This window comes from Mesoplodon bidens (genome assembly GCF_964165515.1).
Source record: "Mesoplodon bidens genome assembly, chromosome: 14".
NCBI classification, from domain to species: Eukaryota; Metazoa; Chordata; class Mammalia; order Artiodactyla; family Ziphiidae; genus Mesoplodon; species Mesoplodon bidens.
Window position 1 is genome coordinate 80,852,457 of NC_138170.1, and position 144,179 is coordinate 80,996,635.

Sequence of the window (144,179 nt, forward strand, 5' to 3'; positions counted from 1 at the left end):
TGGCGCATTTTTAATCTAACTGAGCGTTAAGAATTCTGTGTATATTTTGGACAGCGGTCTTTTATCATGCACATACACTAGATTGGTCAAGGTCGTAGCTGAGAACAGATGGGAGACTGGAGCTGGGTCAAGGCCTGACAAGGGAGCTGTTTACAAGGATAGGGAGAGGGGTGAAGAAGACCGGCAGGGGGTGGTGGTAGGACCTAGGCCAGCCAGGGGAGGGGCTGAGGCCAGACCCCTCAGGAGGGGAATCAGTGACCTGAGGTGTATGAGGCAGGGTATCGGCCTCCAAAGTGTCCAGGTCCTAATCTCCCGAACCTGCGGATATGTCACACTACACAGGATATGTTACATCTTCTGCCTCCCTCTCTCTGTCTCTGTCTCCGTCTCTCTGCACCTCTCTGTCTCTCTGTGTCACCCTCTCTCTCATCATGCACACAAACACACACACACAATGACTCTCTGTTGTTCTCATGAAAGTAAACTCTGTTCCTCTGAGTCAGAAAACCCCACCATGACTCACTCCTGGAGTGAGGGAAACAGGGAATTAACTGTCTTTTTTTCAAGGTTCAAGTAGCAAATATCTCTCCGGGTCATCGGTCGGCATCAGGACCAAAAGCTGATTAGGGATCGGAAATTGTCTTAGTCTGCTCAAGCTACAGAACAGCACACCAGAGGCCGGGTGGCTTCAACAGCAGAAATTTATTTTCTCACAGTACTGGAGGCTGCAAGTCCAAGATTCAGGTGCCAAACAGATCTGGCTCCTGGTGTGAGCTCTCTTCCTGGCTTGCGGGACATCTCCTCCTCACCGTGTCCTCATGTGGCAGAAAGACAGAAAGAGACAGAGAGAGAGGGAGGGAGGCAGCTCTGTGATGTCTCCTCTTATACGGACACTAATCACCCTTATGACCTCTTTAACCCTGATGACTTCCTCACTCCACATAGTCACTAAGGCTTCAACAGTTGGGGAGGGGGGACACAGTTCAATCCATAGCAGAAGCCCCCGGGATGGGATCCTACAAGCAACAGGCAAGAAAGTCAGGAACCTGAGCGCACAAAGCAAGCAGAAAACCCCGATTCCTGGCCTCAGAGACCCCCTTGCCTGGCCAGGAAGCCTTGTCAATACTTGACACTACTGCCCGGACAGTCCAAAGCAGAGCAACATTCCACCTCTGGCATCCCTGGACTCAGAACTGCTGCGCTTCCATAACTGCCCACCCCTGGCAGCACCCTCCAGCACTGAGTGGTTCTGAATTATTTGCTGCACAATTAGAGATGGAGGAATTTAGCCTGGTCTGTGGCTAAACAGGAAAGCCTAGATTTTGATTCTTTTTTTTTTTTTTAAGTCAGCAGGCAGCTTTCTTTTATTTATTTTTATTTATTTATTTATTTATTTATGGCTACTTTGGGTCTTCATTGCTGCGCGTGGGCTTTCTCTAGTTGTGGCGAGTGGGGGCTGCTCTTTGTTGCAGTGCGCGGGCTTCTCATTGCGGTGGCTTCTCTTGTTGCGGAGCACGGGCTCTAGGCGCACGGGCTTCAGTAGTTGTAGCTCACGGGCTCAGAAGTTGTGGCTCATGGGCTCAGTAGTTGTGGCTCACGGGCTTAGTTGCTCCACGGCATGTGGGATCTTCCCAGACCAGGGCTCGAACCCGTGTCACCCGCCCTGGCAGGCAGATTCTTCACCACTGCGCCACCAGGGAAGCCCCAAGATTTTGATTCTAACATAGACAGTGGGGGATATCAAGGATCAGAGTCTTCCAATACAGGCTGAAACCAGTCTTGACACAAGTGATGTTTTCATTCAGAGGCAAAAGTAAGTTCTCATGGGTATTGAAGAAGCAAGCGCTAGTCTCAGAGCATCTATACACAGATACACTCTCTAGGAAGAGTTTCAGGTCAGCGGGACCACGCATGAGATTTACAACCAGAGGGCGCATCAGTCATTCTCCTCTGTCCCCCTGGGTGAAGACAGAAACTCCAAGCCCTCTGCACACGTCTGTAAGGGGAACCCACTGGGTGCGTCACTGGTGCTGAACCTTCCTCCTCACCCATTAACTGCATTTCACCGTCCTCCTCTGACCTGGCTGGAGAGGCCCAACCACAGAAGATACGAAGGAAATTCTCCTCTTTCTACATGACACAGGATGCTTGCCTAGAACTGTCCTTAAAAGGCAACAATACCTCTTCATGTCTTTGATGGCGTGTCCTGGAAAACGGACTCACTCCCAATAGCACCACCAATGAAAAACCAGACGGCCCCCTTTTTCTTGGAGCTTCTCTACCTCAAAAGAGTCAAGAATTTAACTCCTTGGAGTGACAGCCTGGGAGCTCCAGCCCTGAAGATTCCTATCTGCTCTGTGCTCTAACCCAAAGAGATGAGAAAAACAGATCATAGTATTTTTCATTCCTCCTTTTCAGAGAGTAAACTAGGCTAAGAGAGACAGGCGGCCTGTCCAAGACACACAACCAGTGAACAGCGGAGATGAGACTTGGACCCACCTCTTCCGACTCCACCCCGGGGTCTCTCCACTCTTCCAGTCTAGACCTTGGGAGACTAAGTCCTTGGAGAATTCGTCCAAAGGGAAGCAGGAACTTGCCCTTTCCCAGGTCCTACAGGCCTGACTGAGCTATGTGAAACCCAGGAAAAAGTTAAAAATTTATTAACATTGGTTATTTGCTTTAAAGAAAATTTGTCTAAAACTCACATGTATGGAATCCTTGTGATGGACTGAATTGTGTCCACTCAAAACATATATGTTGGGACTTCCCTGGTGGCACAGTGGATAAGACTCGTGCTCCCAATGCAGGGGGCCTGGGTTCGATCCCTGTTCAGGGAACTAGATCCCACATGCATGCCGCAACTAAGAGTTCTCATGCCGCAACTAAGGAGCCGCATGCTGCAATTAAGGAGCTGGTGAGCTGCAACTAAGGAGCCCTCCACAACTAAGACCCCATGCAACCAAGTAAATAAATATTAAAAACATTTTAAAATATATATATATATATATATATGTTGAAGCCCTAGCTCCCAAAGTGACTGTAAGGTTATATATCCAAATGGAAGAATTAAATATCACTGGGCCATAATAACTTTGCTGAAGACAAAAAATCAGGAGACCTGGCTCTGGCCCTAAATGCCCAGGGATCTAAGGGTGAGATAAGAAAGCCTCCACAAGGGCCTTCCAGTTGTAAAGTTCTGGTGTTCTAGAAGGGCTTAGGAAAAAGACCAATGTAAGGTTTTGAAACATGCTAAACATACTTCTTTTCCTTGCTGACACTGCTCCATGAGAATGACATTCTTTTTTTTTTCTTTTTTTTTTTTTTTGCGGTATGCGGGCCTCTCACTGCTGTGGCCTCTCCCGTTGCGGAGCACAGGCTCTGGACACGCAGGCTCAGCGGCCATGGCTCATGGGCCCAGCCGCTCCGCGGCATGTAGGATCTTCCCGGACCGGGGCATGAACCCGTGTCCCCTGCATCGGCAGGTGGACTCTCAACCACTGCACCACCAGGGAAGCCCAGGGGAGATGATTTTAATAGATTGCATCTTTTGTGGTAATGGAAAAAGAAGACTCTGTGGCTTACGATGTGAGCGCCAGATGGATGGCGGGGCCATCAATCAATCAGAAAAAGGGATAGAAGAGGGAGAGGCCTTATAAGGCAGAAGGACATTTGAGTTCTGTTGTCTCTGCAGTCAGACAACCAAGTGGGAATATCTAGCCCTGAGTTGGGAGTATTTTCTAGTGACCAGGAGCTTATAGATATTGTAGCAGTTTCTAGCAGCATGCCAGTGGACAGGTCAGGATTAAAGTGGACATTCACTCAGAGGACAGGGTAACACCAGGTCTGGGGACAGATCCAGGTAAGGGTGTGTCAGATAACCTCAAAGTCCCCTTCCAACCCCTAGACTCCAGGAGCAAGTTCAAGGGAAATGCTCTTGTCACCTTGGGCAGCTTCCTCCCCAGAGATGGCGTAACTGTTATGTGTTTCCTGTCTGTCTGTCTCTCCCCGGTCCTGCAGGAGCCATTGTGGCTGTGTATGTCATCTTCTGGATGCCGTACCACGCCCGCAGGCTCATGTACTGCTAAGTCCCTGACAGCGGGTGGACCGAGTGAGTGAGGGGAGGAGCCCCAGCACACAGGGAGGGGCCACTGGGCGGGGCCAGGGCTGCCTCTGCTCTCCGGAGGAACCCCCAGTTGCTGGGTTCTCCAGAACTCTGGCCTCCATTCTATCTGGTTCTGCCCAGTCTGTTATCCCAAAAGCTCCCAGCTCAGGGTGGGGAACAGAGCATTATCCAGAAACCTCTCTGAACTGGTCAGGCCATGTGAGTGGTAGTCAGGGTTATGGGCATCCTGACTTCAGGACGGAGAGCGGCCTACAGGTAGGGAGCGGGGAAAAGGCCATGTTCTTACATGGAGAGAGGGAAGAAGCCTCAGAGCTGTGATTCCATGAGTTAACAGAGGCCTTTTAGAGACCAGACCATCCACACCCTTTTTATGACACAATTGGAGAAAAGCAAAGCAGAGAATCCCTTCTCTTCCTTTTGGAAATCACTACGCCTCGATCATAAGGGAAAGTCAAACACCTGAGAGGAGAGAGATCCCACGTGGCCTCCAAGGAGATAGCTGTGTCAACAGATGGCTCCTTCTTGAGAGCTGTTAGTGCCCCCCCCGACCCCCACGTGCACACACATGCATACACACGGCCCTTCCCACGGCGACACGGGGCGCAGCTTCTCCGAAGGACTTTCTTCTCTTAGTGAAGCCACATCTCCTTGACCACACCCAGCAGCACGAGGCTCCCCATGTCTCAGCGGGCTGGCCAGTGGCCCCCGTCCACCAGCAGGTGTGCCCTTCACCGTGCAGGTGACCCAGCCGGGCAGCCAAGCACAGGGACTCAAAGGCTGGGTGGGACAGGTCAGCCAAGGGCAGCTGGTGTGACGGAACGTCTCTTGAATTCACACTGAGCTTCCTGATAGCAGGAAGCAGGCCTTCCTCACCCGGCCGTGTGGAAGAGGAGACACTCCCAGCAGCAAGGGGAGGGTACCCCGGGCAGGCGGCAGGCCCTCGAACCCGCCTTCCGGGTTTCTCTTCCAGCAAGCTCTACGATTTCTATCACTACTTCTACATGGTGACAAACACGCTTTTCTACGTCAGCTCGGCGGTGACCCCTGTGCTGTACAATGCTGTGTCTTCCTCCTTCAGAAAACTCTTCCTGGAAGCCCTCAGCTCCCTGTGTCGAGAGCACCACCCCATGGAGCCATGCCCCCCAGGGGCCCCGGAGCCCCGCCCTAGTGGATACAGCATCCGGCTCTGGGGCTCCCCCGGGAATCCTGGCCTGGATGAAATCGAAGAAGGAGCGGAGGAACGCTGACTGCACAGCCCTCGAGCTTTCAGATGAGCGATTTCATCACTAATGACTCAAGCCACGCAGTCAGGCGGACCTACAGGGACCCCCAGCTCTGCCGCTCACCAGCTGTGTACCTGCAGGCAAGTCACTTACACCTCTCAGCCTCAGTCTCCTCATCTGTATGATGGACATGAATAATACCCATCTTTCCTGTTGTCTGAAGACTAAACACTTAGCACAGTGCCTGGTGCATAATAAAGAATGTATTTTTGCTGGCATTATTTTTGTTGCTATTGTTATTACTAGTGCTCTCCTGAATTTCTGCAAATGACAAGTCAACAGTGCCCAGAGCTGACTGCCTTGTTAGATCACGTGAGCTGTAGTAAAATCGTCCAGTCACTCCAAGTAAGGGAGCAGCCGCTCACCCCATCAGGAGCGTTCTGTGGACTCTAGAGAGCCTGGAGTCACCAGCTGCCCTCTCTGGCCTCGGACCTGTGTGTCTGCCTGACGTGAGGCGGCGGGTGCAGCCGTGGGATGACGGCAGGGCTGCCTGCTCTGGAGAACAGCCCCACAGACGTGCTCTGGCCAGCAGTGTTCGGAAAGGTTGCATTTCCATTCTTTTTGTCAGAGCAGGCCCCCTCCATTTCCCCGCAGGCCTCAGCCCCTGTCCTGCCTGCACAGGGCCAAGTCCTGCTTGACGCGGCCAGCCTTGCTCCTGAAGGCTTGTGAGGCCTGAGCCCAGAGAGAAAGGGTGGTTTTCCTGTCTGTTGCCATTGAAGCCACAGATCTGCAAAGGGGCAGGAAGAGAAAAGTGAAGTGCAGAGCAGAAGGACCAAGAAAAGGTTTCTGGGGCTTCCCTGGTGGCACAGTGGTTAAGAATCCGCCTGCCAATGCAGGGGACACGGGTTGAGCCCTGATCCGGGAAGATCCCACATGCTGTGGAGCAGCTAAGCCCGTGCGCCACAACTACTGAGCCTGTGCTCTAGAGCCTGCGAGGCACAACTACTGAGCCCACGTGCCACAGCTACTGAAGTCCATGCGCCTAGAGCCCGTGCTCTGCAACAAGAGAAGCCACCGCAATGAGAAGCCCGCACACCGCGACGAAGAGTAGCCCCCGCTCGCCGTAACTAGAGAAAGCCCGCGCGCAGCAACAAAGACCCAACGCAGCCAAATATAAATAAATAAATAAAATTTAGAAAGAAAAAAGCTTCTCTCTGATGAACTGTGTTGATGTTTCCCTGAACTCCGTCCATCACTCACCCTGGTCCCCAGGCCTGGAACCAGCACCTGTGCACACACATCGCGGGCAAACAGTCACACAGACACATCACACACACATCACGTGCACACACATTCATGCACACTTATCACGCCACACACTTCACACACACTACACTCACACACGCCTGGACGAGTACCCTGTTGGAGGTGAGAAGCTAGAACAGGCAAAGGAAGACAGGAAAGGTGGCCAGGAGGAAGGCCCAGCCCGGGCACACGGCCTGGGGTGCTGTGCGGTGGCCGCTGCATGAGTGGGAGGTGACCGTTCCGGCCCCCAGCCCCAGAGCCCTTGAGAAAAGGCCAGAGGCGATGACCACACACTTCAGAGAGAGCCTACGCAGAGCCCACCACCCTCCTCGTCAGGGAGAGGAAGGGCCACCTGGAAAGAAGGAGCCACACGGTGCTGGTCTTGGGAACCTCTTGTCAGGCGGCTCCGAGGGTCGGGCATGAGCTCGCCCGGTGGGTGGAAGAGGACGGACTCCAGACCGACCCGTGGAGGGTGGGCGCCCCCCTCTCTGCCCCGTGTGCCTGGGCTCCGCCGCCCTGGCTGAGGATCCCTGTGGGCTGATCTTAAAGGCCCGTCTCTGGAGCTCCTTAGTGAAGGCGGGGGAGGGCACCCTCCTTCATTCTAGCGAAAGCTCACAGAGCACCGTGAAGTAGGAAAGAGCAACAGCAGCCCAAAATACAAACTTTGGTGCAGCTCCATTAGGGGGTACGGAAGCAATTGAACCAGCGGGGTCCAGTCGGCCCAGGACTCGGGCCCCGGTCTGGGGCAGACCTGGCTTGGGGCCTGGCCTCATCACTTGGATGAGCCCACCCTGGGCAAAGGAATTTCCCTGAGCCTGTTTTTTCATCTATAAAACTGATGGAGCAAAAGTCCTTAAATCCAGTTTTTAAAAATAATTTAGATCAGCAAAAACTGACTTGGATTTGAAGCAACGTACAGCCCTTAGTTATCCTTCTTCATAGAAGTATTTGTACATTTTGCTGCAGAGACGTGAATGTGTTTGATTATGGGATGCTCCAAGTTCCTGCGTGTCAGCTCGGGCTGCCATCACCAAACAACACAGACTGGGGGGCTTAAACAACAGACGTTTATTTTCTCCCAGCTTTGGAGGCTGCAAAGATCAAGGTGCTGACAAGTTTATATTTCATTCTGAGGCTTCTCCTGGCTAGAGGGCAGCAGCCATCTCGCTGTGTGTCCACATGACCTTTGTGCATGTGTCGGGGGAGAGAGCGAGCCCTCGGGCATCTCTTCTTACAAGGACATTAATCCTGCTGGATCAGGGCCCTATCCTTATGACCTCATTATGATGAACTTACTTCATCAGTAATTAACCTGAATTACTTCCTTAGAGGCCCCATGTCCAGATACAGCCACAGTGGGGGTTATGCCTTCAACATATGAATTTTGAGGGATGCCAACATTGAGTCCATAACACCCTGTTAGGGTCACTGTGGTAAGTGGTATATGAACCACGCTACTTTTCAAAAAGTCAAATACTCTGAATTGCAAAATATTGATACATCTGATCCCAAGGGTTTCAGATAAGAGATTATGCATATATAGTAGATAATAATCAATTTGTAATGAAGAAATGAGAAAGAATGAAAAGTTCCTATCACAGTGCCTGGCATACAGTAAATGCCCAATAAATACTAGTTGTCACTATTGTCAGGTCATCACTCTAGACCTCAAACTGGGTAAAACCTGGTAACTGGGTAAACCCTTACAGGAGGCCCTGTGAATAGCAAAGAATAGCAGGACCAAAATTTAAAGAAAAACATATTGAGAAAACAATTTAAGAAAACATGAACGATACGTAAGGAGTTACTTTACATGTTATCCAAAGATCTCGTGAAAATCATTAAGGAAAGCACCAAGACCTCAAAGGCCAAGAAACACACCAGAGGAAATACGTTCAGCCTCCAAAGTTCCTAAGGAAACAACAGTCAAAACAATAGTGATGCAGTATCTTATGGCGAATACATTAATTTCAAAATGTCAATGACAAGAGCCCATATTGCCACCAGAAACCAGGTGTGATCAATGTGCTCAGTGGAGGGAGAGAAAATCAGAGTGCCCGCCTAGAAAGGAAGTAGACAAGAAATTTTGGAAGCTAGAGAAATGTTCAAAAACTTAGAGCCTATGTTTCACCTGCTGGAATTTTCCTTTAAGGCAGTTTGCCAAGGAAGAAAAGCCTCTCTGTGGGCACACAGGTGTGTTGCCATGCTCTTCATGGGGCATTTACCAGCAGGCTCTGGACCAAGCAGGTTAATCACTCATGATGCCTGCCCCTTACATCCTGCCTGGAAACACTGCTATTACTTTTGTCATTTTATATGTGGGGAAATGGAAGCAAAGAGAGGTTAAGACAAGTCTTGTCCCATTACTTGGAAACACAGATTCAGCAGCCAAGTCCTCCCCGCTACATCACACTGCTTCCCAAGAGTCTGATGACAAAAGATGGTGAGAAACTAAAGGCTCAGCCTTAAGAAATCGAATGATTCATAATCATTTATTCAAACAAATCCTATGTGCTAGGCCACCATAAACAAGTAATAAGACTTACTTACCGGGCTTACCTGGTGGCGCAGTGGTTGAGAGTCTGCCTGCCAGTGCAGGGGACACGGGTTCGTGCCCCGGTCCGGGAAGATCCCACATGCCGCGGAGCAGCTGTGCCCGTGAGCCATGGTCACTGAGCCTGCGCGTCCGGAGCCTGTGCTCCTCAACGGGAGAGGCCACAACAGTGAGAGGCCCGCGTAAGACTTACTTAGCAGTATAAACATATTGTGGTTTTACTATTAACTAAACAGGGAAACAGAATGCAAAATTATAGTATGCACAAGTCATTCCGATTCAGAGAAAAGGTCTAGAATGAGGCACTTAGAAGATGGTGAGTTTGCTATGGAGGCATGAGTGACCTAAGAATAAGCGTGGTTTCTGCCACCTTCATCCCAGGATCTGAGTTTAGTGTCTGGCACACAGCAGACACTCAGAAATGTCTCGTAGAAAAAGGACGATGAAACCTATTTTTTTTTCCTAATTTGTTGGCATAATGTTGTTTGTATAATATCTAAATGACAAATTTCAAATAGAAATCAAATTCCCCTTGCTGGGGCCCCAGGTAGAAGCACTGGGCATTGACTAAAACACCTGAAGTCCAGGCTCAGACAGGCCTGGAGATGGATCCTGCCTCTGTCACTTATCAGCAAGTTCCTTCACCTGCTTGGGCCTCCTGTCCACATCTGTGAAACAGATATGAAAACCACTATCCTCTGATGTTAAGAATTAAATGACATCATCGTACATATGAAAAAATGCTTGGAAAAGTGTGTATGTAGCACTTAAAGAGCTCAATGGATAGTAGCCGTTATTAAAATAAAGGGAAGCTCTTGGCTCCTGAATGCAGCCTATCTTTATAATTCTGTATTTTTTTAAATTTTATTTATTTAATTTATTTACTTGTGGCTGCGTTGGGTCTTCGTTGCTGCATGCGGGCTTTCTCTAGTTGCGGTGAGGGGGCTACTCTTCATTGCGGTGCGTGGGCTTCTCATTGCAGTGGCTTCTCTTGTGGAGTGTGGGCTCCAGGCGTGTGGGCTTCAGTAGTTGCAGCACGCAGGCTCAGTAGTTGTGGCTCGTGGGCTCTAGAGCGCAGGCTCAGTAGTTGTGGCGCATGGGCCTAGTTGCTCCGCGGCATGTGGGATCTTCCCGGACGAGGGATTGAACCCGTGTCCCCTGCATTGGTGGGCAGATTCTTAACCACTGCGCCTCCAACCAGGGAAGTCCTACAATTCTGTGTTTTAAAAAAATAAGCTATATCTATTTGTGTGGTAGTTTGGTCTACTTGTTTGCCTGCTTGGCCAAGATTAAGAGACCCCAAAAGTGCTCCTTTCCTAAGTCTTAGTCTTATAGCCACAACTACCTCATACCAGGATCCTAGGAAGCCTTTGCCAAACTTTGCCAAACTTTGAAAGATGAAGTATGCATTGCCCACCTGTGTTGATTTCCTAGGGCTTGCATGTAACAAAGTGCCACAAGGTAGTGGGCTTAAAACAACAGAAATGTATCCTCTCACAGTTCTGGAAGCTACAAGCTCAAAATCAAGGTGTCAGCCAGCTATGCCCTCCTAAGGCTCTAGGGAAGAATCCTTCCTTGTCTCCCAGCTTCTGTTGGTTCCCAGCAGTCCCTGGAATTCTTTAGTTTGTAGATTGATCACTCCAGTCTCTGTCTCCACGGCCCAATGGCATTCTCCCTCTGTTTCTCTTTATTGTCTTCTTATAAAGACACCAGTCACACTGGATTAGGGCCCCACTTTACTCCAATATGACCTCATCTCAGCTAATTACATCACAACAATCCTATTTCCAATTAAACTCACATTCTGAACGACTGGGGGTTACAACTTCAATATATCTTTTTGGGGGACACAATTCAACTCACAACACCACCCAAAGCCCACCCTTCTTGGCAGGGTGGATTGCCACCCCTAGGAAACACCCTTTCATAGAGAAAAAGATCCTAAGAGAGAAAAATTGGTGCTCGCCCGAGTTTTAGAAGAAAGGCAAAAGGAAACTGGGCCAGTCTATTCGGTGAATGACAAATGCAGTCTTAGAATTTCTGTTTCTTCTCTAGACCTGAAGGGCTTGAAAACTCTGCACTGGCCTTCCCAACTGTTTTGCTAATTAAAATGCTAATTCCTTCTGAGCAGGAAGTCTGCCTAAGCAAGTAGACTGAAAAAGAAACAGCAGCTGTGGACACTGGACTTGCCCTTGGTTCATGGTTTTCCCTTATAGAAGAGTTGTCTGCAGAACCTGAAGCCAGACGTGGGAGGTTTCATGCAAACTTCTTTATTGAAAGTGGTTTCTAAACCTTAATGCTGGAATTGCCTAGACTCTGGATGGCCCATAATGTGGTGCATGCTTGAATCCAGCACCACATTCAACAGGCAACCCAGTGAGAAAGTTCTGGATCAGTGTTTTTTATTGCACACAGAGTCTTAGGAGCCAACAGTGCCTTCTAATAAACAGCATGTGGGGGACGTAAATAACTCAAGATAGCAGGCAGCTGTGATGTTAGTGAAACTATCCTTATACCTGCAGGCATGAATCTAGATTTGTCCTGTCACTTGAGAGGTGTGTGATCTCAGATAAGTCACTTAGCCTCTCTGAGCCCTAGTTTCTTACTCTGTAAAATGATACCAGTGATATCTACTTCAAGTGTGATTGTGATGACTAAATGAAATAATGGACAATTAGCCATCTAGTAAAATGACTAACCAGAGTAGATGCTCAAGAAAGTTTGCTACTCACTGTTGCTGATTTCATAGCTAACATAGTCTCCAGGGAGCTGGGTGACTTGGCAAAGGAGTCAAGGCATGAACCCAAGTCTCCCGATTTCAGATTCCGTGCCCTCTGCACTGCCACATTCTGCGTCAAGCACTCTGACATCCATATAAATGTTGCTCTTGTAGCATGATTTCTCCTCCTTTATTGCAACAGTTGTAAATTGCTGAAAGTTTTCAGGAAAAAAAGAATCAGTTTTTTGGTGTGTACTTATTATTCTTATCTGGTTTTGGGGTGACTGTTATATCTGGCCTTTCAGAAGTACAGGATTCCGTATTTCCCAATGCTCTGGGGGAGTTTTTATTTTATGGCGGTAAAATACACATAAAATTGGCCATTAGTGACATTTAGCACATTCACGATGTTATGCAACCCTCACTGCTATCTAGTTCCAGTACATTTTCTGGAATTTTTATTACACACGAATTCTCTCCTCTTTGAAGGTTAATTACTTTAGACCAAACATATTACTGTGTCAACCAACTCTCATTTCTGTGGGTCTTCTTTGTCTGCTTCTGCGAGAGACATACTAGTCTCCATTTATGATTACACCATTTACCCATCTTCTCGTATTTCTCACAGTTCTTTATATTTCATAGCAATGTTGGCATATCTACAGCGTGTCGGGACAGTCTCATCCCTCTGGGTAGAACTTTGAATTTTAACTTAAAATATCTCGTTGCCTATTTAATTTTTTAAAATGGAGTCCTAGTCTGATTAGCTTTCTTGACCCAATCTGAGAGCCTCAATCTGTTGTTAGGTGACTTTAATTCATTTATAGTTATTTTGATTGTTGATAGGTTGGGATGTGTATTCTATTTACCAAGCTTTCCTGCTGTTTATCCCCTCCCCAGCCTGCTCTGACCTCATACACTGATTTTGTCAGTGCTACCTTTCCCTTTAATGTCTTAGATATTGGACACCCTGTTTTTTCCTTCTAGCAGCTTCTCTAAAAGTTTTTAACACATATATTTAAACATTCCTTTTCCATTAACATGTTAATCACTTCTGCCCCATTAAACCAAGAATTTTTGCTCAATTTCACTCATTTTATCAGTTCCTCCATCACCCCCCACTCCCACCCCCACCCCCAGCTCCCATGTTGGGATCAGCTAAGATAGAAGAGATTCATTCGTTCATTCAATGGGCATCTATCTCATGGTCCCTACAGTTTGCTGGGCATAATCAAGACTCTGGGAACAGAGCAGTGGAACTGTCTCATAAAATTCCTGCTTTTGTGGGGAAAGAGCAAAACAACAAAAGACAGCTGAACAAATTGTGTTCTGTTAGTAGGTACTCTCAATCAGGGATGACCTCATTGAGGAGGTGGCCTTTGAGTAGCAAAGACCCAGTGGAAGCGAGGGAGTGGCCCAAGCAGATGTGAGAGGAGGAGCACTCCGGGCAGAGGCAGGTGCTGGCCTGGCCGTGGCCAAGGTGGTCCGGGAGGGCCAGGCAGCTGACATGCAGTAAGCAAAGGGAGAAGTTAAGGGTGAGCAGAGATCAGGCACCTCCCTTTGTACTGCCTTCTTAGAGACCTTCCCAACTGCACCTTCCAGCTGTCTCTTTCACTCTTGAGCTGGTCTATTTCATCCGCCTACCGAGGTTTGAATTTCCAAGATCTGTACCTGATCTTTTTTTGTTCTGGATGCAGTATATTCTTTTTCCCTGAATTTAACTACACTTGGTTGATGGGATTCCGTCTGCTGTACTGACTCTTCATGGAGCGTATCGCCTCTCCCTCTATAACATTTCCTGTAGTTTTGTTATGAGTTTTAGCTGTGTGTTTATTTCCGTACTAGGGAGCTCCTGTTTGCTATGTACTGCCTCAAGTGACTGTGGGAACAGGACACTGCGGCGGCGGCGGCGGTGGTGACGGGGTGCCGACAGCTTGTCTTCACAAAGGCCTGGGGACCCGCCCCCTGCTTGGGGCTCCACACTCCGGGCCTGAGCCTCACCCAATCTGCTGCTCAGCCCAGGTTGGTTGCGGGGTGGAGAGCGGGGCAGGAAGGGCTGGGAGGCACCAAAGAGCCTGGCTGCTCCAAGCGACTTCCCCTGTGAATAGCCCTGCCAAATGCCCAGGCCCCCTGCCTGCTTCCTTAGTCACTGGGAAGCTCAGGGCACAGGAGGAAACCATCTTCCTGTGTGGCAGGCTTCTTTGCACGCTTTGGGCCATTGTTTCTTCCATTTCTGCCTGTCTTTTCTCTTTCAGGGATTCCTCCACATCTTAATATACCCTTATTTTTATGGATTTGTTCTTCTTTCCTTTCCAAAACTGTCCTTCTGTCATTCACTGAGATTTTAAGCAGGTATTAGCCCCCCAGGACCACTGGCCACACTACTTCCTCCCAAAACAATGCAACTCGTTCCCAGCAAAGAAACAATACATGCATCGCAAATTCTATTTATAAGGCTGGAGCAAATACGAATACTTGTTTGGGTTTTTTCCCCAAGTTTAAATTAACCAATAAAATGGGGAAAGCAGCCCAGAAGCCGCCAGAAGCCACCATTTATAAAAGACAAATAGAACTAAAGAAGGTAAGTTTTTATTCCAAGATAGGAATAATGACATACACAAAGTGATCATTTTAGAAACACTGATCTAAATCTTTTATACTCATGGACGTTTTTTCTTAGGGAAGAAAAGATTGACATTAACTCTTTGGCATCATCTTTAAAAGGAATTTCTTCTCGGATCGCTATCCATTAGAGTGCTTTAAACGTCGAAGATGGATGGATGAGAGTGCATTCTGCTGACTCGTTTCTGACGACCTTTAAATTCTTCCTTTGGTTACGGGCCACTCCATAAGCAGTGTGGTAGGGAGACGGACCCCAGAGTCTGCTTCTGCTTCTCTCCAGCTGTGTGATCTTGGTGAGATGCGCTCTCTACATCTCAACTGTCTCATCTTTGAAATGAAATGGGAAGAATAATTCCACGCGCATGAGCTGCTGGAAGGGTTAAGCAAGACCGTAACTGTGAAAGCACCTGGCCCAAGGCCCAGCCTCTAGGGGGCCCTCTAACACGCTGGTTTAAAAAACATCCCAACACAAGCCAGAGTGTGGGCGCATCACAGAACATCGCTGCTGCCTTGTCGGTTCCTCTTCCTCTCCTGTCCGGGACCACACATTCGTAAGAGAAGACAAGCGACTCAAGGAACTAAAAACTGAGCTTCAATAAATTAGAGTCAGAAGTCTAGTTCTTATCAACCATCTTCCACATCGCTTTAGTTGTTCTCATTGTTTGTTTCAAGTAAGCCATTTGGTCCTCTTTCCTTTGTAAGGCAAATTCTATTTCTCAAGGTCAATCTCTGTAACCCTAATTTCCTTCCTGAAACCCCTGTAGTTTTTAAAAAAGTTTCTTTTCACTTTTGCCCTTTCTAAGAGGTAGGGTATTTACCCTATACTATTTTAATAGAATCGTATTTGCTCTGAAGTGAAACTATTCGTTTTACTTTATTAAAGTTGATGCCTTTGGGCTAGCTTCTAAAAGAGTAAACTTACATAATTCTTATTAACTGAACCTACTTCATTCTTTCTTGTCTCCAGCCTTTACAGTTAAAAGGTTCTTTTGGAATATTGCTCTGTAGTAGGTTATAGAGAAACCTACATAGCCAACATCATATCCATCATCTGAAATGCTGGCGCCTGTACAAGATAAGCCAAGGGGGATCCTTCAGAGCTAAGAGAAAAGTCAAGTCTGTCCATGGAAGCATATGGATGATGTGACACAGCAGGCAAAACTTTGTTCTTCATATGATGGACTTCGACCATCATGGGGACATTCGACCCCAGGCCAGGGCGATGGGGTCTGCCCCGGAACCTAGGGGCCTTTGGTTTGAGTTCCTGCTCACCATCCACTCATCCCCGTCGGCCTCAGTAAGTCTCGGTCCATCTCTGGGCCTCGGTTCCCTGGCACCTACCATGAGGGGGTGGCCAACAGACACCTCTGGGTCCTGTCCCAGTCCAGACACTCCGTGGCTCCTATTCTTCCTTTAGCCTCAGCAGCCTGAGGTTCTGAAGGCCCCACCCTCAGATGTGTCTCCCTCAGATGTGCCGTCCGGTCAGAAAGAAGAGGGGTCGGTCCTCCTTGGCATTGGCGGTCTGGAATTCATCTCGCAGCCGAAACTGCCACTCATCTTCCAGCTCCAGGCGGACAACCGTCTGGCGGAGTGAGTTGCGGTCCTGACAGATCACACACAAGGTGGCACCTGTGTGGACAACAGCAGAGGTATGTGAAGAAAACAGGGGAGTTTCTCCAAAGGAAAGGTACCGCCTGGCCGCTATTTGCAAGAACAAAATACGCTGCTGCTTGGACGGGAAGGACCGGATGTCCGCGTGAGCGCTTGTTTCCTTGGGGATGCTTCTTAATCTTAGCAAGACAGTGAGATTGTGATTTGGCAGGTCTGGCAGATGAGACAACATGGAACCAAGAAACACCGGCAAAGAAGTGAGCAGAGGGGGAGAAGGAGACAGACTCGCAGGACCACAAACCAACATCCTCGGCTGCAGCCCCTACTGGGAAGCGCCCTCCCCTGCCCCTCCAGCCCAACCCTCCCTCTCCAGCCATCCCAGCCGGCCACCCGCCCAGGCCCCACGCACCTCCTGACCCTTCCTCTGCTGGACAACGAGGATTCTCCCGCCTCTCGACGCCTAGCGTTCATCAGTAATCGTGGGTGTTTGTTCTAGCTACCTACCTCCCTACCTACACGTCCTATCCTCCTATTAGACGAAATGCATCCCAAGAGCAGAGGAGGTTGTGGAAACCTCTGACTATTTCCCCAAAGCTTATGCAATGTTGGTGCTCACTAAACACCTGGTAGAGAGGAAGGTCAGAGTCAAGGGCAGCCAAGGAAAAGTGAAGTTCCATTAGGGATCCCAGCTGGATTAGAAAGAATGTGTTTAAGTCACACAGAATGAATGTTTCTCACTCTCAACCACTGTAGCATGAAAACACCTACAGAGGGAGAAAGACTAGAAGAGAAGTAAAGATGCATGTGTCACCCCAAGACAAGGAAGAAGAACTCATCCACCAAGAAGGAAAAACGTCTGAGGGGATCTGCATGCTTAGGTTAAGAGCCTGGCTTGGAAAGCAACAGAAAAGTTGAAAATATCTGCTAGTCACCGAAAAGAAAGGGGCTGTGTCTTGTCTCTACGCAAACAGGTAGAGGGCGAAAGAGCTGCCCTGGGATCCCATCCCAGCCTTCTTGCACTTGCCTAGATCATCGGGGAAGTCACGCGCCCTGAGCCTCAGTTTACCCATTGGCAAGGACTAGACCAGAGGTCACCTCCGCAGAGGCGCCAGGTGGCGACAGCTATTCAAAGCAATGTCCATGGTAAGAGTACGGGAAGTTACCTTTCAGAAAATGAAACTTTTTCAAGAAGCCAGCTCCCACAAAAGAGTCACAGAGGTACAGCAGGAGTCCACTGAACAGGAAGTCGGAGCAGCTGATGTTTAAAGAGTGGGGCCGGGAGCTCACATAACACACAGAGATCTGAAAAGAAAGGAATCCAAGAGAAAATGTCATTTTCCATGAAATACTCCACGACATTGTGTTAGGGCTTTGCATCTAGCAAATACTAACTGCCAGGTCAAGCTCAGACTTGGGGGAACAGAAACAATATTTAATGCTATTTCCAAATCTATATCCTAAAACTCAACTCCAAGACTTATCCAGATTTATCTATTCATTAATTCATTTGAGAATCAGAAATGTTTAGCATCAGAAGTGGGTTTGATTCTTAACTTCTTATATCGGGGCCAAACCACTTCAGTCCTCTCAGCCTTTATCTTATCAGCTGTAAAGTGGGGTCATACCGGAGCGGAAGTAGTGGAGTGGTTCTCATTCCAAGTCCTGGGTTCTGGCGCACGTGTTTAGGAATTTCCCGGATTTATGGACTCGACAGCGCCCCCTCTGACAGTTACCTGAGACCCCAGGTTAAGGTAGCAGTCGACGGACAGCACGGGGTGGCCGTGATTCTTCAGGGACAGCGGGAAGAAGCGGTGGCTGTGGTGCTGCAGGAACTTCTCCAGCAGGAGCTGAGCAGGGGCCGCGAGGAACGTGTGCTTGCTGTCGGGGGCGCAGATGTACTGGGCCGGCACGATGGCCATGGGGCTGTCAGAGACCTGAGCAGGGAAGGGCGGGTGTCAGCCACTCCCAGCCACCCTGAGCAGGGACCCAGGGTGGGTGGCCCCGTCGTGGAAGGCTGTGCCGTGGAGCAGCGATGTGAGAACACATAACTTCCACTGTGAGGTTCTCCATTAAGAAAAATTAGGTTTAACCGAAGTGGGACGTGTGAAAACTGATCACGTGATCGATCAGAATCGTAGACACTGACCATTCCACGCTGAAAATTGGCTGCCTGGTCTAGAAAAAAATAAGGGAATCCACGGACCTTGTTAACGTTCCCCCAAATCCAGGGATGCAAACCTCTGGGAACGGCCAATCTCCCCTTGACCCCCAGACCCTATCTGCCTCCTGTCCAGCCACGTGGCCCCTGCTCTCCACGGCCCGGCCATCTGGGCCCACCATCTCTCGTTCCATCACCAACAGACTTCCCATGCTACAGCCAGAGAGTCTGTGGATGTGAATCATGCTAATCAAACCCTCTGCTGGATACCCTTCAATGGGTTCTCGTTACTCCTACAGAAAAGTCTAGAACCTTCCCACAGCGGATAAGGTCCTGCCTACTTCTCCAGCTCATCTCTGACACTCTGCCCCATGGATCGGAGGGACCTTCAAGGTAGGGGTGTGCCAGCTCCGTATGGGTTCCTGGAAGACACAGATCTCCGAAGGCTCGCTGTGACTTCGCATCTGAAATGCCCAGGTCTGCCCGGCCAGGACCGACACAATCAGATCACGTCTCTGCCCATCAGGAGGCTGGCTCAGCCACCAAGCTAGCCCGTCAGGGCCATTCAGACAGTGTTTGGGAGGCACTGTCGCAGGGGCTCCGAGAAGAGCACGGCACCACACCTGCCCCCGCCCCCAGCAAGGGGCTCTGTCCAGCAGAAAAGCCGGACAAGTGAACAGCAAAGACAGTGACAGAGATGAGTTCAGGAAACCAATGGGGAGAGAGAGAGTGCGGGCAGGCAAGGGCGCACAGGAGGTCTGGTGGTGCGTGTGCACTGGGGGGGACACACAGGAAACCAGTTAGAGTCGGAGATCAGAAGGGAAACAGGATGAAGTCTTTTCCCTTCCCGGGGCTCCCAACCGGAAACCTTTACTAATACTTCCCAGCAGTCAAGTCCACCCCACTGACTCAAAGGCGCCCGGGTGGCCGCCCTGCCAGCTTTCCCACCACGGACGGCAGCCCCGTCTAGGCACACGGCCACACCCACCTTGGACGTGATGTGGAAGGACCTGTGCCCGCCCACCGCGATCTGCTTCTTCATCACGCTGAAGCGGTTGAACCGGCAGAGCAGGAGGCCGGCGCTGTGCACCCGCAGGTTGAAGTCCACATCATCACACATGAACCTGCCCAGAACCAGAGGAGGGGGCGGGTCGGACTGGAGGCAGCTCACACACCCCCGGTCATGCCCTTACCAGACACGTGGAGTGTGCACCCCTGTACTGGGGGCTGGGAAGGCGGAGCAGGCTCGTTCCTGCCCCAGAGACCTTCCTCTGGGAGGCACAGAAGGCAAACGGAGAAGGGAAACAGGACAAGCTGTGATGCGCCTGCACCAGGAAAGCAGGGTGCACCCCAGGCTTACACTACAGAAGCCACCTGTGGAGCAGGCACATGCCAGGCACCGTGACGGGGACTTGACAAACCCCACTTCATCTATTTGCTGAAAAGGAAACGACCGACCTCCCAAAGTAAACATATTAGCCACTTTCTACAGCTGAGGAAGACAAGACTCAGAGATGGCAAGTCATCTGCCTAAATTGCAAAGCTGACAAGTGGCAGAACCCAAATTCCGAGCAGGTCGGTCTGGCTCCAAAACTGACACTGCTGCCTGGGCCCTCTCGGGGGCGTGCCCACTGCCTGGCACGTAGAGGGCTCAGTAAACGTCAGTGATTAGATTCTTCTCGTGATGTGAGCATGTCTGCATAGATCTGTAGAGAGTGACACAGGGAAATGACAGTTTCCTTCAGTGCTAACGCTCCTAAAAAGTGACGTGTCCAGAGGAGGAGCCAAAAAAGCAAGAGCAACAACACCCGGCAGCATTTACGTCATTAAATAAGGTGCCACGTGAACTGAGGAAGGAAGTCGAATGGTCTTGGGCAAATCTGCCCTCAAATTATACAACAAAAATGCCAAAAGGGGGCCTCCCTGGTGGCGCAGTGGTTGGGAGTCCGCCTGCCGATGCAGGGGATACGGGTTCGTGCCCCGGTCTGGGAGGATCCCATGTGCCGCGGAGCAGCTGGGCCCGTGAGCCATGGCCGCTGAGCTTGTGCGTCCGGAGCCTGTGCTCCGCAACGGGAGAGGCCACAACAGTGAGAGGCCCGTGTAACGCACCAAAAAAAAAAAAAAAAAAAAAGAGCCAAAAAAACCCCATGAGGGCTGAAAGCAAGGGACCAGGCCAGTGCTATGGGTGAAAAGGCTCTGGTGTCGTTGGCCCTGAAGGGCAAGGAGGGAGCAGCCACCTGCCAGGAGTAAGGCCGCCCCTCACGGAGGGCCCTGGGACCGTGGGCTGAGCTGACAGCCAAGGTGGCGCAGGAGCTCACCGATTCTGGTTGTACTGCACGTTCTGGGTCAAGTCCACGTTCAGGATGATGAAGTCGTGCACGTGGCAGCGGGAGAAGGGCTCGCGCACCTCGCGGCTCCCGGTCCTGCTGGACCACTTGCGCACGCCGATCAGCGCGTAGTGAGTGATGTTGGGGGAAGACTCGATGTGCTGCATGATGTGCTTCAAGGAAACGTTTCTTTCCGACCAGGAAAATTCCCTGTTCAAAGGAAGGAGATGGACATCCCTCGGTTGGCATGCAGACAACAGCAAGGCCCTCTGGACCAGGCTGGCCAGGATGCTGCTTTCCCTGAACATGCCGGGCAGTGGGGTGCAGAAGGAACCCATCACAACCACCAGGCACTGTGCTCAGCACTTCAAATTCACTGTCATTGATCCTCGCAGCAATCCTATGACATAGGCGTAGCATCCCCATTTTACAGATGAGGAAAAAAGAAGCTCTGGATAACTTGCCCAGTGTCACATGACAGAGCTTGGCTTGAACGGTGTTGTCTGTCTCCGGAGCCCACAGTCTCTGCATCTGCCAAACCACCTCACGTTTCCAGTGTCAATTCCAAGCGAGGTGGGGGGAGGGAAGGAGGCAGTGTGTAAACACCTCCCACCCCACCCTGCCGGTGACTGAAGTCCGTGAAGACAGTGAGGGCCACCCGACGACCAGGGAGGGCTGCTGAAGGGAGTAACCCCAGGGCTGGGAGCTGGGGTGAAAAGAGCTCTGTCTGTGAAACCCAGGGAAGTGGCTCAACTTCTCTGCATCTCAGCTTCCTTTCCCCCAACTGAGGGGCTTCAACTAAACTCTCTAAGGCCCCAGCCAGCTCTGACGTGCCAGGACTTGAACGGCTGCTGCAGAATGAAATTCAGAAAGGCAGAGGGAAAAGCTTGGTTCTCTTCCTCATCGCCGCCCTAGCCGAGCTCTTGCCCTCGGAAGCATGACAGTGAGAATACTGAAAGCACGGTGACTGCTGTCCTCATGCATGTGCAGCTCTAACAGACAGAAAACAGTTTTTTCTAGAAGAGCAGTGGTGTTAATGGTAATTGTTACATTAGGACTCACTAACACAGAAGAGGTGAACCAACCTCAAAAGTTGCCTCTCACAAAAACAAGCCCAAAAATCAAGTTGTTTCTCAAAAAAAAAAAATCAAGCCAAAAATAAAGGCTAAGTTGAAACACTCATGGTAAAACCACACAGAAATATTTTACCCATGATGTTCAGATGCAACTGTATCTACTGAGCCTTTCCTACATTGTGCTGCTCCATTACCCATGACCAGGCACACAATTCATGGTTTAATTAATCCTTGTAACAAACTTCTAGCACAAGTTTAAGTGCCCCTCTGAAAGATGAGGCATCTAGAACCCAAAAAAGAGTCATTTCCCTAATGTCACACAACAAATAAAAATACAGCTTCATGTTAGGAGGAGGCTGGGGGGAGGGAGGAGGGACTGGAAGGTTCTGGGGTGCCAGCGATGGTCTGTTTCTTCATCAGGGAGTTTGTCAAGCGTGTGTGCTCTGTTTGTGAAAATACCTGGATATGGGGCTTCCCTGGTGGCGCAATGGTTGAGAGTCCGCCTGCTGATGCAGGGGACACGGCTTTGTGCCCCGGTCCGGGAAGATCCCACATGCCACGGAGCGGCTGGGCCCGTGAGCCATGGCCGCTGAGCCTGCGCGTCCGGAGCCCATGCTCCTCAACGGGAGAGGCCACAACAGTGAGAGGCCCGCGTAACGCAAAAAAAAAAAAAAAAAAAGAAAAAGAAAATACCTGGATATGTATTATACTTTCCTTTTCATATATATTTGATGTTGAATATATATTGCTTTACTTTCTGTATGTATTACACCTCAATAACATTTTTAAAATTAAGAACTCAAAGTAAAGCTTGGAACGTGAGCCCACCACACGCAGGGCTCTGTCCACTGCACACCACACCTTCTAGCGTGAGGCGCCCTCTGGGGTCCTCGAAGGGCGGACGAGAATCCCCCACTGAGAAGAGAGCACGTGCACTTGTCTTACTGGTGGGGTGAGTGTGTGGGTTCTCACCTGCTTCTCTCCCCACTACAGTCAACGTCCACCACGTTCCACATCACGCAGGAGTCATCAGAAATCACGATGAAGGGCCAGATGTCCTGCGGCTTGATCCCCAGTTCCTCCTGCCGGTTCCGCTCCAGCTCCAGGTTGTGGTAAGACAGCTCCTTGATCAGGAAATGGGCGGCGCCTGAAACGGGCAAACGACCCCGACTCAGGCCAGTCCTATGCCGACGACCACCCAGGACAAAGCCCCAGTGAGAAGAGAACTTGATGAAAGCCCATCGAGGCCCCAGCCCTGGGGGGTCCTGATCTGCAGCCCTCACCCACCCACTACAGGCTATTGACTTGGTAGAATTCTAGGGCAGAAAACACTCCTCTCCAATTTGCACACACATCGATATATCCTTGCTTTTCTAACAGCTGAGAACATGAGTAAATCAATAACCAAACATCGAAGAAAAAAGAACAGTCAAATCAAAATAGCTTTAAAAACCAAAAAGCTTAATGAGAAAGGTCTTTCCTCTCTACACGGACAAAAACTGTCTCTCGCCATCCGCCTGTACAAGGATGCGGTCAGTAGCCACGGCGGTCGCTGACCTTCAGCACACCCTGAAAGGAGGTCAGGGTGGCGATCAGGAAGGTGGCAGTCTATGCTCTGGGAAAAACTGGCAGAACAGGCCTCCAGAGAGTTAGATATTTTTCAGGAGGTAATTTTATGAGCCCAATTCCTTGCATCGTCTCCTATCTAGAAAAGCACTAAAATCAGTAACAGAGATATTTGCTCCCAGTAACCAGCAGCAGCCTTCTTGTGACCAGTAGCATCCCTCTGCCAACGTGTGCCTGACTGCACGCATCTCCCTTCACCAAAATCCCATATACACTGACCTCCCCCCTTATCTCATTGGAGCCGTTCCTCAGAGCTATCTGAGAGGCCGTCTCCCAAGCTCTAGGCCTCATTTTGCCCCAAATAAAACTGAACTCACAACTCTCACGTTGTGCATCGACATCTAGAACATTCTCTCCAGTCTCCATTCACAGAAACTTGACAGAGTAGGGCACGTTTAAAAAGGCCTACCCACTCCGGCGCTGTTGAAGATACTCGGGAGAACCAGCATGATGTGGTTGGGCCAGTACTTCTTATAAATTGCCATTTCATACTCCTTGACAACCAGCACATGCAAATGGCTGGCACCATCCATCGCGTGGTACAGGTTAAAGAGCCCATGTTCGTGACGGCCCGTTGTGGGAGTGAACGTCGGACTTTTTATGTATTCCTGACTCTGGAGAGGACGGGCATAAAGAAGCAAGTGTTTGTCAGCGTGGCCACAATCATTCCCCTCCCTTTAAAGTGTGACTTCGGGGGCTTCCCTGGTGGCACAGTGGTTGAGAGTCCGCCTGCCGATGCAGGGGACGCGGGTTCGTGCCCCGGTCTGGGAAGATCCCACATGCCGCGGAGCAGCTGGGCCCGTGAGCCATGGCCGCTGAGCCTGTGCGTCCAGAGCCTGTGCTCCGCAACGGGAGAGGCCACAGCAGTGAGAGGCCCGCGTACCGCAAAAAAAAAATAATAATAATAAAGAAAATAAAATAAAATGTGACTTTGCAGCCTCTTCCATCAAAAGATGGTATCTATTTCCACACTCCCTGCATCTGGCTTAGCCTTGGGACTTGCTTTTATGGATAAAATGCAGTAAAAATGACAGCGTGCCAGTTCCAAGCCTGGCCTCCAGAGGCCTGACACATTCTGCCTTCTCTCGGAACCCTCCCAGGAAGAAGCCCGGGCTAGCCTGCTGGAGAAGGAGAGGCCACAGGGAACAGACATGGGCGTCCCTAGCCCAGCCGGCCCCCCCCGCCAACCTGGTAACTAACCTCGGACACAAGTGAGAGCAAGCCACCCCAGGACAACCACCCAGCAGAACTGAGTCCAAACTGCTGGCCCACAGAATCAGAGGCTAAGTACATGCTTGTTCGGAAATGGTTTGTTAGGTGAGCAGAACTAACAGGCATATATCGATTACCCAAATTCATTAATCTCTCCTATGAGCACCTGATGTCGTGCTCTGAGTACACGTTATTCCTGTATGACTTAAATCCCTCTATCATAGCCACACAGCCTAGCTACTCATACACGCAGGCTATGGATCTCTTATATAAATAACTGTGTTTTCTTTCACTCTTTTCTCAACAATAGGTTCCACTGGCCAAGCTAGATCTTCTGTTCCTTCTCGATTCCTCAAAGTACTTGCTACAAAGCTGTGCATACAGCTGGTGCTCATAACCAGTTCTTTTTTTTAAATAAAGTTATTGATTGATTGATTGATTGATTGATTGATTGATTTATGGCTACGTTGGGTCTTTGTTGCTGCGTGGGCTTTCTCTAGTTGCGGTGAGCAGGGGCTGCTCTTCGTTGCGGTGCGCGGGCTTCTCATTGCGGTGGCTTCTCTTGTTGTGGAGCATGGGCTCTAGGCACGTGGGCTTCAGTAGTGGTGGCACACGGGCTCAGTAGTTGTGGCTCGTGGGCTCTAGAGCGCAGGCTCAGTCGTTGTGGCGCACAGGCTTAGGTGCTCCACGGCATGTGGGATCTTCCGGGATCGGGGCTCGAACCCGTGTCCCCTGCATCGGCAGGCGGACTCTTAACCACTGCGCCACCAGGGAAGTCCCTCATAACCAGTTCTGATGGGAACCGCCTGGAAAAGCTAGTGCAGTAACTGATAAAGGCTCAAGCACCTTATAGTAAAGGCCTCACTGCCACTTTACAAATGTTTTCATTCTTGATAATAGCCTGCTGGGTCTGCTAGGCTGGGTTCAGCTCTGGGCATGCCTGGTCCTCTGGAGAAGGCACAGCAGAGCTGTACACAAGGTCCGTGGGGCTGGGGCTGGGGAAGGGGCAGCCAGTTGACTCTGAGGTTGTCAGGCTGGAACTGTCAAGCCAGCGCCCCTAAGAATGGCGGCCAGAGAGACGATGCATCATTAGGAACAACCTCCTCGGAAGAGAGAGAATTTCTCCTTTAGAGATATACGTTGAAATATTTACAAATGAAATGATGCAATGTCTGAGATTCGCTTCCAAGTAACACAGGAAGGCAGCTGAAGAGAGATGGCTTGATGAAGCAAGACTGGCCTTGAGTGAATAACTGTTGAGGTTGGGTAAGCAGCCCTGGGGGAATCATTATACTATCCTGCCGTCTTAGCCTGTTCCAAATGTTCCATAAGAGACAGCATGAAAGAAAAGAGAGAGGAAGGGACGAACATTCACTGGCCCTTGTTATCTTCCAGGTACCGTGCTGTGGCCTGACGTCGGTTACTCCATACAATTCTCACCAGAAGCTTCTGCAAGAGTTATTATTGCCCAAAGCTTACACATGAGGAAACTGAGGCTCTGAGACATCAAGTGACAGTATGATGTCAAACTTGACTCAGATTTGACTCTGAGTGACCACAAAGCCCTTGTGCTCCCCAGCCTCCTCCAAGTTGAGTCACCATGTTCGTCTCTCCCCGCCACACCCCACCCCATGTGCCCGACTCATCAAGAACTACAGTCCCTGGGTCTCCAGCTCAGTGGTCCCTTGCAGCCACTTTGCTTTGCCCCCCAGGGACTCGAAGCCAGTACCTTGTCTGTGACGAGGGGTAGCCGCATGCTCTCCAGCTGGCCTCCGGGTTGGCTGAAGACAAAGTGGTGCTCCTTGGACTTGGGGATGATGAAGTGGAGTTGGATCTCCTCTCCTAGCATGGAGTAAGAGAAGGCAAAGGCGTGCAGGGTGGACTCATAGAGCTGAGGTGCGAGGGGGAAAGGACAGAGCTTGTCATCAGAGTCTGGCCTGACTTCCCGGAAGAACCCAGGCCCGCCGTGGCCGTGACTACACAGAGGTCGCTGCCGCCTCTGCCCCAGGCTGACGCCAGGACACAGTGTGGACGCCCACACCTGAGGCCACACCCACTGGGCCAGAGGCCGCTCCCGTCCCGGTGCTGACCGTGCTTCACCCAGCAACGCCACGTCAGCCGCCCAGCCCTTCCCGACGCTGGACCCGACCCAGAGGGGCGCTGGGTTACCAACTAAAGCATTCACGTGCCAGATCACATTTTTAATTGTGACAAAGGTTATTTTCCCACCATAGGTAATATGTGTAACAGCATATTAATAAGACAATAACTGCGAACTTGTGCGCTTCTATCTGTCGCACCACGTCCAGGCCCCCTCCTGTCCCCTTGGCATTAAAATTAACAATCTATGAAGCAGTTAACAACCCTATGTCCTCACCCCCACTTGGTGGACGTGGAAACTGACACCCACGGGTCTTGGGCTCACTCCGATCCCCAGTCTAGCCTCACCTCTAGTCACTTTGTCCAAGGAGCCCTCCCCTCACCCAGTCACCGTGCCTGCACTGCTCTCTGGTGCGACCTCCCAGCCCAGCTTTGCCCAGGCCACGCTCATGCCTCCTCCAGTTCTCAGCTCAGGCGTCCACAGAGGGGTCTTCCCTGACCCTCACCCTCCATCTGACAGCCCCTCCTGCAGACGTGCAGCTAGCCTGTGCTGTGCCCTCCCGGGAACCACGGGGGCCAGGGGAGGGCCGATGCGGGCCGGGACACGCCGGCTGTGAAGTCCTACTGTGGCTCTACTTTGAGAGCAGGGATGAGGGAGAAACAGATTCTGACCTGGGGAGGGAACACAGAGGGTCGTAGCTGAGGAATCTCCTAGGACTTCCTCTCAGGGAGCCTTGAGCGATGAAGGAAGAAGAACAGAACAAGGAGAGGCAGGGAAGTGCCAGCAGGGGGCCAGCGTGTGCCCCTCAGGGCTCCTCACAGGGCCTGGTTTCACGTCCCCTGCCAGTGTGGCCCCCCCCGACCCGCGTGCATGCACACAGACCCAGCCCTCCGGCCAGAGCTCAAACCCGCCCCCCATGCTTCATTCATTCCTTCACGGCAGACCCTGAAGTGACCAGGGACTGAACCCTTTGAGTCTCTCCAGATCTTTAAATTTCAAAATCAAGACAACGTCTTCACTTATATGTTTCTCTGCCTTGAAAGAAAAGCTTCACCTCCGAGGGAAAAAATGTTAGGAGAATTATTCTGCAGCAAATAGGATTTCTGATTATTTTAATCCTTTGAAAAACCGCTCATATGTACTTTCTAATTTCGTCTACAGTAAAATTACATCGTTTAAAAAAATCTGTGCTAAAAGAAGACAGGTGCTACTTCAGTGGAAGCTGAGCTCAAGGCCGAGCAGATTCGGGAAAATGAAAGCTACTGTCTGCTGTTTCCCTCTGTAACGGGGACGGACAGAGAAAGCCAGTGCTATTGCCACCTCTGGGCCTTTCTGGGGCATCCACTCATGTATACATGAGTATGTAAGTCGTACAGAGAAGTATAAATTACCTCATGCTGTAACGGCTATCAGTGTAGGTAAAACAATGTTGTTATTTTTTGGATGATTATTCATTCGGGTGTAAATCCTGACAGCAGTGGAAGGCCTCCTACTGATAGGATAATACTAAGAATAAGGGTTGTGATGATGGGTAGTTTATTTCATGCATGTGACAGTGATAATATGGTGGTGGCTGAACTGTGAATAAATCATTATGACATGCATATTGACTGGAATTGATTTGACTTAATGAGCTATGTACAATTAATACATATATGAACTATGTAATACCAATGATTTAATGTAAGTGCTATAAGCATGGGGTAAATAATGCACGATTACACATATTATGTATTGTGTACAATTTGATGTATATGTACTTGTATACGTGAATATACACATAATGCACGAAGTACGTAACAAATGATGGGGGAAAAGTATGTAAAAAAAAAGTTGGCCGCGCAGGTGTCTGACTGGCTCCCATCGGCTCCTGCTGCCCCTCCTCCTCTTTCCCCGTCTGGGTCTGAGATGAAAAGAAATACTAAGTGTAGAATGGGAAGTGCCGCTGGAGCGGGGGCTCCGTCCTACCTGATAGCGGGGGTGGAAGCCCATGTACTGGTGGCACTGCTCGCAGTGGTGGTACGTGTTGTACGCCGCGTACTTGGAGAGCCTCATCCGCGCCGTCTGGCGCCGCACGTAGAGGTCCTCTGGCTTCCGGCGTGTCCCTCTGTCTGCACGAAATCCCCAGCATTAAAGAACAGCAGGAGGCACAGCCCACGTCCTCTCCCCTGCCTACTCACAGGGAACCACGGCAACAGGACTTTGTACGATCACCTCTCACCTGTCTGCCCCAGGGTGACTCAGCTGGTCAGAAAGGACAGAGTCTCAGTGGGATAAACTGAAGGCTACATTCACGTGGCGTCTTACGCATGCACCTACGCATGGCTCATAAACATATTCAAGGATTCGCTACATGACAATGTAAATCGATCGCCAACATACTATGCCAGTACTGTAAAGCACATGAATCACCTCCAGGTTTTCAAATGACTTAGCAAAATTAAGATTTTAACAGTCAACCTCCATTCGAGAAGGTCTACTATGTGAAGGAACCTTCAGTAAAAGTGATCTGCTTGGGCTTCCCTGGTGGCGCAGTGGTTAAGAATCCGCCTGCCAATGCAGAGGACATGAGTTTGAGCCCTGGTCCGGGAGGATCCCACATGCCGCGGAGCAAGTAAGCCCGTGTGCCACAACTACTGAGCCTGCGCTCTTGAGCCCGTGAGCCACAACTACTGAAGCCTGCGTGTCTAGAGCCTGTGCTCCACAACAAGAGAAGCCACTGCAATGAAAAGCCCTCACAGCACAACGAAGAGTAGCCCCCGCTCGCTGCAACTAGAGAAAGCCAGCGCACGGCAATGGAAGACCCAACGCAGCCAATAAATTAAATACATCTTTAAAAAAAAAAAAGTGATCTGCTCTGAGAGCAGCGAAGATAAAATGATTGGTTTGACAAGGAGACCGGTGAGTATTTTCCTCTCACGCAGCATTCACCAAACTTCCCTAGTCAGTGGTTATAATCACACCGGCCACTCATGTCCGATGTTTGCTGCCAGTGACCCTGAAACCCAGCAGGGTCATAATACTGTGGAAGTTAGCAGTCCCTGAAGAAGGAGCGAGAAAATGAGAGACCAAGGGCAGAAAGGGAAGTAGGTGCATTTTGTTGCAATCCAAATTCATAGAGAAACATACATGCCTTCTTCCTCTATTAGCCAGAACCTTCAGAATCCTCTGGTCATGATAAACCACCAAGAGGGTCCTCACCGTTATGCAGCGCCAACCGAGCCCTGAGTCTTCCTTCGTGAGGTCTGTGAAGAGCCCCTCCCGTCAGGTGAGGCGGCGACCTCAGTCCTCCACCAGAGGCTGTTGGTTCACCCACCCCCACCAGGTAAGTTCATCCCTAACAAGATTCAGCTCATCCCTTTAAGAGGCTGTTCCCACGTACTGTGGAAGAAGGCGGCAGCAAGAGATTTAAAAACCTGACCTTCGCTCTTCATGCTCTGATGGTGTGAACAGATCAGACTGGCATCCTCATACTTCGGGTCGTGAATAAGGTAGTCAAAAGGCAACTTCTTGAACAGCTCCAGGTCCGGCCAGGGGTCACTGAGCTGGAGGTAATGCCAATCTGATTCTTCTCTGAGGTCTACAGGATCAGTAGAAACACAGATACATGACAAAACGGGAAGTGAGAAGGATTTATGTCAAATGTGCCCAAGGACGATGATAGGAGTGGAATTGATACTGAGTCTACAGGTTACCTGGGCAACTCCACTGAGTCTCAGATACTCTGGCACCCGTCCCATTTTCAGGATTGTTCTAATTCACCAAGAAGGTGCATTCAGATCTATGTCTATGCAGACAAACAGCCTTATGCTGTGCTTCCTATGGCATGGGGTTGCTCTTCTAACTTACACTAACTTCCACTCCTGGCAGTGTACCTACCCCTGGGCTCTGGGCTTCTCCCCAGCACCGTCCCCCAAATATACCACACTGGTCCACACCACCGGCAGAACTTCATGTAGTTCTCTCTCTTGCTCGTATATCTAAATGCTACCCAGCTAGTAAGGCCCAACTCCTAACACGTCGCTTCTAGAAAGCCTCTTTTGAATGCTCAGGTACACTGGTTTCTCCCTTCTGAATGCCACCACTACTCATGGCCCAATCCACATTTCCACATTTGCAGTGTATCACCCTACATTATAATTGGTGTAGTCTACAGTGCTCACTAAATGCTTGTTGGCTAAAAGGTAAAAAAATCTAGTTGGTCCAACTCAAACATATGTAACATATTGATTTTACATCAATTGATCAATATCATTTTACATCATATTGAGTTTACATATTTGATATGACATATATATAGTATAGATGATACTGATATACATCTATATATCTATATCAGTGTGTCCTACTATCTATATATGGGCGGAGTACATGTCCATAAGAAACAGAAAAAATAAGGAAAGAAGAGGGCAAGGAACATTTATTCCATATTTAATAGGTGCTCAGTGTTTCATATGTATAACTTCCATTAATCTTCACAGCATCCTGTAAAACAGGAATTACACACATTTTGCCAAAGAGAAACCCAAGGCAATAAGAGAGCATTTAAGAAAATAAGGCTTTGAAGTTTAACAAACTGGATTCAAATCCTATCTGTATCATTGGTATATCCAACAAAATGAGGAGACAGAAATGCAGCAGACCTGTTGACTTTCATTTGAAAAACGGTTTCAAACTGTGGGGAAACGGTGGAAAGCTCAGAGTTTCGATGAAAAGCCTCTTTCCCTTCTCCTTCAAAGGAAAGACCAAGGACTGGATGGGCTTCCTTGGTCCTAAATTTTCTCCAAGTCAAAACTCAAACACAGCAAGAGCATCTAAAAAAGTTCTGTGTATCCAAATGACAAGATTTCCTTCGTTGTCAAGGCTGAATACATCGCCAGTATATACCCCATCGTTATCCACTCAACTGTCTGTCCATTAATGGACAAAATATGGTTGTTTCTACATCTTGGCTATTGTGAATAATGCTTCTGAACACGGTAAGGTAACTGTGTGAGGTGATGAATACGGTCATTAGCGTGACTGCGGTGATGACTTCACAGTGTATACGTGTATTAAATCATCCAGCTGTACAGCTTAAACGTACATAATCCAAGTGCTGTTACCAGCTTACTGGGGCCCCTTCTCTACAACACACGACTCCTTACACAAATCTTCATTCCCAAAGCAATGGATTCCTTTACCAGACCAAGTTTCTGAGCCACTGGAGGGGCGTTGGAAGAGGAAATGGAGGAGGTGTTCTACAATAAGCATGAAACAGCTGTTCAAAGAGTCTTACCTTAATCAGGGTAAATTCTGTTCTGTGAATGAGAAGAAAAGGCTATTCCCTGCATAGCGTATGTTTCCATTTTGCCCCAAGATGTGGACCTATGTGCTCAGCAGCCTGAGAGGGAAACCCTCCCCTGATGGCAACGCCGCTTTCTAGAGGCAGCAACGAAATCTAGTTTGGTGCCAGCTCTGCCACCTCCCAGCTGGACTCCTGAACGTGTTATTCCGGAACCGAATACCACTATCCATCTCTTGGTGTGGCATAGGAAACGAAATGTGGTGATTTATGTAAACCATCTAGCGCAGTGGTTGATGTTTTGGAAGGTGCGCAGTAAACAGCAGGTATTTTTAGTACCGTAATTTTATCTCCCACCAAGGCCTCCCAGGCACTATTCTAGGACTGAGCAAAATGGCTACAAGGGCAAGATAAAAGCAGCCCTACAAGGCCCTTGGGAGGAGTCAGATCATTAATCTGAGAATTCCATCTTCAAAGTAAAAGATACAGCAGAAGTCACTTGAGAAACCCATTAAAGATGATGCCAAGCCCAAGGTCATCAGCAGATAACTCACTGATATTGATCTCTTCTTCATCGTAAACATCCACTTCCGTCAGCCGAATGAGCATTCTGGACAAAATGCTGAGGAATTGCAGGTAGGCGCCTGTCTTCCCGATCTGTAGAGACAGCAAAACAGGAGCCAGCCTCAGTACGCCCTGCCTACGTGCGGGCGCTGACTGAGCACCTGACATGCCTCCACGCCGCCACCTCTTTTAACCATCTCACCTAATTAAAAGGAGGGCTGGGGGGATGCAAAGACATTTGAGGGAAAATGTGGCCTGAAGAAGCATGGCAGGCAGACAGATGAACTCTGGTGGGCGGGAGACCCACCTGCTTATAAATCATTGCAAATGTCTTTCCAGATTTTAACTGGCCACATGGTTTAAGCTGTTAGAAGTAGGACTCCATCAGGAGCTGAACAAAGGTTGCTTCAAAAAAAAAAAATGAATTGACATTTCAATAATGTCTTAAAAGAGTCTTGTGTAATTACAAATTGCTATCTTATATTAATTGATATGGCTGTAGTAAGACAACAAAATTCACTGTGCGGGACATAACAGGCTGGCATCACATTTCTGTCCTCCTAAGGCCAGGAAAAGAAATAAAATGATTTTTCTCTTCTTCCTTCTCTTTCTTCCTGTTTTAAAGAGTCCCCTGCCCCCTCAAGCCCAGCACCAGGCCAGTATACTATTGGTCTTAGTTCACTGAGGTCACAACTGGTTTCATGGGCACCTGTGGGCTATCCTCGCCTCCCTCCACCCTAGTGCGCTAAGAACGTGCTCCCCAAGTTCTTAGCTCAACGCCGGTTCACAGCAAGTATTCGACAAATGCTGATGAATGGAAATAACTAACTTTTTATTTTTATTTTTTTGGCGGTGCCGCACAGCATGTGGGATCTTAGCTCCCCGATGAGGGATGGAACCCACACCCACCAGGAGTGGAAGTGCGGAGTCTTAACCACTGGACTACTAGGGAAGTCCTGGAAATAACTGACCCGTTTAAAAAGAAAATATGAAACACAATTGGGGGGGGGAGCTTTGGAGAAAATATATGCAATACATATAATTGACAAAGGATTAAATTTTATAATCTAAAGAACAAAGCAAAAGAATAAAAGTCAAATGGACTAAAGGAAAATTAAGAAAAACAAAACCAGAAAGTCACTGTAAAAGAAGTACCAATGACCAATAAATATATTAAAATATATTCACCCTTACTATTATACTAGAAATATACTATTTCTCCCCTGTCAAAAAGGCAAAAGTGTTTAAAGATTGGTAACATTCAGTAATGTGAGGGGTATGGAGAAACCAGGAATCCTTTTTAGAAAACATTTTATTTTTTCCTATTTTTTTAAATTATGAAAAGTACTATGCACTCATTTAAAAGTTCAAGAAATACAGATCAAAAATAAAGTAGAATGGTCACAAATTCCAGTCCCCTCGGCCCCCAAGCTCTCCTGTCAGGGATTTTTTAGATATTTTCACACACGCAGACACATACACACACTGATTTTTTTCATAATTGATATGACACCATGTATATATTATTCTGCAACTTGATCTTTAAAATGTAAGTATCTTAGAGAAATTTCAATGTCAGTATATAAAGATCTATTGAATAGTTCAAACTTTCTGTGGCTGAATTGCATGATACTGTTGTGCTCAAATATTTTCAACCAAACTTGACCAATGCAACTTAAGTTGTTTCCAGTCTGTTTTTAACTACTGTAAACAATACAAAAATGAGCATTCTTATACATATTTTTTGTGGGTTTGTGTTTCTTGGGGTAGGTACCTGGCAGGGGAATGAACATTCGGTGTGAAAAGGAAACATGTCTTGAATTGGGACAGTGATGATGATGGTGACAATAACAATGCTTCCCAGGGGTCAGGCCATGTTCCAGGTGCCCTACAATTATTCTCTTGTTAACACTCCTGTTTTTGTGATAGAGGTGCTATTATCTTCCTCATTCTCAGAGGAGGACAGTGAGGCACAGAGAAGGCTGGAACCGGTCCAGGGCTCAGGTGATGTTTTAGTCCGAATCCAGCCCCAGGCAGTTCACTGTAGAGCCCACCCTCCAGCCCTGCCCTGTCTGGCCGAGGCCCCTCCCAAGACCCCAAACCGACCTCGTGCGCCCTCCTTACATGCTCACGACACCTGACATTCACACCGCCCAGGTTCCTGCCATGTTGACAGGTGAAACGGTCTTTTGTTGTCAGAAAAACACAGAGAGCTGGGAGATGGTGACAGGTTTCTCATCTCCCTGTTCAGTTTCACCAAAATCTTGCAGGGCAGAAACAGGGGTTGGCTTCCATTGCCAGAGTGGGAAGGAACCGCAGACTGGCCGTGAGCACCGAATGCAATAGCGTGGGAAATGCAGAATCGTTGTCTGAAGGAGCAACAAGCACCCGCAGAGAACTCCTCCACCCACACATCACGCAGAGGAGGAAACCGGGGTCAGAGGATGGAGGTCACCCAGCCGTCCACCTGCCCACTTAGGGCCATCCGAGATTCCACCGCGGGAAGGCAGGTATGAATAAGCCCCAAACCTGCCTCTGGGCGTGAACACAAGCCCCGCGGAGCCCGGGCGCACGGGGCGGCACCCACCTGGGGGGGCCCGCTGAGCAGCAGCCGGCGCGGGTGGAAGCCGTCCACGCGGCCCTCAGCGCGGCTGCCGTAGTCCATGTGGCTGGGCCGGGGCACCGTCCACTGCCGGTAGTACAGTGACTGCTCTGTGGACGTCATGGTCTTGCTGAGCAGGGGCCGGAACGAGCTGGCCCACATGACTGAGTGTGAGGGCAGGAGCGAGGTGGCCTTGGGCAGGCCGCTGCCGTCGGTGGACGTGAGCATGTCGTACACCAGCTTGGGCAGGAAGACCACGGGCGGCTGCCGGCAGGCCTTGGTCACGGAGCACTGGGCGGCCTGCAGGACGAGCGGGCCGGCGGCGGGTATCGCGGAGGAGGAGGACGAGCCCGCGGAGGACGATGAGGGCACTGACACCTGGATGCTCCACTGGCCGGTCCTGAGGCCGGGGTCCGGCTGGGGGGCCATCCCAGGGCTGCACCTGCTGATGGCCGACGGCAGCCCCCGCCCCGCCTGGGGCCACTGTCTCTCTCCCGGGGCCCTGCCCTCCTCCGCGGGGCCGCAGGGCTGAGGTGATCGGGCCCTGTCCCCCCGCGAGGGCCCCGCCGGCTGAGCCTGAGCCGGGGACTCGCCGCACCGCGCTGAGCCTGCGGAGAGAGGGTCCCATCAGTCAGGGCCCCGGGCCCGCATCTCCTGCTTCTGCAGCACCAACTCCCCTTACCTGCAACGACTGGGAATGTCCGTCAATGCCATCCCACCTCTGGTTAAACACAGACCCCTCTGTCCTTCTGACAGAGCCAGAAGGCACTGTGGGGAGACAGCCAGCGCCGCTCCCTGGCCCCATACACGTCGCAAAGGCCTCTCCTCTGCACGCCCCGCCCGATCTGTTCCAGAACCCTCACCTTCAGCGCCCAGGCTACACTCCTGCTTCTGTGCAGGTGGGTCCTGGAGCTCCGATCTCCCCTCTGCACAGCATAGTGGTGCTTCTGGTTCAAAGCAGCAAAATTCACAGGACTGAAAAGGCTTGACGCTAATGCTACAACCACTTAGCTTCTAGAAGAACTCAGGACGGAAAATGCAGTATGCACAGCAGCTACCCAAATACGGGGTTTCTTTTGCCCTTTTCCCCACGTGGACCATGTTGAAAGGCAAGATGAGTGTGGGTCCCTGGACACGGAGGGGCAGTGTTGTCTTTTATATCAATGAAAGACAATAAAAGCTCTCTTTCATAAAATACAGCTGTCCCTGTCTTTCATATCAATCCAGCCACATCTGCCCGGGGCGTGCGTGCCAGCTCCAAGCGACCCCGAGGACCTCACGCTCCACGGGAACCACATCTCTATCTTAGCTCTGCTGTTTTCCTGGAGACGAGGGAAGCTGCTGCCCAGGCCACCCTCCCCAGACCCCGCCCCATGACACCTGGTTCAGCCTGCGTGCTGCTACCCACCGCTCAGCCAGCCTCCCCACTGGATCCCAGCTCCCCAGCAAGGCTCTGACTCAACCCCGCAGCCTGCGTCTTGCTTGGTTACAGGCTGCTCGTGGACAGAGGAAATGCAGCACCGGCCTGTCCCTCTAGGCTAAAGGCCTGACTCCTGCTAAAATGCCTCTTCCCCGGGCAAGCCACCCGAGGTCATCAGCTCAGAGGCAGCGGAGGAGCTAAGGACCAGGGTTGGGGAGGCTATGAGGACCTGGGCATCTGGCCCAGGGGAGGGACAGGTGGACACAAAGGTCATAAAAGGGGCATGAGGTTCTAAAAGTAGACCACGGGGACCCAAATGTCTTCACCCATGTCCTAGGTTGGGAGGCCCAGACTGGGAGGACCCGGAGGACGGAGACCCACACTGATGTTTCTCTCCGTCCACCCGCCCTGACCTCAGTCATTCTGCCCCGGTTGAATCCAGGGGGACTGTCAGTCTACAAAAGAGCGACCCAGCCCCTCCCAGGCTGACTCGTGTGACCCCGCCCCCCGCTCTTGACTCCTGTGGCCAAGTCCCCTGTCCCTGGACCTCCTGAAATGTGGGAGTTACACCAAAGGCCACAGGAAGCATCTCATCAGAGACACGGGAAGCATCTCATCAGACACACGGGAAGCATCTCATCAGAGACACAGGAAGCATCTCATCAGAGACCCCTAAGATCCCAGGACCCTCTGAGGAATTTTAAAAAGTCACCTCACTGGAAGGAGAGGCTGGCTGGCAGCCTGGGCATTCTACTCCACCTGAAGACACTGCACAGACCTGTGTGTCCCAGAACCTTCTAGAAAGCTGTCAGCCCAGGATCAGGGAAAAACAAAGCACCACACCTCTCTATTCTAACGGCACAGATCATCCACTCCTCAGGTGCCCCCCTGGTACCCTGGGCTCCCTCTATTTCTTGGGGCAGGAGGATAACAAGCTGCAGCCTTTGGCTTTTCTGACTGACTCCAGCCTATAAATCAGACCTTTCTTCTATCACAGAGACCAGGCTCATGTTAAGCAGGCCTCGTCTGACTCCCTCTGTGCACACCTGTGAGGGAGAGCCCCACCACTGGCCCACTATTATCCGTGGGCAGGTGGGGAGGGGGAAGGAGAAAGGAAACCCAAGAAGGCCCCAAGCCAAACCCCCTGATGTGCTCTGACCTTCGCAGCCACGCCCTGACCCTGAGCTGTAACCCTGGGACCACTCACTGCACCCAAGCACCACACACACCTTCAGGCCCCAAGCCTCCTCTACCTGTGAAGTCTCCTCCACCTGGAATACCTTCTCCTGCACTGGAAAGCCTTCTCCTGCAAGGCCCAAAGACCGGCTGCTCTCTGAAACCTGCAGGGATCACACCCTACCGCTAAATCTGCCTCACCTGAGACAAAATTAATTACTCCCTCATATGCGTAACCGTAACACCTCACAGGTGTGAATATGTGTGCAGGAAAAAATACAGCAGCCCCTATTGCAACATAACGTGGTCCAAAGGAACAATGGTTTCCTTGAGAGCAGGTCCGTATCTAATTGGTCTCTCAATGCCCTGAGCCAGGTAGAGAGTAGGTTCCCTGTAAATGCTTGTGGTGGGAAGACATGTGACACTGTCTCGTGTGCGCCCGTCCTGACTGCTCCTGAGGCCGAGGCAGCCCCCAGAGCAGAGACCTGGAGCACTTCATCCACATTCCCCGCTCCCTCCACCAAAGTGTGGTCCATGTCCAGGGGTCAGTGACACTTGCTAAATTTTGTTATTTCTCCCCCCAGTGAAGTCTTCTGTGTCCACTTCTCTCCGCCCTCAGACTCGACAAGAACACTCACCCAGCTCCTCTCCCCTGATTCCCAAAACCAACAGCTGCCTGTAGAGCACAGAGGGAGGACCCTCTGACACCACCCGGCACAGGCCCTCCAGAGGCAGAGGCCACGACCTCCTCCCGGGAAGGACCCCCCACTCCCCGCCCAAGTCCAGAAAGACGCGTACTCTCTAGAAAGGCCAGTTCTTCGTAGATCCCTTCTCTTTCTAGTTCTAGTTGAAAATAAAGGATCTCTTTTCATTCTTTGAAATCTCAAAAAACAAAAACGGTCCAATTGTGGGATCTTTACCCCTTAGAGACTTACTGGATGCCTTAGAGGAGAGGGATGAAGACGCGGAGTCATGGGAGCGGGATCGTTCTCTCTTCACGGGGCTCCTCTTCTCTGATGTGGAGCCTGTTTCAAAACACACACACAGAAGAGGCCTCGTAATCATGGTCCCGTACGTTCCCCCAGCACTTCACAGTTTAAAAAGTGCGTTCACACATATCATTTCTCATCTGTCCACCCACCCACCCAACCACCCATCCATCCCTCCCGCCATCCATCCCTCCCTCCATCCATCCCTCCCTCCATCTATCCATCCCTCCATCCATCCATCCCTCCTTCCATCCATCCATCCATCCATCCCTCCCTCCATCCCTCCCTCCATCCATCCATCCCTCCCTCCTTCCATCCATCCCTCCATCCATCCATCCATCCCTCCATCCATCCATCCATCCCTCCATCCATCCATCTCTCCCTCCACCCATCCATCCCTCCATCCATCCATCCCTCCCTCCATCATCCACCCATCCATCCCTCCATCCATCCACCCACCCATCCCTCCCTCCATCCATCCCTCCACCCATCCATCCCCCCACCCATCCATCCCTCCCTCCACCCCTCCCTTCCTCCATCCATCCCTCCCTCCATCCATCCACCCATCCATCCATCCCTCCATCCATCCCTCCCTCCATCCATCCCTCCCTCCACCCCTCCCTCCCTCCATCCATCCCTCCATCCACCCATCCATCCCTCCATCCATCCATCCCTCCCTCCACCCCTCCCTCCCTCCCTCCCTCCACCCATCCATCCCTCCATCCATCCCTCCTTCCCTCCCTCCATCCATCCATCCATCCACCCATCCATCCCTCCCTCCATCCATCCCTCCACCCATCCATCCCCCCACCCATCCATCCCTCCCTCCACCCCTCCCTTCCTCCATCTATCCCTCCCTCCATCCATCCACCCATCCATCCATCCCTCCATCCCTCCCTCCATCCATCCCTCCCTCCACCCCTCCCTCCCTCCATCCATCCCTCCATCCATCCATCCATCCACCCATCCATCCCTCCATCCATCCATCCCTCCCTCCACCCCTCCCTCCCTCCATCCACCCCTCCCTCCCTCCCTCCCTCCATCCATCCATCCATCCCTCCCTCCCTCCACCCCTCCCTTCATCCATCCATCCATCCCTCCATCCACCCATCCATCCATCCCTCCCTCCACCCATCCATCCCTCCATCCATCCATCCCTCCCTCCACCCATCCATCCCTCCATCCATCCCTCCCTCCATCCATCCCTCCATCCACCCATCCATCCATCCACCCATCCATCCCTCCCTCCATCCATCCCTCCACCCATCCATCCCTCCATCCATCCCTCCCTCCGTCCCTCCCTCCATCCATCCCTCCATCTACCCATCCATCCCTCCACCCCTCCATCCATCCCTCCATCCCTCCCTCCCTCCACCCCTCTATCCATCCCTCCCTCCCTCCATCCATCCCTCCCTCCATACCTCCCTCCATCCATCCCTCCATCCCTCCATCCATCCCTCCACCCATCCATCCATCCCTCCACCCATCCATCCCTCCCTCCACCCATCCATCCCTCCATCCATCCCTCCACCCATCCATCCATCCATCCATCCCTCCACCCATCCATCCCTCCCTCCCTCCCTCCATCCATCACTCCCTCCATCCATCCCTCCATCCCTCCATCCACGTTCCCAGGCATCCTCCTCTGAGGAAGGCTGAGGAGACAGGTGTACAACACAGAGCAGGCCAGTGAGGCACTAGTGGGTCAGTGAGGCTCCTGCCCAGGGGTCACAGCTACAGGACAGAGTAAGGAGAGCAAAGAGGGAGGAGCCCAGGGGCCAGGTGCCCACCCAGCAGGGAGAGGCAGGAGCAGGGAAACATCCTGGGAAAGGTGACCCTGATCCCACTTCTGAAGGGCCGGCAGGGATTTCCAGGTGAAGCACGGAGCAGAGGGGACTCGAGTGGCCGGGAGAACGCCTGTGTGGCCCACGGGTGACAGAGCAGAGCACACTCATGAGATGAGTGTGGCCAAGAGCCCGGGGTGCGGCGTAGGGGCCGGAAGCCAACTGGAACGAATGGGGCAAGGACGGAGGTGGGTCGGGAGATTCCAGGAGTGTGGATTCACTCCATGGGCAATTTCATGTCAGGGTCCCTTTCACGTCCGTGAAAGGGTCCGACAGCACCAGGCGGGTCTTTCCACTCCACTTTACAGATGAGTCATCTGAGGCTTGGAGAGGTGACGTGACCTGTCCAAAGCCACACAGCCAGAGAGGGAGGGGGAAGAGAGTCCTCATCTTCCAGCTCTCCTTCCATCTCTCTCTCTGCTTCACCAAACCCCACGAGTGCCTTGCATTGCTCCGATTTATGTGTCCAATTAAAATACATGGCGCTGGGCTTCCCTGGTGGCGCAGTGGTTGAGAGTCCGCCTGCCGATGCAGGGGACACGGGTTCGTGCCCCGGTCCGGGAAGATCCCACATGCCGCGGAGCGGCTGGGCCCGTGAGCCATGGCCGCTGAGCCTGCGCGTCCGGAGCCTGTGCTCCGCAACAGGAGAGGCCACAGCAGTGAGAGGCCCGTGTACCGCAAAATAAATAAATAAATACATGGTGCTGAACTTTGACGTCTGCAAACGAAACTAGCCTGTTTTCATAAATCTCAATAAGGGACAGATCCTGTGAATTCACATACAGGAAACAAGCGAGTGAACCTTAAACCAGGCCATAATTCCACCAGCAATTCAAACAAGGCATGAACTTAAAGCCTAGGAAATCTCCATTTTTCTTCCTACTCTTTAAGAATTCTAGAGCTACGAAGAACCTGTTGGGATTTCCATTTTCTCACGTGACCAAAAATGAGGGGGAGAAAGCAAAATCCGAAATCATTGAGGGATTTCCCCCAAAGACGTATCTAGATGGCTCTCAAAGGGAGCCGCTGACCAGCTGATGGGCCCAAGGCCACGCTGTGTGCGGGACAGGTGCCCAGCCCGGCCTCCGCACCTTCCGTCACCAGTTCCTCATCCTCGTTGTCTGTGCTGCTCAGCTTTTCAGCGTCACTCTCCAAGGCCTCACTCCGGGCCCGCTTCTCCAGGGGAGGCTCGCTGCTCACGAAGTAAGCAGCCAGGCCCAGCTCCTGCTCCAGTGCCGTCCTCACCAGGCAGGAGGAGTTTATGAGCCGCAGGTCACAGTACCGCAGAGACCTGGGAGGAAACGGAAGAAGGGCTCTATCGACTGCCTTCTACAGCGGAGCTACCGCTCGCGCTGGGGACCGGCACCCTGCCTTCCTCATTAGGCCCCTAGGACTCATGCAAACGGAGAAGCAAACAGCATCACTGGGACCCCTGAGCAACAAAGTCTGTTTGACTGCAAGTCTCTGGGGGCCCCTGCCGTGGATTTAGCCCCCTGCTGCTTGGAATCAAAAGAACCCTGACTTTCAGGTCAGACAAAAATGAGGCTTGAACCCCAGCCATGCCACTTCCTGGCGATAGACCCTCGACAAGCTGGGCAACTTCTTGGAGGCTCAGATTTTTTTCAAATGAAAGATGGCCATGAATATTTAATAACCACCTACGTGCACTGTTGGGAGAAATATATGTAATAAGTGGATATTTGATTATTCCATCAACATTTAAAATGTGCCCAAGACTATGTCCCATGCAAGGGAGAGGATGGTGATCAAGTCATCGCCATACTGGAAACAAGAGTCTGCCTGGGAAGACATGCCAATGAGTCACAACATACGTGGAGGAGGGGGCACAGAGGGCAGGCTGGGGCAGGGCTCGGAGCTGTGCAGGGGAAATAGCAAAGGGCTTGGAGAGAGGCAGATGGGGGTTGCAGTTAGGCTTTTACTAAAGCAAATGACCTTTCATTGCTCATCTATAAAACAGGGTAGTAATACTATGGTCGTAAGGTGCAAATGCTAGATTAAAAGTCTAGCCCAGTGCCTGATACAAAAAGTAAATGCTTGCTCAACGTGAAGACAGACTAAGACATTGTCTTAGTCCTTATGGAGTTGAGGAATAGAAGACTTGATCCGTGACACGGCAACAACTGAGGTTGAACCCTGTGCGGACACTTTTACCCGGGCCGTGAGTATGCGGCGCGAGGTGGCCCTCGCCTAAGTGTCGTGTGGCCAAATGGCAAGAAGCCGGGTGGCCCTGGAGTCCGCCATGCGGCGCACTGGCTTAATCTCTGTAAACCTCATCAGCTACAGGGCCTCCACCCATGGAGCCCGGCAAGAGTCCCCACATCCACCACCACGAGTCCGGGGGGTGCCTGTCTGAGAATTAGGAAAAGCTGCCCAGGCCTCAGACGCATTTCACTGACATTTGCTGGAAAACGGTCACCATAAAGATACACATCTATGATGGCTTTGATGTGAATGCATTCCCAAGAGTCGGGCAGGGGAAGCTTGACCTGGCAAAGCCCGCAGCGGCGAGCCCGGGCAACTGGCTCCTCAGAGACGCCTAGGTGCACAGTCCCTCCCCACTCACCTTGGTAAGGACTCGCCATGTGGGTCCATCCCACTGAAGATCAGGATGCAAGGCAGGCCCTCCAACTCCAAGTATGTCTGAGGCCTCCACTCCGCATCCTCAATTTTCTGCCACATCTGCAGGTAATTAAAAAGAAAGCCGTAAGACTTCTTACTTTCCAACCAGCCCAGCTCCAAGGGAACCGTGATGTCCTTCTGCTGATTTAAAGCCCTTGCAATGCCTCGCTGGATTTTTATCAAATTTAAACGGCAAATAAGCATACCACTGGCTTCACCACAGGACTCCCAGCCACACAGAACACTGCCTAGCATTTATCAGCTGTCCAGGAAATATCTGCCGACTGACTGACTGATTCTTTGCGAGACAGTATAGATCCTCAACTGTCTAACATTTGGTACTATGTTCTCTCCATTGTGGGGCTGTGCCTTCACAGTGCCTTCCCAATTATCCTCTCAGTATTCTTACCCTAACCCTTTTGCATCCTCCGTCACCTGTACGTTTAGTGAAAGGCGATTATGGTCCAGGCACTGGGCTAGTCTGGGGGGCTGAGATGTGTGGGGCTGTCCTTGCCCTCCTCTGCTGGGGGAGGAGCCAGATGACAGGCAGGGAAAGCAGAACCTGCCCCAGGTTGGGGGGGACGGGGGGACAAGTAGGGGGAAGGGCAGCTTCCTGAAAGAAGAAAAGACGCTGGGGACTTCCCTGGGGCCCAGTGGTTAAGAATCCACCTGCCAAGGCAGGGGACACGGGTTCGAGCCCTGGTCCGGGAAGATCCCACATGCCGTGGAGCAACTCAGTCCGTGTGCCACAACTACTGAGCCTGCACTCTAGAGCCCACAAGTCACAACTACTGAGCCCGCACGCCACAACTACTGAGCCCGTGAGCCACAACTACCGAGCCCATGTGCCACAACTACTGAGCCCGTGAGCCACAACTACTGAAGCCTGCGTGCCTAGAGCCCATGCTCCGCAACAAGAGAAGCCACCGCAATAAGAAGCCCATGCACCGCAACGAAGAGTAGCCCCTGCTCACTGCAACTAGGGAAAGCCCGTGCACAGCAATGAAGACCCAACGCAGCCAAAAATAAATAAATAAATAAGAATTAAAAACAAAAAGAGACACTGAGTTGAATTCTGCAGATTGATAGGCATCAGCTAAATAAACAACAAGAAGAAATGAATCCCCAGAAAGAAATAAAATCAAGCTATAACCCAGAAGTTTGAAAGAGCAAGACAGTGTGTTTCGGCAGGATGCAGCTTTTATAAGTAATGTGGTACAGCTGGACTGAAAGCTGCAGGTAGGGACATGGCAAGAGAGGCAGCTGGAGGGGTGGCCCAGTATGCAGAGGCCACGATGGACCTATGGACGGGGATGGGACCTTAAGGAGTTGGTCGCCACCCCACTCCCTCTCCTCCCCTCCCCCTGGTGGTCCCGCCCCACCGCCCTCCCGGGAGTCTATCCCCACTCCTGTCCCACCTTGAGCTGCTTCAAGAAGTGCTTCCCGATGGTGATGCCAGAGCTGGGGTTGCCCAGGATGATCTCAAAGTGCTCCTCCAGGGCCAGCCGCGCCCGCACGTGGGCCAGCCGTTCGTAGGCCACGGCCGCCAGCGGGGAGCAGGGCACCCGCAGCAGGACCATGAGCCCGTGGCCGCAGGGGCACTGCTTCGGGGAGTTGATGAGGTTCTGCGTGATCTCCAGCGTCTCCACCGACGTGTAGTTCTTCATCTGAGAGAGGCCGCTCACGGCCATCATCGCGGCCGTGTAGTGCTGCACGAGAACAAAGGTCCTGATCACCGCGCTGTGCAGGCGGGGGAACCTGCAAGGAACAGAGAGAGCATGTTGTGACCCAGGGCTGCAACCCCCAGGGATGCCGGGAGAGCTCCGAGAGAGAAAGGCCTTCCCGGGGCAAACAAGTAACCCAGACACCTGCCGTCTCGGGCACAGGCAACTCCTGGATCACAAACAAGTGGTGTTGCCTTTGGAAGCTGGTTGTTTACAACCTGAAATTGAAGTCTTCCCTAGAAGTCAAGTCACAAACTGCTTTATCATTTCCAGCTGAGAAACAGAAGCAAAGTTTTGCTGTTGCTGCTGGCTCATACTAGCTGCTCAATAAAGATCTGTTCAATGACTAGATGAATGAGTAAAATAAATGCCCATCATCAGCTTAATTTATGTTTCCATGAGTTAGGTAATTTGCCCCAGGTTCCCAGTGGCAATAGGAGAACCGTCAGTAATCAGTATGTAAGTGCAGCTACCACTTACCCCAGATTTGGGGGACCATCCTAAAGGCCTATCATTCATTTCATGTACAGTGAGTTATTAGAAATGTAACTAATGCGATTTTAATTTGACAGATGAATTACACATCCAAACGCAGCCAGTCAAACCAAGAATCCTAGTTTTTGTTTCAGAAGCTGTGGTCCCATGAAGGGGGAGACCCCTCCCACAACTACGTGCACTGCCAGAGCAGCTCTGACCCCTGTGCCAGAGACAGACCCCAGAACACCACCAGAAAAACCCAAGTCACGGTATGTCACTCTGTGTTTCTCAGTAGGAATAGACAAATTGATGTTCCGTTTATAGACAATGCTCTTGGCAGTTTATTTAGATGGCATGAGTCCCCTGACTCAGTGGCTTTTTGGAGCAAAGATAAAGTAGTTTCTTGACCTACAACGATAGGAACCTTCCCACGGCCATGTTACCCTGTGAGTTCTATCAGGGCAGCCAGCTCACCTTCCAACAGCATCTCTGATATCCTCTCCTGCCCATCGTTATACTTTTGTTCATTCTTTCTCCTTGGCACTCAACTACTTTATGGCTTCTGTGAACTGAAGAGTTGGCCTGGCCAACTTGCCAATACCAGTGCTGTCTTGGGAAGGCATTAAGAGTCTGCAGGCTCTGGCACAAAGGGGACCAGTGGCCCAAGCACTGCTTTACCCTGCCCCTGGTGCACGGGCCAAGTAGCGCCCAGGAAGAAACAGAGCAGAGTGGGAAATGCATTGTCTCCACTCTCTACAGCACTGCCCCAGCTGTGGTGGCCCCTTGTCACCTTGAGCAAGGTAAGAAGAGCAAGTTGTCACTGAGGGAGAAGCACACTCTTCTCCCCATCTCCAACATCTGCTTTCACCTCTGCTCAAAGGACAAGCAGAGACTTCTGCTTCTGGACAAGACAGAGTAACAGGGACCAGATTTATGTTTCCACCAGAAATAACTAAAAATCTGGATGAATCTATGAAACAACAGTGTTTCAAGACACTGAGCAATGAAAGACAGTGATCCTTCGAAATGGGCAAGAAATTAGGTGAGCCTCCAGTTTCTACCTGGAAAGCGTTCCCAGGATGGCTCAGGAAGGAGGAACCCAGGCAAGCCCCAGTGTCTCCCTGAGTTGAGGAAAGATCTGGAGTCCAGGGAAACCAAGGTAGCCAGAGTTCATGGGGGAAATTACCAAAGAGGAGAGAACTGCACAGATAGAGAACTCAGGAGAGCCGCAGAGGGTCCCACTCAAGTCCTCAGCTAAGTAGTGATCAGCGCATATATGTGAGAAAACTACCCAAAGCCAAGAAAAGGACCATCCAAAAGGATTAGAGGGAACAATGCTTCAAACTCACATAGGGCTTGGAATAGTTCCTGTTCCCATCACCAGTGTGGAAGACATCAAAATTCATGAAATATTGTAGAGGACTTAGAGGGTTTCACTTCAGTAGTGAACAAAATTAGCTCTAGACTAAAAACTGCTCTGGTCCTGCCTAACAAAGTTTAAAAGCAAGACCTGAAAGAATTAAACTGTTTCCAAGTAACTTAACTGTATCTCAGAACAAAGCTTAAGAAGATTTACAGGAATACAAATATATCCAGCACCCAACGAGGTAAAACTCACAATGTCTGGCATCCTCTCAAAAATTACCAGATATGTAAAGAAGCAGAAAAAGACAACCCATAAAAAGGAGGGGGGGAAATCAACCAATAGAAACTGACCCAGAAACAACACAGATGACAGTATTAGTAGAGAAGAACATTAAAACAATTATTATAACTATATTCCATATGTTTAAGAAGATACAGGAAAAATTGAGCATTTTAACTGGAAACGTAAAAAAGACTCAGATTCTAGAGATGAAAACTAAAATGTCTGAGACAGAAAAGAAACTGAATCCTGAATTCTCATGGGAGCTACCATCTTGGTATTTGGCCCGGCCCTGCCAGCTACAATGGATCAGTTCACGAATGGCTACCTGACCCAGGATGGGTCATCAGTCTTTTCTTGGGATTCTTCAAACTATTCATAAGAATCAGTCCCCTTCTAGAAGCTGGAGAATATGAAGTTCAGCAGCAGCTAGGGATGATGTTGTCAGCACATGGAAGAAACCAGTGTGTGATGAGATACAATAAAGCTAACACAGAGACAAATACCAAAGACAAGACAACACAGTCTTGGCAGTGTTTAATACCTAACTTAAGTTGTTCCTGAAACCAGCTGCACCTGGCTCTGTGGTTTATTTATTCAACCTCTCCTTTTATTTCATGAGTCAGTGCATTCCTCTCCCTTTCCTAAAGTAGTTCAAGTTGGGTTTCAGTCACTTGCAAGGAACAGTCCTGATTAATAAACAAACACAAGTAACAACTTATTATCAATTTGTCAGTGTGTACATTCATGTATGTGCTACCTGAAATTGCCTTTCTTCTTCTCTTAGGAACCTTGTTATACAACTATTTTGCTTTTGTGAGAAATAAAAATATAAATATAAATAAACTGGATGTGACTGACAGCAGGAAAAAAAACACTAGTAAACTTGAAAACATAGCAATAGAAATGATCTAAAATGAAACAGAGGGAAACAGAAAATAATGACTATAGCATCGGGGAGCTATGGAACAACTTCAAGTTGGCTAATATACGTACAATTGGATTACTCTAAAAGGTGAAAGGAAAGATGTAGAAACAAATTTTTGAGGAAATAATGACTATAATTTTTTCGTATTTGATGAACATTCAATTAACTCAAGAAACATGAAGAAAACCACACCAAGGCCTGTCTTAATCAAATTGCTTAAACTCAGTGATAAATTTAAACCATTTTGAAGTAGCCGGGGTTGGGAGGGAGTGGTGGGGAAGAGAGGTCATTACACAGAGAGAAACAAAGGTGATGATGACGGCAGACTTCTGGCTTGAAACAATGTGTGTCAGAAGACAGAGCAACATCTTTAATACTTTGAATGGAAAGTCAACCTAAATTTTATACCCAGGGAAAGCATCTTTCAAAAATGAGGCAAAATAAAGACTTTTAAAGACACATAAAAGCTGAAAGAATTCATCACCAGCAGACCTTCCCTCCAAGAAATGTTAAAGCCAGTCCTTTGGACAGAAGGAAAATGATGCCAGATAAAAATCTGGATCTACACAAAGGAATGAAGAGCACTGGAAGTATTAACTATGTGCATAAATAAAGAAGGAGGTTTTAAAAAATATTCTTATTGAAATATCTTTAAAAGATAATCGACTGCCTAAAGCAAATGTGATTTATTGGGGAGTTTATAACATATATAAGTACAATGTATGGTTACAAAAGCACAAAGCCTAGGAGGAGAGAAATGGAAACATACGACTGTAAGAATCTTACCCAGGAAGTGGTACAATAACACCTGAAAGGAGACTGTTCGGGCAGGTTCAATGATTTGCCTAAAGTTAAAACTAATAAAGAGTAGAGCCAGGATGTCTGGTGCCATGATCGCTCTGGCCTTCTACCAGCTGTGAGAGCTCGCTCCGTACAGTTTAGTAGGTCTACTGTTTTGGGCTTAACTGACCAGGATTTGGTCTGGCTTCACTACAAAACCCCCACATGACACTGGGCAAGTGACGTAACCCAAGTCTTTGTTTCTTTCTCTGTCAAATGGGGGAATAACAGCGTCTCCTATCTCACTGTGCCATTGTGAGGATTATATTAGGCAATAAATGGAAAATACGGGCCCAGCGTCTACAGATCACTAAGCACTCAGCACATGTTTGCGGCACGAGGAGAAGCTGGGGAGCCAGGCAGAGAAGCAGAGGCAGGACAAAGGTCAGTTCTCACAGCCTTAGTGTAAAATCTTGGAGGGTGTCTTCCCTCAGCAAGGATATGAGAGCTCGGCTGACGATCCACGAGTTGGAGAAGTGGCCTGATTAAACCCATCAGCATCAGAGCTGAAAGGGATTTAGTTCCCCAAAGGGTGCTGTGGGGAACACTAATCCCCCGAGACAGTGGAGATGCTGCACGCTCTAGCCGTCTCTTGGAGATTTATAGCACACATGGCATATTGAAGGCTTTGAGAACTCTCATTGGGAGAAGAATCCTTTGTTAAATGTAAGGTTTATCAAACACACATGACCATGGAACCCCTCGTGACATAACAACTATTAGCATCCAGCAGTATAGCCTGGAACACAGCTTGGGAAGTACACGTCTAATTCAATCCCTTTGTCAGCAAGTGAGACAAATGAGGTGCCATGAGGGGAGACGGCAGAGCTCAGTTCTACGCCCACAATTGGCGGCAGAGCCATTCATTTTGTTTTGTATTAGACAGTCTGTAAAACTTGGCCTGGCTTTTCCACGTATAAACTGTGTGGATGTCGGCACTTAACCCCCCTGAGCCTCAGTTCCCTCATCTGTAAAATGGCAGTGCTGATATCCACCCCTCAGGGGTCTGCTGTGACAGGGTTGAAAAGGTAGCACTGACTCCGGGTTCACACCCAGTTCTGTCACTTGCTAGATGTGTGGCCTGAGAAAGTCATGGGGTCTCCCTGAGTCTCAGTCTATTTGTAAAATGGGAATAATAATAGCAACTGGCTCAGAGAGGTCGGGAGGACTAAATAACATAATGAAGGTAAGGACAGTGACTGGCACAAAATAAGCACACAGTAGGTGAGATGCAAAGGAAATAAAGACAAAGCCAACTGACCGCCACTCTCTCTTCCTTTACACCTTTTGCTATCTTACCTCCCATTTTCTTGCCCTCCCTTGCGTCTCAGACATGCAATCCCACATTCTAGCATATTTCTGCCCATTCTCATCTCTGAAATTTTCTGGAACAACATCACCGGCCCAAAATGCAAGACGAGAAATAAACCAGGATCCCTTTAGCGGAGGGACTGAGTCACCAGGAAGGGAGAGAGGTGGCTCCCTCCCTGGAATTCCCTGGCTGCACATTCCTCACCTTGACCTTGACTACGGAGCATTTTTAGTAACTTCAAAAGAGACGGGTACCTTTTTCCCAAAGCGGTGACCATGGCCTCAAAGGAGCTGTCGTATCTCAGCAAGGGGAGGCTGTGTCCTGAGAGGGTGGATTCGATGAACTCGGACAGCCCGAAATACTTCTTATTCTCAGGATACAAGTCCACTCCCTAAAACAGAAGCGCATCGGTCACGCAAACATTGCCTTTGTGGGGACTGAAAGGGTCACGTGCCGGGCGCACAGACGACCTGGACAGGCATCTTGATCTGAACTGTGCTGACTCTGCGATCCCCTGGATGACGTTTTACAACCGTCTTTCCTCTGCGGCCCCAGAGCACAGAGCACTTCACGCGTAAGGGCCGGCGCCTCCCCATCAGTCAAGACCTTTCCGTTCAGTTGACCCCAGTGCCTTTGCCAAGAAGAAAATCAGCCTCTTTTTTTTTTTAAACACACAACTTCCTTTGTTAAAATTGCTTCTTTCCAACAATTTTAGCTGGTTTTAGGAATAGACAAATCAACTGTCTTGCATTCAGCTGCTATTAAATCAGCAGAAGGAAATGCATTTATCCAACCAATTTTACCCACACTGATATAAAATTCCTCCCAAACTAGCATCAGAGCTTATCCAACGTCAGAGCACAGCAAAGTTGTGGGAGGATGCTAAAATTACAAAGGCATGAACTTCACCCTCAAGTAGCACAGTGGTTAAACATGAGGGCCGTGGATTTTGCTGGACTGGGTCATATCCCGGCTCCAGAACCTTGTAGCTGCATGGCTTTAGGCAAGTGGCTTAACCCCTCCCCTCTGCCTCATTTTCCCCATTTGTAAATCGGAAATCATCCTAGCACCTGTGTCTTATCTGAGTTCACATGATAAAGCACTTAAAACAGTGCCTGCCTGGCTCATGGTAAGCGCTACATAAAAACAAATGCCGTTGCTACCTCTGATTCTGAATTGGCCGGAAGGAAGCCAAGCATCAGCACCTTTAGAAGTTCCTCGGATGATTCCAAGACACTCCAAAAAAGTCCGCAACTTGATGTCTACTTATTGCTTGTATAATTAGGTGGAATCCAACCACCAGATTTCTCAAATTACCAGAATGACTGCTGTCTTCTATTTTGATGCGAAAATGGCAGGTGATAAGCTGAAATAAAACTCAGCAGGGTTTGTGGACATGTGTTCAGTTTGAGGAAGGAGATTTTGAACCTCGCTGCTGAAGGAGGCAGGGGTAGGAAAGACAGGAACATTTCCAGGGCTTCTAGACAAACTTAGAGTCACCCCAAGTGGAGTCCAAATCCCCACAGCCCTAGAGGGCTGTACGTCCCACACCAGGAGAGCAGGTGTTCAGAACGCTGCTCAGAGAGCTTCAGTCGCCAGAGAAACAGTAAACCAACTGTGTTGCATTACATGCTCTAAGACAGGGAGCCAACAAATGCACACAGGAAGGTTTCCAAAGACCAAGAAGGGTTTAAATCTAACCCTGGGTAGAATCAAAGATCCAAGGAGCTGGAACCCACTGACCCTCAACTGGGCTAGTCAGTCAGGTCTTTAGCGAACAGGATCTCTCCCAACGCAAGGTCATTGCTACAGTGGGCCCAGCAGCCTGGGACACTCACATTACTGTAGGAGGCCGGCCAGTGTATCTCGTTGTAAGGACTGATGAGCGTGTGCTGGGTCTGCAGTGCGTACGGGAAGGAGGTCACGTGGAGCATCACGATGTTGGGGGCCTCCTTCACCTCCTTGCAGTTGAGCAATCTGTCCACCAACCCCACGGACGGGTCACTCTGGGAGTAGAGGTCATGAACAGCGCTACTGAGAGAGCAAAAGAGGGAGAAGAAATGATAAGTGGAAGGGCGAGCACTGTCCCATTATTTGACCACAATCAAGCAGTTGGGTCAGTTGACAGCGAGCCTCCCAACGCTGGCAACAATCGAAGCTTAGGGCTCTGCCCATGACTCGCAAAATGAAATTTTAAAGTATGACTGCACTGCAGGTACCCGTCAGGGTCCACCCGCTTCTCTAGCACCGGAATGCTCACCCAGGAGTTGTCGATGAGTCTCGCCTTTTCTCCCTCGGCCCCATCTGACTGTACACCTGCCTCCTTAAATCCTTTTCTACAACAGTCCTACTGATCTTGAAATGACCCAAAGAGGACATAACATGGTAAATTCTGTACTAAATTTTAAAGTATAGGATCAGGAATGGGAAGCATCTTGGACAAGGGGCCGAGGAGACAAGTGCGTCTCAGCCTTTCTCAGTGGATCAGTGGTCTCAGCATTCTTGTCTGTAAGTCTAGGGGGACGGGAAAAAATCAGTGCTTCACCTTTCGGGTGGCAGGTAGCCACTCTGAGAAACCTACCCAGCAAATGAATATGTACAATTTAGCTTTGTATATACTTCAGAATGTTCAAATTCCCCCACGCCCATACATGGACGCGAGAATGTAAACCCTTTAACTGGGCACCCCTTAAGGCTCTGGCCAGTCCTGAGCGTCTGGCCCTGCGCTAAATCAAAGCCTTCCTCCGATACCCGACCCACAATCTTCTTTCCCTCCTCATCCACGTCAGCGGCAGTGTTTAAACACACAACCCCAAGGCCAGTCTCATGGAGATGACCAATCCTGGTAAACACCCAGGAATCCTGCCAGACTCCAGGCTTGACACCATCTGAAATTCATCTAGATTTCTGTTCATTTGAATTGAGAAAGTAAAATCTCCCCCGGGAAGGGCACCAGCTGTGACCCGTGGTGTCCAGAGCCAATGGGGCTCCATCAGGAAGGGGCCCGGGCGGAGCTACTCCCATCAGGATCCCCCCCGGCACCTGCTGCTCTGCCACCGATACCCCCCCTCCCCCACCCCAGCCTGCGACACTGAGCGAGGTGCTTCCCTTCTCTCGTTTCCATAATGGTACCTTCCAGAGGCTGCACTAGATGATCCCTTGGGTAACTTCCGGCCCTAAGGTCTGAAATACTCCCGCAGCATCCGCCTACAAATGCCAAGCCCCCAACACCATTCATCTTTTTAACACTTATACCCACAGTATTATCCATACATAGTCATTCAAAGGAGGGAAATGCCAGCCCTGCCACGTGCCAAAGCCAGTCTAACCTCACGAGATCCCAGTGGGCGTGGTCGTGGATGAGGACGAAGAGCGTGTGTGGATTCTGAAAGGAGTTTTGCAGAAAGGACTTGAACTTTGTCTGCGCCTCGGCATCCAGCTTCAAAACATACTGCTCGACCCTCTGCTTGGTCACGTGCTCCTTTTCCAAGCCAAGCTCCAGCAAAACCCCTGCAACACGGTGAAAATACATCAGCAACTCCAAACATGGTCATGAGTTTTTCACTCAGCAACAGACACTCGAGGAGCATCTCCCATATGGCAGGCTCCTTGCTGGGACTGGAGGCTACAGGGATGCAGGAGGTACATGTGAGTCAGGGAGGCTGATTCCCGTGCAAACGACTGGCGTGTCACTGCCTGCAGGAGCAGGGCCTGGAGGTGGGCCGGCTCCCCAGCGTGGTATGTACACAGCCCACCCAGGGGCACAGCAAAGCTGCCTTCGTGAAGCAGCTGATCCCAGCATGGGTGACTGAAAGAAAGGGAAAGGTCCCCTCTCACCCACCAAAATCATCTCCAGCCTGAATGCCCCCAGGCCTTGGATTAGAGCACTCAGAGTGAACCCTCCGAGTGAAGACACTGACTCTCTGTGTGGTTCGTGTTTAATCCCCTTGAAAGCACAGGGAGAATACATTAAGTCGAAGCCAGATATCGGGACATACTTCACTGACTTGAGTGGGAGAGAGGGAACACCCAACTCATGTTCCACCTTTAACAGATTATAAAATAGTGGACAAGTCGCTTCCTCTGGGCATCATTTTCACGAGCTATGAAACCGGGGTGTTAATACGGCACCCTCTACTTCAGAAGTAAAGATGGTGTTAGAATCCAAATCTGAACACAAACAGATCAAAGCTTCTCCACACAGACATCACACTTGCCCCTGAAAGGCCCGTACCTGAATGCCAGACGTGGAACAGGGTCTGCTGGTAGGTCACTTCTGAGGGTGGAATACAAATCAGAAAGTCCACCTTCTCAAAGGATCCTAAGTCCAGATTTTGGGTGCTGGAATCTGCGATTGAACACACGTGGGAGAGGAGCTTCTGGGCCACGGCCAGCTGGAAGGGCCGGATGCGGTGAGGCTCCAGATGGTAACCTGGAACCAGAGCCCCCATCAAGGTGAGGTGCACGCCAGCAGATGGCTACAGCCCTGGACCTCTGCTAGGGAATCAAGCAGGGGGCCCCCGTCTAGCACACAAAGTGATGAGGGAATGGGGAAAACACCGATATTCATTGAGTGCCTGCTCCGGGCTACCCACCGTGATGGTCATTTCACACCCTTTTCCTAATTTAAAAATAAAAGGATGAACAGCACTCGGGGAGCACAGAGGCTGTGACCTACTCCACCTGGAGGGGACAAGGACGGCATCCCAGGGAAGCTGATGCTGAGATTAGATTTTGGAAGAGGTTACAGGTTCTCTGGAAGAGGAGGAGACCATCACAGCCCTTCAGGAGCTTAGAATGAATAAAGTATTTCGACAATGCATCGATAAACTGGAAATCAACAGAGAAACGTGCCATCTCAGGAAAACTGTACAGATGTACATTTCAGGGTAAAATGAGACTGTTATCATCAAAGACTAAAATTAAAATTAGATATTAGGTCTACTCGATTCTAAGGAGATGCCCTGCCCGCTGGAGGTGCCTCTAACTTTGCTTCCTTGCAGCCCCTGGGGGCCCTGGATGCTGCCCCACCAGCCCAGAGCTTGGCCACCAGCGCCCCGGCATCACTCACTTGTGCATACCGGTGTCCCGCCGACATCTAGGGATGCTGATTTGGTGACAGAGGAGGCAGTAAGTGAGGAAGAAATCTGGCCTTGATTTTCCTGATGAAATTTGTCCAGCAAAATATCAATGTCGCCCTCTGCCCAAAACAGAGAGAATAACAGAAATGGGTTTTCCGTCTCAGGGAAACTCGGCAAGCAGCTATGGAACATCCCCTATGTATCAGGCACTGTCCTGGGCCTGGGGCACCAGAGATAGGGTGGCCCATCCTGTCAAGGAGCCCACAGCCCAGGAAGGCAGATGTGCTAAAGAAAATTACATTATGACCCAGAAGGTGCCAGGACAGAAACAAAGAAGAGCAAGATGCCAAAGGTCAGGAGGTAGGTAGGGGTCAGAGCACGTCTTGGAGAAGGAGGGGCCAGCAAGGGTTTCTGGGAGGAAATGGGGTGAGTCTTGTAGGGTGAGTGGCCAGGAGAAGAAGGGAGACGGGCACTCAAGGCATAGGGCACACAGAATGAGGCACAGAGAATACACTTCTCCAGGGAGAAGCTTTAAGCAACACAGAGCGGGAGGCAGGAGGGTGATGGACAGAGCCGGAGAGGTACGGAGAACCAGGCACAAGGCCCTTGTGTGCCCCCAAAGGACAGAAACCACAAAGCCGCCACCTAGAGAACCCACAGCCAGAGCAGGAAACAGCCAGCCAGAGACCCCACAGATGGAAGGGCCGCCCACACATGTAAATCCAGGCCAGCCGCAGCAGGTCACGGGGGATGGGCTCCATCCCCTGAGACGACCTTGCCCTTTGTGTCTTTCTCATCAATTTATGAATTTTCACCTGTCTCACTACAAGCCTACCTGGACAGAGGGTGCTAAAAAAGGCTCCCAGAGAGTCCACTTTCCCTGTAACCAGCTCATAATTGACTTCTTTCTGGTACTCGGCAGGGGTGAGAAGGCTCTCAGAAAGAATCCGGGCTTGGTATTTTCCTGGAAAACAAACAACAGTTTGGACTGGGCCCTCCGCTTAGAATTAGCACGTGAGCTCCTCGATGGCAGGGTCTGTGCCTGAATCTCTTTCTCCCTCCATCCCGCAAGCCCAGCACCACGCCTGGCTAAGAGCAGGGCTTCCTGCTGGTGAAATGAATAAAGGGTACACACCCGCCTCGGCCCAGTTTAGTAGTTGGGATAATAAGAGGGAAATCCCCAAATATGGGCTTTGGAACCTGACTCTCTCCCCACTTAACTAGCTGTGTAACCTAGGCTGACCCAGTTTCCTCATCTGGAATTCGTGGCTAAAAGTACCATCTACTTCACAGGACTATTGTGAGGATAAAACAAGACAGTTTTTATAAAATCCTCAGCCCAGTGCCTGACACAGCAGGGGCTCGAGGTTTATTACTAAAGATATCACTGAAATCAATGTAAAGAATTTATTAAAAACACAGGTGTTTAAGATGAAGGGATGCCAAGAGATCACTGGGATGCTGCACAGTTACTGCAATGCTCCATCCCTCCCCCACCCCCGGGACATTCTGCGCTGTGTGCTGTCTGTCTCCCCACCAGAACACACGCTCCAGGAAAGCAGGGACATCACTCCTGTGTCCCCAGCCCCCAGAACAGTGACTGCACATAGTAGGGCTTCAATAGATGTTTTTATAATTAATTAGCTAACTGGTTCATCAACCCACACAACACAAGAAGACCATTATTTTTTTTTTTCATCTCCATTAGGTAGTTGAAGAAGCTGAGGGCCAGAGTCATTAAACCACAGACCAGCAGGTGCACGGGGGAGCCAGGTTTTCCCTGCATTTATCCAGATCCAAACCTGCCCCCAGTCTCTCTAGAGAATCGGGAACGGCTCACCTCCTATGCCAGGAGGAATGGAATTTTTCCCGAAGCGCACTCTTCAGGGCACACCAGGGGCTACTGTGCACTAACGGCTGTTACTAACCCGCGCAGCTGCAAACCCGGGGCCACTAGAGGCAAAAGCGGGCAACGGCAAAGGAGGGCTTCTGGGCATCACCAGACTGCTCTCCCAGCAGCCCAGCAGTGGGGCCCGGCCTCACCGGTGACAGCGATGCAGGAGTCGATGGCGGCGCTCCGGCAGGCATGGATGATCACCACGTAGTTGGTCTTGGCCAGCTTGCCTTCGATGAGCAGGCGGAACATCTCGGAGAGGCCCTCGGCCAGGGAGTACGTGCACTCGATGATGTGCACGCTGTCGTTGCAGGAGCTGGCGGCCAGGCCGGCCAGCCAGGGCAGCTGCGCCGAGGTGACGGGCGCCACGGCCCCAGGCGCTGGCAGGACGGGCTGCGGTGGCGCCTGCTGGTACTGCCGGATCTCCGTCAGGTGCGACTCCCGCCAGGAGCGCAGGAAGATCTGCTCCAGGTCCTCCATCAGGGGCACCTGGTCCGCCGCTGGCAACGACAAGGCGGGAGGAAGGGGCTTCAGCACCTGCCCCACGCGGCAGCTTCACACCAATATAACCGGGCCGTGCTGGGGAAATGCGTGTAAACGAACTCGCAAATAACACAACCTAAATGATTAACGTTAAATGGTATGCGAGACAGCTGGGAAACAGAGGGAGGTGATAAAAGCAGCCCTCAACTCACCGTCCTAACAGGACCACTACGATCTTTGTATGTTTCTCCATCTTTTTTTTTTTTTTTTTGCGGTACGCAGGCCTCTCACTGTTGTGGCCTCTCCCGTTGCGGAGCACAGGCTCCGGATGCGCAGGCTCAGCAGCCATGGCTGCTGAGTCATTAAACCACAGACCAGCAGGTGCACGGGGGAGCCAGACCAGCAGGTGCACGGGCCCAGCCGCTCCGCAGCATGTGGGATCTTCCCGGACCGGGGCACGAACCCGTGTCCCCTGCATTGGCAGGCGGACTCTCAACCATTGCGCCACCAGGGAAGCCCCTCTCCATCTTTTTTTTTTTTCCACGTGCAGGTTTTACATCGTTATAATAATTGCGGGCCTATGACTTCAAGGCGTGTCTACTTCCCTCACCATCATGCCACAACCATGCTTGCATGATGTTTACGGCCTTCATAAACAGCACTATTAATGGGCACTGTTAACGTGGGGGCACCACCACGGACTGAGCAATGCTGATCTACTGTTGACCCCTGTACTGCTTCCAGATAAGCACATTTATAAATACTTCTGCAATACACAGCTTTACATATAGGACATTCCTTAGCCTAAATGCTCTAAATTGGGCTTACAGAGCCAACTAATACATATCATCAGACAGTCTCCAGATGGTTTAAATGTCTCAGCGTACCAGGACACTAAGGACACACGATAACACTGGTTCTACTGCACCCTTAGCTCCACTGGACAGCATCATTTGGGTTGTTATCGTCAGTTTAGTTGAGAAAAGCATCACTTGTTTAATGTGTTAATTTTGTATCTCTTTGATGACTAGTGAGATTTAGTACCTTCAATGTTTTCTTCCCTACGGGTATTTTCTGGTTGATGTGTCAAAATTTCATATTTGGGTGAGCTGGAGGAAAGAGCACCACGCTTCGATTTAGAAGACATGTCCTCACCCAGCTCCACCAGCTGTGCAGCCTTGAGCTGTCTAAGCTTGAGCAAGAGTGGTACCCTGGGCAAAGGAGGTGTTGATGGAGAAGGTGGGCAAGGTTGGATTCAGGATGAAACCGGGCTTACTGATGGATTGGATGTGGATTGTAAGAGTGAGAAAGAGAAACACATGCACATTTTCCCAGATTCCGGACAGTCCTAAGCAGCACCCTCGAGGGTTCCTCCCTACCTGCTCCATCTCCATCTCCCCCGGGTCTCTGAATACTGAGTGTCCCAGGGCTCAAACCTTAGCACTTTCCTCCATCCACCACCCCTCCCAGTCTCTCATCCAGCCTCACAGCTTTAATATAGATCATCACTGAGCCCGTGTTTCCTAAATTTATACCTATAGCTGCAATGTCTCCCTGGGGCTCAAGACCTGCACATCCAAATCCTTGACTCGGCCCACTTGGCTGCCCCACCAGCAGCTCAAACTTGAAACTGCCAAGACAGGACTTTTGCTCATCCTCCAGCGCCATGGCTCACCTGGTTGCTCAGGCCAAAATGCAAGTGAAATCTTTCCCTCACGTCCCTCAGACAGACAGCCCACCATCCTGACCTTCAGAATCTCTCCCCTGTGGCTGTTAGTGGTCCAAGCCACCACCTGCCTTCACTGGGACAACTGCACCATCTGGCCACACATGGCAGCCCATGTGATCTTCTTGAAATGAAAGTCAGATCTTATCTGTCCCCTGCCCAAAACATTGCGGTGGTGCTATGGACTGAATTGTGTCCCCCTCAAATTCGTATGTTGAAGTATTAACCCCCAATACAACTTATTTAGTGATAGGGCCTTTAAAGAAGTAGCTAAGTGAGGTCAGAAGGGTGGGGCCCTAAGCCAGTAGGACTGGTGGCACTATAAGAAGAGGAAGCGACACCAGAGCCCACCCTCTGTCCCCACACACATGCCCAGAGGAGGATACAGTGAGAAGGCAGCCGTCTACAAGCCAGGAAGAGAGACCTCACTAGAACCCAACCTTGTGGCCACCCTCATCTTGGATTTCCAGCCTCCAGAACTGTGAGAAGATACATTTCTGAGGCTTAAGCACTCAGTCTGTAGTATTTTGTTATGGTAGCCTGAGCAGACAAATACAAATTGTTTCTCAATGTGTCTAAAATATGAACCCTTGACCTTAGCCTGAGGCCCTACCCTCACTGTCATGCTCTCACTCTGCAGCCGCCCTGGCTCCCACTGACCTGGGGCTCCATGCTCCAGCCCCGCCTGCCGCCCACCCCTGCCTCCCTCAGATCTTCCTAAGGCTGGATCCTTCTCATCACTCGGGTCTCAACCCAAACGCCATCTCCTCCCAGAGGCCTTTTCTGACAACCTGAAACAACCGCACAATCACATACCCCACCTCCCTCTGCTTCTTTTCCACTTGTTTACTGTTTCTCTCTCCCACTAGGATACAATCTCCTTGAGGGCAAAGCCATTGTTTTCTTCCTGCTGTATCTCTGCGCCTAGAAGGGCAGGGAAATCATTTTTGAATTCTCACTGTAGACTTTGACCTACTTTAAGGCCTCCCCAGCCCCTCGGGGTGGAGACCACTGCAGTGACCGGATAGCAGAGGCGGTCTTCACAAGGGTTCCAAGGGAGGGTCAGTGATCAAGGCTTGTGCGGTTCCCGCCTTTAGCGATTATTCCACCAGTGGTTCCCACAAAATAGGAGGGAGACTCACCCAGCTGGACGAGATAGTAGACGGTCAGCAGGAGCTGCATCTCCTCTGAGATGGGCTGTATCGTGGAGGCCCCATACTGTCCATATGCTCTGGAGATGGACTGGGAGTTCTGGTAGCATGTGTACAGGAGAGGGCTCACGACGACATCGTTCAGGTTCCCACAGAGGTAGGGGAAGTGCCCGTGGCCTGGGGGAGGAGAAAGAGCACCCGCTTGGCCCCTGGCCTCGGGCACAAGGTGTGGTCCCCACATGTGGGCGGTCTCTGAATGAGAGGGAGTGAAAACAGGCAGGCCAGTTGCACCTGGGGTAACTCAAGTGCTCCTTTCCAAGGAAATCTTGAACTCCCAGCCCTTGCCGATTTGTGCACCTGCTCTGAGAACAGACAGGGGCTGTAGCATTTGCTTGTTCATTTAGTCCAATCCCATATTTTACAGCCAAGCAAGCTCAGGCCCAGAGGGAACTGCCAAAGCTGAACAGCCATCGCCTGTGCTGCTCCTTTGGCTCTGACTCTAGAAATTTCACGCGGACAATGCCTACCAGATCTTTGCCAGGCCTGCGCCAGCCCGAGTCTCCCCAGCTCCCCATGTTGGATTCTGCCTCCCAGTGTCCTAGAACTCTCTGACAAGCTAAGTTAGGAAAATAAATCACTGTACAGACCAGAGACTCCGAATACTGACAGAACTTGACAAATGCTTTAGCGAACATTACAGGATTAATTCTGATGGCAACTCTTAGATGGGGGACAACCCAGGCCAGTTCCGAATCGCCTCTGCACCATTTATTAACTATGTGACCCTCCACGAGAAGCTTAACTTCCCTAAGCCTCAGTCTCCACCTTTGTAGAATGGGGTGGAGAAAATCGAGCCCTTGTGTGGTTGCTGAGATGATCAAATGTGGTTCAGCGTGGGTGTGGCATCTTGTGCTCAGAAGGTCTCCACCTATTCACCAAACACACACTTAGTAGATGCCTGCCATGTGCTATGTACAGGCCTCACACTCGGCTCTGGGGGAAGATCTGGGGACTGGGACACAGTTCATGTCCTCCAGGAAATTGATTCCCAGACCTGAGGGTGCATGAGCATCCCCTGAAAGGCTTCCTAAAACACAGGCTGCTGGGCCCCACCACAGAGCTTCTGATTCGGATTCTGGGATGGGCCTGGGAATTCACACCTCTACTGAGGTCCCAGGTGATGCTGGCTTTGCTGGTCCAGGGACCACAATTTGGGTAGCATTGTTCACAAACATTATGGTTTATAAGAGGCAACGTAAAGAATTACCATTAAAAGAAGGATGTGAAATTTGTCATGAAAGAGGCACAGAGAAGCTACAACGAGGCCCAGATAAAAGGGAATCTGAGGGGCTTCCCTGGTGGTGCAGTGGTTAAGAATCCGCCTGCCAATGCAGGGGACAAGCCCTGGGCCAGGAAGATCCCACATGCCGCAGAGCGACTAAACCCGTGCGCCACAACTACTGAGCCTGCGCTCTAGAGCCTGCGAGCCACAACTACTGAAGCCCGCATGCCTAGAGCCCATGCTCTACAACAAAAGAAGCCACTGCAATGAGAAGCCTGCGCACCGCAATGAAGAGCAGCCCCCGTTCGCTGCAACGAGTCTCACGCCCAGTTCAAAACCCAGACCTACACCCTTCTTCCTGAATATCCTGTCCATTTGGGGGGGGGGATAAAGAAAGGAGTATCTCTCCTATTTCGTAATTAAGAGTAAGATCCCTCCCCACTTTCCTACCACCTTCTCTCCTCTACTACAAACATGATACCAAATAGTGTTCACTCTACTCAATGCTCTGTAATGACCTATATGAGAGAAGAATCTAAAAAAGACTGGATATGTGTATATGTACAACTGATTCACTTTGCTGTACACCTAAAACTAACACAACATTGTAAATCAACTAGACTCCTATAAAATTTTTTTAAAAGTTTATGCCATCTAATAATAACAGAAAAAATAAAAAATAAAATAAATGAAAAAAAAACCCACAGTCTGCCCTTATTTAAGAAGAACTTGAATGTGTGAGTGTGTGTGTGTGTGTGTGAGTCCGTGCCAGCCCACGGTACTGGCCAGCACCATCAACAAACAAGCCCTGCCGAATCCTCACGTTTCAAGGGCTCCCACTTCATTAGGAAGGAATTTCCTTAGTTGAGCCACAAGTTGACCTCCAACCACGTACATAAGCCCACAAAATACAGGTCAAATCTGGTCTTGTTTCATGCTTCTGCCTGGTGACCATGGCTATCTTTGCCCAAAGTCAGATTTCATGGCCCAAAAATACTAGTGGTCACAGGACAACCCGCCAGACCGGGGGCCTGACAAATCGGCAAGGGGCTGACGACCCATCTCTCACCCACGGTGCTCAGCCCTGGGCCTGGTGCCATGGCAGGAGCCAAGTGAGGCTGAGAGAGGGACTGATTGAAGGAACAAATGAACAAGCAAATGGTCATCATGGGACAGGATCGTCTCACTTGGGCTCATCGTAGAAAACGGTGACAAGCTCTGGAACTCTGGCACCTGATCAGGGGCTACCCCAGTGACCAGTCTGCTTGGTTCTCTCATTGCCCCGGAAAGGATTTTAGAGTTTTCCCAGGAGGACCCCTTGGTGTGGAGTCAGACTGGGAGGACGTATCGTGTTGCCTGTTTCTCATGCATTCCCTGGGCTCCCCGACTTCCACACTCGTCACACTGCTGTACTTGCCTTTAAAGATCACTGGCTTGGCCTTGCATATTTTCAGCAAGTTGTCGGGAACGGACACTGGTTCTCCGGAGGCCACAATGGGAAAGGTGACTGAAGCCGGTCCCACCAAGCCAACCTGGGGCATGCAGGTCACTCCTGTGCTCTCTAGGGACACGCCAAGAGCATTAGGAAGACACGTCAGACAAAGCATCCACCTCCGGCAGACCTGACGTCAGGCTGGCCAACACATCTGCTACAACTTGACCAGTTCCCTGCTTATGGGAGCATCCAAGTCCGGGAATCACAGATTCCTGAGGTCAAAAGCATCTTAAAGGTCACTGGGTCCCCCTTCCCCACCAAACAACCGAGTCTCCTCCTCTCAATAGCCCTGCCAAGTGACAGGCAAGCCTTTTAAAAAATTCCTCTAGGATCAGAGAAGTCAATACTGTACGTGGATGCTGGGCTTTGTTAAGCAAGTCTAATGTGCGAGAAAGCGAATCTTTTGTTATACCCAAGTCTGCCTCCCTAGAACTTTCTCACCAATACACACAAAAGCACATGTAAACGCACACACACACACCACCAGCAGCACCACCACCGCTAGGACCCAAGCCTTGGACTTGGGGCAAGGATTTCGTCACTTACCATACTTAGCTCTGTTCCCACCACCCTGGGGGCAGCCACCATCCGCAGCTGATGGAGATTCTGGAGACCATCCTTTGTGGCGTTTCTTGGGGGGCCCAGAGTTTGATAAGATACCTAGACCACATTCAGAGCATGGATTAGGCTGCCACCAGGGATGAGCTTCAATACAACGTTCCCCTGAAGTGGAGCACACTTACTTGTAGTTTTTTAAATCACAGTTTCACAGTGGATTTTAGCATCTAGTGAAGTACCTAGGCTTAAGGAAATATCCCATCGAGCTTCGTAAATGTTTTATTCCAAAGCTGTGCAAGTGTCTAAGCTTTAGCTCTCTGAGCATTACCTCCTTCATCTTTACAGGGGGATAATAAAACCTACCCTGAAAGGTGGTTTGATCAGGACTAAAGAGAATATATGTAAAGCACAGAGTCTGGGTCCAATAAATGATAGCCACCGAGACCCACAGCACCATCATCAGCTACACATTCCAGTAAATTAATACATGTTTCTTTAGACAAGCTGCAGCTGCGTTCAACTTACCGCCACTTGGGGGCAGTACCGATCCACCTGTGCACCTCTCCCCACCCCCGGCCTTGAAAGCTAATTTCAGACTAACAAAATGATGGGGAGCAGAAGCTGGTACCCACTGCTGTTAATGAGTCATCCCGGCCCACGGCAGGGAACAGCATGAGCATGACTCATGATCCGTTCTTGGATTATTCAAAGTATCAAGAATTGGGTACCATATTTTTGGGGACCCATCCAACAGAAAATGTCCCCTACATTTAGAGCTCCGCGTTCAACCATGACACATTAAAGTTTAAATTTTAAAACTCTCTATTCCCAGATGCAGCCCCATCCCAAGGAAACCAGAACCCCAGCATGTCCAGCTGCCTTCTGATGACCCAAGAGCTCCTGGGATTCTAAACCGCACCAGGGTTGAGAACCACCGGTTTAGAGCAATGTTTCTCCAAGTCTGGCCTGAGACAAAGCTGGACAGAACCAGTGGGAGCTTGTTCAGAGCGTCTGCTCCTGGACACCCCTCAGCCTACAGAAGCAGAGCTCTGGAAGTGAAAGAAAACACTTCGTTCGCAAGCACCCTGGTTATGCTGAGGCGCACTGCAGTTTGAGAATCATGGCTTTAGAGTCTTTGAAAGGTAATCCAAAGTTATTTTCACCTCTTCTTTAGACCGATTGAAAATGAATGAAATGGAGTGAATAAAATGTTAAAAACGTGAAGTTCTTTGTTTGCAAAGAGCTTTCCAGCAGGTGGTCTCCTCTGATCCCCTCAACCTCTGAGGCAGCTTCTGCTGTGTTTGTTCCATTTAGAATCATATCTTCACCTGCCCGAATATCTGTCCTCAAGAGCCGGTAGAAGAGCTCCCACAAGGACTGAGATGCCAGATCCTCTAAAAACCACATTAAACTACCAAAGCAGGGAGGGTGATGGGATTGGGCCTCAGTGCTAAGGATGGAAGATCTACAGGTATTTTCTCCCTCTGGGATGCTAACAGTAACCGTCTCTACGTGGACCCTAAGCTCATGACCTCTGCCAAAATGATGTCACCAGGAGCTGCCCCTGTGGACCGTCTATTTCTGGCCATGTGTCCTGGTAGTGGGGAGGGGGACCCTATTTGGCACTTTGGGGGAGACACGTCTTCATCAGATAGCCCACTTCCTGCAGGCACTGCACATCCGGACCCTGAGCTGGGACAACCAAAAAAAGGATCCTGCACATTTCCTAACTCCCTCCCCCACCCTACCCCAGCCCCGTCCTGCAGGGTCAGCACTTCTGCTGCAAACCACTGAGTGACAGCCCCCAAGCCCTGGGTAAACACTCCTTGTAGTTTCAGAAGCAGTTTCTTAAAACTGATTCCAGCTCTCCCCGGAGCAGGCGTGAGGCACAGGACCTCCGATGCTCCAGCTGTGCCCTTAACGGTGCAACCACACTCCACCAGCATCTATTGCGCCCTCTGGGCCAGGCTCTGCGGAGTATCTGTGCTCCCAGAAAACATGATGACGGCCCTGCTCCCAGGAATTTCATAGGCCCGACAGACACAAATGGCCGCGGGACAAAGCCTGACACCTGAGTGTCACAAGGAGGGAGCCCTCCTACAGGGAGGAGGTGACACCTGAGCTAAGCTCTGAAGGGCAGGTATAGAAGGTGGGTGGTGAGAGCCCTTCAAGGGCCTGGATGTGTGACCAGGGCATAGAGACAGGATGGGGAGGCCACTGAGCTGTACCCCATGCAGCCAGGGTACGAGTTCTTAAGTAGAAAGAGTGGGGAATGAGCGAGTTCAAAAGGTTGGTTGGGGCCAGATTCCGGAAGTTTCCAGCATCACGCTAGGGAATTGGGGCTCTATTTCTCATGCCCCTCCAAGGAAACACATTCATTCACCACAGAAGGAGCCTCAGGTTGGGTCCCCAGAGCCAACCTCATAGGGCCCAGGCCGAAGGATGTCCTCTGTTCCTGCTGTCTGGGGTGGATGCACCCAGGCCTCAGTGCAGGGAGGGGAGGTACCAGCAGCACAGTCTCCCGTCACCGTCCCCAGAGGCCCGGTCCCCAGCCACTGGCCGCCCTAAATTTAGCACCTAGCCGAGAAGAAACAGTCTTGGGAGGAAAAGCGGGTGCCTGCCTGGGGTTCCTCACACTGGGGAAGTTACAGGGATTTGGCTCCAGAATGGACACTCTGGTCAGGACTGGGAAGGCTCAGATCCAAGTCAGAAAAGATATCGTTCCTTCAACTTAGAGGGAGACAATTCCCCCACCAGGGGAGTCCTCCGCCAGCCGTGCCGCGGAAGCAGGGAAGCCTGGCAAGCAGGCTGGTGTCTCTCTGGGCCACCCTTTCCTTCTCTGTGAGACAGGCTGGACTAGACGGTTCCTGGGCCCTCTTCCAGGGATGCCCTCGGGTCCTAATATTCCACTTAGCTGTGTGCACGCAGGAGGGAGGAGAGAGGTAAGACTGGCCTACTAAATGGCTCCAGGTAAGCACGGAGGGAGAGCACCGAACGTGGGGTCCCCGGACCGCTCCGACTCTTCCTCAACCCACAGCCTCTGCTCCGGCAGGAGGCCTGCTTCACCCCTTCACTCGCTTTTCTCACTGGGACCCTCACCTCCTCATCCCTCTTCCTCACTTCCTCCCACACCATCTCTAATTAATGCTTCCCCAACGGTCAGCTGCAACTCAGCTGTCACCTCCTCCAGGAAGCCCTCCCTGAAAAGACCAGCTCAGTGATGGTGTTGATGCAGGTGGCAATAATGGTGCCCCTTAGTGAGCTGCCAGGTGTGCCCTGAATTCCCATACAGCGCCTCATCTAACCTCCGACTGCCCTCAGAGCAGAATTCTCATCTCCTGATGAGAGAATGTTTAGCCAGGAGACTTGATCCCCTGACAGAGCTGGGTTTTGAATTCTTGTTCATCTGATTCTGGAGCCCCTTATCTTCCCATGACACCACGTGGCCCCATTTCTCCAGAACTCTCCAGCCCTCACAGTGGGCAGCCCACAATGCGACAGGTCACCCGCCCATACAGGACTCCCACTGTGTCTTGGCAGACACACCCACCACCCAAGTTGGGTGCCGAAGCCAGGGCCCCCCCAGCGCCAGGGCCTGAGCACAGCCCCATGGACTCAGGAGGCACCTGCTGACCTGGCCTGACTCTCCTTCCAAGCCCCCTAGTTCCAGGAGGCTCGGGGGCCTCGGCACGGGGGCTCCCCCATCCTCCCACCCTGCCACCGTCTTGACCCAGAGCAGAGTAAGGCCCCCGAACAGGATGGGCAAGGCTACCTAAGGCCGAGGGACGCGGCGCGGCGGACAGGCTGTGCTTCACCAGCGGCTGGTGCTTCGGGGAATCTTTGCCGTTGAAAACAGCCGGACCCACGGCTGCGGTTAGTGAGGCATGATCGGAGGCTGGTCCTGACATCGAGAGAAAGAGGGGAGAGAGCAGGGCACCCTGTGAGCCCAGCAAGCAGGAAATGACTCTTCCTCCATTTTACAAATTAGCCGTTCACTGATGCGGCCCCTCGGGGGTCAGAACTCTTGCCAGAGTGATTCTGCGGCCCCCGGAGAAAGCACAGACACACATGGACAGGCACACACGCATATGTGCACACACAGGCACACACACTCCTGCGCGTGCTTTACTGAGCACGCCTGGTGAGAGAAGGGCCAGCGGGGCCCCTGGATTCCTGGAGCACCCCTGCATCTGCTCCACCCTCCTTCCGCCTTCTCACTCACCCTCCTGAGTTCAGGGGCATCTCAAACATGCTCGGGAAAGCAGTCAGGTTTGCCATCGCCCAGATCCAGGCTGCCCACAGGGCCTGGGGCTCCCCGGGCCCGAGGAGAATTCTGGGGGCAACTGGGGGCTGGGGTCTTCTAAGTCACCCACATCAGCCAGAATGATCTGGAAGGTACTCCAGACTCAGGAGTAGCACAAAACTTCTCCTGTGTTGAGGCGGCATGGTGAGGGGTTAAGGGTGGGTTCCGAAGCCAGACGACCTGTGTCTGAGCCCCAGCTCTGCTGCGTACTTGCTGTGCAACCTTCCTTAACTTACGTCACCTCCTATTGTTCTCATCTAGACAATGGAGGTAATAATAGAGCCACTGTGTGGACGACATGAGTTAACAGAAGGTCATAAGCACAAAGTATTTGCTATTACTATCATCGTACTCAATTCTTACAATCACCCTGCAGATTAGACAGAAAAGATGTTCTCCATCTGTACGGATGAGGAAATGGAGATTCAGAGAGTTCAAATGAGTGGCCCCAAATCACTTGACTAGGAGGCAACAGCGCTGGAACTCACACCAAGGTGTTCTGACGACAAAAGCAGTGTTCCCTCCAGCTGCCAAGGTGTGACAGGCCCCGGGTGGCCCGGGCACAGTGAGGACAACAGCAGACACCACGTGGAACGGGGGACACCGTGCCTCTCGAGGAGAGTGTGTTCCCAGCCCAGGTGCAGCCTCTTCGCTATGGATTATGAGTCACCTGGGGCAAGGGCCCAGGTCCCCTCGACAGAGCCCCTGGGCAGGAGAAATAACAACCACCAACCCACCAGAGGCTTTGGGAAGGAGGCTGCTATCTCCTTGATAATAGCTGTCGTGCTTATCAGGTCTGTTCATCATGGCAAAGGCCAAGTTCATGAACCAGAAATGCCTGTATCAACTCCTACTGCCCGTGAGATCCTATGCGAGCATCTTCGTGCCTCAATTTCCAAGTCAGAACACTGGGGAAACTAAAGCCTGCTCCCGGCACCTCCGGCGCTGCTCCATCACCTCACCTGCCTGCGGTGCTCCCAGCGGGACGCTCGGGGTCGTCCCAGGACCAGGCTCGCTGGGGAAGGGAGCTGGCAGCCCAGAGCTCTCCAGTGGTGGGAACAGAGAGCTGGAACACATGCTGGCGGATGCCTGCCGGCTTCTGAACTCTGCGGGGAAGATGCACACGTGAAAACCAGCCCACTGGTCCTCCCCAAGAGTGTGAGATGACTTCCTAGACCAGAATCTGTCCTGTAGGAGAGCCAGCTACAGAGATGACCACAATGGTGCCAAGGCCATCCTAGTCGCTTCTTCCGGAGAAGGAGGGGGTGTGACATGCCCCAGGCTCGGTGCCAAAGGCAGGGGATCCATCTGGGGGACAGCTCTTCTGCCAGGAGCAGGAACAATAGGAACAATAGTGACCATTTGGGAAAAAGACAGAAACACGATACAAACAAGACCTTCCATCTCGGCCCTTCAAGTCCAAGGGAAGAACAGAGCTTTACTCAAAGGTAAAGGAACAGCTAATACCGTCCTCCAGCCCCTAAATCACTCTCTGTCTGGAAGATTAACCCCCAGGAGTACTTGGTCACAGCAAGTGATCAAAGGCTCTTATCTGGTCCCACAAGGGGAAGAACCACTGCCTCCCCAGGACGTAGAAAATGACAGGCGTGTATGCAGTAGGAGCTCAAGGAATATTTACTGAGCCATGCATGAACAGGAGAGGGGCGGGAGAGGAGTGATGGGAGAGGCCAGGGGGAGAACGTCCAGAGCCAGCCCCTCCTGAAGCCCTCGGCTCTCCCTGCAGAAGCTGGCTGGGAGATTCCAGGTGACCAGAGTGAACCTACGCAGACAAGTGAGGGCCAACAGTCTGGCTCTCCCGGGCGCCTCGCGGAGACCGCTCCTAGGACACGTCCCTCCCCAGCTGTTTGTGGGGGGATGGGGGGGATCTCAGAGAGTACCTGGGCCTGGGAAATCCAGCCCCTCCGTCCCTATAGCTGACTGCAGCCATGAGAATACAGGGAGAGAGAGAAGGGCGGGGTGTGGCCCTTTCCTAAAGCGGGAGCCCACTCACTTCTGCAAGGCCCAGCACCGGGAAGCTGGTCTTTCTCTTCACAGTTAACAGACTGTGGGGTGGGAAGGGGGGCTATCTGAGCTGAGTTTTCTCTAAGTCAGGGTTTCTCAACTTTGGTGCCACTGACTCTGGGTTGCACAGTTCTTTGGAGGGGTGCTGCCCCAGGCACGGCACGAGTTAGCAGCATCCCTGGCCCCCACCCACGAGAGGCCAGTGGCTCTCAGCACTCAGGATGATCAACAGTGTCTCCAGACATTGACAAATATCCCCTGGGGGACAACACCACCCCCGGCTGAGAACCTTGCCCCAAATACTTGCCACAAGAAGGCACAGCACAGCGTTGGCCCTGTGTCAGGTTTGAAAGCTCCCATACAATTAGGCTGGTACTATAAACTAGATGCTACAGTCCTGGGAAATTACCACGCGACTTTGCCCTACGGGCATCTAGTTTATAGTACCAGCCTAATTGTATGGGAGCTTTCAAACCTGACACAGGGCCAACGCTGTGCTGTGCCTTCTTGTGGCAAGTATTTGGGGCAAGGTTCTCAGCCGGGGGTGGTGTTGTCCCCCAGGGGATATTTGTCAATGTCTGGAGACACTGTTGATCATCCTGAGTGCTGAGAGCCACTGGCCTCTCGTGGGTGGGGGCCAGGGATGCTGCTAACTCGTGCCGTGCCCTATTGAGAACAGTAGGGAGGGTCCTTAAAAAACTAAAAGTAGAATTACCATATGACCCAGCAATCCCACTACTGGGCATATACCCAGAGAAAACCATAATTCAAAAAGACACTTGCACCCCAATGTTCATTGCAGGACTATTTGCAATAGCCAGGTCATGGGAACAACCTAGATGCCCATTGACAGATGAATGGATAAAGAAGATGTGGTACAGATGTACAATGGAATATTACTCAGCCATAAAAAGGAATGAAATTGGGTCATTTGTAGAGACGTGGATGGACCCAGAGACTCATACAGAGTGAAGTAAGTCAGAAAGAGAAAAACAAATATCGTATATTAACACATATGCGGAATCTAGAAAAATGGTACAGATGAACCATTCTGCAGGGCAGAAAGAGAGACACAGATGTAGAGAACAAACGTATGGACACCAAGGGGGGAAAGCAGGCGGAGGGGGGATGGGATGAATTGGGAGACTGGGATGGACATCTATACACTAATATGTATAAAATAGATAACTAATAAGAATCTGCTGTATAAAAAAATAAAATTCAAAACAAAAAAAACTTCACAGGGCCGACGTGTTGCCCGAAACCACGTCCACTGCAGAGCAGTCTCCGTCTAGAGTTGTGCCGTCAGGCCCCTGGCTCGCTTGGAGGCGCCCCCTTCTCACGCCCCACCCCCTTCTCATGCCCCGCCCCTTCTCACACCCCATCCCCTTAGAGCTGCTCACCTGAGCCTTTCCAGCAAATGAGAGGCCCTTTGGTCAGAGCCCCTTGTGCGTTGCGGATCAGGTAATATTTCAAGTGTTTCTGCTTCTTGGGCTGGGTGGTCACCTTCAGGTTCATGTGACTGGAGAACTCTGTGAAGTAACAGAAGCCTTTCTTCCCACAGCCAACGCAATTCCCAGAGAAACCTGGGGAAGAAAAAGCCATGACCATCCCCAGCTTACACCAACGTCCCTCCAAGTGACACATTGCCCACTAGGCATTCACATCCTATACCACACCAGCAGGGAAGTCCATGGGGCAAAGGTCCCTGTCAGCTCCTGCTGGCCCAGGGGTCAAGATGACCTTGATGCAAACAGGAGGACCAAGTGGACTCATCGTAGAGCTGAGCCCAGGCAAGCTTGGAAGACTGAACTCGCTTAGGGGCCTATTTAAAGCCTCTGCGTCCTATGGCACAGGACAAGAACTGTCCCATTCAACTGTCTACACTGACTGAGCACCTGCAATAATTTGCTGTGTCCGCATCTCCTTCAGGGCTGGCCAGTCACAGAATCTCAAAGCAATCAGACCCCTGAGGCTGAATGCATTGGGAGTCCTCTTCAGAGTCCAAAGTTCCCTCCAAGAATCAAGTAAGTTGATCCCACGAGTTGCAGAGAAGAAATCAAGAGCTCCACCATGCAAGGCCAGGGCGGTGGTGAGTGAAATCTATGGCCCCAGCAGCCGCGGAGTAGGGGCACTCGGCTAAAATGTGGTGGTCTGTGTCAGCGTCCTGCTGCCTGAGGCCAGAGGGGGCCTTTCTGGGAAATAACAGAGTTCAGCTCTGAGGCTCTGGGAAGGCTGGCTTTATAGAGGCAATGACAAAACCACCTCCCGTGAACTATTAAAATCCAGAGAACGTGCTTGAAAGACCTTTACGTACTGTAAAGTCTATTCAAACTGGACTCAACAGAACTGTTGGTTAATACCAGAGAAATGTGATGATTTAGGTTTTCTATCTGGTGACCCTCCTGGTTTAACTTCACTATCTCACAAAGGCCTTCCCTATGACCTTGCCTCGCCCACTGGTACGTCTGGTTTCTAAGGAGCAAGGTCCTTCGGCAGGAGAGACCCTGAAGCTGAGACTGACTTATTTTATCGTATGCTCTGGCTGACAAGTTTACAAAGGGCATTTCAACTTAGGCCAGGAGGACCATGGGGCTCTGTGCATAAGCTCTGCTTTTAAAGGGGATAATCCTGAGGCCTCTGGCTACTGTCCAAAATAACATCAGTTTGTGAAGGTTCCACAGAGAAAGACATCTATATTACAGAAACCTTCTGGATTCTCTGACTGATTTTAAGCAAATTTAATATTCCTTAAAAGGCATTAGAAATAAAGACAAATCTCTTGGTCTAAAAGGCAGGCACAGGTTAGTTTATCCTTCCAAACTCCTATCCCCTCTGTACCAGAGAAACAGATAAGGTACCAAAGAAAAGCCAGCACCATGCCCTATGTTTACTTGTTGTTAAAGGGACAGGGAGGAAACTGCCATGCAGAGAAAACCAACAGCCTTCTTGTCATTTACTGTCACCCAAACAGGGCACTCAGCTTAACTGACACAACCGGAGAGGCTAAGTAGTTGTCCAGTGTAGATCCAGAGAGTGATGCATGGATTCTAGCATGAGAACGGAGTGTAGACCCAGAAGCATGGCCTTCAAGGCTGCCCCCAATGCCCCCCATGCTCGTCTCCGGCTTTATCTCCCTTTCCTCCCACTACTATGCGAATTCCCAACTGGACTTTATATTGCTGACAGTTCTTATAACTTCTTCCCTAGTGTCAGAGTTACTGAAATTTGTGTATTTTCCCCCATAAATATCACCATGCTTCCAAAGGACTGGGAGCATGGTATGTCTGTGGGGAGGCACGGGGCACGTCTGTGCGTGTAAGTGTGTGTATACAAACTAGCGCCTGACACAGGAGAGGCTGCAAATACCGGGAGGGAAGGAGAGAGGAAACAAGATAACTATCAAAGTGAACACTTAGCACCTCCGCATACATTTCGATAGGCTTTTGTTTTCTAATGTTTTAATGTTTCTAATGTTTTCTAACTTTATCATCTAATGTTTTTATTTATTCTTGGGTCTCCAACCTGGGCACCTTGAGATAAACAGCTCAACTGCCATCTAAGAATGAGGCCCTGAGAAAACTTCCACGCTCCCTGGAAGGGATTCTGACCCTGAGGGTTGAAAAGATGATGAACAAGAAACAGAACTGCAAAACCAAGGATGCCCAGAGTGCTTCATCAAGGCCAGCGCTGCCATCCCTTTCCAGAAATAGCTAAATAGCTTACAGGCCTTTGGTCCTGTGAGAACTGTGGACTGTGGGACCATGGCTCCATTCCAGAAGCAGGGAGGAGAGCCACCGACGAGAAGGGGCTCCTCCTCGCGGTTCAGAAATAAAAGTGGAAACCCTGGCCCTTCCAGGACAGTAAGGACAGGCGTACCTCGTTCTATTGCCCGTGCCTCTGTTTCTTCATATCTAAATGCTAGGTACTGACACCTCACTCACCTACCTCATTGTAACTAGCACAGTTTCTCGCACATGAGAAGTGCTCAGTAAAGTAGCCGCTGTCAGGTTCATTTGTTGCTGCTGCTGCTGTCTTTCTCCAACTGGCAATCCACCCATTTTTCATGACCCAACTCCACCACCACATACTCTGAGATACTCTCCCATCCCCGGGAGTCGGCACGTCCTTCGGGATCCTCTAGCGCCTTAAGCCCTAGGCTGCGACCTGATGCACAGAGATTTCTGTGGCCATGGGTGTGATCTCCGAGCTGAGTCCTGGTTGGCCTGTGTCCTCCCACAGGTCCTGAGCTCCCAGGAAGGACCAGGTGCCACTTGGCTTTGGGGCCCTGGGCTGAATTTAAAGTCCACCTTCAGTTTGGGGTTATATATTCCATAAATACTGAATTATTTGCATTCTGGATGCACAAAGAGCTTGTTTACTCCCATCTCAAAAATGAACAATCTAGCTAGATGTTTTCTTCTCCTATGTCTTAGCTATCAGCCAATTTCGATGAATTACTATCAAAAAACTGAAACACCCATCTAGGTTTTCATTTTTTCACTTTCTCAGACCAAATCCCTCAGTTGATTCAAACTCACTAAAACAACGCTCCCTTCATTATAAATTACGGCGGAGGAGAGGCACCTAAAGCTGTTGCCTCCCCCAAGATATTCCACAGCCTCCACTTTATAGGTCACTAAAAAGTGCTGAGCCCCAGTCCCCAGAGGGCTGCAGGGCCACCTTGTCCTGTGCAGCCATCAGGGTTAATTGCAGGAAACCTAAACAGTGCTAAGTGTGCAAGCTGAGAGCATAAAGTTGTTTTAAAAGAAGAAAGCATCGGTTATTACCAGCCGGCCCTTGTTACCCACCTCCGATGGCTTTTTGGCAAGCAATTAACAAAGACCCCACTTCCTCTAAGCTCCCCACCTGAGGGGCTGAAGCTGTTCCTGGGCTGGTGGTGAATGAACTGAAAGATTCTTGTCTCCACATTTCGAGACCCAGAGCCTCCTTGATTTACTACCCTGGCAATTCCTTTACAGTCACAAAGGGGAGGAATTCAGGCAAACCCCCAGCCACGGCCAGATCAAACACGAACCAAGCCACCAGGCCATCTTCCCCACTCATTTTGTCCTAAGCAGCCTTGATAAGCAAATTAAATCTGAGACGCAATGACTCTGTGAGCTTCCTTGGTAGACTGAATTTTCTGGATTATTCTTGCTTTCAAAAACTAGTTACGATATCTATTTTACACATGGTAGGGTATATAGCTAGTGGGAACCTGCTGTAGAGCACAGGGAGCTCAGCTCGGTGCTCTGTGATGACCTAGATGGCTGGGACGGGCAGGGGGGAGGGAGGTCCCAGAGGGAGGGGATATATATATATATATATATATATATATATATATATATATATATATACATAGAGCTGATTCACTTCATTGTACAGCAGGAACTAACACAACATTGTAAAGCAATTATACTCCAATTTAAAAAAAAACAAACCCAGTTACGATACAGGCCATTACAGAGTACTGAGCAGAGTTCCCTGTGCTATACAGCAGGTCCTTATTAGTTATCCATTTTATATATGGTAGTGTGTATACGTCAGTCCTAATCTCCCAATTTATCCCTCCCCCACCTTAAGAATCTAAAACACACAAAAAAAGAGTGGATATATGTACATGTATATAACTGATTCACTCTGCTGTACACCTGAAACTAACACAACATTGTAAATCAACTATACTCCAGTGAGAATTTAAAAAAAAACAAAAACCAGTTACGATAAGCCCATGGACCTGCCTTAAGGGAGTACTGGCCGCAACTTTTTCTCCCCCTGGTCGTTGCCCCAGAGCCATGTCCGTCCCTCCAGTGAGCGTTCGTCTGCCGTGTTTCAGAGTTTACACTCCACTGTGTCCCTGCGGCCCTCGTGGCAGGAACCACTTCTGTTTCTCCTCTGGATCAATCCTCACTCTCACCTCCCCACCTCCACCCTTGGGTCCTTCACACAGAGCTTCAGACATAATACCTCCTCAGTAAATATCCACTGCGGTGCGTTTACCTACCCAGCTTTGGGGGGCCGTATCAAGCACAAGAGTGAGGTTTAAATGTTTGTACACGTGGAAAGTGCAGAAGGAACTGGGGAGCAGGGAAGCCCGCTTGCTGGGCTCTCAGACCCAACCTCACGTCTCCCCTGATTTTGCTCCACTAATGGGGGAGTGAGCTGAGCACAGGGCCAGGCACACAGAAAGAGCTCAATGAAAGTCTGAGCAAAGGGGAGCCGGGCTTCATAAGGCTTGGTCTCAACTCTGCACTGCAGCTGGGACCCCCTGAGCCCGCGGTGGTTCCAGAGATCAAAGCCACAGCTTCCCTAGGCTGACCTCGACCAGGTACGGGACCGTGGGGTGTGGTAGTCGGAGGGTAGAATCTGGAACCAGGAAGACCTGAGTTTGAATCCTGACTCCGTTCCTTTACTTGTGCGCCCTTGGGCAAGTGCATTAACAGGTCCAAGCACACCTATTAAGCCAGGATAAGAATGACGGGCTGGTGAAGGGTAAAGCGAAGGAGAGAACGGTAGAGGGTGCCCGGCCGTCCCTCAGGACATGACTGTCCAGGAGGCAGGGCCACGCGCTCGGCCTTCTTCTCGCCCTGCCTCGTGTCTGCTGGCTTCCGAGAGCAACTAGGACAGGGTTTGGATCGCATTCCTGACACAGCAGGCACTTTGGAAAGGTCTGACGAATACGTGTACAAGAAGAATTAGTACTGATGGGCTTTCTACAGGAAGGTAGTCAGGTTTTAAAAATAACCCTCATTTGCATTCCATTCCACAAAGAAAGAGCCCACAGAGTGATGAATAAACAGGGTTGTGTGACATGCTGATGAAGAGGCTCAAAGGTGGCCTGTCCCCCAAGGGGACCAAGGGCTCTCCCTGTGCCCACCCGCCATGCAGCCGGAGCCGCAGAGCAGAGGAGGAACTTACCAAGAAGTGCGTTGTGTCCGTCGTCATCCGGCAAGAACCTCTTGTCAACGGCACAGACCAGGAGGTGGTCCGGAAGGCTGGGGGACTTGGCGCCCACCAGGAGGAAGCCCGCGGGGACGTCGATGGGCTCGCTGGAGATGGAGACGAGACGCAGGTCCTTCCCTGCCTGGCAGAACCCTAGGAGGGACGGACAGGCTCACACGCTGCCCAGCGAGTGGCTCCCACAGAACCAGGATCCACGCGGGCACAGGGGTGACAACAGTCTGGTCCCGTCAGCAACCACCGCGCCGCTGGACCTGGCTGACTTCCAGATTAATTCTGAGGACACTCGTAAGGACATGACCCTTACATGCTTTTCACTTGCCAATTACAACCATTCACAACAATAAAGTGATTAAGAAGAAGAAAAAATTTAAAAAATTAAATGAATTCATTACTCATGACACTTAACCCCATGCTGATTTTATGACTATCGGTGTCACCGTATAATACACATGAATGTAAAATGAAGCTCAGCAGGAAAGAAGGGTAGACCAGTGATGGTAAATGAAAATGTAGACAAGACAAATCCATAAGGGACTGTGAGTAAGTTGATGTCTTCTCCACCCTATATTTTATGTGTATGAGGCAGGGGCACATGGCAGGAATACGGGCTGAGGACCGGGTGACGCTGGTGGCCTCAGAGGGGCCGCATCAGCAGAGGGAGACTTTCACTCTATACACATGGACTTTTTGTATTTCAGAGCTTTTAAATATATTTCCTATTTAAAACTTAAGTGTCCAAAAATATTTAGGAAAAAAAGGAAGAAGAGGGAAACAGCTGAGATTTATTCGGATAGGCCCGCTCTGGGAGTCTCTCTCCCTGAAGGCACATTGAGCCGGAGGCCCTGTGGCTTTCCACCTTTAGTTATGACAGGGACGATGAGAATTAACGTGAACCCTGATGATCCCAAGGCCTTCCCTGCAAAACTCTATGGTACGTTAAGAAGACTCTCCTCCGGTGTACCTGCTTTACCATCTACAAGGCACTAGCTCCGAGTTCTCGCACCTGCCCCTGGGCGAAGCAGGAGGAGACACCCACTGTGTACAGCACCAGGTGGGAGAAGCCCTGGAAAGTTCTCATTTGAGAGGTCAAGTCATTTGCTCAAAGCTGCTGGGAGCGGGGTCAGGATGGAGCTTGGGGCGGCCCCCCTGCGTCGTCTTGGGGACGTTAAACCAGTTCCCACAGGTGAGGTCAAGGGCCCAGCAGGTCTTTACCTCCATGACCCAGGCCCCTCCCGTTCTGCACAGCAGCCGCTTCCTTCTGAAGAGCTGGAGGAAAAAAGGCCGTGGGCAGTCCCTGTTCACCTGGAAATTCTTTGAAAATCACGGTGGTGACCACCGGAGAGTTTGCCATTCTCTTATTTAACTAGGCGGTCTTTGAGCTCTTGGACACCAGAAGTCCTACATCACGAAGAGCTACTGTATCTATTGCCCTTTTCCTGGAAGAGCAGCCCCAGGGAGGGCTGACTCCCTCCCCTGCTGGCCATCGTGCATAAGGTCAAGTCCAGGCCTCCAGGCAGGGTGCGTGGGGCCTCCACAGCCGGTCTCGTCACTCATCCAAGCCCTGCCTGGTCGCCCCTCAGGCCCCTGCCTACATAAACCAGTAGCAGTTCCCCAGATGGGCCGTGTTCCCCCTCCTCGAAGCCTTTGCACCTGCTGTTCTTCTGTTGGGAATATCCCTCTCCCCCAGCCCTCTGGGTCTCCTGGCTAACTCCTGCTGACACTCCAAAACCCATAGAAAGGGCCAACTCCTCCAGGAAGCCTTTCCCCAAACTCTCTACCAGCACCAGGAGCATCTCCCGTGCTCCCACAGACCCCTGCTGGCCCAGACCACCCCAACCTCCCAGCACTTTCTACACTGTGTGCAGAGGGTCTGCTCACACAGCTTTGCTACACTGGGAGCTCTTGGACCTTTTATCTCCATATTTTCAGAGCAGGGGCTCAATACTTATTTTACTCAATTAACTGACCAACTAAGTAGTGACACCTCTTGACTGGTATGGTGACAGGACAGGTGAACTTCCAACCACTCGGCGAGTTTGCCAGGCGGGGGAGCAGCAGACCAGAAGTGCACTGTAAGACCCTCAAGCGCAGGGCACAGGCTCCCATCACTGAACAAAGGTGCCAGTGTGCCTGGCGTCTCCAAGCCTCGCTCCTCAACAGCAAAATGAGGTAACCTTACTGACTGTACAGGGTTCCTGAGATAACGTATGGATATCTCTGCTTTTTCAACAGTAGAGTAGCCACAGGTGTGAAAGATTACGCCTACTCATCAATGCTGAGATAAATACACGGTGGAAGCCGACCTCAGCTGGGCTATTCTGGTTTTTAAACGGCCGATGGAGAAAAATTAACTTTTGGATCTGAATGCATGTGTGACGGTGAGGCTGTCCAAAGAGTGACTGAGGACTGTGAGCTCGACAGGGCCCCATGTGGTGTAGCCAGGGCTGCTGGGACGCGGGGGCCCACCGGGCCATGACCTGCTGGCGACGCGGGCACGGCTCACACCTCGGGGCCCCTCAGCACGCAGCCTGGCGGGCATCTCACCGTCCGTGGTGCAACATCCTTCGGGCGGGGGGTGCATCTGGTAGGGGTTTGGGGGGCAGTTCTGTTCCAGCCCCCCTTCCCCCTCCTCTTCCTCTTCCTCACTGTCCACTCGGCTTGCACCTAGACGTGGGAAAGCAGAGCAATGTGCAAGGCGGAAGTAAGTACACAGAGAGTCTCGGCTAGCTAGTAATTAACCAGTCCCCACAGACACACTATTTAAGGAGGGCGTTATCGCCCTTCTTTACTCGCGGTGAAGGCCAAGGCCCACTCAGGCCGGGAGTCCTTCCCAAGGTCACAGACTCTGGCTCCAAGCCTGGCCTTGTGACTTCAAATGCAGGTCCACGTCACCTCCCAGCCCCCAGAGCCACACACGTCTGCACGGGCAGCAGGGCTCAGTACGGACATAGCTGTGGCCAAGGACTGACCAGGCAGCCTGCACACAGTAGGCTCTCCAAACACATCTGTGTGGGAGGAGCCACGGTGTAACCTAAGGACCATTTTACAGCTAAGGAAACTGAGCTACAGAGAGACCCCGTGATTCAACAAACCGTTAAGCAGCACAGCCGGTATGTTCCCAGTTATACCCAACACCCAAGCTGCTGTTCTTGTCACTAACTGCATCGCTTGGTTTAGAACCCAAAGTCCAGTGTGAACAACCTTTACATTGAATAAGAGAGGAGTGAAGCTATATGCTGTTATTTATCCCCAAGGGAAAACTGGATGTCTACAAACCAGAAATGCAAACACCCGAATTTATCACACTCACCGAAAGAAGCCATCCCAGAACAGGCCAAGTGACTTTAAGACCTTAGGAAACTTTTTTAAAGTGAAATAGTATTTTAGGAGGAATGGCAAATGTGGAAACGGCCAGGAGAGCCAGGAACTGGCCAGGAAAAGCCCAGTCGCCCTGTGTGTGAGCCTCATCACAGCAATAAAAGGGTTGGTCTTCCCCACAGGCTCTCAGCTCCTGGGGAGTGTGGGCCCTGCTCGTGTTCTGTAACCCAGGCAGCCAGCAGAATGCCTCACACAGGAAACTACTTCCCAGCTGGTCTGAGCACACACAGTTACACCTTATTTACCCAGCCTGCTAGAGAAAGAGGGTTTCACGTCAATGCATTTACAAACTCCTTCTAACTTCTTTTAACTTCTTTGGGTAAAAAAATCCTTCTATCTTTAAATGTCATTTAATAAAGAGAATCCAGATTTCCTCGTGGCATAGGGTCGTTACAAGCATCCTTAGATACACTAGGCCCGGAGGCAGCTGCTTCCTCCCTTCTGGTTTCTCTGTATCCACCTCTAGTGCTGACCCCTTTGCTGCCAGTCCTTCGACTCTCATCTTAGTTGGCTCTCACACGCTCCATCCATGCAGTGGGTTACGTGGCTTTAGGTTAATGAGGAAATTGTGTGCAGCAGAAAAAGATCAACTAGGAATCTGGGAACTCGAGTTTTAGTCCTTGGGTCTGCCATTGTCTGTGTGGCCACAGAAAAGTTACTTAACCTCTCTGTGCGTCAGATCCTGCATCTTTAAAATGAGGTGGTCATAGAAGGTCACTTTGAGCTGTGACAGTCTATGTGGGGATATGTGGCTCTCAGAGCGGCCCAGAACATTCCAGGTGTGATTTAATCAGTACAGGGTGCTGGGAGCATAACCTCAGGGTAGTCACCATGTTAAAGGTGCCGGAAGGACGAGGCAGAAGAAACTAACATCTTAGGCCGGCCCAGGCCCATGACCTTGGGAAGGTCATGGCAGGAAGTGAGCAAGAATTCCTCGTGTCTCCATCCCTCCAGGACTAGAGGACACAGAGGTGGCGGGGAGACTGTAAAAAGATTACCCAGGAAAAACACAAAGGGCATTGGAGGGGTAAACTCCAGAGCCTCCTTCAGACGCTTCCTTCCTGCCATTAAATGCAGGCAGGGATGGTTTTAGCAGAATGTAGAGTCATGCTCAGACCCCAGGTGCCAGCCATGCAGCTCGGGTCCCCACAGGGGCCCAAACCATCCTTTGGCCGTCTATGGAGTAGGTGGCTTAGAAGACTGTCTGCAAAATCAAGACTAGTCTGTAAGCCAGAGACTCAGCTCCAGGGGCTCAGGGCGGGGGGACAGCAAAGCACCAACAATTAGAGTGAAAAGGGGAGAGAAAGCCGGGGACTTCAGAGCTCTGAGGGCACACACAGGAATGTCCGCACGTTATTCTGCTCAACCAAAAAGAAGAGGAATCCAGACTCTCCGAAAGAATGAAAGGAGAGGGTCTTAAGCCTCTGAAAGTCAAAGAAAGGGCTCAAAATCCAGTCGCTGCTAAAAAAGCAGGATTAAAGGTCAAAGGTCTACATCAGACATTCCAGGGTCTTTGATGGAATCCTTCAGCCAGCAACAAGCCCAAGGAGACTTCCTAACCAGGGCCAGACTAAACCAGACTGTTTACCAAGGTCTCTTGGCAGGATGAGAGCTTTAAAATGGCCTTAGACAAAACCAACTGGATTGGGAGCTCAGGACCTTAAAACTCAACCACAGGAATCCAGAGGTTCCACAGCTGCACTGCACCCCATAGAGTATGAGAGTATGTGTTTTAATGATTAGAGTAAATTTTGTTTTCTTTCCATGAGAAGAAACCGTATGACATTCTGAGAGGGTGGGATTACAGGAATTTACCTGCATCTTGTTTAATAAATAAATACTTATCCCCAAATACTGGGGTTGTATTTGTTTTGTTTGGTTGGCCTTCCTTTAAAAAAAAAAATAAATAACACGTAAAAGATTTCTCCCTTAGAAGGAGGGGGTAATACCCCTAATTCGTAGAACAAAGTAACAAGGGCCCTCTGAATCGCCCTCACAAATACAGAAAATGTTAACAGATCAAGGGGTGTTTTGGGGTACCAGCACCCTGGTCATTAAGAGCATCCTTCATGTTACGCTCTGAGGAAGGACAGCAGTAAGACAAGAGACCTGACAGAGTGACAGACGGACAAAACAAGCCCCACGTTCTATGATGCAGACACCAGGGGCTCAAGCCCAGAGCTTGGTGGATGGTGACATTTAGCAAATCAACAAGAGTCTCCCCCTTTTCACCAACCCCCTCCTCCATCCTCCCAGTACTAGAGAAACAAAATCGCGGAGGATTCCTCTATGCTGTTCGCCAGACATATGGGAAAATCATAGAGAGGGCCTGCTCTGGTTTTCATACCCACATGAGGGGCTGACCAAGCCGGCTGACAGCTGGCAGGGAGCCTTTAGCACTCAACATGGAGGGCCCGGGCCACGCGAGCCTCCAAGCTGTCCCTGGAAAGCGCCACGTGACGAGGGCAGATGAGGGCATCCCAAGGAGTCAATGTTCGGGATGCAGCCTCCCGTTTAGAGGCCAGCAAAGGCTGTCTATGGAGAGCTTCGACGCCAGGACGAAAGCTGACTGGGGAACTCCAGGGCTTTCGCCCCACCTGTCCCCAGGTGAACATCCTTCAAAACGTCAAATCCATCTTTCATCTTCCCAAATCACGGGATTTAATTACTGGTGGAGGTAAAAGCACTTTGTTGATTTTAAGGTGCCATTCGAATGTACTAAATTATTTATCATTATATTGTTCACTTATCATTAGCAACAAAGCCTTTCAATACTATAAGAAGTTAAGGAGGACCATTTAATAGATATTTCACAGAAGTCTTTCAGCTAGCTGAAAACAGTCTACAAGAGATCCCCCAGTAATTTCTCAAATGCCCCCAAGGTCACAGTAACGCTTCCTGTGCCGGAAAACCTTGGTACTTTCGACTTGAATACCAGAGAATTCTCGGGCTTCCTAATTCGTGCTTTTGATCACAGTCTACTTTCTCCCAGACCCAGATCCAGTTCCTTTAGGTCCTTAGCGATTGCTATGTGCAAGGTTAATTTTGTAAGGACGTTTTAAATAGTGACACAAGGAATGCCTCCCTGCTAGAAAAAGGGACTATCAGACATCACACGAGGACCTCTGAGCCTCATTTTCCCTTATGTGCAACCGTCCCCAGCCCACCATCCTCACCCTGCACACACACGCACATATCGTGATCACCCCAAGACAGGACCCGGCATACTGCATGCTTCGTTAATTAGTTAACTTTTGTTTTAAACCACAGCCCTCTTTCACTTCAAAAGCTAAGAGAAGCGCGTGCAGGTAACTTCACGTGAAAGACAAAGTGACAAAAAGAACTTCCTTTAGCAATAACTCTCATACTTTGGATTGCTGGGGTTACTTTTGACACGAAAATACACGACTACAAAAAGTACAAAGGAAAGACTGAAAAATACAACCAGTTTATTCTCTGGATAATTAAGTAAACCCTAAACTTAACCCCATGCCTGAAGATAATTTATTCCTGGCACATGTTAAATCTATAAGGGTTTGTTCTTGGTTTTTAACAGTTTCTAGAGGGCTCTTGTAACTGCTATCACAAAGAAAAACCACCTACGCTCCCTTGCAAAGATATGGCCACGAATCGCAAAGAGAAAAAATGTATAACTGAGTGTCAAAAGCATGTTACAATGTATTACTTATCCAAGTGAGCCATCAAACCTTTTTTTTTTTTTGCGGTACGTGGGCCTCTCACTGTTGTGGCCTCTCCCGTTGCGGAGCACAGGCTCTGGACGCGCAGGCTCAGCGGCCATGGCTCACGGGCCCAGGCGCTCCGCGGCATGTGGGATCTTCCCGGACCGGGGCACGAACCCGCGTCCCCTGCATGGGCAGGTGGACCCTCAACCACTGCGCCACCAGGGAAGCCCCATCAAACCTTTTAATAAGAGTATAAGTAACAACCAGTCCAGAACAGGCTGGCACGGCTCTTTCTTTCTCCTACTAGGTCCAATGAACCATTTTATTCCTTGCAACTTTATGGCTGAAACTTATTTTAGTTTTAGCCAAGTAAGGATGGGATGCACGTTCACCTTTCTCTTTTCTAATAATTCTGTTCTTCCAGACCCAACAGTTTCTACAGTTTCCTCAGAAGAGGAGAGTTTCCTGTCCCACCGCCAACATTCTCACACACGGTAAAAGAAAGGCAAGGACGCATCTCCTACCTTCTAGGGCGGAAAGCTGCTGCTCCGCTTCCAAGTACAACTGGGAGAAGACGGGCCTGGGTACCAGGCTGTTGGAACGCAGTGAGGCCTCGATGGAGTTGTGCAGGACCTCCTCAAACCGCGTGGTCTTCAGCTGTCCAGCGTAAGAGTTTCCCATTTCCAAGAGAGACGAAGCAGTCTTCTGTTTAAAATGGCATTTCAGTTTCAGTTAAAAAGCCTGACCCGGAGCATGAAGCCCAAAGGTAGAAAGGATCCCCGCTGCTAGGAGGGGAGAGGGCCGCGTATCCCCAGCTCAGCCAAGAGAAGGAGCAGGCGGCTCTCAGCTTCGGCTACTGCCGGGCAATTACAGGAAGTTATATAAGTAACAGCTTTCTCTAATTTAGCACTCAGAGCAGAGTCTGACACCTCTTAGGAGATTTTACTAGGAACTGGCGCTTAGTCATCTGCAGGTTTCACAGACCCCCAGCTTTTCCCTGAGTGGTGATCTTGCTTGTGAGAGACCCCAGACAAATGACGCTTTCTTTTCCTTGACTTGAAGAAGAATAGCCCTGCGCCACTTTATGTGTGTGACGGCGGCTGACAAGGCAGCGACCCATGACAACCAGTCCCCGATTTCAGGATTACGGGACTCGGTCTCCCCTCACCTTCTCAGGAGGAAGGCTAGCAAGCAGATTTCCCCCCATTGCCTCCTCTGCTAAAAGGCCAATTATGAACACTTCCTCTAAAATGTTTTTAGTTTATTATGTTTCCATTAGACAAGTGATGCAGAATTACATCTGGAAATCTGGAAATTACACAAGAGGGTGGAAAAGCAGGAGGAAAATCACTATGTCCATCCCCCAAGATAATCACTGTGATTTTCTTTTTTTTTTTTTTTTGGTAGCAGCTTAAGATCTAATTCACATAACACCCCATTCATCCGCTATATGTAAAAGAGATAAACAACAAGGTCCTACTGTATAGCACAGGAAACTATATTCTATATCTTGTAATAACCTATAATGGAAAAGAATACAAAAAAGAAGATATATATGTATAACTGAATCACTTTGCTGTACACCAGAAACTAATACATGGTAAATCAACTATGCCTCAATTTTTTTAAAAAAAGGTACAACTCAGTGGTTTTCAGTATATTCCCATGTGGCACAACCATCACACAATTGATTTTACAACACTGTCATCATGCCCGAAAGAAATCTTATACCCTCTGGCCGTCACCCCTAAGTCCCCAATCCTCCAGCCATAGGCAGCCACTAATTTACGTTATGTCTACAGACATATTAACAGAATCATACAGTATGTGGTCCTTCCTTCTGTTAGCGCAACGTCTTTACCATTCCTCTGCGTTAAGCACGCGTCAATACTCCATTCTCTCTGATACTTTGATGTATTCTTTCCAGACTTAATTCTCTGGGGCACAGGAGGGAGCTGGGAGACTGTATCCACATGGTAATAATCCCTTTATGATACAATTTTTGATTCTGCTCTTTTCATCTGACATAAACATTTCACCCAAACCTCTTACAAATGCTGTTAGAACCAGTTTAATGGCTGCATCACATTCCATTGAGTGAAGGTTCAGGTATTTGCTAAGACATTTCTCTGGGATCAGACATACAGTTACATCCCTATATTTAGCGCTTCCTAAGAACTGGCATTTAAATGTATATTCCTTCCTAATGTTTTCTGTTTATTTTCTACTTCATTTCATTTTTGTTTTAGATCTCCCTTTTTCTATTTCCTTTTGGTTTAATTTGCTGTACTTTTACCAAACTTCTAAAAATGACTACTTCATCATCATCTTTATTTTCCATCTTACTGCTTTGATAATGAAGATATTTAGGGCTATACATTTTCCTCTGGGTGCCTCTTGTGCTGTGGCCCCTAGGTTTAGTGTAAAGTGTTCCCCTTTAAACAGTTTATGATCTCCCTTTTGAGTCCCTTTTTGATCCTATAATTATCCAGGAATGTAGGTTTAATTTCTAAATAGTCAGAATTTGGGAGGAAGAAGGATTAGCCTTATATTATTTATTTCTAATTTTTATTGGATAATCACGACTGTGGCCTTTAAAAACTCTACTTTTAAAATTTGTTAAGGGTTTCTTTTTGACAGGTGCCAGATGGATTTCTACAAATACGCTGTCATGTGAGAAAAGATTAAACTCTCTTCAAGGTATGAAAGTAGACTATTCAACTTTTCTACATCCTCATATATTTCATGCCTCCTCTACTATTAATGTCCAAAGTGGCATTTGACTTCAAAATAGCACAAGGTGGGGAATTCCCTGGTGGTCCAGAGGTTAGGACTCCTCGCTTCCACTGCAGCGGGCCCAGGTTCAATCCCTGGTCGGGGAACTAAGATCCCACAAATTGCATGGTGCAGCCAAAAAAAAAACAAAAAAAATAGCACAGATGCCATCCCTGACATGACCACAGGACACTGGCTTCCTGCTTCATTACGGTGACACACACTCGGTCACACGAGTTGTGAGATTGGCTTCACATCCCAGGCACCTCCTTACACATCACTTTGACTTAAGACATATATAAGAAATTCCCCTTGTCCTTGTTCTGTAGGTGGCTAAGCAATTTCAAGATGGGACCGTTGGTGCCCTAAGGAGCTCTGGTTTCCCTCCTGAGGGTAAAATGGGCCAGTGTCGTCAGGTTGATTTTCTGCCTTCTGTTGTAAGAAAGGTTCAGGCTTCCTTCTTCCAACTAAGAGTAAATGGAAACCATTAAACACTTCCTGCTTGGGGCAATAATTCCTGAGCACAGGGCCTCCCCTCGGTCAGCCCCTGCATACAGCCTGGGGAAATGAGCTGGTGGGAGGATTGCTTCAGGAATTAGCGCGAACAAAAAGAAAGCGCTCCTGAAAGAGAGAGGGGGGCGGTTGGAGCCACCTAATAGCCTGAGTCAGAAGAGGCTCCCAGGCCCCTCTGCCTTTTCTCTTGACCCGCAGCCTCCTTCAGTACGTAAATGAGGGATTACGGGCCACATGTGGGCACGCCTGTGTCCGTTTCCATTCAGGGTGGTCCACGGAAAGCTGCCTCCAATTAATAACATCACGAATGCCTCCTGTTTCTATAGATCTTTGTCTGAAGAGCTTAACGCACACAGAAAGCAGCTCTACTTCTGGCCCATTTTACCTGCAGCCCCTGCGGAATGATGCTCAACGGTTGAAAGAAATGCTCAGGGCATCCAGACCCTCCCTTCCCAAGGTCCTGAGCTGCTCACCTGGCAGCTGATTGGCTCCCTGAGCCCAGAGGACTCCAGCGGTTAAGGCAGAGCAATGCCTGGTGTGACATAGCAGTAAAGAGGAAGAAAGACGAATATTGTCCGGCTCCCGTGTGCCAGGCACCTTGCTCAGTACACTGGGTAACCGTGGGAGGGATATTATGAAGCCCATCATCATAAAGATGGCAAATCCAAGTCTCAGAGATGATACATAACCTGAAAGAACTCTTGTTGAAAGAAAATAGAATTGGGGGTGTGGGGAAGGAGAAGGGGAAGGGGAGGGAAGGAGGGAAGGAGAAACACCAAAAGGACAAGGGCAGACACAGAAGAGTGCTCACACTCAAAAAAAGGGAAAGTGTATTTTACAACCCTAAGCAGACATCAAAGCTTTAATGTCTAGAAGCAAACAGTGAGAGAGACAATGACCCCACTCCCGATCTAATGAGGCACTTGAAATCCTAAGTAAATGCTGGTAACTGAGGATGGGGAGGGAAACTGAGAATCTAACGACAATGCTCTGGCCCTTTTTGTTAGTCCTACTGGACCACAATCGAATGGTGTGGAAAATTCCTACCTACACCTGGCAGTGCTCCAGCTCACAGACAAGACCACCTGCCAGTGAGAAGTCAGCGCTCAGAGGGCAGACAGAGCAGGCTGAGATGGAGGCCCAGCTGGGGCTCGCTGGCGTGCTAGGATCCCACAACTGTCACATGGGGAACTAAAGAGCCAGAGAGAGGACAGCCTCGCTCAGGGTCAAACACCAAAGCCAAACTCCTCCCCAGAGCCTCGTGGATCCAGGGCGACACCTGTGACCTCCCAGGACTGGGTTCTACCACTCGATCCCTGGGAACGGCCTCTTTGCTCGTCTCCTGCTGCAGTTACTCAAGTCTGCAAACTGCGGGGATTCCTTTCCCACCCTGACACGTCACGCTCTGCTGCCTGCCTTCCAAGGCCTGGCCCAGCTTCTCCCAATGCTGGTGTGTGATGCTCTTCAACCACAGAATCTGAAGCAGTGCCCATCACTGCAGCGACGATGGTCAAACCACGGCCTTCACCTTAATGCACAGGAGCCTGGTAGAGTAGATGGAGAGGGCATGTGTGGCTCACCGGGCCTCGGTATTCTCATCTCTAAAATGGGCTCTTTGAAGGACTCACTGGTCATCACAGAGAGCAGAAGTCACAGAGTGTGGAAGTGCCTAGCAGAGCACCTGGTAGTCAGTGCATGGCCATTCATTTCTAGCTAAATCTGAACAGGCACGTGAAAAGATAAGAACTTCAAATCATAAGTGACAAGGAACAAAAAAGTGCTATAGTCCATAATTCCTACAACATAAGGTGGGGGTAGGGGTCTTGGGGAGAATCAGTGAGAACTCAGGCCCAAAGGGGCTGGTACCCAAAGTGGGCCAAAAAGGGAGAGTAGGATATTTTTGGCCAAAAATTGGGACTAGCATTTGGGAAAGAAACAGGAGGGTACACAGGCAGGAAAGCTCCACGAATACACACATGCTCTAGAAAAAGAAAATAAGTGCATTTGATGAGTAGTAAAGGTGGCACCATGATAGGAAAAAACCCAAAACTGAGGGTAAAAATTAGACATTGTTTTAGTAGGCAACAGCCCTGAAGCTTCAGAACTAGGGATTTATGTTGATAAAGGTGATATTTTAAGCAGGTCAGCTGGACAGGGATGTTTAGAACAAAATTGGAGCGAAGACCTGGAGGCAGGAGGCCTGGTGGAGATAAATTAGGAGCTTGGGATTAACGTACACACACTACTGTATATAAAAGAGGCAAATAACAAGGACCTACTGCAGAGAACAGGGAACTCTAGTCAATATCTCGTAATAACCTATGATGGAAAAGAATCTGAAAAGAATAGATATATATAAATATGTATAACTGAATCACTTTGCTGTACACTTGAAACAACATTGTACATTAACTATACTTCAATAAAGAAACAAAAATAAAAACAGCATTTGCTCACTTCCAGCCTCTGTGTCACATTTTGGTAATTCTCACAATATTTCCAACCCTCCGCCAGCAAAAAGATTATGACTCACTGAAGGCTCAGATGATGGTTCTCATTTTTTAGCAATAAAGTACTTTTTAATTGGGGTACATACATTTTTTAGACATAATGCTATTGCACACTTAATAGACTACAGTATAAACATAACTGTTATATGCACTAAGAAACCAAAAAATTCATGTGATTCACTTTATTGCAGTGGCCTGGAACTGAACCTGAAATATCTCCAAGGTGTGCCTGTAACTATTTTGGAAGATGGGGAAAGGAAAAAGGTGGATACACACATGTTTGGCGGGCAGGAGGAAAGCGGTGTGAGAACCCTCAATTCTCATTCCACGGTAAGAATGAAAAGATGGTCTAGGAATGATCAAGAAAGGGCAACATCAGTTATTACTTGTAAATAAAGAGGTAAATTCCAGAAAATTAAAGAAAAAGAAAGAATTAAGAGATGGTTGCCTCTACATAGCAGGAATTGGAGTGGAAATAGGTGAGAAGGAGATCACTGTTTTTCGTTTTAAAGCTTATAACATTTAACTTTTTAGACTGCGTGCATTTTTAGGTTTATTAAAAGCTGAAGGTTACATTTTTAAAAATTAATGAAATGCAGGCTTTATGCATATCCATTTTTATAATGGATGATGGACATCACACAGCACCTCAGTAGGAGAGCAACTGAAGATCTTGGTGAACTACAGACCTACAGCAAAGGCAGGCCACCCTGCTAAGCATCTCCACAAGTATCACTGAATTTAATCCTAGCAACAATCCTTTCTGCTCATTATTTCTCTCCCTACTTGTATCTTGATTTTACAGATGAAGAAACTAAAGCTCAGGGAGGTTGGGAGACCTGTCTAATGACACACAGCTAGTGCCTGGTCTGGAATTAAAAGCCCATCTCCAAGAATCTCTTCCATGAAAAGTAGTCTTTAAGAAGTTTAAACTAGCAGAATTGAAAAATCTCAGACATCCTCAGTTTAAAGGTTATAAACTTGTCTTACCATTACCTTCTAGTGTTTTTTTTTTTTCCAGTCGTGTCAAGACATTTCCCAGTTTCACAGAATGCTATGGTATTCCTCAAAACTTCTAGAGGATAGCACTGGAGAGTCGGCCTCACGACACTAAGCATGCACACAACACCCAAAACTGGACATCCTTCCAGGCTAAGTGTTCTCGCTGGTACTCTGGGAGCCCATAAAACCCTGCAATTATTCATAGGAGAAGGTTCTACCTATACTCACTGAACCACATGACCGACCTTATAAAGCCCCTGTTATAGTACTTACATATATAGTACAGCATTACATCCAAAGTGAACAAAAAAAGAAAATATAAAAACCTCTGCTCATATCTATTTTACCTAATCATTATATTATTTTTCAGTGTATGTTTTATAATGTAAATAATATACAGGGTATACTGCAGTCCATGTATACAATTTATGAATCAATAGACAGATATATACATATATATGAGGGGCGACCCGAGTTTGAACGAAAGAATAAGAAAACCAGTATTTGTTTAGTATCTCTTTTGTGCCCACAGTTCTGTGACTAAAGTACTCTTGTCTCCATTTTGCAGGTGAAGAGACTGTGTCTGGGGTTTAAAAGCATTGATTGTCTTCACATCTTTATTATTTCCTTTAGCAACAGAAGCCCCAAGAACATTTTACGTAATAATCAAAATAATAGTCATCACTTACTAGGGCCACTTTGTGCAGACACCTTTCTTAGTTTACATTTATCATTTCTTTCATCTTCACCATGGCCCTAAAATGCACATAGCATGGTTCTCATTTTATATATTAGGAAACTGAGGCAGGATGAGATTAAGTGACTTGTGCAAGGTCTCACATTTGGGACAATTTTAGAATGTCGAATAATGGCCCAAAGCAAGGGAATCTTTGCTTTCAATGACGTAGGTGACCTCAGAAAAGGGAGCATTTTTTAAAGTTCTTGTGTTTTGTTTTTGTTTTTTTAACGGAGTCCACTTGTCCGGCCATGCCAAAACTTTTGGTTAGAAGAGAACTGCCTTAGGTTTTTCCTTAGTGGTACTTTACCGAGAGGGGGGCCGCCGTGACGAGAAAACACAGCATCAGCAAATGAAAAGCCCCATTTAAAAAGACACACTTCTAGCCAGACAAAGAAAACCAAGAGCGTTCTAAGAATGCTACGTGAAGACAGGTCTCCCAGAGGGAGGAAGGCGAGCGGGCTCACTGCTGCTTCACGAGACAGGCAGAACACACAAATAATCAGCGGGCCGGCCCGCCGGGGCCTGGACAGTGTCCGCCTCCCCGACAGCCCGACTGGCCCTTTCCTGGAGATTAAAGCAGGGATTAAACCAGACTCCAGCCCTTTCAAGAAAAACATTCCAGCCTCTCCTTGAAGTGACCTTTTTCCTTTTTCTTTCTTTTTTTTTAAAGAATAGACTATCAAAAGTTTTGGGGAATACCCTGGCGGTCCAGTGGTTAGGACTCCGTGCTTCCACTGCAGGGGGCACAGGTTCCATCCCTGGTCAGGGAGCTAAGATCCCACAAGCCATGCAGTGTGGCAAAAAGAAAAAGAATATCAAAAGTTTTGCCCAAGAGACAGAAAATCCATTTCACTTAAAAAGCTCACTGACACTCACTGGGAGCCCTGAAGAGCTCTGTGTCCAGCTAAACTCTGGGTCCACAAAGATTTTCCTGCTCCTTTTTGAGCACCTTTCACCTTTGCCTTTTATCGGTCAGGTAACGAGGCACCTCTGCCTAAGCCCAGAGCTCCCATCCGTCAACAACAGTTATTGTTCCTGGAATGGCTGGAACCCACTTCCTAAGGATGACGCCCAGCTCTGTGTGTCCCTGGCTGCTGCCCACTAGTCATTCTGCTCATAAAAATAAAGCTACCGGGGCTTCCCTGTTGGCGCAGTGGTTGAGAGTCCGCCTGCCGATGCAGGGGACGCAGGTTCGTGCCCCGGTCCGGGAAGATCCCACATGCCACGGAGCGGCTGGGCCCGTGAGCCATGGCCGCTGGGCCTGCATGTCCAGAGCCTGTGCTCCGCGGCGGGAGAGGCCACAGTGGTGAGAGGCCCGCGTACCGCAAAACAAAACAAAACAAAACAAAAACCCAATAACTCACTTTTAAAAATAAATAAATAAATAAATAAAGCTACCATCTCCCCCTGCTGCTCACCCATCAGAGCCGGCTCTCCCCCTACCCCAGAGGGATCTCTGCTAACCCGTAGAGGGGTCCTCACCCACATCCCGTTTCCTCCAGACGTCCAGAGGCGCACATCGCTGGCTGGGTCCCTCTGTGTGTGGAGACTGAGGCCAGCGATGTGCTGGGGGCAAGCTCTTGGGTTCTCAGCCATGGTGGCGACTTAGATCAAAGCCAGCAGGACTCTCAGAGAGGGCCCTGCAGGTCTCTTTGAGTTATAAGATAATAAACCCCTCAGTAAAGTTGGACTTTACCAACTTCAAACAATTTTTCAAACGCAAAAGCGTTCATAATCTGCCTGCTGGGTACTAAAAAGCATGTACTTTGTTGGAATAAGGCCACCAGGGGCTTCATTTATGACTCTGCTGCTTTTGAGCTGTGTGGCCCTGGGCAAGTTACCTAACCTCTCTGAACCTCCATTTCTTCATTTGTAAAGTGAGGATAATACGAACCACCTCCCAGAGTTGTAATGAGGGCTAAATGAACTAACATACATAGAGTTGTTGGCACATAGTAGATGTTAATAAACTCTAGTTTTCTCTCTTAAATTGGAATTAACTGCTCCTAATTCTAATTTCTAGATGCTAACCAGAAATGCTGACTTAACTTGATTCACTGTACTCTGATAGCAATAATTAAACTGGCTTCCTTTAGGGGTACACCAATTGCAATGTGCCTATGCAAGTAGATGGCATTTCCACACGGCTTATCCCCCTTTCTCTCAAGACCTGAAGCCACTTGACAACAGAAACTATTCTAGTCACTTTTTTTTTTTTTTTTTTTTTTGTGGTACGCGGGCCTCTCACTGTTGTGGCCTCTCCCGTTGCGGAGCACAGGCTCCGGACGCGCAGGCTCAGTGGCCATGGCTCACGGGCCCAGCCACTCCGCGGCATGTGGGATCCTCCAAGACCGGGGCATGAACCCGTGTTCCCTGCATCGGCAGGCAGACTCTCAACCACTGCGCCACCAGGGAAGCCCTCTAGTCACTTCTTTATTTCCCATAAATACTGCAGGTCCCGGATAATAACTCCTAAAAGGAGTCAGAGGGAGACGGAAAGGGAGAGGGAGACCACCTGTTCAAGGTTATAGTGAGGACGGCAAAGAAACGGAGCGTGGTCCTGTGTGAAAGCATCACATGGAGACTCAGAAGCCCCAGGTGTACCAAGTAGACGCACCTGAGGTTTTCATTTCGGACCCCAGGATGCCATCGCTGTTACAGTTCCAGAAAGTGCATTAGCTGATGCCTCCTTGCCCCAGGTACTACCTGAACTCACCTGATTGTTTTCCATCCCAAGCAGGGTCAGAGGGGAGCCCTTCCTGTGAGCATCGAAGTTCAAGATGTGCACTTCTGTTCTTTCCTCATGGACACTCTGCTACCCCATGGGCCCTGTTTGTGCCTGTTCTTCCCTGGGCTCACACTGAGGCCAACGTTCATGGCCTCCTCTCCTCCACCCCCAGCACTCTGCACACACCTCACTGGGCTCTGGGTTTCTCCCCGCTAAAGCCACACAGAGTGTGTCTGCGTTTCCCCCCCTTCTCGAGGGCTTGAACTGCTGGATGGAGCAACCAAGCTCACTCATTCCCCGTGGAGCCCAGAACAGTTTCTTTGGAGCAGATGTGGCAAAGGATCAGCCATTGACTCTGCTCATTACCCCAGGCGGCCAGAGACCCCGCTCGCCCTCCACCCGGGCCACCCCAGGCTCAAAGAGATGACACAGCTGGAGGCCTTCAAGGTCTCAGAACCAAGTTCATACAGCTAGGTCTGTCCTAAGCCACAAATCGACAACTCCGAGCCTGTTCTCTGCTTCATGAGAAACAGTGAACCTTCCTCTTAGATTCATGGTTTTGCCCTAAAGTTAAATGCTTAAATAGTCTAATTTGGATACATGGCAGTAATATTTCATTCCTACTTGGAGCTAAGGGTGAAAGTGAAAGACACAGAGTCCCTGACCTGGAGAAACTCACAGGTAGGGAGGAAGTGCAGGTAAACAAGGCAGTGTGACCGTTGCCTTAGCAGGGATTTAGGCAAGAGGGCAGCTCCAAAGGAAACAGAGATGGGCATGGAAGGTTCTATCTCAAGGCAATCTCAGGGTAACTCCCAGAAGAGCTGAATCTGGGGATAAGCACAGGTTTGCCAGCTGAATATAAGAAAGGGAATTCGGACAGGAGGTGGGCAACACACCCAGGCTTGACCCGGGGGTGACACCCACGTGTGACTGGGGAACACAGGCCCTTCCAGATGCTGGAGTATGGTAGGGGGCGGGGGGGGGGGGGACAGGTATAGGAGGGTGATGAGGACCAGTCTAGACTAAGCCCTGTGAACACCCATTCAGATTTAACCCCGTAGAGTCAGGCAAGGACTTGAAGCTGGCTGGATCAGACTGTGAGAGAGATTACCTAGGCTTCCTAAGGAGGAATATAGGAGAATATTGCAATACACTGAGACTCAAGGAAGACACAAAGACTGGCTCATGTGGAGGCTGAGGAAGAGGGGAGACTGGGCTTTAGAAAGAGGCGGAAGTCGGTGGTGTCACCATCGCAATGCAGAAGGACAGGGGCCGTGGGAGGTCTGAGGCGCCCCACGCCCCAGGTGCTCAGGACCCTCCAGCCATCCCCTTGCTTGCCATCTGTTCCCTCACAGGCATCCGCTGAGCTACGTGCAAAATGGGGCTGGTACCCACTTGTCTTTGTCCTCTGTCTCCTCTCAGCCTCGCCTGGAGAAGTGACCAAGGGCAGAGAAGAAAGCGTCCGTGCCCTGGAGTCAAAGCCGGAGTTCAAGTCCATGAAAGAGAAGACCCATCCACAGCCTCCGCCAGGCCTCTCTTCCCCTCCCTTTGCCACCTGCCTCCATTCTGAATCACATCCAAAACACACCTGTGGTCGTCAGACCCTCCCACCTGACCCTCTCCGGAGACAGCCCTCCCCCGGAATCCCTGCTGACCTCAGGGCCTCCCGGAAGGGAACCATCAATGCCCCAAGTTCCAGCTCAGATCTGAGCTGCCACTAACCCGTTCCTTCCTTCTCCCACATCCCTACAGCAAGAGTTAACAGTCCTTCAGCTGACACACAAGTATGGTGATTTACTTCTTATGAGACCAAAGTTTTGGAAAACAAAACAAAAGCAAAGCCCTCTCAAGACCGCATTTCCAACCTCCTCCTGTACCTCCCGCGGCACGGTGGGCCCTCGCGCACGAGGAACGGCTGTGATGCTTTAGGAGAGGAGGAAGAGTCAGCCCCAAATATATGATGTGACCATAAACGCATTCAGACGGCAGGATGGTCTCCTACAAACTCTTTGAGGTCCTCCTGGCAGGAAACGGCATTCTAATGTAGATTTCTGCGATTTTCCCTGGAGGAACTCATAAACTCCACAGGTGCTGTTTAATGACGAAAAGCCAGGCTAAGGGCTTGACTTCTATCTAATCTGCTTGTCTCTCTAACCCGGACTGTCCTGTCTCAGCCAGAGCACCATGCCACCCAGACATCTGTCCACACAAGGTCAGATGGCGCCTTCCTCTGGGACCATCCTTAAGCTCTCTGGAATGCAACGACAAAGCAAGCGCGATGTCCCCACCCCCAGGTGCAGGGAGAACTGAATGGGAGAGAAGCAGCTTCTGAATAAAGCCAGGGAAGATTTTCAGGGAAGAAGAAACTACGGAAAAACTTCTCTCCAGAACCCACCAGGCAGGATCCAGAGAGTATGTCCTTAGCACATCATTTATAACTAGACTCGCTGCTGCTTGGTGCCCACCTTGTGCAAAACTAATTAGTTCTAACCCCTTTAGATACCATTTTCAACAGCAAATCAGGAAATGAGTTCATTAAGTGGATTCACTCGGCTTACTGAAAAGGCAAACGTTTTGCCATTATTCCGCTTGACACGGGCCAGTGCCGTCTCTATCATCAGCCAAAACGCCAACGCCAACCTCTCCAACCCCCCAAAGCGGGCGCTCCGCTCCCAAGGTCGAACACACCGTACCTTACAAGAAGCTGGTCATTTCGGGCAGCCAGAAACCAACCAGCCAGGAGCAGGCTGAGCCCAGTGAAGGGCGAGCGCTTGCTGAGCCCCTGCCTCCCGGGCTGTGCCTCTGATCGTGCGGGGAGCCCTTAATGCCCCCAAGAACAGGGCCAAGCGCTCGGTCAGCCTGACACCCTGGCTCCCTGGCCCCTGCCCTGGGAGGCAGAGGCAGTCAAGCCAGTCAGGGGAAAGGTTTCAAAGGCAGTATCTGCTCCCGAGGCTACGACAACAACCAGGAGGGAAAAAAAAAAAAAGCCAGCAGCAGACTTTCCAAGTTGAGCTCCCTCTGCCCCAGGCTCCTGCTGGGTCAGATGGCAAATGCCATGGTTTTCCATCTTCTTAGCGCTGAAGTGTTTTACTGGGTCAAAGTGCTCACCACGCAGGTACATACCAATCTGTCAGTCTAACTAACCACCAGCAGTTAAACCGAGTCTTTTCAAACATGAAAGTTTTGTACTTGGCGTGGAACCGGGTCCTCCTGCGCAGAGAACAAAGGGTCAGGGAGAGCACGGGCTTTGCCATGGGAATCGGGCAGCCCGCTTGGCCACGGGAGGACCGCAGGTGTGGCACTGACCCCGAGAAGCACATGCCCCTCCAAACAACCGCCTCCGTGAATAGCAAGGAACACAACCCGGCCAGGAGAAGTCCCCTGAGAGTCACAGCGGCTCGTTCTTAAACTTATTGTATTTAAGTCATTTCTACCAGGCTGGAAATCATGAAAACACCAGCTCTTGTCCGGACCTTCCTACACATTCCTGTTGCAACTAACATTCGGAAATCCAGGAATCGTGCTCAAATCCTAACTGAAAAAGGGAAGACAAGAAATCATGGGAGGTCCCTTCATTTGTGCTAAATCCCTTTAACTTTGATTTTTATCTTCTTTCCACGGTCTTTTATTTGCCCGCCAAGAGGACATGGGTAGGACCCAGGGGGATCCATGTCATCTGCCTTTTGTGCCAAAGCCCAAAGGACTGGATTATTCTTGTTGGTGCCCCAGGCAGCAAAGAGAGTTCTCAGCTGTTTCGAGGCCCCGTCCTCAAAACAACCACGCGGTGGAAGGAAGAGCCCCACGTCTCGGACCTACTTCTCCCCAGGCTGAGCCCCACCCCGCTAGCAAGGCAAGGGGAGACCCCACCTGCTCCCAGGCCTTCACAGACGGGCAGGGCCGCGCCCCCTGGTGGCTCTGCTTGAAAGAGGCTGCAGGAGTCGAAGCAAAGCCTGGTGTGGCTTCACTCATGGCAGGGCGGCGGCAGCTCAGGTCTGAGGACGCTTGGGGACTGGAGAGGGGGTGACCCAGCATGGGGTGCCTATCACCGTCCACCGCTCAGAGCACTGTCTGTAGTCGTGGGAAACTGGACACCACAGAAATGTCCAACAGGAAAGGGAGGTTTAATGCAGCCTCTGATATCCACATGCATGTGGCTTTGTGCATGAAGTTTGTTTTTTTGTTTTTTTGTTTTCTGATTGTGGGAATTTGTAAGAGTAGCTGACCATTGAAATTGGAACTTTTTTTTTTTTTAATTTATTTATGGCTGTGTTGGGTCTTTGTTTCTGCACGAGGACTTTCTCTAGTTGTGGCAAGCGGGGGCCACCCTTCATCGCAGTGCGCGGGCCTCTCACTATAGCGGCCTCTCTTGTTGCGGAGCACAGGCTCCAGATGCGCAGGCTCAGTAATTGTGGCTCACGGGCCTAGTTGCTCCGCGGCATGTGGGATCTTCCCAGACCAGGGCTCGAACCCGTGTCCCCTGCATTAGCAGGCAGATTCTCAACCACTGCACCACCAGGGAAGCCCTGTGCATGAAGTTTTTAAACGATATGGATATCCTCAGGGTACAACATGCAGCAAGAAAAAGATTTTAAATTGTTATAGAAATATAAAGAGAGGAATACATGTATACACATACATGTAATACAATGTATTGATATACGATATCTTATTATATAGAGATCCGTCAAGAGAGATATATCTTGGGTCTGGCCCAGGCTTGGGTTTGAATCCTGACTTACTGGACGTTTGACCCTGAGCAACTTACCTAACCTTTATGTGCCTCAGTTTCCCCGATCTGATAAAAGGGATAAAAGTACCTGTTTCTTAGTGCTGTTGTGTGGATTCCATGAATGAATATGCAGAAGGTACTTAGAACAGTGAATGGCACATATATAATACTTCCTATATAGGCCATGATAATAGTAACAACTGTTATCATTGCTAAGCTTTCAGCCTGCAAATAAATAAATAAAATGCTTAAAAGAGATTGAAAAAAAATGTCTAGAGTGGTTGCCTCTAAGTGAAAGAATTCAAGATTTTTTAATGCTTCTTTAATCTTTTCCATAGTTTGCTAATTTTAAATTGACATAAATTATCACCATCACGAGGAGAAAATTAGCAAAGAAGGAACTGCCTTCATCAGGCCTGTATTATAATACCTTTGAACTGACCATGCTTTCCCATTGCGGTCAAAATAGGCTTTGGGGGCTTCCCTGGTGGTGCAGTGGTTGAGAGTCCACCTGCCGTTGCAGGGGACACGGGTTCGTGCCCCAGTCTGGGAAGATCCCACATGCCACGGAGCGGCTGGGCCCGAGAGCCATGGCCGCTGAGCCTGTGCGTCCGGAGCCTGTGCTTTGCAACAGGAGAGGCCACAACAGTGAGAGGCCCACGTACCGCGAAAAAAAAAAAAAAAGGCTTTGGATGTGAAAATAACATTGGGGTGCCTGCACAGGAGAGAGAGCTCGCCCCAGTGGCAGCTCTGATGGTGTTTCTGGTGTGCGTCTTCCTGCTGAATTTACACCTGCAAATCTATGCTCAATGCCAATATATCTCCTTGCCACATATATCTATCTCCCTCTCTTCTGTTCCATACCAAATGCTGTTCTCCACCCCCCCCACCCCCCGGCCAAGTCCCTTCCACCTTACATGTGGCAAGCATGGACAGATTCACTGTACCAGCAGCCAACTGTGTTGGCTTTTTCTCTGTGACCACAAAGGCCTGAAGTGATGACCTTCAAAAAGCAAAAAGTCTCTACGTGTCCAACAAAGTGTCCTGGAGACTGTGATAACCACCATTAACAAAACAAATAGGCCTTGGCTTTTACAAAATGTTTCCGTGAGAGTTTTCCAGATCACTTTAGATCTGCTTTACTTGTACAAACTGTGAGGGGTTGGTACTGCCCAAGCTGACTGCTCATGCCTCCGGTGCTTTGCGCGTGCTGTGTGTTCTGTCTGCCTGGGAAGCCCTTACCCCTCATTCATGAGATGAACTTCTATTCATCCTTCAAAACCTAGTTCAAACATCTCTTCTGTTGTGTGATGGACCTGACCTCCCCAAACAGATCTGAGCACTTCTGTCTTTGTTCAGGTTTAACGAAACTCCAGAAGCCAGACTAAAGAGAGGACTTGTGGCTAATACAAGGCAAGTAACCAGAGGAAGCCGGTTGGCCCTACAGAAACCCAGACTCGGGCCTCTGGCATGTGTTAGTTGAAAACAGGGGACTTCTTTGAAATACTCTGTACAGAGCGCTTGACCCCTCCACGTCCCACCCGACGGCCACATGCAGGGTTCCAGGACTCAAGTGTGCACCACGGGCAAAACACATGAAATCAATTAAGTTGAATCAACAGAGGAGAACTAGGGCCACTAACATAGGCACCGTCTGGCATTTAGAGGGCTCCAAACTACGAGCGGATGCTGTCCTGAGCACCCAAAAAGCAACACCTGCCAGTCCACAAGCTCCACCCATGGACACAAAACTCCCAGCCGACTTTCTCTTCCTTAAACCCACATGAAAATCCAAGGGTCCCCTGGCATCTGAAGAAGGACTGAAGCATGACAAGAACATCCAGGAGAAGGAAAGATACTAAAGCAACCTGAGAAAAAAAACAAGGATACATAAAGAATTTTTTAAAAAACTCTAATTATTATCCTCTGAGAGACTGGGGGGCCACACTGTGTCACCCAGTCCATTCACTGAGAGACCCAAAAATCACAGAGGAAGAGTTCTTAGAAATGACCCAGTCCATCCTCTGGTTTAGAGCTGATGGACAGTCTTAGTCCACTCAGGCTGCTGTAACAAAAATACCACAGACTGGATGGCTCAGACAGCAAACATTTATTTCTCCAGTTCTGGAGGCTGGGAAGTCCAAGACCAAGGTGCCAGCAGATCTGGTATCTGGTGAGAGCCCATTTCTTGGTTCATAGATGGACCATCTTCTCCCTGTGGCAGAAGGGACAAGAGAGCTCTCTGGGGTCTCTTTTAAAAGGGCACTAATCCAGACTTCCCTGGTGGTGCGGTGGTTAAGAATCCACCTGCCAATGCAGGGTACACGGGTTCGATCCCTGCTCTGGGAAGATCCCACATGCCGCAGAGCAACTAAGCCCGTGCGCCACAACTACTGAGCCCACGTGCTACAACTACTGAAGGCCACGTGCTCTAAGGCCCACGTGCCGCAACTACTGAGCCCATGTGCTGCAACTACTGAAACACACGCACCTAGAGCCCGTGCTCCGCAGCAAGAGAAGCCACTGCAATGAGAAGCCCGTGCACCGCAACAAAGAGTAGCACCCGCTCGCCACAACTGGAGAAAGCCCGCGAAGCAAGGAAGACCCAGTGCAGCCAAAAATAAAAACAAATTTAAAAAAGGGCACTAATCCCATTCCTGAGGGCTCCACCCTCATTACCTAATCACCTCCCAGAGGCCCCACCTCCCAATACCATCACATTGGAGGACAGGTTTCAACATATCAATTTGGGAGGGAAACATACATTTAGTCTCTAATAGGGACCCTAACTAGAGAGCTGAGTGGAAAAGCTACAGGTATGGAAGCCACGCACATTTTGATATGTAAGAGTTTGTATATTCTGCTATGTTGTCCTATACACAGTCAGTTCTGCTATGACACATGTTTTTAAACCACAAATACCAACGGATTAATATTTTGTGAATTTTGTGTGCCCTTAGGTGTGATTTCCTCTGCAAGAAACACTAAGGTGAATGCAGAAAAAAAGGTGCCCGGCTGAAGTGAGCTGCTTAGGAATACACAGAACCACACACCTCAAACACCTACCAGCCACCTCTAATCTCTGCATGTATTATGAACCACAACCATCCACAGCTGGTGTTAGAACTTTCCATATGATTCCACATCTCCCTCCTTCCTCTACTTCACAGTAACTCACAGCTGCAACACTTCCAATACCCATTTCCACACAAAACTACATTTATCTTGAACTTCTAGGTAAAGTTCCATATTTATTGCACCATTTGTGTATTTCTTAACCATTTCTTATATGTAAAACTGTGCTTCCCTTTTCTATTAGGCGTTTACCTATTTTTTTCAATATGTCATTGATGAAATTTTTTTGAGTCCTGTGCCTATAATCCCATCTTTCCCACAAATCCTGTGGTTTTTATTGTGCGATTTTTCATGATTCAGTGATTTTTAGAAACATATGTCTCATTGTATCAGAACTGACCATATGACTGTATTTCTGCATTCCAACTACATTTTCAGGAGTTCCTCTGATACTTGGGGTGGGGCGGGGTTGGGGGGAAAACAAAGAGCATGGCATGCCGATTCTGGTTTGGAAAATTTGGTCACCACCACTGAATTGCACACCAGTCACGCCAAGCTCATTCTTTCTGGCAACCCCAAAACTTTTCATCAGCTGCTTGGCCTTTTCCCTGCACTGATTGAACTTGAATCTCTTCCTGGGGTAGAGCCAGTTGCTGGGTTTTGTCAGAATAAAAGAAATTTGTATATCATACGGGTTTTTTTCTCTCCATCACATACAAAATAAAATTCAAGCATAATTCATGAAATCTCCATTCCTGGCTTTTGTTTATGGGGAAGCAGCTATGGAGCTGGTGCCTGGGTTCCCATCCCGGCCTCACACCGGCCTATTGCTGTGTGACCTCAGGCAGCTCCTGAACTCTCTGAGCTTGTTTCCTCCCCCATAAATGGAGATTAACAAGGCTTACTTCAAAGGGGTTTCGTGAGTTTCAAATAAGATAATGTAGTAAAGTATTTAGCACAGTGGCTGACACTTCAGTGTTTTTCCTTCTCTCTCTCTTTTTTTTTTTTTTGTCCCGGTCAAGCTGATCTTTTTGCTGATCACAAACTTATTCCCTCATCCATGTCTTATGTTATTTGCCTACATTGAAATCCTCTCGCCTCCCCCACTGCTACTCAAATTTGGAGCTTAAAAATTGCAAAAGCGAATAACTGGGTGGTACACAATCTCAAGTTTTTGGCGCATACTGGCCATGTTCTCGCCTCTGCCTTTCCCCTCCATTAGCTTGGAGTAATCATTCATTCACTCACTCAACATTTGCCGGGTGCCTACCTTACATACACTGGGTATTTGAGTGACTTAATTTTCCAGAGCCTGTTTTCTCAGCAAAATGAGGATAATAATACCTATATCATAAGATTGTTGGAAGGCTTAAATGACATAAGGACCATAAAATACATTTTATACACTGTCTAGCACACAATCGGTGCTCAAAAATGGTAGCTTTTATTGGTATCACCATGATGACAATGACTAAGCCACAGCCCTGCTCTGAGGGAGCTTAAACCCTGATAACGTGAAGACCCCTCCCTGCTGTACTAGTGCAGCTGAGCAGATCCTACGCTGGGAAGATCCGCAAACTTCTCTCCTCCTACAGACCCAAACAAGCTGGAGCAAGTGTTCCACTGGCGATGAAACAATGAGTCTGATTATGAGCACATAGGACTGAAAAGGCAGCAAGCTAGCTTAGGTATGATTCATCATTGTCTGCCACAGTAATTAGAAGTATTTTGGTTGGTTCTAGGTCATTCTGACCCAGTTACTGCATTTTTTTTTTTTCACTGCTAAAGTTTGCAGTGAACCTTAAAACAAAAACTAAAGACTTAGGAAAAGATAGCTCCTTTGTGGCTTTTGCTCGGAGTCAGGACATTATCAGCTCTGCCTTTCAGAAGCAAGCCCCCATCGAGGAAGCCATGAATGCTCCATCTTTAATTTTACTAGACACAAGAATAATTTTCATGGATGCTCCAGACTGGAGCCCCTGGAAACCTATCCTGCCCATCTGTTTCCCAAGCTCCTAGCACAAAATAACAACCATGAGAGTATTTATTGATGAGGTGCTCCTATAGGCAGTAAGAAAAAAGAGAATTAATGACCCTAAATATCTGATGGTTGCTAAACTCTCCAGGAGTCAATGAACCTTTCCCACTTTATTCTGGCTAATGCTGACTCATTAGTAAGAGAGTTCCTCACATACTCAATATGACACATTTAAATGACAAAAAGCATGAAAAAATGATAGAAAGCAGAGAAAGTATATTACATACTTAGTACCTACTACAGTTGCAGGTTTTAAAATGCATAGAAAAAAGACTGGAAGGAAATACACTGAAATGTGAACAGTGGATGTTTTCCCTGGTGAGGGAAAGGGAACTCTTCCATCTTCACAGGTTTAATACAGATTTGGCAATTTCATTATTTTTTAGAGTTTCTTCCCTTTATTTTCAAATGAAAAAGATCCTCTGAATCTTGGCAAATGGGAATTTTCAAAGTCACCGTGCAAAACAAACATATAAAGTAGGAGAAAATAAAAATATTTAGAGTCTTCTGATTATTTTTTAAGGTAATAACTATACTGCAAGACAATTCTGTACTTCTAGTGACCAAAGTCACATTTTAGTAATGTTGAGAATTGTCCAAGCCAGTTGAAAAAAATTGCCAAGGGCTAATTCTTCATCCAATCGAATTACTGAATCTAATTACTTCCAATCTAAAAGAAGCTATCTGGTCATTCTTTTTTTTTTTTTTTTTTTTTTTTTTGCGGTAGGCGGGCCTCTCACTGTTGTGGCCTCTCCCCTTGCAGAGCACAGGCTCCGGATGCGCAGGCTCAGCAGCCATGGCTCACGGGCCTAGCCGCTCTGCGGCATGTGGGATCTTCCCAGACCGGGGCACGAACCCGTGTCCCCTGCATCGGCAGGCGGACTCTCAACCACTGCGCCACCAGGGAAGCCCTATCTGGTCATTCTTTTAGAATAAATATCTCTAGCTAGCAAAGAAAAAAGTGAAATTTGACAAACGCATATAATTTCATATGAGTATTGGTGTTAAGGATTTCTCCCAAAAATACAAACTTAGTAGCACTTAATGCTTGCAGACAGAGCATTGCTTGCCAAAGAACTATATAAAATATTCTATGATCACAGGTTTTACAGTTGTAGGGTACTTAAAACTATCACCCAGTCCAACCTTCTGCCTTATACTAAGAAACTTGTATCATTTTAAAATCAAGGAATAGAACATTTAATCCAAACAAATAATTCTGCTACTTTCAACTAGGGTGCTTGTATTTTATAAATTCTTGCCTTTTATGGATGGATTTGAAAGAGATTTCTGCCACTCATTAACTTTGATGTAAGTGTGAATTTGAAGTAGATGTACAGTGACAGGTCTGCAACCTTGAAAAGTCATCATTCTTCTGTTCTACCAGAGTAGTGACCCCTGGATTTTTGTGATCCATTCCTCAGACACAGCAGCATGCTCATGAATTCAGGGCCCTTTCCCAGTGTGGACAGCCAGAACAGGCGTGTCCAACCGCATCTCTGCTGCACTGTTTCCCTGAGCAAGTTTTGGATTGGATGAAGGTGACTTTATAGCCTGAGAAAGAAGACTGATTCTGAAATCTTGTGGGTTTACTCTACTCAATAGCTGTTTGCGTGTCAATGCAGAAAAGAGATAAGCCTTCAAAAAAGTTAAAGGAAAGGGAAACTAAGGGATTTGGGGAATCCTTATCAGCAGAATGATCAAGCCGGCAGACTTTGTTCAACTATTGATGGAACTGGGATTAGGAGACACATCCTGCCTTTTTCTTTCACAACACTCATGATACTAACAATGCACGTTGCAGTATCTGTCTTCCCACAAGACCATGAACTCCATGAGAGCAGAGACCACATCTGTTTTGTTGATTACAGACTCTCCAGAGCCCAGTCCATGTCTGGCTGTCTAACTGAATGAATGAGTGCAGTCTTGCTATTTAGAGAGGCTGACCAGCAGAAAAGATAGGTCAGGAGACATGGCGTCCACCCAACCCACCAGGTGCCCAAGTTTACTCCTGGATCAAGTTTCACCACAAGACATTTTCAACCCGATTAACTTGGTCCCTCATGGAGTCAACTTCCCAGAGTTGCACTGTGACATTGTAACTTTGGCTTTTTTTCAACACCGTCGTGGAAAACAGCCATATGGAACTGGCTTTGGCATCTGCTATCAAATTAAGTCCACTGTGTCACAATATCATTTATATGAGGTCCCACAGTAAAAATTGATTTAAGAATTTAATGGGGGAGCTTCCCTGGTGGCGCAGTGGTTGAGAGTCCGCCTGTCGATGCAGGGGACACGGGTTCGTGCCCCGGTCCAGGAGGATCCCACATACCGCGAAGCGGCTGGGCCCGTGAGACATGGCCGCTGAGCCTGCGTATCCGGAGCCTATGCTCCGCAACGGGAGAGGCCACAACAGTGAGAGGCCCGCGTACCGCAAAAAAAAAAAAAAGAATTTAATGGGGGAGGGGAGACCTTTCCCCTGAAAAAGTGGCACGTCTCTTCTTTTCTCATACTATGCCTACTACTATTTATCACGTCCCCATTTTATGCTGATCACCAGATAAACTGTGATAAATGCATACCAAAAAAATAAGCAATGGCTAACTTTAGGGAAAACAAAAGCTATGCAGGAAAAAGATAAAACTAATAGTAGTACATACCTGGCTCAGCTGTCAAACTGTTTACATGGCCATATTCATGCATACATTGAATTGAGCTATCAAACACTATAAATAACTATATTGGAATAGAGGGCAAGATGTGTGTATCTGAATGGGAAGAATGAGACCTATATGCAAGAGGGCAAAATCCTTATCTTCCCCATCGGGAAGTGAATAAATATTATTTAAAATTCAAGAATCAAGAAGTAGCAAAGTATGTTCTTTAGAAATGGCAAGAGAATTACTAAAAGGATCAGTTAAAAGGACTGAAAGTTATTGCCTCCCAAGAATAAGATAAGGAGGAAGGAGTGGGCAACTGTGGAGAAGACTGCCATTAGTATTCGACGTACAATATCTTATTTAATCTCCACGAAAATTCTTACCAGGCTTGTAGACATTAACCAAGATTGCATAGCTAGTAAGTAAAGCTCAGATTTTTTTTTTTTTTTTTTTTTTTTTGCGGTACGCGGGCCTCTCACTGCTGTGGCCTCTCCCGTTGCGGAGTACAGGCTCCGGACGCGCAGGCTCAGCGGCCATGGCTCACGGGCCCAGCCGCTCCGTGGCATGTGGGATCTTCCCAGACCAGGGCACGAACCCGTGTCCCCTGCATCGGCAGGTGGACTCTCACCACTGCGCCACCAGGCAAGCCCTAAAGCTCAGATGTTAATGCAGGTTTCCTGATATCCAAAACTCATATCTTTCCACTACATTATGTTCTCTCTCTTATTCTCCTATTAAAGGAACTTGTGACGTAAAGGAAGAAAGCTTAGAGTCACGTGGTGTCATAAAACGCCATAGGATGTAAAGAAAGAAAAACAGGTGGCAAAGGTGAGGAAGAGTGAAGGCCAATGCTTAAAACCATTCATAAAACTAGAGTTACATTAGTAATTAATCCACATGAGCTCAAGCCCTCAGTGGATCTTTTTTTCACGAGAACAAACTAAGTTGGCACTGATAAAAGTGAGTCTTTGCTAAAACCCTGGCAAGTGTCTGACCCCTCTATGTGACTTGGTGCCTGGCCTCCATCTCATGCCACATTCTATGGGGCTGGTCTGTGCCTGGCTGGGCAGTCCTGGCCTGAGGAGAGGTGGCTGTACCACAGCTGGTGCTTCCTCTCAGCACTAGAGACAGGATTTCTGTATGAACACAGCCTCCTGTGTCTTTGCCAAATGGCTAATGAAAGAAGCCCGAGTAAACCTATAGGGTATGTCATTCCAGAAGGAAATAGTCACAAGAAAGAGAATGTGACCGGGACAACTTTAAAAAAGTTCACATGAAACACATTTACATGGACAGAGTCATGTCAGTGTGAACTCAGGGAAGCACCTCACATACCCACCATGATATTTCATCGCCTGTTACAGAAACCCAACCACAGTGGCTCAACCCAAGAGGAGCTCACTCTTCCTATGTAACTAGAAGCCTGCAGGGAGCTAGTCCAGAGTCAGGGTGGCCTTCTGACAATGACATTCAATACCAGAGCTCCTTCTGCCTTGGAAGGCAGCCACTGAAGTTCACAATCCAGACTGGACGAAGGGAGAAAAGCAAAAGATAAAAGGAGGGCTTCCCTGGTGGCGCAGTGGTTGAGGGTCCGCCTGCCGATGCAGGGGACACGGGTTCATGCCCCGGTCCGGGAGGATCCCACATGCCGCGGAGCGGCTGGGCCCGTGAGCCATGGCCGCTGAGCCTGCGCATCCGGAGCCTGTGCTCCGCAACGGGAGAGGCCACAGCAGTGAGAGGCCCGCGTACCGGAAAAAAAAAAAAAAAAAAAAAGAAACGATAAAAGGAGCAGGGCTTCTTCACCAGGAAAACAACTGTTTTCCCAGAAGTCCCAACCCAATAGATTTCTGCTTATAAAACACTGGCTGGAACTTGGCCTTAGGACCACCTACACTGCAATGGAGCCTGAGAAACTGGGTTTTTAGCCAGGCACTTTGCTATCCTGAACAAAATCAGGGTTCCATCAGTCAGGAATAAGGAAAGGGATGGATAGAATTGTCGGCCACGGGCTGCAATGAGTCCAGCGTCTGTTCAGCCAGTGACAAGAAGATGTGTGATGTGTTTTGGAAAGCACAGCATGGAAAGTAGTGATAAGACCAAAACAGAGCAAGGCCAAATCTGTCCCAGACAATGAGGTCACGCTGACCTTCTGGGGAGAAGAGGATGTTCAGACAGGATACGGTACCACAAGGCAAATGCAAAAATATCAAAGTGCTATTTTACAAGCCTGCAGAGGTGGCTATTTTAAGTATTGATTATCCACCTGATAAGGCGGGCACACGAACTGCCCCCAGAGGATCCTTCTGCTGGGCATCTGACACATCACTTCACTTCATCCTCATGCAGTCCTGTGAGACCAGCAGGAGAGGAAACATGAGGGCCAGAGAGATGGATGTCTTGCCCAAGGACACACACCAGTAAGAGGCAGAGGTGGCATCTGAATGCAGATCGATCATGCTCCCAAGCCTGTGGTCTCTCCACCTTTCCTCTGGTCCAGTTTAACCTTGGGGTACTGGACACCGGCCTGAGGAGCTGTGCGAGATTCTGCCACTGTTCTGCTCCACCCAGACGTCTGGGTACCGAGCCAGACAGAGCTTCAGGTCACCTCTGAGGCTAAGGTGAGTTGTTTCCGTAGGTTTTAGCCTTGGTGAAATAAAGGACACCGGCCAAAGGGCAGACTGGATAGATGGCCCGCATTAATCAACACCCCGGCCGCTTCCCAACTGCAGCGTGGACAAACCTCATCCTGTCCGATGCTCTAACCCTGGACTTCTGAAACTCTCCACTCAGTGTCTGAGGCACAAATGAGGAGCCCCAGAAAGAACAGACTTCATCCTACTGAAAAGAAAGGAAAGCACCGTCACTTACCCAGACAATCCAAAATTACCTTTAAATGAGCATGACTTTCTCCTATCCTGAATTTATTTTTAAGTGTTCATTTTCAACTCTCAATGACTGTAAAGTCATAAACTCCCAGGAACCGGACTCTCTGGTTCCTGATGACCTTGACATGAGACACCTATCTGGAAAGAGGCCCCCTGCTTCCTGGGCAGGTCATCTACCCCTGTTTGCAGGAGATAAAAGAGCGCCATTGCCAGTGATTAAATATGCATGTACCATTTTGTTAGAGTGACTGGGTCCTTTTTTTCCTTTGCTCTTGAAGAAAAAGCACTAAATCACTTTCTCTAGTAAAATGCCCACAGGCAAGGAAAAGGAAAACAACCACTCCTAGGAAAACTCTCTGGGTCCCTGGAAGTTCCCAGCAGCTTTTAATTACTCCTCAGTGTTTTGCTACCAGTTGTTAAATGTAACAGAAACAAGAATTACATTAGCACATTAAACAAGAGGATCTAGGCCTGCACTAGAGTGAGACTAACATATAAAACAAGATGAGTATGTGGGAAGATCCCTTTGAACAATGACTATAAAGGCAGGAAGCCAAATTATACTGGGTGATAATAAACTACCAAGAACTTTCGTTTTTTTTTTTTTTAATGGTGCTATTTTACCATTCTGACTTTATTTATTTATTTATTAAATATTTATTTATTTATTTGGTTGTGCCGGGTCTTAGTTGCGGCAGGCAGGTTCCTTAGTTGCGGCACATGGGCTCCTTAGTTGCGGCACACATGTGGGCTGTAGTTCCCTGACCAGGGATCAAACCTGGGCCCCCTGCATTGGGAGCTTGGAGTCTTGACCACTGCGCCACCAGCAAAGTCCCCACCAAGCACTTTAATTTAGTCTTCAATAACTGAGTTGGGAAGGTGGCTTTTTTTTATAATCATTGTCACCCTTTTTCACAGATAGAGAAGCTGAGCCTGGCCATAACAGGAACACACAGGAAATGATAGTAGAGCCAAGGGTGTAACTGACTCCATACTCTGGTACACCTGCTCCACCGTCAGCTTAAAAACAATTCACAAAATGGACATGTCCAGGACCGTTAATTTACAATAGCATATTTTCCAAATGCCTGAAAGTTTCCAATAAAATGCTCTCTTATAGGTATTTCATAAGAGTTTTCAGGGAGCCATGACGTTTTGGGGACTTCCAAAAGGAGAAGCAAGTGGAAAAGTGTTTGCAAGCACAAGAGGGACGTGTTGGAAAAGTCACTCACCTACTGAACGATGTCAGTCATAAGCCAGCAAAGAAAAACATCGTACGTGCATAGACTTTTGTTAATCTGATCATTTCTTTTTTTTTTTTTTTTTTTTTTTGCAGTACGCGGGCCTCTCACCGCTGTGGCCTCTCCCGTTGCGGAGCACAGGCTCCGGACGCGCAGGCTCAGCGGCCATGGCTCACGGGCCCAGCCGCTCCGTGGCATGTGGGATCTTCCCGGACTGGGGCACGAACCCGCGTCCCCTGCATCGGCAGGCGGACTCTCAACCACTGCGCCACCAGGGAAGCCCTAATCTGATAATTTCTTGAAGCACAGACTTTTAAAAATGGACGAGCGAATATGCTATAATTCCTTATAATGTCTTAGTAAAGGGCTCCATGCTGTTCCAAAACACGTTGCCTTCGTGATGCCTGTGACTACCTGGGGCCCCCAGGAGGACAGAGGGAGCCCTGCTGGGACAGGTAGAGGGACCACCTGAGGAAAGTGCCACAATGGGGACTATTCTAAAGCTGAGGAGCTAAAACTCAGAAATGTACCAGGGACCCGAGTGGTGGACTGCCTGAGCCCCACATCAAGCCCAGTTTACAGGGAAAACTGCCATGAGGATGCGCCAGTGAAAGGGGTGAAAGATGAGTGTGTGCTCACTAGGCTGACAAGAGCAGGAAAAATGGGGCAAAGGGACTGAGGTGTCACAGACCCGGGGTCCTGGGAGAAAAGTGGGAAGCCGTGGCCACAGGAGCCCAGGAGGCTGGGAAGAGAACCTAGTAGGCACACAGGGCCGTGCCCAGAGCCACATGCATCCTCTCTGAGGGCGAGGGGCAGGGTACGGCCCACCATGTCTGTCCACAACCCACAACGAGTGAACAGCTCCATTGACCGGCTCACTCTCCGTTCAGGCAAATCATCTCAACTATGCCGGCATCACTCCTAAAAAAACCTGCTCCCAGTAGCATGGGCATTTGATTATATCCTCTTGGTTTAATCAACAGAGACAGTCAATTCAGAATGTGGAACCAACACAAAATCCAAGTTGAAGCCAAGCATCTCCTATCAGTGAATGGGTGGGTCATTCAATGACCATGCTTCCAACCCCGTTTACGCTGCCCACATGCAATTTGGGGAGGTCCTTAGGTCCAGCTGAGGAGGCAGGGCCAAGACCCATAAATCTGAAGTAATATATGTAATTATGATGCCCGAGTTTATCCCAGGGACAAGCTTCTCAGCAGGATGAAGTGAACCGCAGACCAAGTACAGGGTGGTTGACTGCCTTGGGAGAAAGAGAAGAAGCACCCCTCCCACCTCTGTGCTTTTGCCCCTGATGTCCACGTCCCACCCCAGGAAGGCCGTTCTTCCATGTCACTGCCTATTAAAGTCCTAAGCACCTTTCACGTCAAGAAGGTAACTGTCAGGAGATGAACGTGTCTTCTAAAATCCATCACCCTCAGCACCTCAGAACGTGACCTTATTAGGAAATAGGGTTATTGCAGATGTAACTTGTTAAGATCAGGTCATCCTGGAGGAGGGGAGCCCCTAGTGTAATCTGACTGGTGTCCTTAGAAAAGGGGACACTTGGACACAGACATGCACACACGGAGAATACCGTGTTAAGACTGGAGTTATGCCATCACAAGCCAAGGAACTACCAGAAGCTAAAAGTGGGGCCTGGAACAGGTCCTTCCCTAGTGCTCCAGAGGGAACTCAGGTGCCACCCTGAAATTGGACTTCCAGAGAGATACTGCATTTTTGTGTTTTAAGCCACTCAGTTTGTGGTACCCTGTTACGACAGCCCAGGGAAGCTAGTACAGTGACTGTGTTAGTCCACTCAGGCTCCTATAACAAAACAGCCACAGATCGGTGGCTGTGAAACAATAAATTTACTTCTGTCGGTTCTGGAGGCTGGGACTCCAAGATCGGGGTGCCAGCAGGGTTGGGGTCTGGTGAGAGCTCTCGTCTAGGTTGCAGACTGCCGTCTTCTCACGGTGTCCTCATACAGCAGAAGGGATAAGGGAGCTCTCTGGGGCCTCCTTTCTAAGGGCACTAATCCCCTTCATGAAAGCTCCACCCTCACACCCAAATTTCCCCCCAAACTTCCCACCACAATACCATCACATTGGGGTTAGGTTTCCACATACGAATTTCGGGGAACACAGAAATTCAGTCCATAGCAATGGCTTAAACCTTATCTTCACCAAGAGGACTTTTCAGATTCTATTGACCAAGCTCCCAAAAGAAGGGGGTCTCCTGCCCTGCCTTTGCTGTTAGGATTCCCATTTCAAATAAGAGACTCCAACCTCCCCTGCAGAGTGGGGAGAAGAAACTTGCACGGAATGACTCGAAAGGAGTAATTGGGCCAAATCTCTCTCTTGTACATTTGAACCAAGAGATGCAGAGGGTGAGCAGAACTGGGAAGAGCGGGCACATAGTCTGCTGCCGAGACACAGCTTCCTAGATACCCCCAGTGTGAGGCTCTCCCTACACAGAGCCACCCACTCCAAACTCTGGCCAGGGGCGGGGTGGGCAGGGAGAATCAGCCAGGCCTTCGGCTCACACCTTAAACAGACAGGCCAACAGCCCCGGCAGAAATGAAGGTGAGACTCTGGTCTCCGTCTGCCTGATCCTCCATCCACTGCAGCTGGAAGTCGGATAAGGAGAAGAAGGCAGCATCAGCCCCTGAGTCCCGACGGAAAAGCACAGCAGGGCTTGAAGCCCACGAGTGATGAGACTGGACTTGTGTTTTGGATGCACTGGGGATGCAGTGGTGGGAATGTGACCCACCATGGAGACCTGACCAGAGAAGAGAGCCCGAGGACCTGCCCCAGAGCAGTCACAGGGAGAGAGAGAACAGGTCCCTCCCCAAAAGACACGCACAGAGGATGACAGGGAAATCTACAGCACGCCGTACCCACCAGTGGTGGAGGCAAGGAAAGGCGCCCAAGTTCTGGGGACGGAGTCAGCGCATTCAGAAGAAGCCGGGACAGGGAGGCCATGAGGAGTTCGTTGTGGACAGCACGCACCCGGGGACACCAGCAGGGAGTGGGACACCCAAGTCTGAAAACAGCCAGCACTGATCGTGCTGTTGGCAGGAAACCCACAAAGTCCTGCAAGATAGGTCACCCCGCTTTTCCACCTAAAATGCCCAGGTGACGGATTTGCCAGGAGAGTTTGAAAATAATAGACCACTGAGCTCCGTCTAGGCTTCTTTGGGGCTGTGCTCCAAAGCGTACCCGATGCATGGTCCTGCAAGGCTAACTAAGCATCTCCACGTGGCCTCTCAATCACAAAGGCTGGAGAAGGTGAGCAAATGTCCTCTGGCCCTCAGGAGTCTGAAGTGTTTCACCAAGCGCTCGCAGGATGGATGAATCAAGAATAATGTCAGAGGATTTCGCCTCTGCTCTGGGATACATGTGCTGTCACCTTCTGTTCCCAGAGGAGGGGCCGATGAATGATCACTCTGCCCGGAGAACATCTGCTCTGTCCTTTCAGGCAGCATTCCTCTCGGGGAGACACAGGAGGGGACGGCGATATGGCCACCTTGAAGCCGCCACATCAGTGCCCCTGCCCTGCCCTCTGCACGGAGCTCCTATGGAGATCCTCATGTCTCAAAGGGCTTCCAGCAGAGCAAGGGCCCAGATGGGGCCAGAGAAAACCTCACAGGGGCTGAGATACAAGGGAAGAGGGAGAGAGAGGGAGAGCTTGCCCCGTCCATATCTATGTCATTTAAGATAAAGGAGCAACCTCTTATCTTCTTGGAAAGTCCCAGGCTTGGAGATAATGTGGTCTCCATTCAGTCATTTTTTTCCCTACTCGCCACATTTTCTTCTCATTATCCTTAGACTCTTGAGCTCTTTGAGATCATGGTCTGTATCTGACTCAATCTCTTGTTACCTCAGCACTGGCCATAATACCAGGCACATTGTACTCTTCAGAGAATACCTAATGGAGGACTGAGTGAGCGAGTGGATTGGTGTATGGGTCAGTGAATGGAAGGATAAATAAGTGGATGGATGGATGGATGGATGGATGGATGGATGGATGGATGGATGGGCAGTTGAATGGATGGCTGTGTGGGTAGGTAGATGGGTACATGGACGGATGGGTGGATGGGCAGATGGATGGATGTGTGGATAGGTCAGTGAATGGATGGATAAATAAGTGGATGGGTGGATGGATGAACGGATAGATAGACGATGGATGGATGGATGTGTGGGTGGGTGAATGGATGGATGGATGGTAGATAAGTGGATGGATGGATGGGTGGATAAATGGTTGAATGGATGGATGGATAATGGAGAGGCAGATGGATGAACGGGTGAGTGGGTGGGTAGATAGGTAGCTGGCTGGCTGGATGGATGGGATGAATGGATGGATGGATGAGTGGGTAGATAGATAGATGAATGGCTGGCTGGATGGATGGATTGGTAGATGTATGGATGATGAACAAATGGATGGATGGATGGATGGATGGTTGGATAGATGGTTGAGTGGGTAGATGGATAGATTCAACAAGCAGCTCTTAAGTACCTACTCTGTGCCAAGCACAGTGCTAGGCACTGGACACATAGAGGTGGATGGCACCTGCTCTCAACTTCAAAGGAACTCACAACCCAATAGGGCAAAATGCCATATTACTAAATCAATACATGTTAAGTGCTGTAACAAAGGGAAGGAGCAGTGGTCTCAGCATAGAGGTCGGTTGTACAGATTGAGTCCTGAAAGATACACAAGTGTCTCTTGGTCACTGTATTCGGCACCTGATTTCCCAAAACTTCAGGGGCATTCCTTTGGCAAAATTGAAATCTCCAAAGAGTTCATTCCAGTTCTTCCCCTCTAACGAGCTCCGTGCAATCAATCAATACCCCTCCCCTTTTCCTTGACAAGCATTTCTGTGGGCCAGCCCCCTCCTGGAAAAAGCAGTTAAACAGCACATACATCTGAAGACACAACACTGACATTTGATAATAGAAATATGGCCGTGGTATGTGAGCAAAGAGGTGGACACCCACTGGACGGGTGTAAGATTTGGAGTCAAAGTCTCCAGCTGGTGAATTATAAGCTCAACAAAGCAGTAGATAACTTGGGGAAATAACTTATTTTCTCTAATTCTCAGGTTTCCCTAATACAAAATAGGTTAACCTGGTAACAGCTACACAATAGGATTGATGAAAGGATTACATGAGACCTGTAGTAAACAAGCCTAGCCCGGTAGGCAGCACATACACATTTGGCCCTCAATGTCCACTGCTTCTCATCTGTGTCCTGGGATTTGGAGACACCATTCATTTCCCATCGTCTTTGGTCGTATAGATCCAACTCTACACCATGTGGCCCAGGCTCCCGATCAGAAATATTCCTTCCTCCGCCCACCCCAACTGATCCAGCTGAACCTTCCAGAGTTATTCTCACTCCTGTTCTGTCAGGGTTAGAAGGAGATGTGTCTTCCCCACTCTAGTCTATGAGCTCCTAAGAGCAGAGACCAGAACCCATTCGGCTCTTCAGCCCCCGAGCACAGTTCAGTACCTGGCACAGGCTACTATTCAGAAAATACTGGCTGAATGAAACCACAAATGTGCCGCTGCCACGGGTCCTGCTATAGCCCCCGTGAGTGCAGCGGGACATACCAAGCCAGAATGCCCGCCAACACGTCACCCTCAGTACCAAGAAAAGCCAGGCCTGGGAAGTTACTTCATAAACACTGGTTTATTTCATAAAAGCTAAATAAATGTGAAGTACTACAACGAAGCCACCGTTCCTATTTTTGTAAAGCAAGACCAAGAACCCTCAATGAATTGGAATTCCTGGGAAATAGGATGTTCCTATTAATTTAGGTTTCTGGTGAATCCGAACAAAACTCCAACCCAGGGCTACAGAAGTTCAGAAAAGGGAGAACATTCTATCAGCTCAGGGGACCAGGCAAGGCATCCTGAAGGAAGTGGGCCTTGAAGGGTGACTAAGAGGTTCCCCAGGAACCCAGGTCTGTGCTAGGGACTCAGAGAGTCCAACTTGTGGCAGAGATCTTGAATGTTGCTCCCAGAAAAATCAGTCCCAATGGCCGAGCTACTTAAAACTTCCTTCCCTGAGAAGGCCATCCTTCAATTCTGGGACCGAAATCCCTCAAAGGTGACATAAAGGCCCTTACTCTTCCCACACTGGGACCAAGTTAAAGAGACCCAGCACTCTGTCAGGGAGATAAGCTGTGGGTCCCTCATTGACCCCCAGGATGGGTGAAAAAATAGCCTTCCTTGGGAAATTAAACAGAAAAGATATACCTGAAACTAACACTACACTGTAAATCAAATATACTCCAATAAAAAATTTTAATCCTATATATGAAGCTGTAAATTGCAACCATATAACTTAGCAAAACTTTAGGATATGAGAAATCAAATAAAAATGACATAAGTATATTTTTTAAAAAAGATTTGATGAGTCTGCAGAGCTTTCTGGAACCATACCCTGCCTACCTACACAGTCTCATTTATGAAAAACAAACAGAAAAACAATCAGGTCCAATTAAGCCTATTATTTTTAAACTTTTCCTTTCCGCTCAAGAACAGAGAAGCCCTGACTTTATCAAAAAGTCCGTTCCCAGGCAGATGGAGTGATGAAAGAACCCACAGCCATCTTCCCACAGTCCCTGGGTTCCTTTACCCAAGCTGCTCCAGCAACTGAAGAAGGGTCATTTTGACCCGATTATCTTTGTGTATAAAACTTAAATCATATTCACTCAAGTAAAGCGTAAAACACAGTAAACTGTGCAAAATGTCTGGGGAGTTGTTCGGAAGAGGCATTTCTTTCATTCTGTTCTCAAGAGGACCCTTCAGATCCAACGTCGGGTCCTTGATCACATAGGGAAAGAGGTTCAGGGGTAGATACATGGCTCCTACAACAGCTGATGGGACAAACAACCCGACCCAGGTTACTGACTCTCACCCCACTGCGCCTCCCATCGAAACTAGGGGCTCTTTTATTGGGTTGGCCAAAAAGTTCATTCCGGTTTTTCCTCCACTCTCCCCAGTATTTACTTTGGGAAAGAACAAAGAATTGTGTTTTCCATATGCCTCTTTACATACGCCCCCACCGTGATCTCCATGGAGAGGAAAAAGAAAGAAAAATATCTCCCTCCAGGAACACAAATAAGCATGCCCTGGATAAAGGGGATGGACACCTCCCTTCCACCCACCTCACCTCCCCCCCTCCTCCCCCCTCCCCCCAGCACACAATGGAATACTGCTCAACACCACCTCCCAAGAAAAAAGGATTATGCTAAGAGAAATAAGTCTGACAAAAAGACAGACCCCATATGATATCACTTCTATGTGGAACCTAAAAGATGACAGCAATGTAGTGAATATATACACAACAGAGGACAAGCTAGTGGTCTGCCAGTGGGCAGCATCTTGCCGAAAAACCTGAACGAACTTTTTGGCCAACCCAATACAATCCTGGGGCCTAGAAGCTCAAGACTAATTTTGTTCCAAAGCCTTAGGAAACCAGCAAATCTCCCCATGCCCTGGTGTCGCCAAGAAAATCCTGGCAGGAGTCACATCTGTTTAATGCATCACTAAACGCCCAGGGCTTAGCCCATAGTAAGCACTCAATAAATATTTGTTGAGTGAATCAATTTGTATTTATAGGGAGAGTTGCTTCTTTCATTTTTTAAAAAAAATGTCCACTTCAGCCCCATAAAAAATGATAGTTTCTTTCTTCGAGTTCTACTTATCTGAAGGATGGTTCTAAGACATGAGCTCTTCCACAGGAGCCAGGGGTCCACGGAGGGCCTCGGGTGGGGCGGGGCGGGGACTAAAAGCCTTGTAACGTGGACAGAATGTTATTCAAAATGGTGGTCGCCAAGCAAAGGGCGGTCAGCCACCCGAGGTGGAAAAAACAGTGGGTAGAAAAAATATAAAAAGTACGAAAGTTTGGGGACTTCCCTGGTAATCTAGTTGCTAAGACTCCGCGCTCCCAAGGCAGGGGGGACTCGGGTTCGATCCCTGGTCGGGAAACTGGATCCCGCATACGTGCCGCAACTAAAAGATACCGCGTGCCCCAGCTAAGACCCAGTGCAGCCAAAAAAAAAAATACAAAAGTTTCATTCTGATCCATAGAAATGTAGCATTGGTGTCCCTCCCAAAACTTCTAAAAATGAAAATAAAAGAATTTAAAGGGCTTCCCTGGTGGCGCAGTGGTTGAGAGTCTGCTTGCCGATGCAGGGGACGCGGGTTCGTGCCCTGGTCCGGGAAGATCCCACATGCCGCGGAGCGGCTGGGCCTGTGAGCCATGGCCTCTGAGCCTGTGCGTCCAGAGCCTGTGCTCCGCAACGGGAGAGGCCACAACACTGAGAGGCCCACGTACCGCAAAAAAAAAGAAGAATTTAAAGATGCTGTTGCTAGAGATGGCAGAGGCAAAGAGCCCTATTTCAAATGAAGGTACTAAATGCCAGTAAACCCTTCATTTGAAAAAGGGTCCACTTTATGTCATATAAAGTTCACCTCAATTTAGGAAAAAAAAAAAAAGCCTTTACACTTCTGACGCTGTTTTCACTTTCACGTACAACTCCATCGCCTTGTGCCATGGAAATTCCACCAGCTGCAGGCTAGAAAGTCCCTGGTGATCGAGAGCGAGGGAGACTGAAGCAAGACTGTTCTTCTAGGAACACAGGTGCCGAAGTGACGGGCAGGGAGAAAAGTCTCACTGATGGTAACAGAGGCCACGTCTATGGAGGTCCTCACGACGGACCAGTGCTGGGCCACTACCTGAGGTGTATTATCTCATTTAATCTCCACAACAATCCTAAGAGAAGGGACTATGGTTATTACCCCAGCTTGGAGCTGAGAATACTTATCTAAGAGACTTGGGGCATCTACCAGGAGCATCTGCTTTAGGACAGGTGTGGGCTCACTGTTTAACTAGGAATGGGTCCTGTTCCCAAGAAGCTCAGGAAGCAGAGGAGACCATGGATACGGGGGAGGAAGCACCACAGGGGAGAGTATTAGGAGCACAGGTAAGACTGAGGAGATGCTCACCTGTGTGAACCCCCAGCCACCCCTCCCCAATCCGAGTCGCCTTGAGATTTTGTCTGATGCCTCTTCGGAAAGGCATCCAGGTTCTCCCGAGATCCAGCTGCTCTTGTCATTTCCGCTCCACACTCAATGTGCCCCTCTGTTAGCTGGCCTTGCCCTGAATTCACCCTCCTGTCTTTCCCTGCCTTTCCCCTGCACCTGGAACGCCATCCCCCGACCTGTTCTCATTCCCTCCTTGATTTTCAGGGTTGGAGTCCCAGTTCCACCTTTACTGGCTAGGTCGTCTTGGGAAGGACTTCACTTCCGTGAGCCTCAGCTCAGATGGGGATGATGGGGCAACGTTAAAAAAGCTCTGAGCCCTGGGAAACTGTTTGATGGGAAGCGGAGAGGGTGATCTGCTGCTGCCCCGTCATTGAAATCTCGCTCCCAAGGCCATCCACCAGGGAGAAGCTTTGCTCTCAGAGAGACTGCTGTGGGGAGGTGAGCCCCATACCTGGGCCACTGGCCAGAGGAGGGCAATTTGAGCACCAAAAAGAATAATTACTTCTCAGAACTGAGCCCACTGAATATGCTAAAAAGCCATACCTTCATAACAATACTAAAAAAATACTCATTGGTTGGCTTTGGAGGATGCTAGGGAACCAACTCATTATCCAGAAATCTGATGGTTGAAGAGCCAAGCACTTCTGCTGCCTTTCCTGTGTGATCTGTATTTCAGGGGAGCCAAGTAGCTGATGATGAAGAGTCCTTTATAAACGAATTCCAGGGCTTCCCTGGTGGCGCAGTGGTTGAGAGTCCACCTGCCGATGCAGGGGACACGGGTTCGTGCCCCGGTCAGGGAAGATCTCACATGCCGCAGAGCGGCTGGGCCCGTGAGCCGTGACTGCTGAGCCTGCATGTCCGGAGCCTGTGCTCCGCCACGGGAGAGGCCACAACAGTGAGAGGCCCCCGGAACGCAAAAAAAAAAAAAAAAAAAAAAGAATTCCAGCAAATAAATGAAGAAGGAATTCCAAATTAGCGTATCATCATTTTGCAGTCCCTTATGAATTGGCAGTGACTGTCACTTGTGGCTAAATCCAATGCTGAAAGGCTGATGGGGAATTTATAAATGGGTAGATCAGGCTGACAATCCTGAACCCACTGGCCAATCCTAACGTCAGAAAGGGGGACACTCAGACGCGATGTGCCTCCCAGTGAGATGCAACGTAAGGTACGCACCATCACCCGGACACCTCTGGCCAAACACTGAACCTGAATCTGATCAAGCATCTATATCAAACCACCAATTTACTGATTATACAGGGACAAAGTTACATACTAAACAACAGCCCAGTGATGCAATCAGCAAAATCCAGAAAGAAGGGAAATGCAAAAGGTCAGTGACCTGCTGGTTTCAACAAATAAATGGCAAGGAAAAACTGTTATCAATCAAAAGAGTCCTAAGAGACTTATCAATAAAACACAACACATGGACCTCATTTGGATCCTGATTCCAACAAACAAATCAACTGCAAAAGCATGTCAATGAAACATCAGGGGAAACTGAATACTAACTGGATGTTTGGGATAATAAGGAACTACTGTTACTTTTTCTTTCAGTGGGACAACGGTTTATTGAAAAGAGAATACCTTTCGCGGTAACACACAAAAATATTTTTGGGTGAAACAGTTTATCTGGGATTTGCTTAAAAATAATCCAGCAGGGAAAAGAAAACTGTTGGTAGGATAGACAAAACAAAATAGTCCATGTGTTGCTAATTTTTTAAGGTGGGAAATGCCTACAATTGTCCCTTGGTATGCAGAGGGGATTGGTTCCAGGACCCCTGTCAGATACCAAAATCCACAGATGCTCAAATCCCTCATATAAAATGGCATAATGTTTGCATGTAACCTACGCACATCCTCCCAAATACTTTAAGTCATCTCTAGATTACTTATAATCCTAATACAATGTAAGTACTATGGAAATAGTTGCCAGAGCAGCAAAACCTAGCTTTGCTTTTTGGAGCTTTCTGGAATTTTTTTTTTCCCAAATATTTTCAGTCCATGCTTGGTTGAATCCTAGGAATGTGGAATCTGAGGATATGGAGGGCAGACTGTAGGTAGGGGTTCATTATAATATTCTTGTTTCTTTTGTGTATGTTTATAATTTTCCATAATAAAAGGTGGAAAAGGAGAAAAAGCAGATTTGGCCCTGAAACTTTGGACTTAAGGGAAATGGTCATTCCTGGCAAATCAAAGGGAAAGGGAAAAAGGTTGGATTTGCCTTTCAGGCAGAGAGTCTCTGGGTACAGAAGACAACCTCAAAGGACATTTTGGGTGGGCAACAGTTAGCAGAAAGATTAACCTGGCAGATGATGATGTAAAATGGTGTACATCTAGAAAAGAAATGGTCTTCCACACGTTGAAGCCAAATCTCTGTAGTTTATGTTGGCTTTGAAAGGATGTTTTGTTAATCTGTTTTGTTTTCTTCCATTCTAAATACGGGTTTAGTCTACACTGTCCTGGAAAATGACTGTTTGTTCCTGGAAGGATTGTGTGTTCTTGTTCAGGCACATAAAAGTGGGAGTGGCCATCCAAGATGTTACGGAGGATGGGAAAACAAGTCTTCCCCAGGCGAGGTGAAGGACAGAGGGGAGACCACGCTCAGAAAGCCTCTTCTGTTGAAGAGCCCGTGGGGTGCTGTTGTTTGCTGGAAAACAAAGACTCTGGGAAACATTCCCATGCAGGGAGTGGGGAGGGGCAGCTGGGGGCAAGGCCAACCCTGGTTGTAGGGAGTGGGGTTTTCCCTCCCAAAGGAAAGAGAAATTCCAACTGCCAAGAATCTCTGGAGAAGGAAGATCTAGGGGTGGAAGGTGGACTAGGAGAGCAGGCCTGGGACTTGGGACAATGGGGACAGTGGGGCAGCCTGGGGGAGCCTGCTTGTGGTCATTCTCTCTCTTTATCCCTCTCTTGTCGAACTGGATGGAAAATCAGAAAATCTGAATCTAGTTGCAGCATCTATGAATGTCAGACCCTCTGATTTGGTCCTTTGACTCATCAAAGAAGCTGAAGTCAGGAGACCTGGAGTTGAGGAAAGCAAAGGAAGAAGCAGGTGCTGGCTTCTCTCCAGCTGTGTGTATAACACAACAGATGCTTGCCAGGTGCTTTGGGTCCCAGGTGTGCTGAGCTGGGAAGTGCAGAGTAGATCCCTCCTCCCCTGCCGTCAAAGACCTAGGGCTCACTTGTGTTGATGCGGTCACACTTAATACTACCTTTCCCCCAGATCATCGGGTGGACAATAAGTTTCAAACAGAGTAGAAAAGAGAGATCAGTGAATATCTGCAAACATAGGGGAAGTTCCTTGGAAGACTGGGACTCTGCTGGACTTTCACACGGGGAGGGTGTGGACAAGCAAGAGGGCATCACCCCATTAACGGTCCTCAGTGCCTCAAATTCTCGCAACGTTACAGGTCTTGCAATAGAGGAAAGACATGGTGGAAATGCCAATCACAGCTACTGTCTGAAAAAGCTCACCGCTGACTCCCAATCCCTGTGGCTAAATCTCCACTGGAGGTCCCCCGGAAGACCACCTGGAGGCCAGCTCAGAAAACTGAAGGCTAGACCCCCCCTCCCCAGCCCCTTCAGCTCCATCTGCTGTGACATTCAAAGGCCTGGAAGAAAGCTTCATGGAGAACATCAAGTTTTCAGAGGCAGCTTGCAAAGGACACAGAGCCCACTGACTTGGCCACGGCTCCCCACGCCCTCCCCAGCCCCTGAAGCCCCGGCAGCAGCTTCCCATCGCTCTGTGGTTAAGCTCTCTCATCTTTAACAAAAGCCAAAAGGTTTTCTGGGCAGGTCCCCGCCTGCCCACCAGGCTGCACACCTCTGCCCTCCAGACATCCACCCCACTGCCTCCATCGCAGGCACGGGCCGCGGGGCTGAGCCCTGCAATGCTCACACTGCCTCCTGGGTCAGGACAGACCTCCTCCAGACCCACCACCACACCCCCTAGTCCTGCAGTTATTGCCAAGTCCTCTTCAGATCAAGGTCCGATCTAGGTCATGTTTCTTTGCTCTCTGCTCTCTGGAACTTTCTTCCTATCTGAGTGCATCCCTCCTCATTCATTCAGGGATCGTGTGATAAAGTCTGTCTCCCCCAACTCAGCTGAACAGCCGTACACACAGGAGCCACGGCGGGGTTGGCTCACCAGTCTGTGCCTGACACACGGCGGGCGTTCAATAAATAATTGTTGTAGCAATAAGCAAACGCGGCGGTTTTGATGCCAGCCTGTCACTTCTTCATCACAGAACTACAGGTAAATTGCTCTCTCTCCGCCCCCCTGCACCACCCCTGAATGTCTGCCAACACTAAACCTCATCTCCCCCAATTTAATAGTTATTAGTAGCATACTTTACTACTGCTTTCCTCCCAGTGTCTATTTACAGGTGAGTTCAACCACTTTCATCATGTTATAACTCATCGATTTGTTATTATTGGATTTCCTCAAGGACAAAATCAATATTCTGGTGCTCTCACTGTTGGGGCCTCTCCCGTTGCGGAGCACAGGCTCCAGGCGCGCAGGCTCAGCGGCCATGGCTCACGGGCCCAGCCGCTCCGCGGCATGTGGGATCTTCCCGGACCAGGGAACGAACCTGTGTCCCCTGCATCGGCAGGCAGACTCTCAATGACTGCGCCACCTGGGAAGCCCTGTGTCTATTACTGATCGTGATCTTGGTGAATGTGTGCCTTTCTCTAAACTCATTACATATAATACAGAGATTTGGAAACGTTTTTGTTACATCACTGCAAAAAGAATACTGTATCAAAATTAAAAGTTGGAAAGAAACATTGTCATTCCACTAAGGTATATCAAGATCTAAAGAGAATTTTAAGATAATAAGTAGCAGCTGCTGCTACACTAACATGTTCCGGCTGGCTGATGAGTCTCTGTTTCTACCACATCAGGAATTACTAAGGTTAGGAAGTAGCCCTTTTTTTTTTTTTTTTTTTTTTTAATTATTTTTTCCCCACAGAAGTACCTCACGAGAATTTCTGAGGAAACCAATAAAACAGTAAATGACATCGTCCAACAGCCTTAGAACTACAAGGGTGTCTGCGTTGGGAGGTCATCTCTGACCTCGGGCATGTGTGAAACCTCTATCCAAGCTGAGGGCTGAGATGAGGCCCCTACCACCACAACATGGTGCCTTAACCCTCTGGAAAGCTTTTGTATCAGTCGGCGCCACTGCCCCTCCTTTTCCAGTTCTATGAAGCCTGCGCGCCCTCTGCCCCAGAAACTGGACAGCCCAGTGGCACCAACACAGCCTTGAAGCTGCATAGACTTCAGTTTGAATCCCAGTTGACCCCTTCAAGCTGCATGACCCTGTCCTTGGGGGTTTCTCAGCCTCTAGTCCTCAACTCTGAAGTGGAGACAATAAAACTTACCTCTGCAGGCTTGTTAGGAGCATTAAATCATGCATCCCTTCTATAAGCCCTATAGAACCCCCTATAAGCCTTCACTATATGAAGTGCTACAGATGAAACGATACATAAAGTAGATGGAGATACAGATGAAGTACCTGATACAATGTTTGTGGCCAGTAAAAATTTTCATCCTATTTGTTATTATTGCCTTTATTCAGATTCACTAATAAAGGAGCAAACAGCTGAACTGAGGGAGGCGCCAAGTTGTACTGGTTCTGTAAACTTACAAGGAAATCCAGGCTCTAATGAGTAAAAAAAAAAAAATCAGTTCCACCCAAACATAAATAGAAAGGGAACCCTAAGAGTATGATTCCTGGGAATTCCCTGGCAGTCCAAGGCTTAGGACTCTGCACTCTCACTGCCGAGGGCCCGGGTTGGATCCCTGGTCGGGGAACTAGGATCCCACAAGCCACACAGCATGGCCAAAATAAAAAAAAATTATGATTCCTGAAAACAAAATAAAGCAAACCTAACAAGAAGCATCTCAAAATTATCTTTTCCTTTGGTAAAAGTATAATATAAAATAGTATCTAAAAGCACCTTCCCTTAGTAATGAACTGGGTTACAGTAATTCAGGAAACCTGTCTAAAATTCTTCACATCCCATCATGGAAAGAATCCCATAGTGGAAACAAGATGCCGTCCTCTCAGTCACATCCTTTTGCCTCTCAGCTCCCACCACCACTGTGGCAATTTACTCAAAAGAGCTCGGGACCTATGTGGATAACTGCAAAGTCTTAGGGCACACCACTGCATTAAAGGGGTTGAACATGCTCATTGGCCAGGAGGCTGCAGCACTCAGCTGGGGTCCCATGGGTGCCCAAGTGAGGGAGCCTGGTTTCCTGCCTTCAAAAGCTGGGCAATCCAGGTGCAGGTGAACAGGCGATGACATGCAGTGTGGTCAGGACAAAGAGCCTGGCACAGCACTTGACCGAGGACTCAAAGATGGGACCAAAAACCTGAGCCCGGCATCACGGCCAAGTCACATCATAGATGAAAAGGTGGAGTAAAATGGTATCTCATGATCTGTTACATTTACATCGCAGGCTAACACCGAAATCAAACTAGTTTGCCAGGACTCTCTACACTTTCTCTCTTAATGTTTCTTAGCCAAAAGTTGGCCTAGGAAAATGCACCGGGGACCGATCTGCTGTCCCCCTTGTGAGCCTTTCTCCCACAGAGGTGCCCATGTGTTCAGAAGTCTGACCAGGATCCATTCCCTGCTGTAAAGATGTCAAGCATCCACTATTTGTTCAGCAAAACTGAGTCAGTCTCAGTGTTCCCTTATTCCAAGCGGCCAGAACCATTTGAACAGGCAAAGTAACAATCTATTACTTGAACATACCTTTACAAAATTCCTACAATAAACAAAAGCAGGTAATTTTATACACAATGTTTTAGTTGCTACAATAAGAATTGTTTGCTAAGCAGAAAATGTAACAATACCAACTTAATATTTTTAAGCAACAATTCTAAAATCTAAAGAAATTATGTAAAAATTATATATGATAGAATACTCTGCAGATATCAAAATTTGTGCAGTAGAATGTTTACAGCAATGACATGGTTGACGAGTCCTAGCACACCTACAGGGAAACTGTATATACAGGAGGATAGCATTTTTTTGTAAAATTTCTATCGTATGTGAACATGAAAAAGACAAGAAGAACTTCCTAAAAGGCAAACAATGGTTATTTCTAGGTGGAGGAATTATAGTTTTGGGGTTTGTATTTTTCTGTGTTTTATAACTTTTCTGCAATTAACACACAGAACATAAAGAAATGTAAAGAAAAGGCTTTTAATCTTTTAATTAGGTAAGTAAACAAATTTTTTCTCAGAACAAAACAGAGAGACGGATGTACATGGCTAATGCAAATACTACTGATCCGCTCTTACGTGGAATTAATAGTGGGACGGAAGGCAGAGGCTCTGCTCTCCAGGGCTCCCTGTGGGGAGACCCCTTCCACAGTCAGGGCAAAGGATAGGGCCAGATAACAGTGTTTAGACATGTCTTTGATGTCTGCAGCCATGATCCTGGACAGCTGAGCAGCGGAAACAAAAGATCATTCTGGCAGCACTGGTCCCACCGGCCTTGGTACCCCACCTTTGGGTGCAGTTGCATTTGCCAGCGCTGACCTGTGCCCTCACACACACAAGCCTCATCTGCGGCGCGATCCGCAGTGTCAAAACCTCTCTCCAGATGCAGCCAATGAGAGAACAATTTCTTTTTTTCTTTTCTTTTTTTTCCAAACCAGCTTTTGTCTTGATGGTCCAGCTGGTGAAAGAAATGAGAAAAAAAAAATCTTCCTTCCAAAATTAATAATTTTTGTCCACAGGGATTATCTCAGGGTATGGGGATTACAGATAAATTTTGCTGAAGTGTGCTATCTAGTGTTTTTTCTAGTGAACACCTGTGTGTAATAGAAAACATTTAAAAATAATCACAAATTTTTCAGTGCAAACCCACACTCCCCAGATGGCACTGGGGTCCTGCGTGTTCTAGATACAAGTTTTGAAACCGCCAGCTGCTGGAGGCTGCACTGGGGGTCAGGGTGGGGCAAACCTCACAGAAGCTGACAGCTGAGATCACCAGGGATCAGGCAGGGATGCAGATGACAGGTGAGATGAAGTGGGAACCTAACCCGGTCATGCCCATGCCTTCCACAAGGTCAAGTCCACCAGCAGGTCAGCGTGCCCCAGGCCGATCCAGAACACCCGGTGTCACCACCCCTGCCTGGAAGAGGAAGCGGCCCAGCTGCCCAGCAGCAGCAAAACTGCAGAGAAGCTCAGCCTCCCATCCAGAGTCCCTGGGGCCTGACTCTCACTCCCCCACAGCTGCCATCAGGTCCTGACCCTCAGGGTCCCTCCGCTGAACTGTCCTTGTGGCTGTCCTGACTATAATTAGCTACACGAGCAACTCAAATTTAAACTTCAGAGATGTGAGCTCATAGTAGTTCTGGTTCTCTGTTCAACCAAGAATCTCTCTCCTCTACTCGCTTCTAAGAGATGCTGTGAACAGCCATGAATGAACAGAAGAAAGATTATAATTAGAAGATGAAAGTAAAATCAAGCCAGCATCCTGGATACAGTCAGGCAAAGGTTCTCTCTCTTAGAGCTACAGAAATCATAATGCCTAATTCTCTAGACAAAACCAACAAATATCTTAGTAAAAGAGAGGGCCAAATGAAGATTTTTTTTTTTAGGCTAACACCCCATAAAAGCCTGTGAAAAAATGCAGGTTTTCAGAAAGAAACAGGGAAGATGATAGAAAGGATAAAGGCAGAATGTTTATCCTGAGATATGGCTGTTACTCTGACCAGCCCTGGGGCCAGGGCCAAGAGAAGGGAGACTGAATGACAGACAAATGAAAAGTACAAGTAGAAATTAACTTGAAACAGATGACAGATTGGACAGGTGACAGAATGGACAGAGACTTTTTGGGTGGGGCTAACATTTGGCTTCACAGTTGTATAGCTTTGTGGTCAGACAGATGTGCATTCAAATCCTGGTACAGCATCTCACCTCTACATGACCTGGATCAAGTTCCTGAACTTCTCTGGACTTTGGTTTTCCCACATATAAAATGGGAATGATAATACCTACACCTCATAGGTGCTATCAGTCCAACTCAGAACCTGGCCAGAATAGCCATGAAATGTTAGTTCCCATTGCCTTTACTCCACTTAAAATCATAAGAGAGGAGGAACTGGGTTTTACTTCCATGTATCTAACTAAATAACTGCAAAGTTATATTCCTATCACAAATGAAGAAATTTACACTACTAAAATGAAAACTTCGTGAAACTCTTACAATGTGAAAATACAACCAAACTCAGTGGAGCCCATAATGAAGGTAATTAACTTTGCAGGACCCTGTTATTTAAATGCCTTCGAGTAGTTAAATGGTATTTAATTTTTAAATCTTACTAGATGCGCCCGAATTAGCTACTCAAATCAGTTCCCAGGTTTCCTCTTTGGGCTTCCATTTTCTTATTTCTAACCCTTGACTCACAGGCTCACCCTTGGGTGGCAAAACTGAAAAAACAATGCAATAGGATGGCCACCTGCAGAATCACCTTCAGAGTGAATGTGGGTGAAGAGAAAGGCACAGAAATGCACACAGATCATCCCTCACTACCTAGGAGATACAGTTTGAGGATCAGGTCCCACTTTTGTGATTGACCAGTTTTGTGATAGCTTCTCAATCTAAAACATGAGAATGATGGATTCCAAAGAGCAAGGAAGCCCTAGTAAATCCAAGGTCCAGATGGGTCTCGTGATATATTACTCCTAAATTGAGTCACATTCAAGTCCAACAGAAGACAAGAATGTCAGCAGGAAGCAGAGGCACAGGAAATGAACAGAATCGTTTGTCAAGACAGAAGCAGAGAGGACCAAACGGAATCCTTTGTAAAGGGTGGTCTGTACGTGTGCCTTCAGCATCAAAATAAACCAGGACATTTAGGAAATGTGTGAATAATGGTGGTAGATCTTATTAACATGGCAGGGAGTTCATCAGATGGCTCAAATCCAGAAGTACTTGCTCTCTGAAGGACTTAGCAATTTTTGTGTGTTGTTTCCAGTCCAGAACTGTCTACCAACAACCCACAAACACCTACAGGTAAGTACCCTGTCATGTGTTGCCCCAGGCTACACAGGGGTATACACACTCAGTCTCCCTGCCAGGTACAAAAAAGATCACTGACAATAACGGTGTCACCTGTGTGTGCTCCAGCCTCACACACTTCAGAAGAAGAGTCTCGCTCCTCCTCTAAACCCCCCAAACCAGTGCTGGGAGCCCCTGTGTGCTCTTGCAAACCGACCCTAAAACTGCAGGCTCCAAAACTGAGCATGCTCACCTAAGGGGACAATCTTTGGAGTGTGCCATAGACTGAAGACTTGTGTCCTCCCAAAATTCGTATGTTGAAGCCCTAACTCCCAGTGTGTTGTATTTGAAGACAAAGTCTAAAAGGAGATAATTAAAATTAAGTGAGGTCATAAGGGTGGGGCCCTGATCAACAGAGTTAGTGTCCTTATTAGAAGAGACAGCAGAGGGCTCCGTCTCTCCCTCTCCCTCTCCCTCTCCCTCTCTCTCTCTCTCTCTCTCTCTCCATGCTCCTGTGGGAGGAGGTGAGGAATGGCCATGTGAGGACACAGCAAAAATGTGGCCACCTGCAAGCCAGGAAGAGAGCTTTTCACCAGAAACCAAATCAACCAGAAACTTGATCTTGAATTTCTAGCCTCCAGAATTGTAAAAATAAATTTCTGCTGCTTAAGCTGCTTGGTCTCTGGTATTTTGTTATGACAGCCCAAGCTAATACAGGGCAGTGCAAGAAGGCAATATTGGATCTTTCTTATTATGTATCTCTTACTTTAAAAATCATAAGTACTTTAAGCCTTGGTAATGGATTGACCCTGGCACTCCCCACCCCCAATGCATGTGTCACATAGGGTAGGAAAGGTATCATGAGGAACGAGTGGGCATCTCACAGCTCAGAGGGGTTGGTAGGAATGCCCACACCTGTCTGCTTGGTCTCCATGGATTGCAACATATTACAGCTTATATATGGCCAGATTGTGATCTTAGATAATAGAATCTTTACCATATTTTCTATGAAAATGAAAATCACTTACAGCACAGAGGTTCACTGCCAATCTTACCACTAGAATGTAAGTTCCAGGAGGGCAGGAATTGCCTGGTTTGTTCACTGCTGTATCTCCAGCACTTAGACAAGTACTTGGCACATGGTATATACTCAGTAAATAGGTATGTATTAAATAAATGATGCTAAAACTCGTGTTACCTTTACAGACCATGATGTCTGCAGATTTTTAAATTTTGGAAACAACTTTCTAACCTCGTTTTTAATTTTTACAAATGAAGGTATCAATGAGTTTTTATTTTGTTAAAATACAAAATTTCAAAACTTACCAATAAGCTCATGTCAGGGAACAGACATTTAGGCGACTCTCATAAAATACTTTTTACATGGTAGATGCCCAAAGATTGCGGTGGCTCTAGTAATTATTATTATTTGGCTAACTCTTGTGCCTGAAAGCACTGGAATGCAAGGTAGTTACCAACCAATGAAATAGTCGTATTAGCACGAGCTCCTTGTTTTACTCTTTTCTTATATTGCCTTCCATACTTCTCCCCAGAGGCCAAGATATTGCTAAGCACATAATACTTTTATGTGACAAATATAAAACTAACTGAACTTTTGGCTCAAATTCTCCTACACTGTAGTCAACACCTCAAAATAGAACCCTTAATTGTTCTCCGATTGTTTCTACCAGTATTAGGCTTGGCTCTGTCCAGAGTTCTGTAAGTTCCCTAAAGAACAAAGCTCATTCGTTCCTCAAATATTTACTAAACTCATACTATGGACCAGCCATTGTCCTGGGTGCCGGGGCGGGATGGTGAGCAAAGCAGACTTGACCCTTCACAGCACTTACCTTGTGCCACAGGGAAGATAAGACATCAAAGAAATAAATATGTAATTACAAATGTGGTGTGTCCCATGAAGTGGTTCTCGACCTTTTCTTTTTTTTTTTGAATGAAAATTGCCTACATATACTTCAGTTCAGAAACATTTTATCTAATCATTTCTTTCCCAAATCTTTTTGAGTCAAGAACTGTAACTATCAGAGTTCCTGATCAACAAAAGATCTCACAGTCACTCCACCATTGGTCTCATTCTGCACAAAGGGAAGAAGCTGACATTGTACTGACTTACCGAACTCGATGATGGGTAAATGCACAATTTCCAGTAGGGTTTCCTTCTTCTTTTTTTTTTTTTTAATTTATTTATTTTTTGGCTGTGTCGGGTCTTAGTTGTGGCACGTGGGATCTTCGTTGCAGCATGAGGGATTCTCTCTAGCTGTGGCGTGTGGGTTTTCTCTCTCTAGTTGTGGCGTGCAGGCTCCAGGGTGCACGGGCTCTACAGTTTGCAGCAGGTGAGCTCAGTAGTTGTGGCATGCGGGCTTAGTTGCCCTGCCACACATAGGATCTTATTTCCCTGACCAGGGATCGAACCGTTGTCCCCTGAATTGTAAGGTGGATTCTTTACCACTGGACCACAAGGAAAGTTCCTGTTTGTTTTTTGTTTTTTTTTTTTTAAAGAGCTTATAGACCTATTGTCTACTTCAACAGATTAGTGGTTCTCAAGCTTGGCTGTTCATCAGAATCACCTGGAGGGCTTATTAAACCACAAATTATTCGCAAATCTCCCCCTTCCCAGAGCTTCTGAGTAGGGCTGGGTATGGGGCCTGAGAATCTGCATTTTGTGCAAGTTCCCTGGTGATGCCAAAGCTGCTGGCCCAGCAACTACAATTTGAGAACTACCACATTAGACTAAAAGGCAGACCTGAGCTTGAACAAAGTAAAAGTTGGAAGGAAGCTCATGGATTACCTAGGCCAAGCTCCTCAGGTGACAGATAGGTGAGCCAGAGAGCCAACCTGCTCAAGGTCAAAGCAGAACAAGGTAGGCAGGTCACTGGCATGTCTGTTACACAGCTTCCCAGCAAGCCCACCTTCCTGAAAACATGCCCTTTTCGGTGGATTCGGAGGTAAACTCATCATCAAAAATCCAAGGGTATGAAATGCTGTAATGTCTTGGATTTACTTCAGGGTAATCCAGGAGGGTTGCAGCGTGGGGAGGGAGGAGGAAGAAGAGGCAAAATTGATAAAGTGTTCACAGTCGTTGAACTGGATGAGAGCACACAGAAGCTCAGTATATGGTCTTTCCACTTTTGTAGACGTTTGAAGTTTTCCACCATAAAAGGGTAATGGGAGTCAGCTGGATCAAGATTTGTCATTGCACATCTCTGAGAGGACCTGGGTTCCCACACAGCCCCTGAAATATACTCCCCCCTGCCCCCACCAAAGGAATATTTTGAACATCTGTGACATGCCAAGTCTTGGCTGGCCACTAGAGGGAGTCAAACAAAATTAAGGCACAAATTGCTATCCTCAAGAAGCCCAGAATTTGGTGGTGTAAAGAAAATGCAAATTATTGTGTTACAGAGATAAATAAACGGCATAAAAGATAATGAAGAAGGGGCTAAGAGACTGAGAGGACTAAGGCAAGGCTGCATCTTTTCCCACTGTATATCCCTGAAGTAAAACTTTTTGTGCCGTTTTCTAAGGGTGGTCAAGTTTCAGAAATGTGTATTACCATCAATCAGTGATGTTTTATCAAAGTGGAAAGAACATCAAAAACACAAATAAAAGGAAAAGCCCGAGTCTGCTAGGGTAATAGTTAAATTATAATTTATCCACACAAGAGAATACAAAATTGTAATTTAAAATGACAATATCGTTTTGCGGTTCCAACATGGCGGAGGTGATGGTGGAGACTCTCGGCTCCAACGGGGCTTTCGACAAGAGATTTATCAAAGATGTTCATGAAGACTCCCTCACAGTTGTGTTTGTTTTTTTTTTTTTAAGATGTTGGGGGTAGGAGTTAATTAATTAATTTATTTTTTTGCTGTGTTGGGTCTTCGTTTCTGTTCGAGGGCTTTCTCTAGTTGCGGTGAGCGGGGGCCACTCTTCATCACGGTGCACAGGCCTCTCACAATCGCAGCCTCTCTTGTTGCGGAGCACAGGCTCCAGATGCGCAGGCTCAGTAGTTGTGGCTCACGGGCCTAGTTGCTCCACGGCATGTGGAATCCTCGCAGACCAGGGCTCGAACCCGTGTCCCCTGCATTAGCAGGCAGATTCTCAACCACTGCGCCACCAGGGAAGCCCTCACAGTTGTTTTTGAGAACCAATGGCAACCGGAACGCCAGGCTCCATTTAATGAAGTTAGATCACCACAACCACCTGATATTAAAAAAAGAAATTATTGGGGCTTCCCTGGTGGCGCAGTGGTTGAGAGTCCGCCTGCCGATGCAGGGGACGCGGGTTCGTGCCCCGGTCCAGGAAGATCCCATATGCCACGGAGCGGCTGGGCCCATGAGCCATGGCCGCTGAGCCTGCGCGTCCGGAGCCTGTGCTCCGCAACGGGAGAGGCCACGGCAGTGAGAGGCCCGCGTACGGCAAAAAAAGAAATAAAGAAATTAGTGAAGGAGATGAAGTACAGGTGTATTCAAGAGCAAATGATCAAGAACCATGTTGATGGTGGTTGGCTAAACTTCAAATGATGAAAGGAGAATTTTATGTCATTCAATATGCTGCTTGTGATGCCACTTACAATGAAATGGTCCCATCTGAATGACTTCGGCCTGTCAATCAAAATAAAACTGTCAAAAAATACCTTCTTTAAATGCACAGTGGATGTTCCTGAGGATTTGAGAGAGCCGTGTGCTAGTGAAAATGCACATAAAGATTTTAAGAAAGCAGTAGGAGCAGGCAGAATTGTTTACCATCCAGAAACCACACAGCTAATGATACTGTCTGCCAGTGAAGCAACTGTAAAGAGGGTAAATATTTTGAGTGAGATGCATTTGCAAAGTATTCATACGAAGTTGATGTTTATGTCCAGAAATGAAGAGGCCACTAAGCACAAAACAACTTGCAGCAGCTCTTCATGAGGAATTTGTTGTGAGAGAAGATTGGATGGGCCTGCCAATAGGAACACGTGGCAGTAACATACAGCAAGCTAGAAAGGCTCCTGGAGTTACAGCTATTGAGCTAGATGAAGATACTGGAACACTTAAAATCTACGGAGAGAGTGCTGATGCTCTAAAAAGGGCTAGAGGTTTTTTGGAATTTGTGGAGGATTTTATTCAGGTTCCTAGGAATCTTGTTGCAGCGTCAAGGATGGAGTTGCTGCTTGAGCTTCACTGTGCTAACATGAAGGTTGCTTTTATATGCTGCTGCTAGGGCTGCTTAGAGAATACATACATCATGTGAATTCCCTGTCCTACTCCTTTGCGTTTTTCTTTTTACCTGTTCAGTTGCTGCTGCTTTTAAATTTAGGTTTATGGGGCAAGGAGGTGTGAAAACCCTCTAACAGTGTCTGCTGTGTTGACCGGCTTATTGCTGCCATTGCTCCCTTATTTATTCCCCTCCCCCCTTATTTATTCTTCATTGGGAACTGTTCTCTCAAGCATGCAATAGAAGAAACTTACATGTTAACCTATTTTGACCAAAATTAATTTATTGTGGAAATAGATTGCTGATAGAGTATAAAATTTTAATTAATTGAGGATTTGGACTTAACAAATAAGATGTTGCTGTTAACTTAGGATACATCTATTCCATATAGTGATAGTTACCTGAACATCTACTTCTGTTACCAGGTAACATGACCCAGTATTGCTTTGTTACTTTATGGGTGTCTGTTTGCTTTATAACAAGTGAGTTCCTAAGGGGAAGAGCATCTTCATGTCCTCCTTTTACTTTCTCCTCTAATTACTGGATACTCAATAACTGCTATTTGACAGATTTACAAGTTAAGTGTGGAGAAGGTAAATAATTTGAATTTTATGTCATTTTACAGTAGTTCATATCTAGGAAGACAGCAAACCATATACATGTTGTATGTAGTTGTACAGTTCTGCAGTACTTTAAAAACTTACAGGTGTAAAATGTAATACTTGTTAAATGTCAACTTTTTATTTTGGTGAAGAGAATATTCATTTTAGAAGAATCTTCAAGTCACAGGTGTGTTTTGAACAAATAGGAACTTGAAAATAAAAGCCAGATTGATGACTCTGTTAGTTGTTTGAATAATAATATATGTAACATGTCATAATTGTAAACAAATTGATGCGATTAATGCCAAAGTAAAAGTTTTCTTTTTGCCTTCAAAAAAAAACAATATCAATGAAATAATAAGTATATTCATAATACAACTTTTATATTTAAAAGATACAAAATGACATATATTTTATATATATATAATTTTGGCCAATGCTTAGAAGCATATAGAACTTAATTTTAAGACCAGAAAAAACATGCCAAAGTATTAACAGTAATTATGTCTGGATAATAGATTTCCAGTTTTCCTTTTTTTAACTCTTCTGCAAGTTTTTAAATTTTATGTCACAGATATAACTTCTACAACAGTCTTCCTCATTCTGTTGTTTTTGTTTTTAAGGGCAATTAGCTTTAAAGTACTATAATTTATCTGTATATTCAGAAACTGAACCAAAAAGACAAGCGTGCCCATTAAGTAGTGTACAAACTGCAGAGATTAACTGGAATCTTTTGAAGGGATTAGAGGTCTACGGACCCTCAGGAATGACCAGATCAGGGCTCCATGAGCTGCCCTCGGCCAGCCCCAATGGTCAGTTACTCCCACAAAAGCCCTACAGGCTTCCTAGGGGAAACAGAACAGAACCACTGAAGCATGCTGGACAGGGAAATGTGGATTATTAAAAGCAAGCTCCCTTTACCCACTTAATGCATGAAGGGTCCATATCACAGCCTTTGTTTAAATGTCCTGGTCCCACTCATTTATGAGCACTGTGCTTGGGCATGGCACGGGGTGCAGGGGGTCTGCCTCTCTCTTTAAGTTATAGTCTATCTTCTTTTCATTCTGAATGAATGAACCTTTTATTAGCTCTATTTTGAGATTGCCTCTGAACACTCTGGAATCACTAAATAATTCAAATGTTGAATCCACAAACTAGACACGATTTTCTTAAAAAGGGGTTTTCTGATGTCAAATAAAATGGTAGTAGTAGAATGAACATCTGTAATGCCATAGGACTTGTCACTTGCTTACTAAATGAACCAACTTTATACTAAGCATAGAAACCTTTAGACAGGCTCTACATTATAAACTCTCCTATTAAAAATGACAAGACAAAAATACAGATATTAAAGTGTAGCTTCAAATTACCCACCCACTAAAAGATTACATGTATTGGTGCAAGTGGCTATTTTCACTGATTAAAAACATCTTAAACCACAAATAAACCGTTTGTTAATCAATAACAAGAAAGGCTAGGATGGAATTTCAATTTCAACCTGAACTTACTTCTTATTCTTTAAAGAATATTTGTTCCAGAAAACACTAATTCTAAAAGATACATGCACCCAATGTTCATAGCAGCATTAGTTACAATAGCCAAGACATGGAAGCAACCTAAGTGTCCATCAACAGATGAATAGCTAAAGAAGATGTGGTATACACACACACACACACACACACACACACACACACACACACACAATGGAGTACTACTCACCCACAAAAAAGAATGAAATTTTGCCATTTGCGGTAACATGGATGGACTTGGAGGGTGTTATGCTAAGTGAAATAAGTCAGACAGAGAAAGACAAATACTGTATGATATCAGTTATATGTGGACTCTAAAAAAATACAACAAACCAGTGAATATAACAAACAAGAAGCAGACTCACAGATATAGAAAACAAACTAGTGGTTACCAGTAGGGAGAGTCGTGGGGGGAGGGGCACAATAGGGGTAGGGGATTAAGAGATACAAACTATTAGGTATAAAATAAGCTACAAGGATATATTGTACAACTCAGGGAATATACCCAATATTTTATAATAACTATAAATGAAGTATAACCTTTAAAAATTATGAATCAACACATTGTACACCTGTAACATATAATATTGTACATCAACTATGCTTAAAAAAAAAATTGCCTCAGCATGAACAGCAGACCACCTCATCCACTGCTGTGGGGATGGAAAATGTCACAGATCACAATGCAAACTTTAAATGAACCAGATTTCAGTATGAACAGACTTGTAGAAACATCTCCTCACCTGTGTTTCATTTAATTGTTTCTCATTTTTAATCTGATTTTTGTTTCCTAGAAACAAACTTTCCTGAGCAAACCCAAAAACAGTACTCTCGAAGCAATGGATTGCATATAAGGAATTCTTCAAATCGGCCCAGAGATTTAAGACATTCTAAGACAGGGGTAGGAGTCTAATTGGCCTTTAAAACTTCCAGTAGTGTTTTCCTACAAAGTGCTGCAAACCAGGTGACATTAAAACAACGCTTTAGGTAAGATGAAGCTCAGAACCGTCCCAGACCTCCACCTTTCCCCATGTCTAACACGCAGTGTTAATCGGAGAAATTAAAATGCTCTCGCTAGGAATAAAAGTTTTTATCAAGTTAAAATGCACATATTGTTTAAAACAGATACTAAAAAAATCTTCCAAGTCCTGAGTAACACTTACCTCTATAATAAAACTTTCTTAAAGAAAAGCTTCAGTATACAAATTAAGTAGTTCCTTTTTTTTTTTTTTTTTTTTTTGCTGGTCTTCATGACCAGGGATCAAAAGAGGCTTGACAGCAAAATGGCCCAACAGCCTTCTCCATGAATGGCCATCATCGCCTCCACCCCGCCTGGCGCCCTGGCGGCCACACACACACACACACACACACACACACACACACACACACACCTTCTTGGACTTCAGGGAAGCAGCCTTTGTTCCCAAGACCCAAAACTGGGATCCAGCTACTAAGCCTCCTCCTCCCCCGAACCAGCCTTCCCAAGGGTCGGAGCCCCTCAGAGACAGTTCCAGGGCGGTTCTGGAAAGAAGCCCCATTTTCCCCCGTGTTCCAAGTGCTGGGGCGTTGGGGCCGCCACCGCCGGCTCCGGCTTCCCTAACAGACATGGACACGCATGCACGCACGCGTGCACACCCTCAAAACAGTGATTATTACCATCATTGTCATTTTTATTAGCTCTCACCTACGGAGCGCTCACCATGGGCCAAGCGCTCAGCGCGCGCTCTAAGTCCATCTAAGTCCAACTCTGCCGGCCCCTCTTTTTCTCTCTTTCACACTCTCACACACACACACTCCCACACGCGCACACACACGAGGTAGCGGCACCCACACCCCCACGCGCCATCGAGGCTGAACCCCGACACTTCCGTAGCCTCCCGGCGGGTCCCGACCGAAAAGGTACCCACGTCCGCCCGCGCGCTCCCCGGGCCGCGCTTCCCCGCGCGCTGCGCTGCGAGACGTTCCCCCGGCGCGCCGGGCGGCCGCTCCTACCTCGGCCCTTTGTCCTCGCGCCGCCGCGGCCCCGCTCCGGTGCGCCCGCCGCCGTCAGAGGGACGGCCCAGCCGCCCGCGCGCTCACTCCCTCAGCTCCCGGGCTCGGCCGGCCGGGGGGCGCGCGGCAAAGCCCGGATCTGCGGAGCGCAGAGCGCGGCTCGCGCCCGGGACTGACCCCTGACCCCGGCCGCCCCCTGCAGTCCGCTTCTCCGGGTCTTCCAGCAGACCGCGGAGAAGGGCCGGCGGTGGGCTCGGCCGGCCCGGGACCCTGCTGGGGAAGGGTCGCGGCGAGGGCGGCGCCGGGGCCGGCCCGGGCGGCGTCGGGCGAGGGGAGGAGGCTCGAGGGCCGGAGCCGAGCCCCGCGCCTGCCCGCCGGCCTGGGTTTTCGCGCCGCGTGCCCGGCCCCCTCGCCCTGCCCCTGCGCCCCCCCTCGCCAAAGTCCGACCTCCTCACCCGGAGGGCGCGGCACCGGCCTCGGGGCGCCGCCTGCTCTCGGGAAACGTCGCTCTCTTCCCTGATCTCCCCGCGGGATTCCTCCCACAGCGTCCCCGTCCCGCCCCCCGGCACACCTCCCCACCTTCCCGCAGGGCCACGCGGAGAGCCCCTCCAGCCAACGGAGACTCAGCGGGCAAGGGAGTCTGGACAGACGTTGGAAGAACCCTCGGAGAACAGAGGTCATTTTGTCGCTTGGGACGCAGACGCCCAGAGGGGACAAGGCAGGTCTGCGAGGCAGCAGGAGCGCAGCCCAGGCTTCCCAAAGGCTCCACGCCAAGGGCCCCGGCACGCCCACCCCTGGACGCCCGGACTGAGCCCTGTGGAGGAGGGCCGCGTCGGCGGGGCGCCCTTCTCCGGCCCCCAGCGGACCGGCTCAAGCAAGGCAGGATAGGGGGACCCGGGTCCCCAGCAGCCGGGGTCGGCCAGTGGCCCACCAGGGAGCCTGTCTGAGGCCAACAGAGGAGAAAGATTCTGGAACGGTGGGCACCTGCGGGGCGAACCCAGCCAACTCTCCCTGGCCCCCGTGTCGGGAAGAATCCGTGAGGAACGGAACGAACCAAAGACTCTCCGATGAATCTTTGCAGACCTCGCAGGAGGCTGGTGCAGAGGTAGAGCGAGCAGCAGTGAGCACAGGGCAGGAGTATTTCTTTCTTTTTTTTAAGCAAGAGAGGAGCCCCTGTGATTTCAGGAACCTGCGGGGCGCAGAGCTGGAATCGGGCGACCAGCCCGGCACCCTCACCGCCACTCACCCCCCTGACTCGCATTGTGGCCTTGGGCCAGTCTGACAGTGTCCTTGAGGATGGGGGAGACAGTCACAGTTCAGTGAGCTGGGCGGTTAAATGAGGAAATGAGGGAATGAGGGTCTGGCCCCCAGCAAGTGCCAGCACACAACAGGTCCTGGGTAAAAACGTTGCCTGAATCAATCTCCGTAGAATTCCTGGACTCTGATTGGCAGTACCATCATTTTCCTTTTCTTATAATGAAATATTTCAAATGCACACAAGAGACAGTAACTTCACGAGCCCCTCTCTGTGTGCCCAAGAACCAGCCAGTCCTAACCTCTTGCCATACTTACTTCGGATATTCATGTAGGAAATAAATATCACGATACAGTTAAAGCCCCCGGAAAGCCCTCCCTGATCCCAATTCTTCCCCCCCCACCGCCCGCCCACAACCCCCAGTACTTTCCTAAAACATCCCATCAATGTTTTCATACTATTACTACATATGCATGTGTTCGTTACTACATATGCCTGAGTTGAACTACAGCATGTTTTCCAATATTGCCACTTTCTGTGTGTTATCATATTCTGTGTTTTGTTCTGTAACCCAATCATTTGTTCTATGTTGTTTTGCTCAATATGATGTTTGTAAGAGCCATCTCATCATACATATAGCCCTAGGTTATTCATCTTAACTGCTAAATAGTATTCCATTGTATAAATGGCACAACTTGTACAGACATTCTTCTGTTGATGGAGCTTTGAGTTGATTTGTTTTTCATGATTAGAGACTGCAGTGAACATTCTTGACTGAATTTGTGTTTCTAGGGAATACACAGTTTTTCAACCACTCCAGTAAACACATGTACAGAATAGCTGTGTTGAATTCACATTTACCAATACGTTGGTTCTATGGTTTAGATTACTTACTGCAATTGCTAGACCAATAATCACTGTACTTACTTTTTTTTCCCTTACATTTTGACAGCTTACACTTTATCAAGCAAATAAAATCCTACAGAACAGGGTCAGCAAACTTTTTCTTAAAGGTTTAAAAGAAATATTTTAGGCTTTGCCAGCCAAGAGGCAAAACCACACTATTCAATTATAAAAGAACTTATATAACCATTTAAAGTATAAATGTATAACCATTTATATTAAAGTATAAATATTTCTAAAAATATGAAAACTATTCTTACCTCATGGGCCATAAAAAAGGGTACCCCCACTCCAAGAAAAAAAAAAACTAGCTGAACAGATTTGGCCCATGGGCCATAGTTAGCCCGTTATATGAAAGTCATTCCAAAAATTAATTCCTTTCCTTGAAACCCAACATTAAAAAGGAAGTCACTTTTAATAAAGACAAAAATATAATTTGATTCACCAGAAGAATCAAAGTGAATATGTGGTTCCTGCTAGGGAAAAATTCTTAGGAAGCTGTCCCGTGCCTTAGCTAATTGATACAGTGACTTTGGGGAAAACATTTAATCCCATTTTTTAATCTATAATAAATTTTAGAAATGCACAGACTCCTATCAATTAAGAATTAATAAGACAAGAAATGAAATTCAGTGAAAAAGTTGTGTATTATTTTCCTGCTTGATGAATCATCTCTCTGCTCCCAGTTCATTGATTTAAACACCAGCATGCAAATACGAATGATTAGCTTTTTTCTTCCTGAACTGAACCTGACCCACTCATTTTATGTCTTTACTGAACTTGAACCAAACCTTGAAAAAGTAATTTCAAGATATTTTCTTAAGTGAGGGGAATCAAGCTAGTGTGAAATGTTGTTGACAAACATGGGACTGAACTAAAAAACTGTGGTGGCCAACCTCAGACCCACAAAGGAGCTGTCAATCTCTAAGTGCATTCAGTAAGCAGGGTTCGCAGAGGCCATGGGGTCAGAAAGGCAATTAGACACGGCTTCTGGGCACATTTGCTTCTTTGACCAGCATTATCCTAAAGAAGCACATGCATGTACTTCTCCTCACACACTTACACACACACATTCTTCTCTCCTTCTCACACACACATCCTCACACATACGTGCCCCCCTTACACGTCTAGGCATGTGCTGCGCACATGTATTCCTTACACACATATCTGCCTCCTTAAATGCACACACACTTCAAACATACATGTGACTCTTCTTCACATACATACACGTTTCCTTCTCACACGTTTCTCTCCACCGACAAACACTGAATGTCTCTCTCTCTCACACACACACACTCACACACACACCTTGTCTCGCAAACATTTCTCCCCTTGGTACATACATTCTGCTTACACCCATATTTCTCTTTCTTGCAAATCCAACTCTTCTCATACCTTTTTCTTTCTAACATACACACATTTTCACATGACTACACCCAGACACAAACTCATCCTCTCACACGCTTTCATTTTTATGTATATTTGTTTATCTCGTCACACATACCAGTAGATACGCCATCTCCTTCCTCTGTGCCTGAGCAAAACAGCTTCCCCTTTTCACATCCATCCCAGCGCCCAATTAAAATGCGGTAGAGTGGAATGGGCTGAAGCCTTTAAAAGCTCCCATTTGTGCGTGTCAAGCAGTGTAGAGTCATTTGTTATCAGCGTACCGCTTGCTTCTATGTGAAGATGGTTTCTGAATGGCTTAAGGGTACTTCAAGTTTATTTGCTTATAGTAAGTATCTCTAAACTATAACCCAGTTTCTGTTATTAGCTATCACTTTCTGGGGAGGAAATGTTTCTCTAGCCTAGTAAATGCTTGAACCCAGCTTACTTAAATTCTCCCAGAATGTGAGTGGGTAGGTATATTGGTTTGCTCAGGCTGCCATAACAAAGCACCACAAGCTGGTGGGCTTAAACAACAGAAATGTATCATCCATAGTTCTGGAGGCTAGAAGCCCCAGATCAAGGCGTCAGGGGGTTGGTTCCTTCTGAAGGCTGCGAGGGAAGGATCTGTCTGTCCCAGGCCTTTCTCTTCGACTTGCATGCCTGTCTTCTCCCTGTCTCTTCACATCCTCTTCCCTCTGTGTGTCAGTGTCCAAAATTTCCTTTCTTATAAAGACACCCATCACATTGGATTAGGGCCCACCTCAGCGACCTCATTTTAGTTTGATTGCCTCTGTAGAGACCCTCTCCCCAAATAAGGTCACATTCTGAGGTGCTGGGGGTTGGAACTTCAATGTATGAATGTGGAAGGAGGCAGGGGTGGGGAACACAAATCAACCCCTAACTGTAGGACTTGACTTGTTTCTACAGGTGGTTCAGACCAGAGATACTAAACTTCACCTGGATCACTAATACATCTGAGGTCTAGATGTGCCACATCCTCGTTTGAAACTTTAAATTCAACTCCAAGTGCATTCCACTCTACTTCACTCCCCCTGCATGTCACCGGGAATACTGACCACCCCAAATTCAGCGGCCCTACTCAATGCGCTCCCTAAGGTGAAACTGCTCCACCTGGTGGAGAGTTAAGATGCTACACTTCGGCAAACGGTCAGTCGGCTGGTAAGTCGGCTT

At 48.7% G+C, this 144,179-nt stretch overlaps 1 protein-coding gene across 5 annotated transcripts; it reads right to left on the minus strand.

The window, feature by feature from the left end:
* Positions 1-15,811: 15,811 nt before the first annotated feature.
* Positions 15,812-84,805, minus strand: GREB1 (growth regulating estrogen receptor binding 1; the record flags this gene model as incomplete). 5 transcript variants are annotated; one of them, XM_081254195.1, is made up of 32 exons in its annotated part: positions 15,812-16,175; positions 17,321-17,459; positions 17,891-18,091; positions 19,304-19,439; positions 20,634-20,852; positions 22,691-22,865; positions 23,754-23,958; positions 26,286-26,447; positions 28,626-28,768; positions 30,079-30,237; positions 32,496-32,598; positions 35,093-35,715; positions 38,639-38,743; positions 41,628-41,827; positions 43,121-43,236; positions 44,595-44,934; positions 50,357-50,493; positions 51,941-52,136; positions 53,432-53,612; positions 54,337-54,450; positions 55,174-55,302; positions 56,019-56,147; positions 57,227-57,577; positions 60,429-60,614; positions 63,125-63,280; positions 63,761-63,874; positions 67,545-67,673; positions 69,038-69,181; positions 71,501-71,683; positions 77,019-77,195; positions 79,608-79,727; positions 84,649-84,805. In XM_081254195.1, the coding sequence occupies 32 exons, from the start codon at positions 84,803-84,805 to the stop codon at positions 16,012-16,014; spliced, it is 5,793 nt and encodes a 1,930-aa protein (XP_081110321.1). In that variant the 3' UTR covers positions 15,812-16,011. The 5 variants fall into 5 exon arrangements, with proteins under 5 accessions (XP_081110321.1, XP_081110320.1, XP_081110319.1 ...); XM_081254194.1 differs by having other exon boundaries at positions 38,639-38,728; positions 51,941-52,133; positions 54,337-54,534; XM_081254193.1 differs by having other exon boundaries at positions 38,639-38,728; positions 54,337-54,534.
* Between the last annotated feature and the right edge of the window lie 59,374 nt (positions 84,806-144,179).